The 144,179-nt window shown below is 35.9% G+C and overlaps 3 protein-coding genes and 1 long non-coding RNA gene across 6 annotated transcripts in view; 1 reads left to right on the forward strand and 3 right to left on the reverse strand.

Moving 5' to 3' along the window:
* Nucleotides 1-4,121: 4,121 nt before the first annotated feature.
* sstn (stepping stone) lies at nt 4,122-81,030 on the reverse strand. 2 transcript variants are annotated; one of them, XM_069828584.1, is made up of 7 exons: nt 80,576-81,030; nt 71,808-72,076; nt 63,025-63,115; nt 60,443-60,632; nt 47,429-47,734; nt 40,568-41,644; nt 4,122-38,638 (listed from the first exon to the last, which is right to left on the reverse strand). In XM_069828584.1, exons 1-7 carry the CDS (start codon nt 80,580-80,582, stop codon nt 38,497-38,499), a joined length of 2,082 nt encoding a protein of 693 aa, XP_069684685.1. In that variant the 5' UTR covers nt 80,583-81,030; the 3' UTR covers nt 4,122-38,496. The 2 variants fall into 2 exon arrangements, with proteins under 2 accessions (XP_069684685.1, XP_069684683.1); XM_069828582.1 differs by having other exon boundaries at nt 62,869-63,115; nt 80,576-81,027.
* LOC138701564 (myb/SANT-like DNA-binding domain-containing protein 3) lies at nt 51,328-60,439 on the reverse strand. Its single transcript, XM_069828585.1, has 3 exons — nt 59,137-60,439; nt 57,845-58,075; nt 51,328-52,823 (listed from the first exon to the last, which is right to left on the reverse strand). Exons 1-3 carry the CDS (start codon nt 59,312-59,314, stop codon nt 52,378-52,380), a joined length of 855 nt encoding a protein of 284 aa, XP_069684686.1. The 5' UTR covers nt 59,315-60,439; the 3' UTR covers nt 51,328-52,377.
* A 13,597-nt stretch (nt 81,031-94,627) lies between the features above and the next one.
* LOC138701566 (uncharacterized) overlaps nt 94,628-144,179 on the forward strand; it is a 52,906-nt gene continuing 3,354 nt past the window's right edge. Inside the window, exons 1-3 of the mRNA XM_069828586.1 lie at nt 94,628-94,927; nt 135,874-136,008; nt 137,599-137,990. Of these exons, the coding sequence (XP_069684687.1) occupies nt 94,888-94,927; nt 135,874-136,008; nt 137,599-137,990 (567 nt within the window). The 5' untranslated portion in view covers nt 94,628-94,887. The remainder of the gene's footprint in view (nt 94,928-135,873; nt 136,009-137,598; nt 137,991-144,179) is intronic.
* On the reverse strand, nt 111,293-117,432 carry LOC138701565 (uncharacterized). 2 transcript variants are annotated; one of them, XR_011332623.1, is made up of 6 exons: nt 116,770-117,432; nt 115,649-115,805; nt 115,298-115,548; nt 114,909-115,031; nt 114,476-114,682; nt 111,293-114,235 (listed from the first exon to the last, which is right to left on the reverse strand). It is a non-coding gene; the product is annotated as an uncharacterized lncRNA (long non-coding RNA). The 2 variants fall into 2 exon arrangements; XR_011332622.1 differs by having other exon boundaries at nt 114,909-115,034; nt 116,770-117,431.

Here is a 144,179-nt window from a genome sequence, read left to right on the forward strand (position 1 = left end):
CCTACTTATAACAGTTTTTTGTTACATACAACATGAGCTATTGGCTCTGAAAATATGCAAGGCTATTTCACTTCCACCCTGTATATATAATATGGTTCGCCTGCTGTAGGCCTATGTATACTCCTGAAAATCGTAATAATTTTCGCAGCAAATTTAAGAATCTTCCGGATACATTTCATAATTTAAGGAATTGTAAAGCTAAGAAAGACGTCATTATACGTCCATTTCAAAAATGTAGTATGTGAAAGATCAATATTATTTCTAGCTACAACTCTGGAAGCAAATTTCTTGCTCTACTTGACTTATGCACGAACAACCTCTGCGCCGCTAACGCTCTTTCGATGCATTCTGGTAGGAGAAGACAAGTACAGTAACTCGCGCAGAAAAATCTCCCGTCGAGCGTGCTTGCCCGTACAGGCTTGGATGTGAGAGGCAAAGTAGTCAAGAACGCCTACAGGTTAGGCAATCTTCAGGACAATTCACAGGCGTGAAAATATTCAGTGAACTAGGTGCCCATCTCTACTCTACATCATACCATTCTAATGCTTCGAGACGATTTCCGAGAGTAACTACGGTCGTGTGCCATCTTGCAAGACCTAGAGCAGTGGTCGTCAGCACTTGCTGAAATGGGTAACGTGTAAGAAGTGTATCGTAATAAGCATCATCGTGCAGAAGGGGGAGGGAGGAAGCATATCCGCCAGCAGCCACGGATGCACGCCAATACAATGTCTTATCCGCGGGTAAAAGACGCTAGCCCAAGGGTGCACTGTGCTGATGACCGTTGACCTACAGGCTCAGGAACCCGTCATTCCTGGCGGTTGTAGATCTCCAATGGTCTGATTCCAGATGTCTTTAGTGTGCATCGAGTTCCTGGAGTCGTTGCTTTTAGGGAAATTTGACGCTTCCATTGGCATTAGACGCAAATCGCTCATCCTCAACCAATGGTCCACCACTGTGGAGTAATGGTTAGCATGTCTGACCGTGAAACTAGCAGGTCCGGTTCAAATCCTGATTGGGACAAGTTACCTGGTTGAGGTTCTATCTGAGGTTTTTCCTAAACCAATTCAAACAGAATCGCTAAGTAATTTTTGGCATTGGACCTAGGATCCATTTCACTTTCATAATTGCACTTCCCTCATTCATCATCATCTCCGTCTCTTCCTCATATTTCGAACTTGCTCCATGTAGAGTCGGCTGCGGGTCACCACCAAACTTGGACTCCGTGCTGTCTGTTGCTGGTGGTAGTGCTGTCTCCTGGGGCTGATGGTAGCTCGTAGGATCTGGGGTTGATGGACTGTGGTGATGCCTACGTAGGAAGGATTGCTTGGTAATAGATGTACATGTCAGCCAGAACCTCAATCAGAGGTATTGTTTTGAATATCAGGCTTAGGGTGATCTAATTGTAGTGCAACAACTTCAAGTGCTCATGACCAACTGAGTAAAAACTTCAACTGATCGGTTATAAATATTCGACTGCATGCACTCGAGCGAATTATTTCCTGGCTGCCTTCTTTACAACCGAAGGCTGACTGGTGAGCTTCGATTGGTGAGAATGCAGAGGTCTACTTGGAAGACTGCAAAAGCTAAAAAGTCATATGGAAAAATCTTTGTTTGTTTCTTCCTTTTAGATCTAGTTATTTTGTATTGTTTTAAAACACATAATTGTGATATTCGTTGATGGGGTGATGTGATATAGACCTATGTTAAGAATAATTTAATATGTCAAAATGTTACGTTTTCACTGTTGAACTTTACCTGTCTTACGAGATGCTACTGAATAAGACAACATTGAGTACGGTACATGTCAATCAACCCGTGGAGGTTTGGTTTCCAAGACTCAAACCCGAGTTCAACGAGTTCTGCTTGTGCTCCGTTTGGCTATAGCTGCCTTAGGTACCCATGTCATAAAGTCAGTGTGCCTACAAAACGAAACACTCGTACATCTAACTGGATGCTAGAGATTGTGAGAATGTTAGTCATCCAAGAGAAATAATGGTATATGATCTGCCAAAAACGATTAGCAGAATTTCGATGATGGTAGAATTTAAAGGCATTTATTAATCAGCTAACAACATTTAGTAAGAATGACGATATTTGAGGCTCCATTGTATATCTTTCTAATCTGAATCCAAGATACCATTTATGCCTCCTAAATTTTAATAACAAAAAGCTGATTATTGATAATATAACTGTTTTAATAGTGCAAAAATATGGAATTTTTGTCTTATTTTGTACTTAATGTACTAGTAGTATGTGATCTATGTGCATGGATTTCTCTCAAGCTTGGAAGATCTTTGTATTTTCCTTGATAAATTGTGACTAGACATTCTGAAAACCTAGCAACCCTAATTTATAACAGTATAACGTAAGTTTAATTCTTCACCAAATTAGATTATAAAAATAACAAATAACGAAATGAAATAAGAAATCATTCATGCAAGCTGTCTTCTGCTATGGGCGGCAGCTCATGTTCCTAAGAAAATGGATGAAGAACAACTACTTACTTACTTACTGGCTTTTAAGAAACCTGGAGGTTCATTGCCACCCTCACATAAGCCCGCCATTGGTCCTATCCTGAGCAAGATTAATCCATTCTCTATTATCATATCCCACCTCCCTCAAATCCATTTTAATATTATCTTCCCATCTACGTCTCGGCCTCCCTAAAAGTTGAAGAACAACTACAGCAACAGAAAGGGAACCACTGGTGTAGATCAGTTGGCTAAGGTACTTGCCTGCTGATCCGAAGTTGCGCTCAGGCATGCGTTTTTTTTTTAGGTTTTCCCCAATCATAAGGTGGATGTCAGATAATTCATGGCAAATCCTTGGTCGCCAAATACCATCTCGCTATCACAAATTCCATCAACGCTAAATAACTCAGTAGTTGATACAGCATCGATAAATAACCAACTAAAAAAAAACAGAAAGGGGCTACCTTCAGCCGAGCATGTGAAGTTTCTGGGATTTACAGAATCCAGAAAAAAAGATATGAAAAGCATGGTGTGATGTATATACGAGGTGTGTTCAAAAAACATTGAACCTTAATTTTTCCCGCTTAAACAAATTAAGCACAGGAGGTGTTCTTCAGTTGAGATGTGTAGGGAACATTCATGAGCATGCATGAATTTTTTCCTGTCCACAGAAAGCATCAGTCGCTGGCAGTCGGCCTGTGAGTTAGAAAGTGTAGTGAGCGTCTGTCAGATTGTCAAATGACGAAACGACTTGAGCAGCGATATTGCATCAAATTTTGCAAAAAGATTGGTGATACCAAAGTGGAAAGCATTCACAAGATCCAATAGGCTTTCGAGCATATCACCGATAAAAAAGTGGTACAACCATTTCAAAGATGGCCACACATCAGTGGACAGCAATCCCAGCAGGCTCTCAAGAAGCCGAAACGACAATGTCAATGGCCAAGTGTGGACTTTAATCATGGAGGATCGTCGTATCACAGTCCAAAATCTTGCGAACAGGTGGGGATATGCATTGGATTGGTGCATTCAATTTTGACCAGATCTGTGGGCAGCTCCATCGTGATAATGCACCCACCCATTCTTCGCATCTGATTCAGACTTTCTTGGCCAAACACAGCATTCCTGTTGTTCATCAGACTTCCTACTCCCCAACATGGCTCCATGTGATTTTTAGTTATTTCCCAAGTTGAAAATGCCACTGAAAAGGACCCAATTTGAATCAGAAGACATTATGCTGAATGTGATAGTTCAGCTGAACACCATTCCAAAATATGCGTTTCACAACTGTTTTCAACAATGGCGGGACAAGTGAGAGCAGTGTGTTCATTACAAGGGACTACTTTGAAGAAGATTAAGAGTAAATGTATTGTGTATGAATAAATGTATTTTTTTAACACACCTCATATGACTCTAAAATGGTTTGGCCATGTTTTTCATATGAATGAAGATAGTCAAATGCTACATACCACTGAATGATACCAGAATGATATAGGAATATGCCATTGACGAGCAGGGAACAAAGGAACACAGCAAGCTGTCAAGGACAGGACTCTGGTCATGGAGGATGCTCAGGATTCTCTAGCTTTGCACTTGACAATGTCAAGGCAAAATTCAGCAGCATAAAATAGCATATACACACATAATTGGTTCACTTTAAAATAAAATTTGGCATTTATTGAAAACTGTCTCTTGTACAAAAGCATCTTAATCCTAACTTTTATGTAGTTTAAACAGGTTGGGTGAGGGGTTGTAGAGTCCAGTTTCTGTGCACTTATGCATGGATACACGAGGTTTTGAGCAAGGACATCCCCATCACCCTGCATATGAAATTATCATTACCAACTCCCTTATGTCCATACACCATAGCTACTGTACTTAAGAAAACCACCTTACACACTCCAAATCACAATGTGTACCAATGTTCATAGTAAATAGTTCATTAACCCTTTGGAAGACAGGTTTATTTTCACACAACCATATATGACATTATAGAAAAACGACATATTTAATACTCAGTTAGGTGTTAGATGAATCACCGAGATTTTAGGTTATCCAAAATGACTACTGCTATGTCGCTCAAAACAAGAAATAAATCTGATGAATTTGTGGCACAGCAGAATAATACCGGGAAATATGAGAAAAGATATGCATTAGTATCTTTCAAGAGAATAATGTAAATGGAGAAAGAGAATTAGTGGCAACTGTGCTAAATGTAAAAGCCTGTGCATTAGCTAGAAAAATGTTTTGCTAGAGAATTAGTGGCAACTGCTAAGTGTAGAAGCCTGTGCACTAGCTAGAAAAATGTTTTGCTAAGTGATGTTTGTCACTTGTCATTAATGCTACAGACATTTCGTGCCAACATGAGCCTAGGGATATTTCCAGTTTTTTTTTAACTTATTTTGCTAACTCTGCAAGGAAAAGTGAGCCTAAAAGTCTAAAATGTACTACATAGAACAAATTTTCTAAAAATATCGATTCATTTTTATTTTACTACAATTAAAGTTTCATGTTCCATACAACTGACTGAGAAGCGATTTTATAGCTATGTATGGCAACCCTGTTGATCACATAATAATCAACTGATTCAGTTGCAACTGTTTAAGACAAAAAGTGTATGTACTGAACTGAAGCACTGCATTTTTCAAGGTAAGAAACTTGTATATTTTACCATATTGATTATATTAGGTTGCAATGTCGTCATCATCATCATCAGTATGTTACAGAAAACACATTCTTTTTACAAATACTTTACTAAAAGCAATGGTTAAGCACACGATTAATAGAATAATCATGTCAATTTCAATCAGTATTCAAACTTAAAAGACAAAAAACATGCAGTGGGTGTTACTACTTTCGTGTGTAGGCTAGCATTTAGGTTATAATGGAAAACTGTGAAGACTTTTTTTTGTTATTTACTTGTTCAATTTTATGAATGGAATGGAAACTGTCTCATTTAACGAAATCTAGCTTGCTTAGACAGATCTTTTAACTAGTCTAATGTTTCTGATAAACTTTTTCCCCCTTATTATCAGAGTCCACATCTGTGGAGTAATGGTCAGCGCGTCTGGCCGTGAAACCAGGTGGCCCGGGTTCAATTCCCGGTCAGGGCAAGTTACCTGGTTGAGGTTTTTTCCGGGGTTTTCCCTCAACCCAATATGAGCAAATACTGAGTAACTTTCGGTGCTGGACACCCGGACTCATTTCACCGGCATTATCACCTTCATCTCATTCAGATGCTAAATAACCTAAGATGTTGATAAAGCATCGTAAAATAACCTACTAAAAAAAACTTATTATCAGAAAATGGGGCCTACAATGTCTGCTAAGAAATGAATGAAGAAGTACTGGAAAAGAATGAAGGCTGAACTTACGAAACAGAAAGCATACCTGGACAAAGAAAAGACACGTGATAAAATGAGAAGGGATAAATTGAAAAACATTTTTCACAACAATAAAACAAAAAAAGATCAAGAGTTGTAAAAGGTTCGTGAGAGAGTTATACTTCACAGACAAAAAAGAAAAGCTCAAACAAACAATTTAAGGACAACATCTCCTCTGGGTCTTACACATCTTCACAATCATTTGGGAAAGTTTTATCCAAGGTTAAGAAATTTCTACCACAAAGCTAATCCAAAAAAAGCTGCCATTGGGAAGAAACTGGTCAAGGAGTTTGTTGAACCGAAGTTGTTCATAATAGATCAAAAGGCAAATAAAAAAAAAAACAAAAAGTCATTAAATATTATATCAGATGTAGACGAAGCCTCTGTCGCCCAGTCTTTTTGTTCTAATGAAATAAGACATCAAGTCCATTAAGGATCCAGCCACTGGAAAAAGGATACATATGCAAAAACAAGAGATGATGGTGATTGTAGGGGAGACCTGCCAAGAACGTAAAACCAGTAACCCTGATATTTATGTGGAGAGGAGGAAAAGTAGGTTATTTTACGACGCTGTATCAACATCTTAGGTTATTCAGCATCTGAATGAGATGAAGGTAGTAATGCCAGTGAAATGAATCTGGGGTCCAGCACCGAAAGTTACCCAGCATTTGCTCAGATTGGGTTGAGGGAAAACCCCAGAAAAAAACCTCAACCAGGTAACTTGCCCCAACCGGGATTCGAGCCCGGGCCACCTGGTTTTGTGGCCAGATGTGCTAACCGTTACTCCACACGTGTGGACTTCATGTGGAGAAATCCACATTCTATGCCTTAAGGTATGAACATATCTTGGCAGTACTTCAGATGTCCCTTGTGTTTGTGAACTTGGCAATTTAAATTATTTGACTCAAACGATTTCAACTTAAACTAAATCTTTTCCAAAAAATCATACAGAACTAATGCCAAAGTTATATTGTGCCAGGCCTATTTTTTGAAAAAATGATGGGAAGAAGTCAAGGCTCACCAGATTTGATTGCAGTATTAAATAACTTGATATCCCCAGACACAATACTTCAAAAGAAGTTAAATGGGCATCCTAAACTTTTCACCAGGAAAGGATCTTGTCAGAATGTGATTCCAAAGTTTAAGACACACTGCTATATTTGAAAGAAGTTCAACCGCAGTACTTTGACACCTGCAAGAAAAATGTAACCCATGAAGAAGCTGTGCTACAGACAGACTTCGCAGAAAACTATGGAATGATTTCACAAGATGAAAGTCAATTGGCTTACTGGAGTCATAGTCAGATCACACTTTTTTACATGTAGTGTGTGGCTTGCTGATGAAGTCTTTTAGGCTTGCATTGTGGTTAATAACAATATAAGTACTCTGGGCTTTTCTTGATGTCACTGTTGAAGAAATTAAGCAGACTGCACCCACCCTCAGTAAGTCATCTTCTCATATTTAGTGACAACGCCGCTAGGCAATTCAAAAACAGATATGTTCTCTCTAATATTTGTTTAATGGAGCATGACTACAATGGAATGGGTGCTGAATGGAATTGCAAGTTCATACGGAAAAGGTGTCGTCGATAAGATTGATGGCAATGTGAAAAAGTATATTTGGGTTGGTGTTCAACATTTATTTAACCAGAGACTTCCACCATTTTGTTGTAAAAAAACATGTAAAATATAAAGAGTTTCTCCATGAGCTGGGAAAGACTGGTGCTCTGAAATGAATCTGGAAAAAAAGTCGAAGCCATTCCTAACATATGAGCATTTTAGAAGCTACGATCAAAAAAGCATTCTTGCCTCTGTAACTTCTGTAAGTGAAACATATATGATTAATATTATGAGAGATGCGGTCGAAGTTAGTTCTACTTCCGAATCTTTAAATACTGAAGAGAATGATGCATCACAAAACATCTCGAGCTAAAGAGAGGTTCAGCATTCAGAGGGAGCTCAGAGAAAGTGCGAAAAGTCAAAATCAGAAAGACCTTGAATTATACAGCTATATATACAGATTCAGAAGATCAAACTCATTCTAGGAAAGAGAAGCCCTTTACACAAAGAAGATGTTGGTGTTGGGGTATTTGTCATGGTGGGAAAAAAGGATGAAAAAAAAGGACTACCCTTATGTTGGTATCTGTTAGGGACTTACAGATGAAAATAGTGATATTCAGATCCTATTCTTAAAGTCATGTGGAAAAAATATTCAAACCAAACGAAAATGGTGAAAATTTAGTCAAATTTGATCAGCTGATTGGGAAACTGCTAACTACACTTAGGAAGCTTAGAGGACAATGTAGAGTTGCATATGAGTTCAGTTCCAGTCTCCTTATTCTTGAAGGCTTAATAGAAAAGCACTTCATCATGATTAACCAATAAATAGGCTTAATTACGTTCTAACTAAATTGCATCAAAATATACATACTTCTAATACATTTTTGTTTTGTTATTTTTCTTATTATTATTATGGTTTAACTTCTTTAAATATACTAAATATAATCATTTCAACCATTATGATTGCATTCTATTATACTTAATTTTTCTGTTTGTCCAGGATATTCAATAAAAATTAGATTTTGTGAAGTTCAGTTAAATGCATAACACACGTTACAAAACTTTTTTTTCAATAAAATACACTAAATTTTTAAGACATTATGTCTAGCTCATTTACATTGATATACTTTTAGGAAAATGAACATTTTCTAAGTTATAAATTCACACAGTTTGAATTCTCCATACACTGCCTTAACACATCATAACTGCTTTAAAGTAAAATAAATAACAATTTAATTTGAAGTCAAATACAAATAAGTAGTGCTGTTTTAAGTCAATGTAATAAATATTTAAGGCCGTATTCATAGACATTCTCAGCGCGGGCTTCCGGTGGATGATCAGCGAACTAGCATTTTTTGTATTCATAAACCAGAGTTAGCGATATGATATGATATGATATGAATCCTGTACAAGTAACAAGTCTATAGCCGGAGCTAGTTTAGCACGTTCATAGCACGGGCTAGTGAAATGTCTATGAATAGCACCCTTATATAATAAGTGCAATAATGTAGCATCTTTACATCTTCTGACTGTAACACCCTGGCTAGCATCTTAGCCAATTGTGAACTTGGAAAGAAGCAGCAGGAGCAAAGAATTACAGTTCTTCACTTGCTAATAATCAGCATATATACCTCCTTATTTGGAAAGGAGAACAATTAAGCCTCTAGAAATATATTCTGCATCGTAATTTTGTTACTTAAGTAAATTTATTTAGGATAATATAATTTGGTCAAGATATTGCCAGCTATTGCAAATAGCACTGTCAATACCAAAACATATTTTTAATGTTATGTGCAAGGATTATGTGTCAAATTTTAACAAAATCAACATTTAATCAATATTTAAAGCTGTAATTTCATCATTCAAAATACAGTGAATGTTTAACATTTAGACCATTAATGCATAAAGTGAATAGCAATTTCGGAATTTCAAATGTAGTGAACTCTCATTTTCCATAAGTACGTTGGTTGTAGATCATTCAATGAAATAACGACTTAGAATAACTTCAAAGTTAAAGAAATACTTAATGTTATAAAAAAAACACGCACGCGCACGCACACACACATTACACACACACAATATGGTATTACCTGAGAGTCATTCCGACTTCTCAATTTCTCGTAAAAATAAAAAGGAAGGAAATAACAGTATTGCTAGTAATGACTTTTTTTCATCTCATTTTTCTATCATCAAGAGTAGTTTTGTTCCTCCAAATGTGTAAATGGCACTCTTCAGAAGAGTTGCAACCAATTCAACAGCAGTTCAAAGGCAAATAAATCATGTATATTTCACTAAAATACGAGGAAGAGTCAAAAAGTAATCTTAATAATTATTTTATTAATTGAAAATGTACAATAAGATTACAGACACTTAATCATTTTTCAACACAATATAACAGGAATACTTGCATTGAATGTAGTGGGGACTATATTGAAAAGTGATGAAGTGTTTGTAGTCTTATTGTACATATTCAATTAATAAAACAATTATTAAGGTTACTTTTTGACTCCCCTTCGTATTATTGCATCTTTCTTAACAGGAAAAGTGAAACTGTTTTATTATGACGAGTATATCTGTAGTCTGAGAATGTTGCAATTAATTTTGCATTTCATGTTAACCCTAATCAATGCAGCAACAATTTTTTTCTTGTACTTTATTTAATTTTAATAGATGGGAATACGAAATAATTTGTAAGTAATTATTTTCTTGTATGCCTGATGGGTTCAAGCCAGAGTAACTGTATTTAAAGATAACTGAAGGAGGATCCTCAGAGCAGCAGAGAAATGCAAAAAGAAATTTCTTAAGACAGGAGCTGCAAGCAGAAAATTAGAAGAAAATCAGTAACCATAATATTAGATACACGTTTAAACAGAAGAGTAATAAGCAAATACCTACAAACTGTGAGACTTCTGAGAAAACTTATTTCACTGCCCACACACAATGGAAGAAACTTTGAACAAGGTTACAAGAGCATTCACACACAGCCCTTATAAAAAATAGCTATAATCAAAGTACTCATTCCTAATTAAATAAAATCCAACAGCAAAGAAATTCTTTTCCATTGAACGTTGAAACAATTTAATATAGACTCTTAATTAAAGAAGACTGCTGACTCTCACCCCTCCTCCCTCACGGATGATATTACCTAACAACTTCGTGGGGAAAATATATGCATCTCTCTCTTAATGATTCTGTGAGTGATAAGAAAATACATAAAAAAATGGAAATTACTATTTAAAAAGCATGGACACTTTCTGTAGAAGAATAGAAAGTAATTCATATAAAGAAATCAAAGTTCTTTTCTATGTTCAATGTCGAACATGTCTGACAATACAAAGCATATTGCTAACAGGGCATGACGTTCATGTAACTGATGTTACTGGCGGTAACACAAAACAAAATACAATAAATGTTGGACTCCTCAAGGATCTGTCACTAGCCATACATGCTGCTCTTAATGTAATACCTCGGATAAATACATCCCTTTTCGCAGATGATCTGGTGATTTGGGTATCTCATCCAAAAAAATACTATGCTAAATTATGTGATGCTATGATCAAAGCATTAAGTGCCCTAGAAGTATGGGCAGACAAAAACCAATTAGCAGTTAACACTGATTAAACATTCTACCAGGTTTTCTCTCTTGCACATAAATTCCCTAATATTGACTTAAAGTATAAAGGTCAAGATATAAAAGAAACTGTAGAACAGAGAAATCTTGGAATGTATCTAAATCTGAAATTTACCTGGAAGACACAGCGGAAAGGGTTAGAACTAGATTAAGTATTTTAAAGCGATTGGCAGGCAAAAAAATGGGGATGTTCCATGAAAGTTCTGAACCTTACATATGAAATCTACATCAAACCAGTCTTGTTATATGGATTTGAGGCACTGATATCTGCTGACATAAAGGAGCTGGATCTAGCCCAAAACCAGGCTATGAGATTAATTACAGGAGCCATGAAAACTACACCTATCCTAGCCCTAGTAGTTGCTACTAATAATACTCCACTGTATGCTGAATTAAAGGAAAGGACCGAACTTCCGACTCTGCCACCTGTACACACAATTTGCCACCCATGGATTCCATGGGAAGATATGCCAGAACGGATCAAACCATGACTCCAAGGAGGACTGCATTTGTAAACTGTGCCACAACCTTGCCCCAAGTATCATTTAGTGAAGTGTGAAAATAGAACTCAACCACTAAACACATTAACAAAAAACTGGTGAAAGTAATAACTGTACTAAATGTAACTTATATGTAAACATTGTGTTTAATACAACTCTTATTTATAATGAAATAAAGAAAAGGGCTCTCATACAATATGAAAAGTTAATTAGGTTGCCCTCAGATGACTTTTGGATCAACTACCAGCAAAGAGAGAAAAACCTGAAAACTCAGAAAGGATTTATTCAATACCTTAATCAAATTAGGAACAATTATATTCAAGAAACAAAATTAGAAAAAAAATTAACTATGGAAAACCCACTGGAAGAAATAGAAGTAGAGCATAAATTACATCTACTGGAGAAAGTTAAAAAGAAGAGACTAATACAGAAGTTTTGAAATGTCTGGGATTGGAAACAATAAATATAATGTATTCTGAGGATGAATACCTACACATCTACACTGATGGTTCACTGATGGAAGAAGGAGGTTGTGTAGGCACTGGAGTGTGCAGCACACTCTTCTATGTTTCTGCAGGAAGATTGAAAACTAATTTTGATGGAGAACTAGAAGCAATACGCATGTCCTGTTCCATCTTTGTGTTAGATTAAATTCATTCCACAAAGTGGCTAAATTTTGTGACTCCACTTCTGCTATCCAAACCATATCAAGTCCAAGATATATACCGACATCCAAAGTTTCGGAAATCAAAACATTGATCAAAAGATTACAAGAAACAGGCAAAGAAATCACACTCCAATGGATCCCTTCTCATGTTGGTATCAAAAGAGCATTATATTATTATTATTATTAATAATAATAATAATAATAATAATAATAATAATAATAATAATAATTTTAATAGGCCTATAATACAAAAGAATAGTATTTTCGCTTGCTGCTATTCAACAGTGTGCAACACTGCCACATCAGTGCCTAACATTGTTACCAGCAAAGGACAGTGTAACAAGCAACTTGATAGAGGAAGTTGACTCCTTGCAGACAGTGCCACTGAAAGCGAACGAGAGTTAAAGTAATGCCTACTAAGGGGCCCTGTTACCGCTTGGCTTGACAGTAAAAGCACGTGCTCAGCATAGACCGGGGAACCTAAATGTAACTCCTACTTAGTGGCTCTCTTAACATGCTGATGTATTGTGAGCTCGCCGATTGAGAAAAATTATAGTTTTCTTGTGGTGACTTAGTGACAAAATATAGCTTCTTCGTGTTTTCTTGTGGTGACAAAGTGATATTAATAATAGCATCGAATTCCATTGAACCAGTACCAGTGCTGGGATCTTCCAGTAACTGTGAGTGCAATTGTGTGATCAAGAATTTTAAAACAATCTTTCGGTTCGCGTTCTTTCGTGGAAAAGACTGCAACTGTTAATAAAAGTAGGCCCATACCTGTTATGAACAATTTAAAATCAAAAGAGTCTGGTGGATATGATCGACGTTTTAATGACTCATAGTATGCAGACTACCCTTGGTTATATGGATGTACAAGATTGTCTAAACTTTTCTGTTCGATGTGTCTTCTGTTTTCGTCTGAAAGAAATGCATGGACAAAAAATGGCATTGAGAATATGGACAGTTTTCGAACTGTTCGCGGACGTCATGAAATTTCGAAGCAGACATTGCAGCAACATGTTCCTTGGCTACATTTGGCAACACTGGAACTGATTTTGCATTAAGCAAAACATTTCAACATTTCAGTTGAAAAACATAATGATATTGTTAAAATAGATACATTATGAGATGCCTAATAAGCACTACATGCTTTTTAGCACAGCAAGAATTACCATTCAGAGGAAACGATGAATCCAGTGATTCTAGTAACAAGGAAATTACAAAGAACTATTGCATTTGCTTGCAGAAAGTGACGACAAATTATACAATCATCTACAGACTGCTACTGTTTTTTCTGGAACATCAAATGACATCAAAATGACTTAATTGACTGCTTATCTCGTTGTACAGAGTGGTGCGTATTGTATCTACCAATTTCGGCTAGCATTTCTGTTTGACTCTAGACGCAGGAATCATACATGCAAAGACAGCTACAAGACCCGCAATCAGTCTGCCATGAAGCATTGGCCAGTGCAAACACGAATTGTGGCAGTGGAGACGTTTCTCCAAAGAGGTTCGATTATTGAAGCGAAATGAGCACTGTGATGGAACAACGAAGATTGCCATGATCCTGTGCCTGAACAACACAAAATTATGAGGTGGTTCAGGCAGTGGAGAGTCACTGGAAAATGTCAAGTCACCAGGTCAGTGGAGAAGTGTATGGACGCCTGAAAATTTAGAGTGTGTCCACACAGCACTGGAACAGAGTACCCATTACTCAGCACAACGTCATGCAAGAACTTTACAAATGTTGCGGCGATCTCTAGGAAGAGTGTTGGCTGATTTAAAGTATCATCTCTATAAGATTCAGATAGCATAGGAGTTGAGGGAAATGAACAAGAACAACAGACACATCTCCTGTGCAAACATTCTGGCAATGGTGGCCCAGGAACCATGTTCCTCCACCAACTGCTGATGTCGGATGAAGCAAGCTTTTTCCTTGGTGGGTTTGTAAACTTCCAATATTGGTCAAGTGAAAATTCTGGTATTCTGCACGAAAAGGCACAGAAGGGGCAGAAGTTGTGATGTGGTGTGCAGTGGGCATGTGTGGGATTATTGGTCCCTATTTTTGGGGGGGATTGTACCAGTGCACTGATTGTAAATGCCAACCACTATGTTGAAGTGATGGAAAATTTCGTCATTCCAGAATTGAACGCACGGCAATTGAACACAATCTGGTTCCAACAAGATGGCACTACACCACATACTGTATGCACAAGTATGGCTTTCCTCTGTGGTTTGTTTCCCAACCATCTAATCTCCTGCTTTGGCAATTTAGCTTGGCCATCACGCTCCCCCAATTTAACTGCTTCAGACTACTTCCTGTGAGGGTACTTGAAGGAAAAGGTCTTTGCCCATCATTTCCACACCATTGAGGAGTTGAAGGCTGCAATCTGCCAAGAAATCCGCGCCATTCCACTGGACATGCTGTGATGTGTCACAGAAGCTTTTCCGCACCATCTCCAGAAGTGCATAGGTGTGAATGGGAGACATTTGAAAGGCGGTATTTTTAAGACCTAAGTGTTCCATCCATTAATGCAAATGTATAATCTCTCATTTCAGATCCAAATAGATTATTTTGCCAACTGAAATTGGTAGATACATTATGCGCCACATTGTACGATACAGGAAATTAAAAAAAGAAATTCAGAACTGTAGTTTTGTTGCCATTATCATGGATGAGTACTGACATTTCGAATAAATCCCAGTTGTCTACCATTTTTCGGTACATCAACGCAAATGGAAATATCGAGGAAAGATATGTAGGTTTTTCGGATGTAAGTAATGACTAGACATCGGATTTTTAGGCACTAAAAATTGCAGTTTTAGGCGCCTAAAATAAGCTCAAAATTTGTAAAATTAGGCTCTATTTTAATGAAAATAGGCATTTTAGGCACATCAAGGTATCACACTTATTTCTTTCACTGAAATTTTTAGTTATATACTAAAATACGCACAAAAAAGTATGTATAAACATTAAAAAAGAATACTATATTATATTTATAAACAGAGCTGCACAAATTTAATATACTGAAACTAATGAAATAATGATTATTGATATCAAGATTACTCATTTTAAGTTATTGAAATTCAGTTCCATGCTCAGACTTTATTATAATTATCTGCACAGTACACCACCAGAATTTTTTCTAAATTCTCCACAGTTAACCTTTGCCTTTCGTCACTGAGAATCATTTTGAAAGCAGAAAAACTTCTTTCAACCGAAACTGATGTGAGAGGCGCAAATTTTAAATTAGGTACAATAGAAACATCAATACTTACTGGAACATTTACACTGTCCCCCGATATCACTCTTGATACTTTTTCCAACAATGAAAATCCTACATTCTTATTTAATACGTTGTCCCACTTATTTTTAACTTTTTTCCCAGTTTCGCCCAAAGCAGAATGTATGTTCACTTGAGCTTCCTTTACTATTGCTATTTGGCTACAAAGAGATTGTTTTTCACGTTCTAATTGTTCAATGCTTGCAGGTATGAAAGAAAAGTTTGATGTTATGTAGGCAATATCGTTTTTCACTCGTGAGTCATTCAGACAATCTTTCACTGCTTTCACACACGCTGCACTATCAGTTTCAGGTAATTTATCAATAACTGTGACCACTTCTTTAAAATACTTAGAATAATACACCACTGACTGAATCCAGGTTCCCCATCGTATAACAACCGGCTGAGGTGGGAGTGGGATATCTGGAAAGTTCTCTCTGAATATTGAAATCCTGGATGGGGCTTTACAGAAACATTTTTTTGTGTTAGAAATAAACGAATTGACAAGAGGAAATTCATTCCGGATTGTTTCAGAAACCCTGTGAAGGCCATGTGCTAGACAGGTTACATGCGTGAGGTTAGGATAAAATGTTTTAAGAAGTGGAGCTGCAGCAACCATGTATGAGGCAGCATCAGTACAAAACAACAGAACTTTAGAATCGTCTATATTACCTGAGTATAAAGACTGTAGGCCTTTATTTACAAAATAAGCAATGGCTTGGCTATTCACTTTCGAAAGTTCCTTAACACACACGAGGTGTGGAATCGAAGGTCCGTCAGGACTAAGTTTTCCTACTACCATATTTGCTATATACCTATTCATAGGATCTGAGGTTTCATCCACAGAGACCCATATGTAAGAATCACCTATATCCTCCTGAATGGAAGCGAAAGTTTCATTGTATATTCTGTCTAAGTAATTTTTTCTTAGGGTCGACTCAGATGGGATATTTTGTTTGCAGTATTTTTGTAAAAACTGTCTTAAAACCGGATTTTCAATTGCATTCCAGGGAATGTTAGCAGCAACAAACGCTCTGGTTAAATCAGCATAGAAATTGCTGCTGAGATTGGATGAAGTAGGCTGTGTTAGTAAAGTTTGTTGCAGTTGATTTTTCTGCTGAGCTTTAGCCTTATGAGCCACTCCTTGCACATGCTGCTTTAGGTGGCACTTCTTTTCTTGCGAAATCTAAAAATGTAAAGTAAACTGAATTAAAATAAAATCCTAATTGTTGAATTGCCATATTTCTATCACAAAGTTAGTGGGTTGGAACAATCAAAATTTTAATGACCTGCAAATACTTTAACTATCGGAATTTAAAAGGTTAAAGTGTAGTGATCTTAAAAAGAATTATACCTCAGGATAGCTCAGTCAATGTATAAATATTATAGGCCTACTCATTAAAATTAATAGAATTCATATATTTCAAATATTGTTACATACCTGTTTGCTACAAATCTTGCAGAATATTATTTTTCCATCATAAGTGAATTCTGAATATTCTGTTAGCCATTGCCGGATCAATGTAGATTTTGCACTTATATTTTTCGGCATTATCGCGTTAAACTTCACAGGAAAACGTCCTACCGCTCAAAACTTCTCAACACAAATAAGGTGAGGGAAAGAGCAACTGTTAACGAGCATTCAAATGAACCGTTGTTATTGAGATTCAATTGGACAAAAATACAAAGTTCCACTTATTGTTGCATTTCCTGGTAGTGTTAACACTAGGAGGGTCATTCTTTTAAATATTTTGTAACGGTTTACCCTACTAATTCGCAGTTTTACGACTTTTCATAAATATTTCAAAAACACTCTTTCTCCAAAAATTGTGCTTTTATGACACTCTGAAGGGCAGTACAGCTAATCGGTTTCAGACCGAAAACAGTCATTTTTATAGTATAGTATATCTCTGAATCGGTAGCAGCACATGTTGTGATTGTTGCCTGCTTCAAAACTAAGGTTGGTTCTTTGTCGGCATTTATGCCTCCAAACATGTTAAATTCGGTGAAATCTATTGCGAGTGTCGTGAGATTCAAAACATTTTGTTTCCTTTATCAATGGTTTCATGGCCGGTGTGAAGCAAACTTTCCACTTTTTAAATGTCTTAAATTTCGCAGTGAATGCATGTATAAATTATAAAAAGTAAGAGTAAAATGCGAAACTTTACAGTGAGTTAGGCATTTTTAGGCGAATATTAACAAATTAGGCTCTAATAACCGTTTTAGGGCATTTTAGGGCACTATAAAACTCTTTGAATAACTTTCAATTTCCATGAAACACAAATATTAATAATTATTTTTACTTTTCTCCTAAAGAAACAAAATAGGCATTTGCCCTAGAATCCGATGTCTGGTAATGACTGCACTCAGTTTGACTGGCCCAAACTTTATTCAACTATGTAGAAGAATTTAAGTGCAGTGAAAAGTTGATCACACAAACTTATGACGGGGCCCCAGTCATGTCCAGTGAACATGGAGGCCTACAGGCTCTTGTGAATAAATATGGGCAAATAATATTTGTTCGTTGTTTTGCACACAGACTAAATTTAGTTTTAAAAAAGTCACTGGACTGTATTAAAGAGTGCAAGAAATTTTTTCAGGCAGCATTAGGTTTTTCTTCATTTTTCACGAAATCATGAAAAAGAACAAAGGCTCTTGATCGACAAGTCAGAAGATGTATCCCTACAGCGTCTAATACAAGATGGAATTATAAATCAAGGATGATTGATCTTATCTTCAATTTTAAAGATGAATTATCGGGGCTTTTTAAGTCCATGATGAAAGACTGTGATGAATGGGATAGTGAAACACGAGCATGTGCAGCAGATTACTACTGGAGTCTTCAGAGCTTTAATTTTGAATTTTTGCTAGAGGTTTTTTCTGCAGTTCCTCCAAAAGCTGAAATTTTGTTTGGCATTTTGCAGAAGAAAATATATGATGTGGGCTGCTGCAAACAGAAAACAGGCGATTTTGTAGGTGATCTCATAAATGTTCGTGACAGTTTTGACACTATTTGGTCTAAGATGGAAAGATCATGTGAAAATTTGGAGATGCGCACTTAAAGAAAGCGAGACATGATCAGACTGATGAAAAGAATAAAACTTCCTCTCGGTGGCTATTCTATGAAATCATTGACACATTAAAACGTCAAATGATAGCCAAATTTTCAGACATTGACAAACTGGAATTCCTAGTATTGCTTAATTCTGAGAGGTATGTGAATTTCGCAGCAGTTCATCCAGAAAAACCCTTTCAGATCTTGATGCAAAACTATGGGTCATTTTTTAATATGATGTGACTGAAAAATGACCTGTCATACATATATTCTTCTCCCAAGTGTGTGAACAAGTCTGTGTATGAGTTGGGTTTGAACCTGCATGCCATTGAACTCACAGAAGCTCTACTGGAAGTTACCAAACTCTGTAATTTGATTTTAACAATTCGTGGAACAAGTACTTCAGCAGAAAGGTAATTTTCAGCATATACAGTGCCAGAAAAATTAATAGCAACTTGGTTATTTTTTCCTCCAGATTAAGTTATATCATGTTTTAATGTGGCAGATGTTAAGAAAGTAATGCAATCTATATATTTTCTGAAAGTTTGTTTTATTTCCTTTCTAATGGTGTGTAACACCTTCATTTATGGCTGTTTACATGGCAGTCTGTGTAGTATTTGTTAATTAAAAGCTCAAGATCAAAATTTTGCATTTTGCACGTTAGTGTGTATTGTGTTGCCAAATGGCAGTAAATTACTTCTGCTAGTTTTATTCATTGTCCACAGGTGTCTCTGTAGTGCATACAGTTGCTGGTTCCTACTTCCTGTTCCTTCTTCTCTGTTAATAATCCCTCTGAATGTTCATAGGAATTTTTCGTGATTACTTGTTGTGTTTTTGTAATTGAAAGAGTTTGATTGACAAATTCTAATTAAAAAATGGGTAGAAAATGTGACATAACACTGAGAAAGGCTACACAGATTGTAATATTAAGTGAATGTGGAAAAACTAATAGTGAGATAGCTCAAATTGTGGGAGTGCATAAAAGTACAATTGGGACACAGTTGGCTAAGTTTCAACACAGGGGCACTGTTATGCGTCGTAGAATGAAAAAATGTGGTAGAACACTGAAAACTTCACCCAGATCTGACAATGCTTTGCATCGTTTATGTTTGAAAGACAGATTTGCTACCTTGGAAGAGCTTCTGGAAAAATGGAGGGAAACTTCTGAAGTTAATGTTTGTTCTAGAACTGTAAGGAACAGATTGCAAAAATTTTATTTGGTGTCCAAGGAGACAATGAAGAAACCAATGCTCACCAAACAACAATGTATGAAGTGTTTACAGTGGGCTAAAGAACATCAGCACTGGCCAGCTGAACAGTGGCATAAAGTTCTCGTCAGTGACGAATCTAAAATCAACATTGGTGGAAGTGATAGGGTTGTGGAGTGTTTCGGAAGGCAAGTGAATCACTGAATCCAGCCTGTACTCTAAAAACTTCGAAGTTTCCTACTAGTGTTATGCTTTGGGGGTGTTTCTCATACAATGGTGTTCGGCATATCGATGTTCTAGAATCTACCATCAATGGAGAGAAGTACAATAAAATTTTGGAGAAGATGTTACCATCAGGAAGGGATTTGTTTGCAGGACAACCATTCATTTTTCAGGACGATTCAGGATCCTGCCATCGTGTAAAAGTGGTCAAAGAGTTCCTACATGAGCAAGAATATGTCACAGCACTGTCTTGGTCTGGCAATTTACCAGATTTAAATCCTATTGAAAATTTTTGGATGATTTTCAAGAATAAAATAAGAGAAAGGAAGCCCCGAACAAAAAATACAATTGGTTGAGGCCATTGTGAACATCTGGTATCATGCAATCCCCATTGAAACACTCCAACGCCTAATAGATTTCATGCCAAGGAGGTGTCAAGAAGTTGTGAGAACAAAAGACTATCCCACCAAGTACTAGTGCCGAGATGAGAAATTAATCCGTGAAGTGCAAAATTTTGATCTTATGCTTTCATTTAACAAATGTTGCACAGACTGCCATGTAAAAAGCCATAAATTAAGTTGTTACATACCATTAGAAAGGAAATAAAACAAGCTTTCAAAAAATATATAGATTGTATTACTTTCTAAAGGCTTGTCACCAGCGGAATAATCAAGGATAGAATAGACTATCTGGATCATCCCGGATGTCAATAGAAAAATCTCTTCTCTTGAACATGAAAAAGGACTGACGTTCAATGACTGTCATAGATCTCTTTCTACAGAAGAATTGCAGAATCGAACTTCAATACAAGTAGTCTACAATATCACAGTACCAGTAAGTCTAAATAAAGTTCTAATGTTGTGGTTAGGCTAAGTTGTATTGATTAATGACTGGTAACACCCATGTAATACTCACGCCATGTCACTGGATGCCAGCATGATTTTCTATTATGTGTAGCAAGCAAGACACTTTTACATTCGAGTAACCATCCTAAAAATGGAAAAGAATTAATTTCACCACTCACATATTATGATCTTGGAAATATTACTTCTATGAACAGTGCACAGTGGTGAAGGTGGAACAGCCTTCTCATTCTAAATTCGGTAATGGTGGTCATACTTTATTTACAGTAGATCAATAAAAGGCTCTGACAACTCATATAACCAGACTTTATGACGTTGCGTATGGCATGAAAAGGGAGACGTAATGAAAGCTGCTTTTGATTTTGCAGAAGAAAACAAATTAAAGAACAATTTTTTCAAACAGAAAAAGCCAGTTGGCAAGGATTGGTTTGTTGGGTTTATAAAACAGCATCTGTTAAGTTTGAGAAAACCACAAGGTTTGTTTGTGGCAAGAGCTGAGAGCCTCAATAAGGAATATGTGAGCAATTATTTTGCAAAGCTCAAGACTGTGATGGAGGAAACTGGTGTCTTAAATAAGTCACATCATATCTACAATATTGATGAAACAGGCTGCGTTCTGAACCACCACCAAACATAAAAGTAGCAGCACAAGAGTTCCAAATTGGTAGTAAAGCAAACTTCTATTGAAAAAGGGTAGTTTGTAACAAATGTCGCTTGCTGCAGTGCCAGTGGGCACTACATTCAACCTATGGTTACATTTAAAGAGAAAAAAATTCCAAGGAGAATGGATAATGGTTTCCCAGCAGATTCTAAGTCTGCATGTCTGATTCGGAATGGATCAGTGAAGAACGTTTCCTGAAATGGTTGAAGCACGTTCAAGTTAATTCCGTAAGAGTCTACCCATTCTGCTGTTCTGTAAAAGAAACAATATTACTTTGCTGTCCTCGCCCAGCCATACAGCATAGTGACTCAGTGGCAGATGGTGGGCTTGAAAGTTGAGGAGGCCAAGACTTGACTGATGAGAGGTTGCATTTTATGTATTAAAAAAATATAGGGTCTGTCACGTATCTCATTGCTATTACATACTTGCACAGCAAATTCATGATTATTGCTGTTATTTCCGGTGTGACTCCTCCTCTTTGCTTACGTCTTAGGAAGTGAAGGCTCTATAAGGTCTAGGTAGGCATTATCATTTACCATTTTTGTTGTTTCGTTGCCGAGCTACAAGACAAGGAATCTGATTGCCTCACCTTTAAACATTATCATGTCATAGCTCCTATGATAATAAATCAAGTGCACTGTAATTTTTAGGCCACATAGATAAATGTCTAACCAAAGCATAGAAAAAAATTCTAAATCAAAATCTTTTTTGGAAAGTGAGAAAAAATTGTTAACTTTGAAGTGTGCCATCCAAAATAGACATTGATATGATAAGTGATAAACTTTTTTATTTTTCACTTTGGATTGGGGGGGGGGGGGGTCAAAGCAAAGAAATGTTTAGGAAGAATGGAAATTACTTTTAAAAGTGGCTGTTGCTCAAAATCTTTACTGGTTTGCCAGTTACAGCGAGATAAAAAAAAATGCGTTTTTTTTTTTTTTTTTCCTGGCAAACTTTCATATGTAGATGAACTTGCCGTAACTCGCAAACCAGTAAAGATTTCGAATAACGGCCACTTTTAAAAATAATGTCCATTCTTTTTAAACATTTCTCTCGCTTTGAACCCCTATCTAACGTGAAAAATAAAAAAGTTTGTCGCTTACCATGTCAATGTCTATTCTGGATGGCTCACTTCGAAGTTAATCATTTTTTTTCTCACTTTCCAAAAAAGATTTTGATTTAGAATTTTTTTCTATGCTTTCCTTAGACATTTATCCACGAATCCTAAAAGTTATAGTGCAATTGATTGATCTCATAGGAGCTATGACATGGTGATGTTTAATGGTGCGGCAAATAGCATTCTTTTGTGCTTTTCGCGAATGCCAATGAAATAACTAAAATGGCAGATGATTATATCCAGTATCTGTAGAGCCTTAGGAAGTGCATAACGTCATAACAGCAAATGACAACACGCACATGTTTAAATGTAGCCGACTTGCAACGTGATTGGCTGCCAGAAATAAGAGCGACGGAACTATAGAAGAAACTAGAGACAAATCAGCATTTGTCTAAATTATCAATATTTAATATACTGCATAAATAAATATCTCGTAACAAAAAAGAAAAAAATACCAGGAAAAGGAAAAAAAATCTGCGAACATAAGACAAACTTTTACGTAGGGGCAGAAAATTAACAATACAGAGTACGACTTTCTAAACCCAAGAAGAGAGAGAGAGAGCTTGCCAATAAAGCTGAATATAGCTGAAAGCGGCCGAGACTAGTGGTACACTTGTCAGCGCTGACTAGGACTTTTCCAAATTCGCCTCCTCTTGCAGATTCTAGTCAAGTTCATACACTTCGCTAACCAGCTATCTTATTGATTGAACTGCTGTTGTCATGGTTACGACATGGTTACTGTGGAGGAGAGTCATACAGTTGTCTCTGTTATCCCGCTCTCGCATAAAGACTGCACGCTGTTCAATATCAATAGTACAGTTTACAGTGCTGTTTTTTTTCGGTACAGATTATTTGTAATAACTATAGCAAGCGGGCATCACCGACTGGATATGGTCGGCTTGACATAACTTACATCTTAGTCATATTGAATAGTAAAATTAATATGAAAGGAAAAATGTCCATTATTTGCTATAAATTGTTTATGATCTTATTTCAGCTGGAATTAATACTGTCATATTGTATTCTGATAGAATATTAGGGATGGCGTCCACACCTGTGGAGTAACGGTCAGCGCGTCTGGCCACAAAACCAGGTGGCCCGGTTTCGAATCCCGGTCGGGGCAAGTTACCTAGGTGAGGTTTTTTCCGGGGTTTTCCCCCAACCCAATACGAGCAAATGCTGGGTAACTTTCGGTACTGGACCCCAGACTCATTTCACCAGCATTATCACCTTCATTTCATTCAGATGCTAAATAACCTAGATGTTGATACAGCGTTGTAAAATAACCCAATAAAATTAAAAATTAGGGAAGGCAGGACATTCTTCAAACTTTTTAAAGTGTGTTACAATAAGGAATGCAAGTATGCAACATATTCATGACAGCACATCAGGGAGTGAGAAAGATAAAATTCAATTTTGAACATCTGTTGAAGAAGGTATGGTATAGAACAGTGATTGTTGATAATGCTGTTAATGGTTTCCAATCTACGGGAATATTTTCTCTCAATCTAAGTGTCCTAAAAGTGATCGATTTCCAACCATACTGATCTGTAGAAAATGGCAGAAATAAACCAGTTGCTTTGTCTTCAACATCAGGACAATCACCTGCACTGCATCAAACATGATCACAATTATGAAAACCACCTTGAAAATCAGGGCACTTTACCAGAAACACGCTGCATCTAAAATTATTTTATACTGTTTCCACCAGTAACATTTGTTTCTTATGCATAATATAGGTTGATAATTTCTCACGGAAAGACAGAGAGAGAAAACCTGCCACTAGAACAGTTCGTACACTTTTTGAAGGAAAAAAAAATATAATGTGATGAAGCATAATTCACATGTTATCAAAATGCTATGATGTTAGAAAAATTATTTTAAGGCAGGAAAGTACCATATTCTTTTAGTTTTAAAATAGTGCGGTGACCATGTAGCTTACAAACAAGCATAAACCTGTTAATGTCGAAATTCTACCTGAAATTTTACACATGCTTAGATCCTTAAGAAATAAAGATAACCTGTAAATGTTACCTGCAAATTTCAAATAATGAGCACCAGAAAAGAATGTGCTATGTCCACTTTAGCAAATTGTTCAGGAGAGGAATTTAAAGTTTGTCTTTACCACATCTTTTCCCTGTATGCCAAATCTGTCGTAGCACTTGGATTGTTCACATTAGCACACTATTTTATTCATAGCATTAAACTAGAATCCTACTCCACACAGCACACCATAACATTTCTGGGGGGGGGGGGGGGGAAGTGCGCAAAACATGTTCTTTTCCTGTTCTCTTCAAATGCAAGAGTCTGTAAACAAAAATTTCAATTACATGCAAAAGCTACTCAATGGGTTGAGCAGCCTTGCATCCCCAGCAGAGACAAGACTCCAGTAGTGCATGGCTGGATAACAAAATTCGAACAATAACAAAAAATCCCCTCACCACACTGTATAAGAAAATCTCGTATCCAATGTGGAAGGTAATAACAAAATTCAAACAATAACAAACAATCCCTTCACTGCGCTGTATAAGAAAATCTCATTCACAAATAATCCCCTCATCATGTTGTATAAGAAAATCTCATACACATTGTATAGTGTAATGATAACGAAATTCAAACAATATCAAGCAATCCCCTCACCATGTTGTATACGATAATCTCATACCCAATGTATAGCATAATGATAATGAAATTCAAACAATAACAGGCAATCCCCTCAACTTTCTGTACAAGAAAATCTCATACACAACAAAATTTTATTACCCTGTTATACTATACAAGGTCTCCCATATAAACTAAGACCTAACGCACGATGTTTGTACTCTGTGCTACGGCAATTGCCTTAGCCGAACTTATGTCGAGCGCAGCCGCCCTACTTTGAGCATGTATACAATCTTATATGAAATCTTACCTTATAAAAGATATATTAAAAGTATTTATTTCAGTCACTGACTTCACAATATATGTTTAAGGTGTTAAACCTTTACATTACATGTTTAAAAGATGTATAAACGTTTTCGTTGGTCAGGGGCAACATCATCAGATACAAAGTACATTTCGGTAATATCAATAATCTCTACATAATTTCTACAAATACAATACATATTTAGTGACATGCAAACTGAACCTTATTAAAATCAACATGGTTATGATACATTTTGACATTCTTATATGACAGCCCTTATTGTCAATTATTTAAAATACACGTGTAAGTTCCAAAGTATATATGTTTGCAAGTCTTCACACATGGAATAATGAAGTAACTTGATGTAAAAGAATAAGAAATGAAATAATAAGATATAAAACTAAGGTAGAAATGTTGTGAATTTGAAGAGTTGCAAATTACAGTATTTGAATACATTTATTGTGTTCATATTTCTGTTTCCCATTAATGCACACATTTTAACCATTCAAACGTATGTATCATGGTGTGTGTCTCATATTTTATCTTGATTGTTATTTCAAATTAATATGATTGTCTTATAAATGCTAATATTATAAATTGGGTTGTTTAATGTTGATAGTAATATACATTTAATTTGACGATGATGCTGTTCTTCCAATATGGTGGTGTGGGATCAGTATCCAATACTGTAATCGTAATAAACTGTATGATTAGGCTCAAGTCAGGTGTCAGAATTAATTAATGCCAACGTGCCTCTTTTAGATGTTGGTTGTGTGATGGCTATGTGAGGATTGTGTAATGTCAGCGTCTAGCTTGGTCTACGGGAGATGGGGACGGAGCGCGTAAGAATGCATTACGTCACAAGTTGTATAGTGTATTATGGTGATGTGGGATCAGTATCCAATATTGTAATCGTAATAAACTGTATGATAAGGCTCAAGTCAGGCGTCAGAATTAATTAATGCCAATGTGCCTCTTTTAGATGTTGGCTGACATTACACAGTCCTCACACAGCCATCACACAACCAACATCTAAAAGAGGCATGTCGGCATTAATTAATTCTGACACCTGACTTGAGCCTAATCATACAGTTTATTACGATTACAGTATTGGATACTGATCCCACATCACCATATTGGAAGAACAGCATCATCGTCAAATTAAATGTATATTACTATCAACATTAAACAACCCAATTTATAATATTAGCATTTATAAGACAATCATATTAATTTGAAATAACAATCAAGATAAAATATGAGACACACACCATGATACATACGTTTGAATGGTTAAAATGTGTGCATTAATGGGAAACAGAAATACGAACACAATAAATGTATTCAAATACTGTAATTTGCAACTCTTCACATTCACAACATTTCTACCTTAGTTTTATATCTTATTATTTCATTTCTTATTCTTTTACATCAAGTTACTTCATTATTCCATGTGTGAAGACTTGCAAACATATATACTTTGGAACTTACACGTGTATTTTAAATAATTGACAATAAGGGCTGTCATATAAGAATGTCAAAATGTATCATAACCATGTTGATTTTAATAAGGTTCAGTTTGCATGTCACTAAACATGCATTGTATTTGTAGAAATTATGTAGAGATTATTGATATTACCGAAATGTACTTCGTATCTGATGATGTTGGCCCTGACCAACGAAAACGTTTATACATCTTTTAAACATGTAATGTAAAGGTTTAACACCTTAAACATATATTGTGAAGTCAGTGTCTGAAATAAATACTTTTAATATACAATGCAGACTTCTCTGAAAACTAAAAAATGAATTGCGAAATCTTATAAAAGATGCTGAAAGTGTCGTCCTTCCTGGGTTATATAGGCATTGTATCTGGTAACCACATTCTGGCTGACACAAGTGAGTTTTGCCACTGTAATGTTTCTGATTTCATTTGTAATGTTTTCTTTCAGTTCCTCCAATGTGTGAGGATTTGTTCGATACACTTTTTCTTTCAGTTTAGCCCACAAGTAAAAATCACACACTGTTAGATCCGGAGAATGAGGGGGAAATAGACCAGCACTGATCACTCTGTCTGCAGACACTTCCGGGATTGTAAGGGAATCTTCTGCTGTATGAGCAGGGGCTGAATCTTGTTGAAACCACCCACGCGATTTTTCTTCTTCCGTTAACTGATGGAAGAATGGCATCTAATTGTCTACCTTTCTGCATTTACTGTCGTCTCGGGTAGCTCAGTTGGTAGAGCAGCTGGCTACAGACTGGAAGGTCCGGGGTTCGATCCCAGGTGGTGACAGGATTTTTTCTCGTTGCCAAACTTTCAGAACGGCCCCAAGGTTCACTCAGCCTTCTATAAAATTGAGTACCGGGTCTTTCCCGGGGGTAAAAGGCGGTCAGAGCGTGGTGCCGACCACACCACCTCATTCTAGTGCCGAGGTCATGGAAAGCATGGGGCTCTACCTCCATGCCCCCCAAGTGCCTTCATGGCATGTTACGGGGATACCTTTACCTTTTTATTCGTCTTGCACTAACACCACACCAAACACTAATCTTCCTATCATAATGAGGGACTTCATAAACACCATTAGAATTTTCTGCACACCAATAGCGAGAGTTATGACTGTTCACACTACCATTAAGATGAAACCAGGTCTCATCCGAAAAGAACACAAGCTGTGGGTCGAATAAACGATCATTCAATGATGCAAGATACCACTCACAATATCTCACTCTTGTGGCTGGATCAGCAGGTTTTAAACAATGGGCCTGTGTAAACCTGTATGGTTTGATGTGTAACAGCTTTGTAGCTCTGTGTGCAGAAGAAACTGAAACCCTTACTTGTTGTGCCAATTTTGAAAGTGATTTATTCCGTAATCATTCAAGATTCGCATCAATGTCATCTAACTTTTCCTCTGTTAAAACTCTTCATGTGCGCGCATGTTTTTTATTGAGCACCGAGCCAGTAGTTTCAAATTTATTTACAATTACGTGAATCTATGATCGTGAAGGGGCACTTCACCAGGAAATTGCTGAACAAATGCATCGCGTACCCAGCAAACAGATTCGTACTTAAAATAACTTTTACATATGAAAATACGATGTTGCAATGATAACTGTCTCACTATTTTTACAGCTGAGATTCAGACTGGTGACTGATGCTTGCGAGGTCGAACACGTGCATGCTGTTTGCAAGGTCAAGAAGTATGCGAGCGCCTCCAATTCTGCAACTTACATATCGGAGTGTAAAAATGCTGCTTGGACAGTCTTGGTTTATGTAGTAGACCCTGTATATTGGTGGGCCCTTTCTTGTCCTCTGTTTGATAGATTTCTTCAGTTTAGTTGCAAATGTGTTCAAACAAAGACATAAAATTTGAACGCGATACTTTTGATATCACAGTATTTTCGTGACAAAAATATTTCTGCTACAAGTGAGATAAGTAATGAAGAAAAATTGATGGCAAAATGTGTAATAAACCTTCTTGAAAATAATCTTTTAGGGGAAAGTACAGACGTGGAAAATTCTCTTGAAATTAAAAATGAGGCATCTACTAATGAAGACAGTGACAACAATGTATCTTCAAAATCATTTCATAGTCCTACAGCCAGTCAACAGATTCAGACTCATTGTTACTCGTAGTAACATGCTCATTGCAGTGAAAGTGTATCATCTACTTTGAGCTATGGACCAAGTCCCCAGAAAAAACCTAAACAAAACATTAGTTTGAGGTACAGAAGAAGAGGTTCTGGTTAACAAAGATGGTAACAAGAGATATTCCTTATCCACTATTTGTAGTCAATTTCGTGTAGTGATCTCCGAAAGGCAACTTTATTTGTGGGGGAAAAAAAAAAATTAGAAAATGAGGCGAAAAATCCAATACAAGTAAAAAACAGTTGCAGGAAAAGTTATATTCGCACTTAGTAGGGGCTAGAAGAGCGAAACTGAGTGAATGTGAACAACTGATGAAGATTTAAGGCCTCGGCAAAGGACATTGTGAAAGCTGTACCAATGTCAATTGACTTCGTGCTTCGCGAACTTGAATGTTGAACTTCAAAAAACAGAATAAAATGAAAAGTCAGAAAGTAACAAAGTTCTTTTCCTGTTTGTTCACAAAAAACGAGGAACAAGTTCAGAAGGTAACTCATGAATTTACTGAAAATAAAAGGGAGAAACAATCAAAATATAAAAAATCTTATATATACAATATGGACCAAAGTGACTTTGAGAAAGAGTTGCAATCGAAGCATATATCATTTGTTGGTGAAAAACATACCGAAAATAGAAACTATACCCAGTTAATTATTACTCTTACCCACTCAAAATATGTCTATAATTAGCATGGACGAAACTCTCCGTCCTAAATTTTTTATAGTTTAACAGGAACCTTAGTGAACTTTCGATCCCATAGGATCTAGGATAATGTTTCAAAAAGATAACATAATCATGAAGGCAACAAAATCAGAGAAAATGAGGAAAAAATAATTACGAGAATGGTCCCAAAAAGTGTTTTCCCCAGAGAAGTGTCCACTACTTTTAAATTTGTGGAGTACTTATAGTGACACTTCTTTTTGATATGTATCTCTGTAGGAAAAACAGAAGAATTATTCCAAATCCCTCCTGAAAGAACTGATAAAATACAACCTTTGCACAGAATTTTTTCTGGCATTGGAAGTCTTTAAGGCTAGTTTATCGACGACACTAGGTTTTGTAACTAAGTTTCGCAACTAGTTTTTTACTTAAATGAGTAGGCTATGCATGAAATGTAGTAGTGACACTGAGTTATGACACTAGAAAGTTTCGGCTGCTTCCAACTTTTCGTGAAACGAAACTTGTAGTTTCGAGGTTAAAAGTGTTCTGATCTGTGGATTAATTTACAAAATGAAGTGAGGAAGTGAAGAAATTATTAAGCATCTTGATTTATATGCAGTGCTAATATGTTTGTGGAATTTCAATGACCCAAACTTTAAAAATAAGCAAAAAATTGAACTGTTCCAAAGTCATTCCTAAATTATTGTAACAGTTAATTCCCGATTTACCACGAAAATCGTCTGTAGCTGCATTTAGATTGACAACATGCCATGACTGTTTGGCCAAACACATGAATAGGCTTGGAATATATCAGTCCCCAAACTGCCCATTGTGCAACTGAAACGAAGAAATGGATTCGGAACACTTCAAAATCTGTGCTTAAGTGGCTGACCATGATAATATCTTTGAAAAATATTGGAGTGCAAATGGTCAAATGATTTTGTCAAACCCTGGCATTAGGAAACATCACAACAACAATTTATTGTAACAACTTCTTCTACAACTATCTCTTTCAGTAAGGTTGCAGAACATCCTAAATGTGACCTTCTCTTTATCAATGTCTTAAATCAGACCCTTTCTTTCTTCTTTTTTCACTTTTTAAGGTCAGTAGTAGTAACACCTCTGCTACTACTCTAGCTTTTAAATGAATAACACTGAAGAAAAAACAAACATTGTCAGAAAACTACAGTATACATAAGTGTCTGCATGTAAACAACTTCCTAAGTAATTACTATCGGGGCATTCCATGTCAAATCAACACAAAAAAGTGGACTTTTCAACCCGACCACCTCACATTTTCATTAAATTTGGTGGGATGGTAAAGAACCTTAAGTTAAGTAATTATGTAAAATTTTAGCCCTCAATAATGCACGATATCCATACAGCAATTCTGTCAATACGAGAAAAAATGTAAAAATGTCGCATACTATGTCAACAAAAATAATTCATAACTTCTCTTCTAATTGAGGTAGAATCTTAAACTTGGGCTTATTTTAAAGCTAAGGGATCATACTTTTCAATAAAAATAGGTTTGCATCGAAGTATCGAATTTTTATTGAATGGTCACGTGAATCACAATTTAACATTGAATATCTAAAAATGCGGGGCACAAATTATTTCGCGAAAAATATATGTTATAGAAGTAAGAGCATTCTCCCCTTGGTGTAAGTTTCATTTTGGAAACGTTTCAGGAATATCAGTAAAAAATATATCAATGTATTGGTTTGTAGCACTTAAACCCGTCTTACACCAACACTGCATGCGCGCGAGTTCGTGTCTGATAAGCTGCGTCGTCGATCTGTCAGGCCGTCATGAGTGGCAGTTTATACTGTCTTCAATTTATACAAAACGTGCAATCTGTTTCAAGTGCAGTGTCGTTAGTTTTCGTAGTATGTGGTAGTTTTGTGCGATGTAATGGAGTCGCGTTTTAAGTTATAGGCCTATGTTTGCTGCAATCCCTTCGAGAAATTAGGGCATTGTAATTAGAGGAAAAATTTAAGAAGTGTTATATCGTGGATGCTTAATGTATTTCCTGATTTAAAACAGGAACAAAATGTGTGCGCTTTGTGTTGCAAAGGAATAAAAATATAATATGATGCTATTATACAGAATCCTTAGAATGACTCTAGTAATGAAGAATACGTCGACTCTACAGCAAATGTAAGTTCATTAAATACAAGTCTTTTTGACCAAGGTGTGTTCCTTATTAAACAAGAAAGACTACAACAAGAGAAATATAAGAGACAGAAATTTGAAAATATTGTAAAAGACAAAGTCTTCGATATTAAAGATGCCGAGGAACCAGGACCTTTCTGATTCTGAAATTTTGTCTCAGTTGCAGGAAATTTTTCAAAATTCAGGTAAAAGTGAGAAAATCACCATTTTAACACTACTACCTAAAAGCTGGAGCGTAAATAATATAAAAAAGTTTCTTTCAGCTTTCGAATACATAATTCAGAAAGCCAAAGTCCTGGCAAAGGAAAAAGGAATTTTGTGTTCACCAAATCCGAAACCTGGAAAACCCTTGCTCGCGGCTGTTGCTGGTAAAGTTAAAGAATTCTGTTGTTCTGACGAGATAAGCAGAATGATGCCTGGTAAGAAATATTTGTTATGATTAAAGAATCAGAGAGTAAATAACATGAGTAGAAATTAATTATATGCAGTGTTTAAAAATTCTAACCCTGACCAAATAAATTGTATTCTAGCTGGAGTTAGTGGACTGTCTGTGTTTGTGTCCTTATTAGAATGTAAAACTTATGCCGGAAACAATTTATTAAAGTTTCAGGTCTACGTGGATTTCAAGAAAATTTTTCTTTATACCTTCCAACTTAACATTTCTTGCCTACTATGGTGTGCAATCCTCCTCATATAAATTGCTTGTTCAGGAAATGTACAGGATGTCCTGAAACATTCAAAATAAGAGAGGGTTTAGAGAACTATTTCGTGTAAAACTTCAGTGAATCAGTGACCTACAAGCAGTGGATGACGACTGACCGATCAACACTTGAGACTATAATGAAACCCACAGACAAATTTTTCGACTGTCTCTTGGAGAAACTTGGTGATTTACTGCTCACTCATTTATATCATCTGAACAAAGTAAGTTTCTACGTGATATGAAATCATTTCTACAGCCATGCCTGCTTGTTGTGTTATGCGACTTCGCTGAAAACTATTATTTCGTAATCCAAGATGAAATTCAGTCATATCATAGGACTAATGTGCAGACAACCATTCATACTTCCGTAATATATTATAACGAATCGTCATCCGATACAGTCTCTATTAAAAATCTGGTAATAATTTCACACTGCCCGAAATATGACACTACAGCTGTACATCTGTTTAAAAAATATCTAATGGAGTCATTAAAACAAACATCTGTAATTCACAACAAAAATTATGTATTTCTCCGATGAATTCTCAGTATAAAAATAGGAAAAAATTTCCTGAACCTCACATTACATGAAGAAGATTTTGGATTTCCAACATAATTGCACTATTTTTGCATATCGCATGGCAAAAGAGCATGCGACGTTGTAGGTGGGACACTTAAAAGGTTTGCGGCTTGTGCTAGTTTGCAGAGACCATCCGATAAACAAATAAATACACCTAGGGAATTGTACGACTGGACAAGGGATCATCTCCCAAACATTAATACCGTTTATGTGACTGAAAAAGGCTATACTGAAGAGGAAAAAAAAGCTTGCTCTTCGATTTGCAAAATCCACCGCAGTGCCTGGAACACAAGTTTCATACAGTCCTGCTGTTTAGGATGGGTATTATACTTGCTAAGCAGTTTCAAAATGCAGCTGGAACAACGCATCACCCTGTCTGGAAAGATGATCAGGCTATTTCATCTCAGCAATGAAAGGTAATATTTCTTACAGAACTTCAGGTTTAACAAAATCCATGTGACAATAATTTATTTCAGGTAATAATTTAAAAAATTCGAATTATGTACTAAATGTTATATTACATAGCGACATTCAAGAATATGATCAAATATAATTAAATACAACGAATGTGTGGGACATAATTATCGCGACTTATACGGGTAGCTTACGCTTGCAGTGACATAATAATTTTTATCTTTGTAACCTATGATGATTCCAAGTTGAAACTTATCAGTTCATTATATCACTAATTGAGGCGTACTATATATTTTTTTCACTAAAATACAACCCCCGCATTTTTAAATATGAATATATGAAAATTGTTTCACCATGTTTTTTTAGTGTAATTGAATACATGCAGAAAACAATATAATCAATAAAAACTATCACATATTAAGAATGTATCACCCAATTTTTGTAAATTTATCTGGAGACGTTGTTGAGATATATCATTTTAATTGAAGCGACGTGCTTACAAAAATGTGATTTTTCTTCATGTTTGAAACGCCACTGACAGAAAACGAAAAGCACAGGACATATGAAACTCGGCAGTTTTAGTTAGCACGGCAGGTAAAACAAACCCTCAAAATTTGAAAGAAATCTGAGTCGGTCGGGTTGAGCGCCTTGTTGATTTGATATGGAATGACCCTATCATTAAAATACGCTATCTACCAAAAAGTAATTGGGCACTGTTTTTGCCCCTTTAGAACCTCGTGGTACCACCTCTTGTTGCTATAACAGCCACCCTGTCTGGCATGCTCTCCACTAGTTTGTGTAGGATATCCACTCGAATGCGTCGCCATTCCTCTTGCAACATGGCACTCAGTTGGACAATGGAAGTTGGCCGCATCTCCAGAGACCTCAATCACCGGTCCAATTTGTCCCAAAGATGCTCAGTGGGATTGAGATCAGGACTCTGTGCAGGCCAGTCCAACCAGTGAACATTATTGTCTGCATTTCACGGCATGGTAGCCACCGAAACATGGGGCCAACTTCCATTGTCCAACTGAGTGCCATGCTGCAAGAGGAATGGTGAGGCATTCCAGTGGATATCCTACACAAACTAGTGGAGAGCATGCCTGACAGGGTGGCTGCTGCTACACTAACAAGAGGTGGTACCACGAGATTCTAAAGGGGCAAAAGCAGTGCCCAATTACTTTTTGGTAGTGTAGTTGTGAAACCTAATGTCATCATGTAAACTAGCCTTTATACCAGCACCTTAAAAAACTACTGACAAGATTATTTTATATCCCTTGAAGTAAATGTTTTTCATAGAAACAGCATCTTAAAAGTTCCATTTCTTTATTCATTATCAATTTGCCTCTCCATGATTCTGCAGGATGATAGACTATTCGTAGCATGCAACAAAATACGTACCAGGACAACCACCAGTGTTTTGAACCCCCACAAAATTTTGTTTGAACAAGCAGTGTAACCATTCTGAGTGAGCTAAGAGTAATAAAAATACTTTCATTTGATGTGTTTGCTGCAAAATTAATTTGTGTTTTAACCATTCCACAAATATAAGCCACATGTATAACAACCTTATAAAATAAGGAATCTGTAGATAGTTTAACTTTATGCATAAGGGGGCCACGGAGAGAGGGCAGAACTGGAGTAAAATCTGTTGTTGCTGTGTTGGAAGAAAGGTTCCTCAACGTCAGTGCACACTATTTTATACAACTTTTTTCGGCAAGTTTTCAAGGTCTTACAGTTGAAATTTGCAGATAATATTTACATGTTATTTATATTTGTTAGGCATCTAAGCATATGCAAATTTCAAGTAGGGTTTCAAAATAAGCAGGACCTGTATTTCCCTTTTCACTTGGTAGAGCAACTGGCTATGAACTGGAAAGTCCTGGGTTCAATCCCAAGTGGTGGCAAGACTTTTTCCATTGTCGAAACTTCTAGACCAGTCCCAGGATCCACTCAGCCTCCTGTCAAATTGAGTACTGGGTCTTTCCCAGGGAGTAAAAGGCAGTTGGAGTGTGGTGCCAACCATACCACCTCATTCTAGTCATGAAAGTTTAGAGCTCTTGCACCTCATATGCCCTTATGGCATCTAAGAGGAATACCTTTACCTACCTTAAATAATTAAAGTGTTGTTAAAATTACAAGGCAGAGTAAACCATTAACCGAAAAGCTAGAGCATCAGCTTTCAACACCGGTAAACTTGGTTTGAAACTTAGGAGGTCTAAGTGGAATTTATGGTGAACAAAGAAGGTGCTTGGTGGTAGGTTTTCATCTACTAGCATTCCATCACTGATTCATTAATCATCATCATCATCGTGCAGTGCTATGTAGCATGCCTCCTCAGTGTATCAAGAGCAACGTCTACAGAGGCAAAAAGAACTAAATTTCAGCACATCGCTCATAGATGGGGACACTTAAGTGAATGATGCAGTCAAGTACCCACAACTGAATAATAAAAAAAGAACTACAAGACATGAATACCCTTCAAGGGTTGTAGCACCGTGGAGAAAGTAAGTAAGTATAACACATGAGTGTGTCCAGATTTCCAGCCCATTATGATGAAGTCACTACTGCTATTGGTCCCAGATAAATAATTATGAATTTGAACCACTTTTAACAGAATGTCTTAAATTTGTTTCTCAGAAAATAAGAGATGCAAAGGATTTCAATTAAAAGAAAATTACATTATGCAAAGCAGAACGAAGAGTTGAGGTAAAACATATGACATAAAATCTAACCTTTCGCTTAGTGAAGCAAATTTTGAATTTCAAAGAATCTCATTTTAAAATGATACTATATAATGATATGTGCAATAAGGAGTTTCCATATTTTGGTGAAAAACATTCTGCTATTTAGGCAATGTTTTCTTTCATAAGTATAAAATGTTGTCACATCAAGCAGTTGTATACTTTAGATTTTACATCACTGTCATTCTGAACATCAGTTCTTACGAAGATCCCAATAACAAGGATTTTTGTAATCTAATTAATCATAATGATTAATAAATTATGTAGCTTGGTAGACATCTCTTTAAGAAACTAGAAAATAAATACCAATCATACACTACAGTACTTCAATCAGAAGACTTAAAAAATATATACACACACATACATAAGCAATTATACTTGGGGACAAGTCTTAATGTCCTCGTCCCATCCCTCTGCTTGAGAGCAGCTTTTGTTAAATGCAATACGTTATGAACCCTTCAATTGTTGTGACCATGTTATTTAGGAATTAAAATTTAATAGATGCAAAAGTAACGAAGTACATGTAAAGATTAAAAAATAAATAAACTTAATTACAAACTGCTTACAAAAAAAGAATGGAAACAAAAAAAAAAAAACAAATTAGCATATAAGATTATAGAAACAGCTAAGGAATTGGAATTCTGTGTGTTTGCATGAAAAGTAAAATGAAATCTTTTCTCCATGAAATTGATGTTGGATTGAGAATTCGACTGTAGTAAGAAGCATTATCTAATACATTGCAGACGGTTCTTCTAAAATTTCTGTATTCACTGTGTCATGATAATCAGTTGAAGCATGAGTCATCTTCAGGCTTACAAACATAGCATCATCTACGAACCCTGATTTCCTACCATAGTGTATGACAATTTTATCACTTTCGTGGTCAGGAGTTGATATCACACAATTGTCTGTGTCCTCCAACGAACCTTTCATTCAATACTTTTCAACACAGCATTTTTCCTTAATGAGGGTCTGGTCACTACTGTTCTTTGTTGGTCTGAAGGTGAGTATCTTTAAGTAAACGGTTAGCAGGAGGAGTTTTCTTTGCTATTTCCAGGACAAAAGGATGTCAAGGCTTGTCCCAAACTATATTTCAAGTCCATAAATGCTTTCCCTTCTATGGCTATTCCATATAAGCCAACAAGCTTTCACATTCTTTTGAGTAAAATTATTGGAGCTCTATCATATTCACAAGTAATTGTTAAGAAGCAAAATCTGAAATACATCTCACATTACAGTCTTATGTACAGTCATAGAAACCTTCATGGAAACCCTGATATGGAGATCAACAATACGAGTACTTTCAGTCTATAGCAGTTCATTATATATTACAACCAATTTAAAACATGATACAATGTAAAGTCGTCCTCGGTAGCATAGTTGGTATAGTGCTGGCCTTCTATGCTCGAGGTTTCGTGTTCGATCCCGGCTGAGGTCGATGACATTTAAGTGTGTTTAAATGCGACAGGCTCATATCAGTAGATTTACCGGCATGTAAAAGAACTCCTGCGGGATAAAATTCCGGCACACTGGCAATGCTGAATAACCTCTGCAGTTGCGAGCGTCGTTAAATAAACCATTTTTTTTTCTTCTTTACAATGTATAATTGTATTTGCACTATAACCTTTGAGGCACTGATATTAGAGGCACAATTTATTGAAATGTGTCTTCCAAAGGGTTGACAAATGAAATGCGATGGTGCAATGAAAGACTATTTAGAGTTCCATACAATTCTTAAAACAGGTACTAGGTACTAAAAGTAATTTTTCTCTAATTTATAGAACCTTATTTCAAATCTTTGGTTTATATGCACATAACAAATAGGTGATTGATGTGAGATTGTGCAAAGAGAAGAATGATAGGCAATTAATTGTGGATTCTGTTACAATAAGAGTAGTAGATTCACATAATTGTATATATTGTAAAAAAATAGTGTACCTTAATGTGAATGCATTAGAAGATTCTAATATTTTTATGAGAATAAGCAGGAAGTCTACTAATTTGTTACTGAACTCTCACAACCTACTCGTATTACACTTGTGTTGCTGCAGTTACACAAGAGTTGCTGAACGTGGAATGTTTTGATCTTGGTACCAAGCCAACATCTCTGTAGAAAAAGCGTCAGCAAGTGACTCTCCACTGCCCAACACAAGACTCCCATCCAGTGATGCATTTGGCGACACCACTCTACTCCTGCAAGTAAAACATAATCGTCGTCACCTAACAATACTTCAGTACAGTGTAATACCAATATACTAAACTAAACTGTAAAGGCAATATAACTCACTCATCATATTATCCTACAACATTTTCATAAAAATTTATACTGTAGCATTCAGATCATGCACCACATGTTGCTACAGAATACTCGCACCATGCTGTCCACCCATTGTGATCGAAGATGTGCCCCACTCTCCCACCTGGTGACTTGTTAATGGATAACTACTGGCCCTTGAAAGCAGTGCACAGCCTGGCCATAACTTAGAGGGAAAATGAGCGTGTCAGATGACAGAATATTTTTGCGGGACTATAACATAAGCAGCATCTCCCTGCACCCACGCCAAGCTAAGGGTGAGAGGATGGCATGCAGTCAGGCCAGGGTATATAAGGAAGAGCAGCTCCCATAAGATTAATATGTTCACTGGACAGGAAACAGCTACCACGATCTCCCTGCCACAGACAACATTTTCTAGGCCAGCACGCTGCCACTTCTTCAGACATGTTTGCACAACTGATATTCTCCTTGGAACAGACACACATTGCTGATTCTGCCTCCACATTCTACACCAATCTAGCTCGATATCTTTCATCCTGGCTACTTTTTCACGGACATCATCTCGCCTTTGTCTTCGCCTTGCTCGACCCCTTAGAAAAACTTTGTTTTCTGTCCTTGACTTTCCTCTCTGTGGACGCCAATCATGGGTCACTGTTAGAGGACCTCATTAGCAGAGCCCTAACCCCTCCCCCACTTCAGTGATTGTCAAATCATGGGCCAAGTCTGCAGAGCTGCGGTAACTGAAGGTGGTTCTTGGCAGCCATCGAATTGTGAGCCATTGTTTGCAGAGCTCTATCACTTTCCTATCTGCTATAATCGTCCCCTGTCAAGCAAGCCTTGTTTCACTAGCCTAATTCCCCGTTTCCCTTCTCTTCCCCTTTCCTATATATCTAGCTTGTCCTTTCAATTATTCAAGTCTTCTTCTCTCTCTTGCCCATTCTCTATCCTCACCTTGTTTTGTCTCACTTCTTCCCAGTCACCTCTGTTCCTTCCCCCCAACAGTAGATGGAGCCAATGTCAAGCATTAGGAACAATAAAATTATCCCACACAAAAAATGGACTTCTTCGATCTATTCCACCTCTTCCATAACCTCCTTCCCGCAAAAAGAAGTGCTGAGGGAGGAACACTCACCATTGACGAAGGACCCAAGATCAGGGCAAGCGACCATCTGGCCAACATCTGCAAAATTGTAAAAAGGTCACCAATCTCCTACAGCACCTCTCCCCAGATATTTCTCTCATTATCTGGCCCTGCTTACAAGTCACTCTCCAGAGAATCCACCACCACCCTCTCTCTTCCAAAGCCCGACACAAACTGCTCCCCTCAATCCTGAGGAAGAAGATGACCTGCAGACAGTGCTTGAACTCGAAGCTCATGCTATCGAAAACAACTGCAGGCCACTCATATGGCTGCTGCTGCTGCTACCAATACCAGATCACTCTTTGTTCGAGGTGGCCACCATGTCCCCATGTTAGAGGCCTAACCCCCAACACCGACTACTCCAAGGAGACCTCTCTCCACCAAAAAATAAATAAATACATAAAACAAAACAAAGACAAGCAAACAAAAGATAAAGGTTCAATCAAAATCCAACCCCTAACCTCCAGACCTACGACACTTACTTTTAATGGCTGTTTTCAATTTTCACGAAGGTGTTCTGAATATATTCTAGAAGTCCTATAATCTTGTACAAGTTTCAGTTTGTATACTAACTTTGTAAGAAAAAGATCTTTGGAATTTCATTGAATATAAAATAAAGTTACTAGTAAGAAAAAAATAACAAGAATGAAAGAACAGAAGCCATTATATAATGTTTAAATGTTTAGCATAAAAAAAGGATAATCACCTCAATGCAGGATCAACAGGTTGACAAGTCATGGGTTGCAATGGCTGGTATATCCCCTTTTGCTGAGGAGTTGGTGACTCTACTTGTTGCCCACGACTATGACACATTCCTGGGCCATTAAGAGTGTGAGGGTGATATCCCGGAGAATTTGTTGGTGACTCTACCTGTTGCCCACGACTATGACACATTCCTGGGCCATTATGAGTGTGAGGGTGGTATCCCGGAGAATTTGGACTGTATGATAGTTGTTGTTGTTGCTGTGGCTGTTGATGGTGTAAGGAAGGATCTGAACCAGGTGCCACAGATGCACGTCCCAACTCCTGATTCTTTCGAAACTTGGTGCTGTACTTATAGAAATCAGCCATTTCAAACGGTTTTGTCACTTCTCTATAAGGTTGCCACTTCCCAGCCTGCACTACAGTATGATTTTTGGGTGACTCAAATGGCACAACAGTGTCGAAAGTCTCGTTCTTGGCCGTGGACACATGATGAACACGGTATTGAGGATGCTGTTCACTGGAAACATTGCTGCTGCTCCGTGACAAGTTGCTAGATGCATCGCTGGCTGCTGGTCCCCCTGGCTCTGGAGATCGTTTTCGCATGGATGAGGCTGGACGGGACTGTGACTCCTGGGAGGGTGGAGCATCTAGAGACGTCTCGTACCACTCCTTCTCTTTGTGCTTCCTACTTAATGTGTCGGAAGGCTGAGGGTCCACATTACCCAATGACTGTGTTCTGAGCAAACCCCCATGTCCATCCATGCCAAGACTATGCTCTGGGTAAGTCTGGTTGGGGAGAAGTGCTCCGCCACCTCCATCACCCACAGGTCGAGTGGGATGTAATACATGCTGTCTGTGAGACTCTTCCACTCGATTCTGCTTTCCCTCTGTGGGAGGGCACAGGAGTGATAGATGTGCTGGAGAGTGTCCATACTTTGGAGCAGTGAACATCACTCCTTGGTGTGCCATTGGCATCTGGCACTGAACTTCCAGATCTTCAGTGCTCCAAGACTCCAGGCATGGGCTGCTGCTGCTATGAGAAGGAGCAGGTGCTTTCCGCCGGTCCAGACTTCCGAACCTATGAACAATACAATATCTTATATTTGACAATTCAGGTTCTCCTGTACAACAAGAATAGGCAAGGAAAACAGTTTTGTTTTCACTACATCCATTCCTCTAAAGACTCTAAAAAGTGTCTTACTACTAGAGCAATATTCTCTCAGGAAACACATATTCAGGATGGCACTATATGATGCCAATTTCAAGTGTAAGCTCTGTGGATACCCTTACATGTGACTCAGTAAGTTTCAGAAGAGACTACTATTCAAGACAGAGACTGTCACCAAAGATACAATAATTCCTAAAAATGATAAAGACATCAGGACTGTTTACTTAAATCCATTCTTTTGATGAAGAGTGGTAGGTACAGTGAAGTTACTGGCACTGGAATGCTCCTGGGTATCCTACCCCGCCTCTAATTCCATTATACTTCTAAGTCTCAATATATACAGGATTGAAGTGAAATAACCTTGCAGACTGAAAGAGACATCGGGTACGCTTAAATGAATAGAAAACCTACGTTAAATTTTGTGATTAAATGCACGGTTAACTAGAAAATTAAGTTGGAAATTCCAGCAGTCTGGCAACCTCGCCACTAAAAGTCTCTTTTTGTATCGCAATACAGATGTAAGAGGTCAACAAACTCAGTGTACATGTACTACCTCACGCTTCCTTCTCTAGCTAAAATGTTGCGATGTGGATTGCAGCATTCAGCAGTTTGAAATTAGTGATTTTTAAATTAAATTTACAATGTTATTGATATACGACAGAGGGATAAATGATTCTTTATTAGATTTTCTAGCGATATGGACAAAAATCACGATCCAGTTCGCAATAGTTACCAAATAAGAGAGTGTTAAACATACTCATACCTTCTACACAACTGATGAATTGTTTTTGCTTGTGAATTGAATTATTCTACTTAATTTGAAAGTACAATTTTACTCGTATATAGCTGATCTAAAATAGGTTTTTTATTGACTTAATCTGTTTACTATGTATTGTATATTTTTGTGTAGCTTAACTGATGAGTTGTATATGCTGTAAATTCAATAGTAGTCTGTATAGCTCAACTAATGAATTGTTTAAGCTTATATAATTAATCTATTTGATATTAATTGTACGATTTCGTATAGCTTAACGAAAATATGTTTATATAGTTTGGCTGATGAATTGTATATGTTTTTAAAATGAATAGTAGTCTGTATAGCTCTGCTGATGAATTATATATGCTGTAAATTGAATAGTAATCTGTACAGCTCAATTGATGAATTGTATAGGATGCGGCAGTGGGATATGACGGTTTTTATAGCTCTGTTGTGGGACACTCTGGGCGAATTAAAAGAAAACACATATATACTGGGAGTAATCTAGTACAATGCAATTTATTAATGTCTAATTACTCTTTAAAAACTACATTTCGTAAGCAGCCTCCATGGCAACGAATACATTCCTGCAATCTGCTATGAAAGTTCTGCATAACTCGCCCCAACAAAACAGGTTCGATGGCACTAATTTCATTCCTTATGTTTTGTTTCAGCTGGATGATGGTGTGAGGCTTGTTGCGATACATCCTACTTTTGAGATAACCCCATAGGAAATAATCAGCTGCAGTCAGGTCAGGAGATCTTGGAGGCCAGGCAATGTCTCCAAATCATGAAATTATTCGTTCTGGAAACATGTTTCGCAGACAGTTCACTGAACCATGAGCAGTGTGAGCTGTAGCGCCATCTTACTGGAACCATAATTCGTCATCAAAATTAATTTCATCAGGAACTTCCAACATTGTAAACATTTGTTGATGCCGTTCTGAGTTGATGGTCACAGTTCGTCCATCTTCTTCGAAAAAGTACGGGCCAATAATTTCTAAGGCAGAGACGCCACACCAAACCGTTACTTTTGGACTGTGCAGTAGTTTTTCCCACACTTAAAAAGGTTGTTCATCGCTCCAGTAGCAGAAATTCTATTTATTTACATAACCAGAAAGATGAAAATGTGCTTCATCCGACATCAGTCTGTTCAGAATATCCGGATTAGCATTCAAAATGTCAGTAATATCCGGATTAGCATTCAAAATGTCAGTAATCTGTCTACAAAACTGCAATCGAGGAAATTTATCAGTGGGTTTAATATCATGCAAAACCTGAATTTTATATGAATGACATTTGAGGTCACAGTGTAGGATGCAGCAAAAACTTGTCCGATAGATTCAAAGCCATTGACTGACACCTTGCAGAGTGAGTTGGACTTTGCTGCACAGCTTCTCTAACTCTCACAATGTTCTCAGGCATGCGGAATATTTTTGCACTACCAACAAATTGACCACAAACATTGCCAGAATTGTTAAATTTACTCACCCACTTTAGAATAGTGTTTCGGGACGAAATTTTTTCATGCCTTGCGATATTAAATTCAATTCTAAATCTTCTCTGCACACCAGTGATCGATTTCAACTCCAAATAAGTTCCTACTGCGAACGCACGTTCTGCCATAGACCAGTCATCCATACCGTTTTTCACAATGAGAAAAACAATTGCATCACTTCGGGATCACATTACCAACACTGCTGATTCTTTCACTCAAAACCGCTAGCAATGAGCATATTCTAAAAACTGTCATATCCCACTGCCGCACCCTATATATGCTCCAAAATTGAATAGTAGTCTGTATAGCTCAATTGATGACTTGTTTATGACTATAAATTGTATTAATCTACTTGATATGAATTGTACAAATTTGTACAGCTTAACGAAAGTATGCTTGTAAATTGAATTAATCTGTTTACTTTGTATTGTATATGTTTGTATAGTTTGGCTGATGAATTGTATATGCTTTAAACTGAATAGTAATCTGCATAGCTCTATTTATGAATTGTTTATGCTTGTAATTATTTGAAGTAATTTGCATGATGTGTATTATCAATTTCTGTATACCTCAACTGATTGAATTGTTTATGCCTTTAAACTGAATTAACTTACTTGCTATGTATTATATTACATAGTTCGTTTGGGTTTGTAAATTTAATAATCTGATTGGCTATGTACTGTATATTTTTAATAGACCCATCAATGTAGCTCAGTTGGCAGACTCGCTGGCCTGCTGATCCGGAGCTGCGCTTGGGCTTGGGTTGAATCCCCCGTTTGGTCTGATTGATTGGTTTCTTCTGAAGTTTTCCCCAGCCGTGGGACTGATTCCGGGTGGTCTATGGCAAGTCCTCGGCCTCACTTCACTTCACCCCATTTGGTTTGATTACCTGGTTGGGTTTTTCGGAGGTTTTCCCCAACCATAAGGAAAATGCCAGGTAATCTGTTGGCGAATCCTCGGTCTCACCGCATCTCACTACATCTCGCCAAAAAATTGTATAAAATTGTACAAAAACGTAAAAATTGTAAAAAAATTTGTAAAATTATAATTGTAATCTTGTAAAATTTTGACTTGTTCCACATCTTAAAGCTTCATTGCTAAAGTAAGATCTATGGAATATAATAAATGAAATTAAATGAAATGGGGAAAAAAAAACATTTTTTTCTGAGGAGAAAATCATGAATTTTCCACCAATATGGTATTACAGATTTTTGTGACATACAACAAGAGCTATTCGCTCTCAAAATCTGCAGGGGGGGGGGGGGACACACACATGCACGCACGGACACACACAAACAGTGGATCAAATAAAAAACTGTACAAAATTTGAAGGCTTCTGTCATTCGAAATAAATTCTTTATCTAATGAAAAGAACAAGCTTTCTAGATTTTAAAAAATGTTCTATTCATATTTATAGTTTCTTTTCCATCAAATTATAGGATGCAAAGTCAGACATTGCAAAAAACCGAGTTTCCAAGAACAATTTTTAATTAACATGTTATATGACATGGCATAATTTTTATGGAAATACAATATTAATGAAAAAATAAATTAAATATAGGGCCCAATATAACCATCATACTTCACAACTTTCTGTAGTCATGTTCTCCACTTGTCTATGACAAAGGCGAGCAATGCCTGGGAAAGCTGGAGCCAGCAATCATGTATACGCTGCTTTAAATGGAAGAAAGATGTCACCAATGTTCTCCTGTTCATACACCATCTTCTCTAGCTGACTCCTTACAAAATAGTCCATAGGATTTAAATCCAGAAGTCCACACCTGTGGAGTAACAGCTAGCGTGTCGTGCCGCGAAACCAGGTGGCCCGGGTTCGATTCCCGGTCGGGGCAAGTTATCTGGTTGAGGTTTTTTCCGGAGTTTTCCCTCAACCCAATATGAGCAAATGCTGGATAACTTTAGGTGCTGGACCCCGGACTCATTTCACCAGCATTATCACCTTCATCTCATTCAGACGCTAAATAACCTAAGATGTTGATAAAGCGTCGTAAAATAATCTACTAAAAAAAAAAATTTTAATCCAGATTACACGATGGTCACAAATCTGGAGGAATGAAGCTTGGACAGTTGGTTTGAAGGAGGTAACTGTTTCTGCAGCTTGGTGGCATGGTGCTCATGATCCACAATGATCCATGTCAATGTACCCAAGAACTGACCATTCCACCATCGTGCGACATTTGCATTCAATAGGCAAGGTTAAAAAATCAGGTGTATGGGTACCGCATACTCTAAGCCAAAACTACAAAAATCAGCGGGTGGCCATATGTGCATCTTTGCTTGTTCGTCATCGATTAGCTTGTGAACAACATCGAACATTCCTAACCAATATCGTTACTGGTGACGAGAAATAGTGTCTTTATGCTACATAAGGAAAAGAAAGGAATGGCTGAGCCCGAACAAAAAAAGCAACTCCCCATAGAAAGGCCAGCACACATCCTCAAAAGATAATGTTAAGCATCTGGTGGAACTGCAAGGGTGTGCTGTACTACGAATTGCTTCCCCGAGATGTAACCATCACTGCCGACATTTATTGACACCAACTGAGACATCTTGCACACACAATCCAAGAAAAACTACGAACAAGAATGAGGAAAGTGATGTTACTCCATAATAACACCAGTCCGCACCCTGCTAACCTGACACAAAACACTATCCAGGAGTTGGGTTGGGAAGTCATTCCACACTCACCTTATTCACCTGATCTTGCGCCCTCAGATTTTCACCTTTTCTGCTCTCTATCAAACAACCTTCAAGGAACTGCCTTTCCAGATAAAAATGTGCTCTGAACATTGCTTGACGACTTCTTTAACTCAAAACCACGCGAGTTTTACAGGCGTGGAATCAAAAAACTACTCCAGCATTGGCACTGTTGTAAATAATGAAGGAGAATATATTGTTGATGATCAACTTCTCTCTTATGTGTATCTGATGTGTTTAATAAATTTATGAAAAATCGCTACAGAATTATGCACCAACCTAATACTATTTGAACTCAGAAAATGAAATTTACATTACACATTGACCAAATCATCATTCATTTACAGTTATTTTTCCAGCATCACTTGCACATTCTACACACTTTTTTTACAACTCAACAAGTCACCATATCCCTTTCCCTGCATAATTTGCCATTTGTTTATTTTTGATTCACAGTTACATAAACGCCATCTAGTAGTGAAAGTTGAATTTGCTATGGAGAAGGTTCAAATTTCACACAACAGTTATACTTGCAGCAACCCTCATAATTCTACCACCTCATTGCTGGAACATGATTTCTTTACTTCTAAAGAGGATGCTTTCACATTGTAATAAATATCCAAAACTCGAAAGTAATTAAGGACATAGCTGTTATTATTATAAGTATGTTTTAGTACTATTTAATGATCAACAAATGATTTCTATCTTCAATATAGAAGCATACCTGTTCCTCTCCTGATGCCAGCGAACCTGATTCTGGTTGGAAGGTTGCGAGGCTTGATATCTTGTCATGGGAGCTGTTGTCAAACGTATACCAGAGTCTACCTCAATGTAAGGTCCATAATCATGTCGCATCCAGTAGCTGGGAAGGGTGGCTGCAGTTGTTAGTGTGGATCCCACATCCAGTCTTGTTCGAATACTTTCCAAATCCAACCCAAGGTTAGAGTACTGCTGCATGTAATGTCCGTTACCACCTCCCATTCCTGGACCAGACAGTTGGCCACATGTGAAGTATCCACCACTGCCATGTCTATACAGAAAACGCACCCAAAATTATAAGAAACTTCCTCTTTCACAAAGCAAAAATATATCATATCATCAGTTTTACAGCTCTATTCAAGCCTTGGCTTCCTTCAAAATCTTTTTCCAGGACTCTCTATCCTTGGCAACCACCCATAATCTTTTAACTCCATGACTTTAATTTGGAGAATTAGATGTGGCCTCTTATCTTTATATAATATTGTAATGTCTGTAGAAGTATAAGTAAATTATATAAAAGTGTTTTCCTAAATCTTTCAAATAAGTGTTGGCACAAAAATTAATGCTTACACAACAAAACTAAAAAAAAGATGTCATTAATAAAACATAATTTCTCAATATACATACTGCAGTAATTAAAATACAGTACCTCCATTAAGTAAAGATTTACCAAATCGAAATCACATTCTTACAGACAGTGCACTATTAGCCAAATGTCACTATTATAACACTGGCTTCCCATATCAGAGACCTGGTGGAAATATTGGTGACTTTGGGTAGAATTTGTAATGAACAGAGACTATGTTGGGAGCAGATTTCTGCGAAGTACTTCCATTTTTCCTGCCAATATTCCACCAATTATTATTGTAATTATTGCCATAACTGTTAAAACGATTACTTTGAACCTTAATTCCATTCTAATACAAGACCACTCGGTGGCAGCTCGTGGTAAAATTTATACATAGGTGTTTGCAGTTAACATATGTATAAAAATTTTACATTCCAAAAACGGCTTTCAAACCTTGCAACATATATTTAACCCTGATAGAAAGAAATAAGTAATTGAAATATGAGATAACAAATTATTTTTTACCATGGAATTACAAGTAACACATAACTATGTATGGGTTCAATTGTTATTAGTAGACCATATAACTTTATACTCTAAAAAACCTGAAACTATGCATGCAACTATGCAGTAGAAACTGTTGAAATATGTGCTAAAAAGTTGAAATATATGCAGTAAAAAATACATTTTAGAGGTTTAATAATACAATATAAGTAAAAATAATTTAAAGTAATGTGTAAATAAGCCATATTGCATAGGAGACGATTTTCCCATCAGTAGAAAAACATTTGTCTTCAATAAAACTTTTCTGCTTCTTTTTTCTTTCTGCATGTCAGCAGTTAAACTTGTAAGCAGATCAGTCATATATTGGTTCTCCGCTCGAATGTGCAGTAAATTTTGTTGAAATGAAAATTTACACTCCAAGAGACTTCAATGTCGCAGGTATTTAAATACATTCAGTTTTGTTTCTATGAAATCAGAGCACACTAGCAGCACTGTCTTTGCAGCAGTTCCAGGACCTCAACAATACATGACTTTATTGTTGCAGGTTTGAATAAATTCATTTTTGGTTCTACAAAATCAGAGTAAAAAGGTGGTAAAAGTCTGAATGACATATAGGCAACATGTATTTTCACCATGGCTCCTGAAAAACTACTAGTATGTAGCACAGAGCAGTAGTTTGCCTCGTGTTAACATGGAAAACAACCCAATTTATACACTAGGGACAAGTATCCATTGTCACTGCAGCAATTTCATGTCCTCAACAGTAATTAAATAATTATTGGCTTTATTTCTGACATAATTTTTATATTTCTTGGAAATTATTCTTATTTATATCAGAGAGAAATTTTGAAATTAGATAATAAATCGGGCAAAACAAGTAAAGATGTGAATATATGCATTTAAATATGCAAAATAAAAACATATTTGTACTTAAAAGGGAAAACCCACGAAATATGCATTTATGCAAAATAAAGTTGGTTTGATTCGAATGTAAAAACCATGATTGGCAAGGTTTCACTTTTAATTTTTCAATATGCTAAATCAATAAAAATATTCAATTGCATGAAGTTTCGCTGTCTAGTTATTAGGTTGCATGCTGACTGTCACCACCATTCACAAGATGCTGCTAACAGCTCATGAGCTTGGTGGCAGAGCAACTGTCATCTCTCGCTAGACTGGATGGAAACTAATGTTGTGTTATGGCTACGTGCATCAACTCCGGTTACTGTAATCACTGGTTAAAATTGCCACTTAACCCCTGATTGAGAACTTTTATGGTGTATGGACGGCGATTAGGTTGGTAAACAACGATAATCTCTAACCAGCCATATTCGAGCAGTTAAGAGAGATAACCAGCGATTAGTAGTAAAGTAAAATGGCAGCCAGATTCGCAGCTGACGATTTCGCAGACGAAATATTGTATTTGGATTACTTGGACGGGGATGACGGTGAACGTGAATCTATGTTAGTGGAGAGAGGGGATCCGTTTGAAGAATTGAGTGATTTAAAGTTTAAGGAGAGGTTTCGTTTGTCGAAAACTACTGTATCAATGGTACTTGAAGAGATGAGGGATCGCTTGGAATACCCTACAAAGAGAAACAATCCTGTTTCACCAATGAATCGGCTGCTAACAACATTACGATTTTATGCGACTGGTGCATTTAACATTTTAATAGGGGATTCTACGCAGATGCACCGAACAACAGCAGCACGAATCATTCACGATGTGAGTGAAATTATAGCATCGTTTAGCCCGCGATATATATCTTTCCCTACGTCGGAGGCTGAACGAAGAGAGGTTATGGACGGATTTTACAGCATTGCACAGTTTCCTGGCGTAATTGGGGCACTAGATTGCACCCACGTCCGAATTAAATCTCCGGGGAGACAAAATGCAGAGGTGTTCAGAAATAGGAAAGGATATTTTTCTATAAATTGCCAAACTGTAAGTGATAGTAATTTATTAATTAGAGACGTAGTTGCGAGGTGGCCTGGTTCTGTTCACGACAGCACCATCTTTCAAAATTGCGGTAAAAGGGCTCAATTTGAAACAGGAGAAATAGAATATGGTTATTTGTTAGGAGATAGCGGATATCCATGTAAACCATATCTCTTGACACCTCTACTGAACCCAGTAACAAGAGAAGAACAGAGATATAACCGGGCACATGTAAAAACAAGAAATACTGTAGAACGACAGTATGGTATCTGGAAAAGAAGATTTCCAGTTCTCTCCATGGGCTTAAGGTGCGCAGTACCTAAAGCTCTGAATATTATCGTTGCAACAGCTGTGTTGCACAATATAGCTATTGCAACGAGAGAAGACAATCCACCAGAAGATATGGAAGTTCGGCGCTTATTGGAAGAGCTGCGACAAATCAGGGGCCCAGACATTGAAGACAATGAACCTGTTCACCCGATGCACCTCATGTACAGGGGTGATCATAATGCTGGAAGAGCTGTTTGACAGGCTTTGATAAATGGCCATTTTACTTAGGTGAGTCTTACTTTATGACACCGTACCTGTAAGTAACCTGAATAAATCTAGTTGTGAAGTTATAATGGTAGATATTTAACACAGGTATTATCTCATATCAGCATTTTGTATTTAAAAAACAAGAGAAACCAATACAACATGAAAGTTTATAGCAGGCCTAAGCTTAACCTATTTTAGAAATGCAATAGAGGTTAGAGATATCAGTAGGTCTACATAATTTAGGTGTTATGATCTCCACCTAGATTAAAAAGGTAAGGAAGCTGAGGATGAAATGTTTCATTAAGATAATTAAGAAAGGTTTTTTAATTTTTATTTATTAAACAAATGGGTTCCGAGATTGTGACAGTTCAGGTTCTACAAACATTTACAATATCTTAAAAGAACATTAGTTTTAAAGAGCTATTTACAGAAAATATAATGGTAGTTCAGCAACACAATTCATTCACAGAACGGGAATGGTAAGTACAATAAGTCTCAGGCTGCAGCTGCAATGTAAGCCTTCGGGGCCTTCCTCTGTATAAAGAAAAATAAGTACTATTTATACTAGTGCCTTCTTAAAGTTGCAGTACTTGCTAATCGTAATATATACTGAAAAGCTAGTATTTACTTAAAAAGTAGTAGTAACAGGTACTATTTCCTTATTCACCGCATCCAATGAGTTGATAACTTAAAGCTTGAAGTTCCTGAACCTACATTGTCTTATTATTGTGGGCTCTGACTTAATATTCCAATTAAAGAACAGGTGAAATCCTCTTGTCAAAAGCAAATTAGGAGCTCCAGATAGTGGGAGGGGGGAGCAATTGGATGCATTATGGAATATACCCAATCCAAAGAACTCGGAACTGTAACCTTGCCTTCTATGTTCATTTATCATAGTCTGCTTTAGAGTCTCAATGAATTCTCTACATGTAGATCTGTTCATTGTTATGCAACAAGAAACAGAACATGTAGGAAATGCCCTTTCTTAAATTAAGTATACCACAAAATAACAATAAATATATAAGGTATGGAATTGTTCAATAAATTGCCTCCTTTATTCTTCGAGTAAAATATTGCAAATATGAAAAAGAAAAAAAAACTGGTTTAAAAACAAGGTTATAATACACTGTTCCTAATCCTGCTGCTGACGATAATTAAGATCTAATTTTCATTCTATAGAACAATATGCTACTTGCAAATTGTCCAGTATGAAAGATTGTGTAAATTTTAACAGGTGAATATGTATAATATAAAAATGTATATGATATTATTATTAATACATTGACCATGTTCATTACAACAGTTTGTTGTTTAATAACAAAAGTAAACTGAATTCAAAACAAAACTACAACATTACTCAATTGTATCAGCAGTTAGCACTGTTATTGTTTTGCCAGTACTTCAGTTTTTCTTTTAAAACACTGAACTTCATTTCTTTTATTTTCACGTCTTCTTTCAATGAACTTAACTGAAGTTCTTTTATTTCCATTTCTTTAGAATGTTCTCTCTTCATGATTTCGATTTGCTGTTCAAATAATGAAATTCTTGTTTCACAGGCATTGCTAATAGCGGCCCGAGGAGTTTTCATTTTTGGCACCCTGTGCTTCGAAGTCTGTGGGGTGCTTAAACTTCGGGGAGGCACTGTCAAATTTGGAGACACTACTATCGATGCAATTGATGGTACTGCTGTTGAAGTCAATGGTACTGCCTGGGGCGAAGGTGGCTCTGCTAATGGTGTGGGGGATGACATTTCTTCTACAGCTGTATCCACAGAATTGCCATCCATTACAACATCACATGGAAGATCCAAAACTGAAACAAAACATTAATATTCTTATGGTTATCCATAATATAGCTGTTTTCCCTCATCGTCAGTAGTATTTCTATTGCTTCATGCTTGATATTGAATAGTGTGTGTGTGTGAGTGAGAGTTAAAATTTAGTCGTGTCCTAAGTATGTGCTGTTTATGTAGACTTGTGTGTGTATATATTTCATATTATTGTAGTATGCTTAATTGTTAGTTTTAGGGTACAATATGCAATAATTTCATGTCTGTTACTATGTTATTATAGTGTGGTTTGTGTTTATATAATGTTCTGCATAATTCGATTTATTGTATGGTTTATGTATTGCTTTGATTTGTTCCATTGAATGAAATGCTGCATATTTGTGTTGTATAGGGTGGTTCGATGTATTGTGTAGACTATGTATGATGTTTTCCCTCATCGTCAATAGTCTTACTATTGCTTCATGCTTGATATTGAATACTGTGTGTGTGAGTGAGAGAGAGTTAAAATTTAGTTGTGTACTAAGTATGTGCTGTTTATGTAGGCTTGTGTGTGTATATATTTCATATTATTGTAGTATGCTTAATTGCTGGTTTTAGGGTACAATATGCAATAATTTCATGTCTGTTACTATGTTATTACAGTATGGTTTGTGTTTATATAATGTTCTCCATAATTGTATGTTTTATGTATTGCTTTGATTTGTTCCATTGATTTAAATGCTCCATATTTGTGTTGTATAGGGTGGTGTTCGATGTATTGTGTAGACTATGTATGATGTTTTTCCTCATCGTCAGTAGTCTTACTATTGCTTCATGCTTGATATTGAATAGTGTGTGTGTGTGTGTGTGTGTGTGTGAGAGAGAGTGAGAGAGAGTTAAAATTTAGTTGTGTACTAAGTATGTGCTGTTTATGTAGGTTTGTGTGTATATATATTTCATATTATTGTAGTATGCTTAATTGTTGGTTTTAGGGTACAATATGCAATAATTTCGTGTCTGCTACTATGTTATTATAGTGTGGTTTGTGTTTATATAATGTTCTGCATAATTCGATTTATTGTATGGTTTATGTATTGCTTTGATTTGTTCCATTGATTGAAATGCTGCATATTTGTGTTGTATAGGGTGGTTCGATGTATTATGTAGACTATGTATGATGTTTTTCTGCAAGACTAAGCCTGTGAATTGTAAAAGTTTTCTTGGATGATAAATATCATTATTATTATTAACATTGTTTTTATATTTATGTATTAATATTATTGTACAATGCAGTCATGTAAAATGGCCACTTAGAATCATTCCATGACCAATCAACACAATTTCGAAGTAAAATCTCCCTTGATATCTCTGATTTATTTAAACTTGTTACATCACGCAATCTTACATAGTTATGAATATAAATCATAAGAAAAAAAATTTCGTCTTCCATTAAAAAGCTATTAAGTATCAGTTTTTATACATTTTTTATCAAAAACTGTTACATCCTGTAACGGTTTATTATTTTCTCCAGAACCAATGATATACAGATTTAGGCAATGTCTCGTTTTAAAGTTCTTTTAATGGATTTAAAATTCATATGTACATGACAGGGGTTGCAATAAAAACATTTTTCATAATATACAAACTTCTCATAAAATGTTATTTTTAAATGTTGAAAAAAATCGAAAGTACTTCATACTGTCTCTTCCACCTCGCAAAGTTTCATTTTGGGATTATCCAGGTGAAAGAAGGTGTATAAGTTTCACATGTAGGAAGAAATGTCAGCATATCCATTCTAGTCTTTGACAAAAGTTTAGTGTTCAACATATCTGACTTAAAACCATCAGTTTTAAACAATATGATATTGGTTAATATAAATTCTACTTTTGGAATGTGATTACCAAGGTTGTGAAGTTCATGCATTATAGAGTAGTATTGCTATTTCGTATATATTGAACCATGTCCCATACGTGTCTGGATATGATAAAATGACATCACCTATATTTTGGTAGACATGGTGTACATTAAGATTGGGAAAGCGTGGTTTACAACATTACGAAGTTTAAATCTTCCAGTATTTATCTAATAGTATGTAAAGAAGGCAAATAGTCACCTACTGAACCGTGCATAGAGTGTATTACATATGCGACTTACTGTTAGGCGGTTATTGAAAGACTCTTTGCTTAAATTTGTTTGTCTACTTTAAAGACTTCTGTGATTGATATAATATGGATTGCTTCTCACACCACAGCTAAGTATCTAGAAACATCTAATATCAGACTTCTATGAGGATTGGTTAAGTATATACGAAGTAGCAATACTACTCTACCATAGTGCATGAACTTCACAACCCTGATAATTACTAAAAAAAATTAATTTAACCTGCCAGAAAAAAAATGTCTTGTATCAGCTTACCCTAGAACATTAAACATAGTTTTTGACGGATAGACTGGAGGTGGTGGTTGCTGGTAACTCAAGCCTACTGGTCTTTTGTTTAGTGCGGGAAGTGCTTCATGACCTTAGCATTCTTCTTCTTTTCATCTTAAGATAAAACATAAGCCCAACAAGTTGGTGTGTAAGTATTCACGTTACAAATTACATCAATAGAAGTATCCAGAGGACGTCAAGTGTTTAGGACTAATTAAAAGAATGAGTAGGTCCTCGTGGGCGATGAAATGTAACTACATCTTCGACTCCATTTTTCCCTGAAACATAACCATTCAGTTCACAAAATTCTAACATCTCTCCACTAGGGATGACCGGATAGTAGTTAATAATGAGGCAAAGGTAAACAATTCAGCATAAACTTTTGTTTCACACCTTGGGATGAATGAAAGCATGGAGCTAGTTCCTGGAATTGCCATAATCTCATTGAATTGTAGTGTCGGATGTCGTTCATTTTTTTATGTACTCTCTTGCATAACAATTGTAAAGTTCATGGTCTTGGAAAGTTAAAGTTTTTCCCATTCATGGAGTTCAAAAGGTGTCTTCATCGAATTTGTATGGCCTTTGTAGACTTTTCCTTGCTACCTCCCTTTTAACTGTACCCCCACCCCATCACACAGGCCTTTGCAGTGAATTGTAGCTGAAAAATACCCTTCTGCTTCAAGTCCCAAATAATTTTTGTGACAGAAAAGGTTTAAAAAGTTATCTTTATTTTTACATAGGGCAGCTGAGCTATATGAAAAATAAAAAATATTCTTCACTTCATCATTAAATTTTGACATCAAAAACTGAATAAGCTTTTTCCGAAATAAGTGAACGACCACAGTGTTATGCCATGGACTATACATATATTATGCAAGAAGAGTACGGTACATAGAAAATAAACAGCTGGCATTGCAATTCAGTAAGACTTTGACGATTTCAGGAACTCAAAAGCTCTATGCTTTCATTCCCTCAAGGCATGGAACAAAGTTTATCCTAAATTGTTTACCTCTGCCCCATTATCAACTAGCTATCCAGCCATCCCTCATGGAGAGACATTAGACTTCCATGAACTGAATGGTTATGCAATTTCTTTATAGAGTGGCTTATGGTGGTTGAGGCTATGTTTCAGGAAAAAATAGAATCAAAAATGAAATGAAAGTTACTCTTCATCCATGGGGACATTTTCATTCTTTTAAATAGCCCTCAATACTTGATGTGTTCAGGATATCTCTATTGATATAACTTGCAAAGTGAATCCTTGCACACCAACTTGGGTTTATTTTCTGCTTGAAGATGAAAATAAGATTGCTGAGGTCATGAAGCACTTCCTGGACTAAACAGAAGATCGATTAACTTGGAGTCAGCAGCAGCTACCAACTCCAGCATATCAGTCAAATACTATGTGAATGTTCTGGGGTGAGTTGGTGATAGTATATCGTGAAACAAATTTATAATGTTATAATTTATGGCACGAGTCACTTTTTAGGGAACAAGCAAAGTGGGTTTCACAATTTTGACGAATGCAATTACTGTATGTGTTCATAAATGTGTTTCATATATTATTTCTTATACAACAGCATTATAAAACAGTTAATAAAGAAATGACATCACATTTGTAGTGATGGATAGTTTGATATCATGGTCTATGAAGAAAGAGTTGCTACGACAACGGTGATGTATTAAATATTATAGCCTTAGCAAATCGTTTCATAATGTTAACTTTATGGTACATTTTAGTTTGCATGGTAATATTTTACGACATTAGTAAAATAATATTGCATATTATGCACGATTTATACTAACAATAAAGATCGTTTATAATGCTGATGTACAAAAAAATTAACGTTTTCTTCTTGCCGGTAATAAGTCAGCTAGATATGTCTAACAATAGATTTTTGCCAAAGGCTAAATCAGATATCGTTGTTGCACCTCCAAAATCTGCTATGTATATTTAAACTGATTTTATCAAGAGGAAGGAAAAAAAAAACACCACTTTTAATTACCTTAATTTTCGAAGCTACTTTCGATATAATTTTATAATTTTTCATGTAATGATTGAAATTATACCGAAAGTAGCTTTGAAAAATCAAGGGAATTAAAAGTGTTGATGCTTTTTCTTTCTCCTGAAAAATTGGTTTAAATGCACATAGCGGATTTTGGAGGTGCAGCGATGATATGCTGGCTATTTCTTCTTACATGTGAAACATATACTCCTTGTATAATATGATCCCATTACGATCCCAAACGAAATTTTGCGAGGCGTAAGATGATAGTATGGAATAGTTTTGTGATATTTTTTTTTTAATTTTGAAATAACCATTTTCTGAAAAATTTCAATAAAAGCCAATCAAAAGAGCTTTAAAATAGACATTGCCCAGGTCTGTATCTCAGCTGGTCCTGAAGAAACTGGTAATTAACTACTTCAGGACGCAACAATTTTTCATGAAAAAAAAAATATATAAAAATTAATACTTAAGAACTTTTGAATGGAATACAAAATAATTTTTTTATTTCCATTTTTAACTATGTAAGGTCGCTTGATGTAGCAATTTTCATCAAAATCCTCGGAATGGCGGTCAGAATGTGTGTTAATCGAATGACCCAGTAATTGTATAATATTGGTATGTAAATTTACCTTGTGTAACATCTTGATATGGGGCATCTGAATCATGTTGATTCGGAAGCGGGTTAATAGTTGGCTCTATTAATGCCATAACCTTCTCCATACTTCCTGAAGAACTTGGCTTGAAGGAGCCACCACCTGTTTTATAAAGCTGTACTTTTTCCTCGGCATACATTTTTCTTGTTTTCCTTTTCACATTTTCATAATATGTTTTCAGATTTTCGTGGTTTCGAAGAGTGACCCCTGTACAAAAATAATTAACAGAATTACAATAATAATTGCAAACTGATGAATGAATATGCACTGATTTGTGTCGCATCTAGTGTATCAATAAGAAAAATAAATACAATCACTATAGCATACTTTAGTTTGATTTCACACACCCACACACAAAATTGATATATCTCCAGAAAAACTACACTATAGAAGCCACACATTTCTTTTGGTTCGCTGTTTTCCGCAAGGGTAAAATTTCAGTATACGGATTCCTTATTGACAATTATATCTTAAAATACTAAAAAGAGCAGATTTGTCTGCGTTTGTCGAATACGCACCATCATGCTTATGAAAAGGCCAATAATTTATTTTGTGTGCACAAGGTTGGAATTTCGGAGGAAGAGGGGAAAGGAAGGAATCCGTGTTCAGAAATTTATCCTTCGCGAGATTATACACGATAAACACGTGGTTTTAATTTGCAGCCACAAACACTTTAAACAAAAAAATTGTTTGATACTTATCTGTGCATTCTAATGCACTGTTGTAGCCACACCTCCCTCACTTGTTACAAATAGGTATAACAATACAAGGGAAATGATTCGATCTGGACCTCCCGTATGTTATATTGGTAATAAGTAACAAATAGGGGAGGGGAGGCTACAACGAGTGCATTAGAATATACGGTAATTCCGTAGAAAACGTTGGTCAATATAGCGGACATCAACAAGGATCAGTGACAGGTTAGGTTTGGTTCGTTCACGATTTTGGTATGGCTACAAAAAAAAAAAAGTATACTATGCAAGGCATACCAAAAACCTGAACAAACCTAACCTGTGGCTGATCCTTGTTAAGGTCCGCCATACTGACTAACGTTTTTTTTTACCGAATTATTTAATATTTTACAAGAAAGTATTTGCGGCTGCAAACTAAAAGCACGTGTTTATCACTATGTACATACCACAGAAGCCAGTAAAACAAAATAAAATTGTGTCTTCTTTGATGTTTGTATTCTGGAGAATTTGGAGATTACCAAAAACTTGAATAATAAGCTCAAAAATTCGTCTCATTGTAATTAAACAATTCCTTACCTGCGATGGAGTTGAAATCTGCTTCCACTTTCTTCCATGTTTCATCCTTTTCTTTTATGGATATTCCATCTGTTTTTTTGTTCTCTATTACTTGCTTATATTTCGTAATTATATCGATCAATATGTCATTCTCAAACTGGGAGAAGTTGGCCGATCTTTTTCGCTTTTTGTTTTCCATTAATGCAAGAACCTAGCTACTTCTGAAGACAGTCAACACACAAATCTAGCGCCGGAAGATAAACAAATGAAACACGAAAATATCGGATACGTTCGTTTTCTTAGAGACCGAAGTAAGCGCGATCGTTTTTAAGCGTTGACTATCATCTTTGCGGCAGTAGAAGTACTTTGTTTGTGTCAATTTGTAGAAACTGTGTTCAATCACTGACATTACACCGGTTAAATGATTCGTTAGATAACCATCTGTAAGTAACCGTTGGTTACGAATGATGCACCGGAATTACATTTTAACTAAGGTTATTTTTTACCCGTAGTTTCGTAACCCTTGGTTACCACACTTTTAACCGTTGTTGATGCACGTAGCCATTACTGTTAAACGAATCACAACTCAGAAAGAATTAAACTGAAATGTTATTCCTGCAGCCACTGAGATCACTTGTACAAGCTGGAAATTTTCGTATTACCAAATTGCACTGTGCAATAATAGCTTCCATACAGAAAATACCATCAATTTCGCAGTCTTGAATAGCACTAAAAACAGTAAGTTACTTATATTGGAAAGTAATAAAGCAAATGTATGCCATTCAAGAGGATACTTATTGCTTTTAGTTTCTCTCAATGTAGTCCCTACCCGGAGATCCGATTGAGGGACTATTTTATCTCCGGAACATTTTACATTGAGATCAGCCATTATTGTTAGTGAAAAAGAGTGGGGCTGTAGTAGATGTTTTTACAGCTTATGTAGGTATCTCTTGATTATTTATTAACTCAATCTAAAGGATTGAAGCTACCTCATCATCACTAGGTGAGTACCTACGAGGGTTTATTAAGTATTGATAGATATAGAGGAAAAGGATAGAGGAAATGATCTCCTAGCCCTCGAATGCTCTAATACCATCAGAGTCGAAAAGAACAAGAATGTGGCTGCTGAAATATACAACCAGCATCGTGCTTTTTACCTACCATTTGTAAGAAGAGGAAATTCATAGTGAAACAAAGTGGAAAACGTGTTGTCAGCAAATAGGTGGATACACTACGAAGATAGATAGAAGAGGATACTTATTAAAAATAACAATATTAAATCTTGATTGTCTGCACTTGGATACACTGTCCTCTGAGCCTGATTCACCTCTGCAGTTGAGGATGTCCCTTTGTATCCCTCATAGTATGCCTAGAGATGCCATCATATGTGGCAGAATGACGAATGTCCCAATATCGAGTTTCACCTGGGACAGCCTCAGGGGAGAGAGGAGACAAACTGACACCACCATCATGTGACAATGCATTTGCTCCTGTGTCACGATCCACGCACTCCACATCTGCAACAAATACCGAATTAAAATATAATTCAAACAAACATGACAGTACTCTGGAGTAATACATCACATCATCTGAACTATCATACTTCTTAATAATTGAAAGGTATTTGAAAATAATCGTATCTTGATTAACAGTAATATCTGAAAAATAAATAATACACTATTACCTCATTGTTTCAATTAAATTTTGGAGAGATATGAAATAACTGTAAATTAATGAAGAAAATAAATTTGGATTAAATTCCTAACTGGCAGTTGCCTGGAGGAATAGGAGAAGACAAAAATGTCTAAATTAACATAATCATTGATGAGAGTAAGAATAGCGTGTTTAGTACAGATTTATGTATCAAATTATACAAACTACAGTCTTCTTTGGACTTAAAATTTTCATTGGAGAGGAAAGGAAAAGCGTTTCTTAACCTGAAAATACAAATGAATCAATTGTCAATTACTTTGCTTTTGCTTTCTGATCACAAAACATTTGTTCTGTAAACTTCCAAAGCATTTTATTTCAATCATTCAGTCTGGACAATTTCCTGATCAAATTTACAATAAATGGTACATGATAGTAGTCAGAAGTGGTGAATGAAAAGAAGAATATCATTCTATGCCACTTTCCTTCATGAACTGTACACTAAACCAAAGCTATTCTTCTATTCTTTCTGATGCTGTATGAGAAATGACGTTATGGTAACAACAGGTAATAGTAATGGTTAAAAGAAACATGTTTCATTGGTCACTAACAAAGAAAATGATGGAGAACGCATAGATATAGATTAAAAACTACATTCATTCTACTCTGTGCCTTAAGTATGGATGGAGAAATATTTTGTCATCCAACCTCTTAACTCCGTAATGTCAGTACAGTGTAAGGCAATACAGTAAAGTTTTGCTATTAGAACTCTCTCACAAACTAATATTTTGTTGAATCAGAAATAGAACAGAAATACTATTTCATATATTGATTCTAAATGGCTCCATTCATTTTCTACATTACTACAGAAGGCAAAGATGTAGAAAGAATTTCACTGATACAACTTGATTTCGTATGCTTTTAAAATTTCTGCCAGCAACACTTTTAAACAATAATTTTATCAAGATTTGAATATGTTCTGTTATACATTGTGACAGCATCCCCATTATTTAAGAGTGTAACGTAAATATGACTGCTTTTTTAATTGTAAACTGAAGAAATTTAAAACTAAGACATGTAATATATTTACAGTATTATAGTACATACTGTATTTTAATAATGTCAAATAAGAAATAGAAGAACTTATAAAGACTAACAGCATTTTTAGCTACTTGGGTGATTTTCAAGGAGAGGCAGCTGACAATGATGTCTTGAAGTATATGATAGCCATTCTCAATTTGTACACTTCACACATGTATGTTAGCAGTATTATTACAAATAACATGTATCCGTGAAATTTTGAAATATTACATATGTTTATTTCAGTTACTTAATCATACAATAAAAACTAAGTTTAGATTTTTTTTCTATCTAAAAATCTATTGGTCTTGGCCAGAACAGAACCTGCACATCTTCAATGCAAAAGACTGGTATGGTAAACCACTTGTCCACCAAACACTTATGGAAGTGATATTGTTTGAACTGTCACATGAATGTGCCTTTTAAATTAATCATTTACACAGAGGCAATGATACAAATCGAATTTACAATTATTCAGACATGATGATGACTCTAGGTCTATCTCACTCGACATATTTCTTGGCCCTTTGCAAGCACTTGCTACATCTCTTTTCCCACCATTTACTTATTCCACACAAGCAATGAAAACCATATTAAATTATTATTTTGTAAGATTTCAAATACTCTGGTCTGCTCTGCAATGAAGGAGTCATGGACATTGAGCATGGCTGAATCTAAATATCTTGTGGGGATGTAAGGCATAGTATAAGAATGGCTGAAATATTCTCTAAGAACATCAGATCATACTCATGATGGGACCCTGTGATGGGTTAAAGAAGTAAATTATTAATGTGTAATTATTGTAATCAACCCTCAGATGACGTTCACTGTTTGGTTATCACAAATCCAGAGCAAAGAATACTACCAAAAGGAACTGTAAGTCAGTTTTTGAAACATTATGGCTTCGAAGTCTTTAGCTAAATTCACCTTTTATATATCAAAAATGGTATGCTGAATAACTCACTGGGGCTGAAGCCTGTAGGTCTGTTCTACTCTTCCCTAGTTCTAAAATGAAATTATTACCACTGTCTAGAGGAGGTCGCGGCTTCTTTCTTTGCTTTGGATGCTGCTGTGTTTTGTTCGAGGATTGTCGCAGACTGTTAAGTTTAGCTTCCAATTCTGCCAGATGCCGACGACTCTGCTGATACATAAGCCTATGCTTGCGACGAGCAGCCTTACTTGCTGTGGTGTCATTGGCTAAGCCAAGAGCAGCTTCTGCAATTCCAGTCTGAATCTTGCATTCCAGCTCCAGAGCAGCCAAAGTTTCCTCCTGGAAAATACAGAATATAGTAATAATTTAAAAAGTTATCTTCTCAAAATCTGTAGAGATCAGAAAATATTAAACTTGTAATATGAGTATTCTATGTACCATAAGTATAATTTCACATCAAGTGACCTTCTGGATATAGGGAGAGGAATAAATAAATAAATAATGTTTCATTTAACAACGGTCGCAACTGCCGAGGTTACATCAACATCACCAGTGTGCTGGTATTTTGTCCCGCAGGAGTTCTTTTACATGCAAGTAAATCTCCTGACATGAACCTGTCGCATTTAAGCACACTTAAATGCCATCGACCTGGATTGGGATCGAACCCGCAACCTCGGGCACAGAAGGCCAGCACTATACCGATTGCGCCACCCAGGGCAACTATAGGGAGAGGAAGAGGGAGGGAAAATATATTCATAGAATACTGCTAACACCACCTACCATATCTCAAGAGCAAAGAGGTTCCAATGAAGAATATCTCATGTGCAACAGATCAAGCAATTTCAATGCCATGTCTCCACATACCGATACGTAGGTTCAATTCCATTTTTAAAAGATTAAACTCCAAAATCTATTTCCTATCTAGTATCTCATTCATTGTCAACATATTTCTGCCAAAAATCGTAACATATTAATTCAACTATGATCACTGCAATAATGATAAATGAGATTAAAGCAGTAGTTCAAGATGCAGAAGAGAGGCTGAAAGAAGCGTGAAGAAATTCTTTAAAAAATTCATCACAGTGTGCCAGAGAAATAGTGTTCTAAGTAAGTTGTAGAAAGTAACATCTGTGTTGAAGCAGCAGATGAACTCTGGACTAAGTACTAGGGATCTTACAAGGGTCTTTTTTTAAGATTGCCCCAGTTATATCCTGTAATGTTGAATGTTCATTTTCAGCATACAGGCTTATATTAACCTGAAAAAAGGAGTTCCTTCACAAAAGAAAACCTGGAAAAATCCTTATAGTTTATTGCCATTTAAACTACGGCAAAAGCAACTGCATTAACACAAATGACATTACTTGACATTTGTTATCAGAATTTTTTAAGTACAAATATAGTTCAAAGTTATCTGAATCTCTCACTGAAAGTGCACTGAAGCACATAAATCTTTGGTCTAGTAATGACCTAACCTGGGCATTTTTATTTCCCATCTAACCTACTTGCACTGCCATGGGCATGAGGTTCCCCAGGAACTTCAAAGAAAAATATGTTGGTTGGTTGGTTGCTAATGCTTGGCATATTGGAGTTCTTCCATTTGCCTTCTTGTTTCCCAGTATTATAATGACAGATCTGTAGCTGTTAAATTTTTACAATTCTTGAGATGTGTCATATCCATTACATATTACCTCCTTTACAAAGTAAACAATTAGGACTAGGAAAAATATTTATTTTATATAGAGGGGCAGCCAGACTATCATGTCTCGTATATAATCAAAAACGTGCAAACAGCTTTCATTCATGGATATTCTGGAATTAAATTTTTATTGTTTAATCAAATATTCCATTGCTTATTTACACTCTCATGTATTTCTTGTTGGATGATTTTTTTAATTATTAGTTTTTGAGGACTGAAACGATAAACATGAATTTGTAATTTGTTGGATCATTGTGCCCTTTTTGTTAAGGAATCTGCTATCTCATTATCAAGAATTCCACAGTCTAAAGGAATCCATTGCAAAACTATCGTTTAGTGAAGAGATTGTAGTAAATGTTTGATACTTTGGTGAATTTCAGCAATTCTTTTTGTTGCACAGGTGTTTGCCAGAACCAACTTACAGAAAGAATAATAAAATAACAAACTAAGAGGAATACAGAAAACCCATTAACAATATCAAACAACCATGTGACATGATTTCTAGCAGCGATTGAATGCTGAACGAGAAGTATTCAAAATTGTTGACGAAGAGCATGATTGTAACTACAGGTAAAAATAATGCTAGTTGGGGAAAAAGCACAAGATGATCCTGAGGAAGTTCTGGAACTGTATGTGAAAACCACTGGGGGAAGAGGGAGAATTGATGATTATGTATCAGTGACTGATAGTGTATCAGCACTCCCAGATTGCAGTGATGAATATATATTTGCGAAAGTGATAGAAGGTACGAACAAGAGGACAGGGAGGAAGGAGAGAAATAAAAAAAGAAGATATTGAGACGAAGATTCTGTGGATGATGGTGCTAAAAGTGAAGAAATAAAAATACCTTCATGTTTGGGGCTGGTGGAACATATCGAACAAATTTAGTGTAATTCAAGTACACTTAGAGCATTATAAAAGATTAGTCAATAGCTCTGAAATCCATTGAAACACAGAAAAATGCCTTTCAATAGCTGTAAATAAACACACATAACTGTTTACGTAAAGATTATATATCTTCACGTAAATAACCATTGTCTGCCAAAAAAATGTATACACTCTTTAAGGAACGAAAACTATTTATTATGTTTGTTTTACATTTAAATACTGATCACACATGTAGTACTGTTTTCAGTTAAGCATATGGTTACTTTGTTGTTCTTAATGGTTGTGAAACTTGGACTCTCACTTTGAGAGAGAAACATAGGTTAAGGGTGTTTGAGAATAAGGTGCTTAGGAAAATATTTGGGGCTAAGAGGGATGAAGTTACAGGAGAATGGAGAAAGTTACACAACACAGAACTGCACGCATTGTATTCTTCACCTGACATAATTAGGAACATTAAATCCAGACGTTTGAAACGGGCAGGGCATGTAGCATGTATGGGCGAATCCAGAAATGCATATAGAGTGTTAGTTGGAAGGCCGGAGGGAAAAAGATTTTTGGGGAGGCCAAGACGTAGATGGGAAGATAATATTAAAATGGATTTGAGGGAGGTGGGATATGATGATAGAGACTGGATTAATCTTGCTCAGGATAGGGACCAATGGCGGGCTTATGTGAGGGTAGCAATGAACCTCCGGGTTCCTTAAAAGCCAGTAATTAAGTAAGTAAGTACATGGTTACTTTAGATGTTCAAAATGTTCGCGGTTGGCGGCCAGACACATAACGCAACAATGAGTTGGTACAATTCTTAATACTGCTCATATATGAGAAAAAATCTTCTTTTAAGCATTTTTTGTTAATTTTAGTTTTCCTACCCATACTCTCTTCGAATAATTCTGTATTACAGTATGTATGAACATTTCTTGGAGTATCACGAACCACCGCCCCCCCCCCAATACAACAATAACCCACCTCTACTGATATTTTCATTTTTTTCATTTCATTTATTGTATTTCATACATCTTACATCAGCAATGAATCTTTTAGAGTTATTTGTTCTACTGAGATTTAACTGTATTAGTGATAACATCAGAAGTGTAAGTTACTACTATCTTCAACATTTATTCAAACATATTTGATACATAATGAGGCCACCATTTTACACATATCTCAGCACAGGATATCACACGACACTAATACAATTTATTTCCTTTACAACAACATAAATTATAAACATCTCAAGTTAGGAGAATAGAAGTTATTCCCTCCCTGACAAGATTAAAAAGTTTATTTTTAGAATAACCTCAACTCTGACCTTTTGATATGCTACATAAAAAAGATCCTGCTAGCATTCTGGATCAAAACTTCAATTATTTACAGAAAGAGTAAAGGTAAATGTTTAAAATATTTAATACAAATTCTCACAAAAGTATTCAGCAGGACCAACATATACCATATCGAAAATTTCCTGTTCATATTAAGATTGAGTGGGTGTACGAAAAAAGTGAAAAATTCTTAAAGTAAAATTTTCTTCATTAATTGTGAATAAATATTTAGTCATTAACACAGTTGTTAGTAAAGAAAAAATGTATATGATTGTGTAAAATAAGTTGAATACAAATTAAAATATAATGAAGGTAAATAATAGTATGGTTGCCACCAATGCCACAATGATTAGACAAATGATCTATTATTGCTTCACTTTCGAAATATGTTTTCTAGGTAGCTATACTTGACCTATTTAAGTTATCTTCACCATGATTTCGAGATTTGTATTCCCACAATTTCAATGTAGGATTTACTTCCTTGGATAAAATGTTAAATATATAATAAATGTCTCCTTTCCTGCACTTAACTCTTCTCTTCAGTGCAGTGGGGAAATCTATTTCTTTTGCTAATTTATTCTTGCAGATGCCACTGGTAAAAAGGGGATCAAACGAATAGGCTATGTAATTAAATCAATGGAGAATGAAAAGAGGAATTAGCGAATTAATTAATTTGGTAAACAAGTAAACAGAAAAATAAAGAGCACCATGTTTATCTTCTTTCAAGTGGGATGTATTTACTGTACAATGCTGTTATACGAACACTTGCTTCAAAGAAATATGTCTCAGAAGAGCATATTCCATGTTAGTTTCTTGCAAAATACTTACACCCGAAGACTTTGTTTATATTCAATATATTCGCAAAACATGTAATCTACTAAGCAAAAAAAAAAAAGAAGAAAAGTTGATTTTTCATATAATGCTGCACTGCATAATTATATGCTATGTCTTTTTTCTGAATCAAAATCTAAGCTCTTGATTACTTACAAAAAAAAAAACTAAAATAAAACGTTCCAAAACCATTATTAAGCTCATAATATCAGACAAGGTAAAAATAAGGATATTAACCATAAAAAACAAGCTATCACTTGTAGGTTTAAAAATGAAATTTTAAAAGCATATATATATATATATATATATATACGGGTATATATTTTGCCCAAGCTATGTATGAACTAACTGTCTGAATAATTTTGGAAGCGAAAAAAGAAATCCACAGTAAGCCAACATCATCTCTAATTATAGTGGAACACAGACTTGTGAAGTGTTCAAGTCGTATGCAGTTTCGCTCACTTTTACCCACCCTCCTCACGAATTTTTCCCTTTGCAAGTTACACTGTAAAAAATATCTCGTCACTCCCCCTATGCTCATCTCGTCAATTCATTCTTGATTGTCTCATTATCCGTCAGTTCCTTTTATAGTTCGTTTATCATATACTAGCAATTGTATCATAATTTCTGAAAGAAGGCTTACGGAACATTGTTGTAGTAACAAGTGATGAACAGAATAAACTGACTAATGAGATGATCAGGAGTTATGAAATGATTGGGGCGAAAGTGACAAGAGACGATAATAAAACTGAAGACAATGGGGAAAGAAATTACGAGTAAAATTCAGGATGAGTAGGGTAGAACGACTAATGAGACACACAGAATAATGGATTGCTGAGAATGTTAATAAGGAAACAGCTGAAGACACTCAGAATTGAATTAATCTGATCAGAGAAAATGAATGAAGAAACAAACATAGACGAGATGAAGAAAAAGATTAACGAGATTAATAATAGTAAATTGGTTGAAGAGATGATCAAGAGCAAAATTAGACTGTCAGAAAGAAAATGACTGACAAAACGAACAAGACAGAAATGACTGATGAGAGACGGTCAGAAGGAAAATGATGGATGAGACTATTGGCCGTGTGCACCATTCTCGATCATCTAGCCCGTTTATTAGCAATCACGGAAACATGGTTAATTCTTGACAGTGATCAAGTTACAGATGCGGTGCATCGACATTTTCCCTCGATCAACTCAGTACCGTCAGCTGACGGTACGCTCGCTTGAGAAGAATCATCTGAGCGCTAGGTTACTGCGTATAAAACAGCGAACGAACGCACTCTGTCAATTATCGCTTCGTTTTTGTTTGTCAGACTGCTTTCAAACATCCTCGCAGTTTTCAAATAATAAGTTTCAATAATCATGGAAGAAAAGAAGAAAAGAGCACCGAACTTCTCACAGTTCGAAGTGGGAATTCCTTTAGAACTCGTCAGCAATTATGCATCCATATTACAGAATAAAAGTACTGACGAAGTTCTCTAAGAGAAAAGCAGGCTACCTGGTTGGATTTAACCTCACAATTCACATGAGTTATACGTGTTTACATAATTCCACATAATTTGTAACGTAATTTATACAGTGGTTATTTCATATTATTGATAATTGGGAAAATTTCAGTATACGGATACCTCACTGACAATTATCTTGAAATAGACTACTAAAAAGAGCATATTTGTATGTGTTTGTCGAATGCTCATAATCTTGCTTACGAAAAGACACATTTCAGTGCCAATAATTTATTTGGGAAAATTTCAGTATACGGATACCTCGCTAACAATTATTTTAAAATTACAAAAGAAAAAAAAAAAAAAAAAAAAAAAAGAAATTCGTCTGTGTATGTCGAATACACATCATCATGCATACGAAAAGGAAGTTTTTAGTGCCAATTTATTTTGTGTGCACAAGGTTGGAATTTTGGAGTAAGAGGGAAAGGAAAGTATCCTTGTTCTGAAATTTATCCATTTATTTTGTGTTCACAAGGTTGGAATTTTGGAGTAAGAGGGAAAGGAAGGTATCCGTGTAATTTCTCTTAATTCAAGCGTAAATAGCCTAATTGTCCAAAACGTCATGTAGGTCTTAATAGTTTCAAACGGCAAATCTATAGCTAATAAGTGATAATCTCGCATTCTACAAAATGGTCATTTAGTTTTGCTATATTATTACTGACATAGAATAACTTCTTTATTATTATGTTAACAAAATTGGGCAATTAGGCCTAAATAATATTTTGTCCTCAAGTAAAGTCCCGATCTTCCAAAGCAGAAACATATATAAAACATTAGTCTAGTTTGAGAAAACAGAACATTTTTATTATTCATCTACAAACTTACTCTTTCTACAATAACACCAATTCTGTTATTTCCGTAGTGATTTGCGTGTTCAAGATACAACATTTCATCTTCAATTCCATCAAGTACGTCAAATCGTGCCGCCATTTTGGTTTTCTCGACTTGACCATGTTCAATTCAAGATAATCGGTCCCACACCCGTGATCAAATTTGATCATCATCAACTCGCTTGTTTAACTTTGATCGAGATTGATACTCCGCAAATTGGCATTGAAGATGGTTAAGTGCCGACTTAACCATGGTCAAATTTTAATCGAGAATGGTGCACACGGGCATATGAGAAGTAAAATGAGCGACGACACAGTTAGGACGAGATGATGAGCATGGATTATATTTTAGGGACTCAACTGTGTCAATACAAACATTTCTTACAGTGTTTAAACTAACACCAAAAGCTGTTGCCATAACTCTTTGAGTTTTATTGAATATGGAAGATAAAGCAGACGATTCACTGCTATAGATTTTAAAAATATTTGTAAACATTAAAAATAATTTATTTTGTCTGACTGCACATATTTAGACTGTTTAGCATTTTTGAAGAACTATAATAGTCTTTATTAAACACAAATGTGTACCAGTTCCACATTTTTTTCTTGTTCTGGACACCTGGTTTGGGACCTCGCAGATTGATGGTGATTGTGGAGTAATGGTGGAATTATGACAATGATGAGGGAAATGGGAGAACCTCGAGAAAAAAACCCTTGCATCAGCTTTGTCCACCATCCAGATGGGGATCAAACTCAGGTCGTCACTGGGAAAGACAGAAAGGCTAACTACTTGGCCATGGGCTATTTGCATACTTGAAAAAGTACATATCTACATAATTATACGAGTATAACACAGCGGAGCACAAGTTTAGACAAGGCACTCAGCTATAGAACATATGTATACCTGTAACACAGATGAGCACAGCACAAGCTTAGACTAGGGACTGAATTTCGGCTTTGTCTTTGCAGTGTAGAAAGTTCAGATTTTTACAGTAGAATCAGTCCCTAGTCCACTGGGGTGACAGGAGTGTGAGTAAGTTTGCAGTAGGAAGAAAGGAAAGTGTGTGGCCTTGGCAACCATAAATGCTTGTGGACAACTATAGTCTCAAACAGCAATATAGGTCTAATGTGGTTAAGATAAATTTTTTCCAGTAATATTTGGAAAAAAAAAGTTATAGAAGAGGAAACATAAATACAGAAGACTGGATACTGCCAATTTAGGTATCACTCACTACATGGTAAGCAACCACAGACTGACTTAAAACATCTGTGATTAACATTATCATGAAATGCAACAAAATGCAACTTCAAACTTGACAAAAAGTTACAAATAATTTTTTTGGGTATTGGGGAACAAGAGAGAAAACAGCACAAATAAGCTAAAAATCCCATCATCTATGAACAAATTTTTAGTTGGTTATTTAGCAATGCTACATCAACTAGCTTAATAGATTATTTAGCATTGGTCATCAATGAATAACAAGATGATAATGTATCACTACCAACCCAACACCATTGATATGATATGCAGCTTGGTTGGTAGAACTGGCTACAGATCAGGTCATGGGTTCATTCGTGGGCGGTAACAGGGTTTTTCTCATTACCAAAACTTCCAGAATGGCCCTGAGGCTCACTCAGCCACTCAATTGAGCACCAGGTCCTTCGTAGCATATATTATAGGGGATATCTTTCTCTTTTATTTATTAACAAGTACAATAAGTTTAATTTTTAACTCTGAAATCAGGTTATGTCACAAATACATGGTCCAATGCTATAGAAGAGAGCAGCTGTGCATGAGACAGCAGCCAATGATGTTTGTGAAGAATGTCCTTAAGACAACACAGAAAGATAAGCACACATGCAAGGTCAATCAAAGCATGCTATAACAGTCATAGCATTCAGGAACATAAAAGACATGTGCTGCACAACAGAGCGAGCAAATGTTTGTTCCTACCTCTTTCGATTTCAACTTGTTATTATTTATCAAGTTTTCTGGATAAGTGAAAGCTGTTCCCACACGGCGCCGGAATACTGGTGGGAACTCTCCAGGCTCCAGAGGAGTCTCTGGTGGCAGGACTCCTGTAAGCTCTGCCTCCTGGATGCATAGTAGCTTCAATTCTCTGTTCTTGTCATGGAGCTTCGCTTCCAGTTCCTCTCTCCGGGCTTGAAGTGTAGCAACCATGTCGTTCACACTCCCACGTCCCTGCTCTCTTCCCTCGCTTTCTGAAATAGAGAAATCCACCTGCTCATAATCCAATACCAGTAGCCTACTGCCTGACAACTTATAGAGAATGTACGACGTCAATTCATCATGTATGGTCACAACTAAAGACCACAGTCCATTTCTATTCTTTTTAGAATAACTTAGACTCAAAGGCAAAATCTTCATTCTCTCGTGTTCCGCACTACAATTTTGCAAATAGAGACACGTATTTGTATAGATCCATTATTCAGTATCAAATTACTATTAAAAAAAAAGAAGAGAATTTAATTTAGAAATCCACATAGCATTTATTGATTTTGTGAAAGCTTTTGACATTTTACAAGAAAAAAAAATATACCAAATAAATCTGCTATTTCAAAACATAATAGAAATCTACACTGACAATGAAATAAGTGTCAATATAAATAATCGTATATCCCAAAGAAAATATGTTAATAATGGAGTTAGACAAGGTTGCCCATTATCTCCAACATTACTTAATATTTACATGAATGAAATCATTTCTAAATGGAACCAAATCTATACATCAGGAATCATAATAACCAGTACCTTAACATTAAATACCCTGCTCTTTGCAGACTATCAAGTTATAATTTCCAATTCACAGGATAACTTACAAAGAGGACTATATACATTAAATAAAATATTATCAGATTTTGGAATGGAGATTTCAGCACAAAAATCAGAAGTAATGGCATTTTTGGGACAAGATCCAATCAGAAGTAAGATAATACACAATAATCAATGCCTAGAACAAGTACAAAATTTCAGTTATTTGAGTTGTGAAATATTTTATCAAAATGAAAAAGACGTGAACAAGAAAATCACCAAATTTACACAAATTTTAGGAATAATATATAAGTCATATATTAAAAGCTAAATTAGTACAAAAATCCACAAGAATAAAAATATATAATACTCTAGCATTTCCCTCCCTTTTATACGGAAGTAAGATTTGGACATTAAGGAAAAGAGATATGAGCAGACTCAAAGCAACGGAAATGAAATTTCTCAGACAGCAGGATATACTATTTTAGATCGAAAAAGGAATGAAGAAATATTGGAAAAATTAGAAGTAGAGTCAGTAGAAGAAAAAATAAACAGATACAAACTAAATTGGCTACACCATATGAAATGAATGGACAATTCAAGAATCCCCAAAATGATGCAATATCAACCCAGAGGATATTCACGGTTAGGAAGACCCTTTAGAAGACTGCTAGATGGGGCCGAAACAGGTCTACACAGGCCTAATTCGTGACGGATGATGATGATGATGATGATGAGGTACGTATTTGTCATTCTAATCTGTGTTCACCCTAATCAAATTCTCAACACAGATCAATTTCAGAACACACACACTATTTGACACAGCTCTTCATCACACGAACGCACCCACACAATAGGCAGCGAAGTTGAGATAGCACCCAGATCCAGTAGGCTCTGAGGATGGTGTCAAGTAACACCGAAACAGCTGTAAGACACACATGCTTACATAATTAACACGAGTAAGATCGCCATTTAATCAATTATTTATATTCAAGTGTTGAAAGTAGTGTACGAAAGATTCAACATGGACACAAGAACAGCCAGAGAGCAATGTCAATGTCTGGGTAAATCTGCTGCAATCAATGTTGCCAATATTATTGATAAGTAAAATTGTCCGCGAGTAATAGTTGACTCATTCCACATGAAATAGGCATAATGGTCGATTTATAAAAATTAAGGAGGAACTAAATGAAACAAAATAATGTATGCACCACCAAAATATGTAATTTTATTATTCTAAACGTATTTCTGTTGTATTAAAGATATTTTATATAGTTTCATCATAAAGATCGCACTTGAATTAAAGTGCAGAAGCACTAAGAAACTTTATTATGTTCGCTAAATTGAAATACCAACTTTGAATCAGCTGATGGACATTGGAGCAATATGACAGTGAAACTGAGGCTTTGCTCTGTATCCCACTCTGATTATTCATTTCTGATAAGTTTCCTTTGGTCATTTTTCTTATTTTAAAATAAGCAGTGTGTACTGTCACACCCACGACAGATAACATGAATAAGTTTTCTTCTTGTTGAAACGAGTTGTTTAAAATGAATAATATTTCAGGAAAGTAAGGTTAATTATGTGCATAAACATGTGCTCTCATTAATATTTTAAAAGAACTCTATTTTATTTAGAAATTTTGTCATGCTGTATTACAAAAATTGTTCACATATCATCAGTTGATTCACAGATTTTTTCCTGGAAAGATGTAAGTACGTGTGCATATTTCCAAATTTGGTCACACCCGTGACACACAGTTTTCAGTTAATAATAACTTATCCTTACTAGTTACCTAAAAAATAGTTTCCAGATAACATAATACAATCAGCTGCATTTAAAGTGGTATAATTTGAAACAGGAATATTGAAACTGATATATTTAACAGTTATTTGAAACTGTACATCTGTCACAATTGTGACAATGGAATCCACCAGTTACCTGATAATTCCCACCTTTCTATTTAATTTTTGTAAATATTTAGATGACTGCATAGGTACCAGTACGTGCTTTTCATTGAACTAGTCAAATGGGATTAATTCCAGAGGGGGAAAAAGCAAGCAAATACATCCCCACCACAAGCCGCAACCACCGAAATGATACAAATTAATGCCATCCGAGCTTTACCGGTCTTATTAGGTACAAAGAAGATGCCTTGCTTGGAAATAATGAAGCCACGTTTTTTGCAGGCTTTTTTTATTTTCACTAAACTGTACTTGGCATTGGAAAGAGTCGCAATGTATCCCTCCCAAAAAGGCTCGATTTTCTTGGCCATTGCTGCTGTGAGACACCGTGCACTCTGACTATGAAATCACTCACTACTGCTATGTCACCACAGTTCAGCAGTCGTCTGACTCCTGACGCATATGACGTCATTCAAAATTCTTTCCAGAAATCGAAAACAACCCTCTGTATAAGCACTAACATGAGCTGCTGCCAGGAAGTCAAAAGAATAGCAATGGCAAAGGAAGCTTCTAACAGAGAAAGGAGCATCTTCTGCGGACCTCTGGAAAAAGAACTAAGAGATTAGTGAAGTGCTTTGTGTGTAGTGTAGCATTGTATGGGCCAGAAATATGGACATCACGACAAAGTGATGAGAAGCAACTAGAAGCACTTGAAATGTGGATATGGAAAAGAAAGGAATGTGTGAAATGGACAGACAGAATAAGAAACGAAGCTGTGTAGGAAAGAGTGGGTGAAGAAAGAATAATGCTGAAACTGATCAGGAAGAGAAAAAGGAATTAGCTGGGTCACTGGCTGAGAAGAAACTGCCTACTGAAGGATGCACTGGAAGGAATGGTGAACGAGAGAAGAGTTCAGGAGAAGATATCAAATAATAGACACATTAAGACAAATGGATCATACACGGAGACTAAGAGGAAGGCAGAAAATAGGAAAGATTAGAGACTGCTGAGTTTGCAGTGAAATATCTGCCCTTAGGCAGAGCACTATGAATGAATGAACTCACGCTCATTGCAACAATGCAGTGATAGTTCGCTATTGTGTCAACTCTCCCACAAGAGACTGTTGGCAAGTTAACCCATTATATCCCATCGTATGATATTTCATACAAGTGACACAATTTTTTGAACGGACTGTACATAATTGTTTTGGCTTAATTAAAATTCAAATCTGATCTGCAATGTTAGGAAAGGTTATAAATCTCACCTAATGTTGTTATTTTACCATTATCATTACTGCCAGTAGTGTAATAGCATAGCAAACATGGACATGGCGGGAAGAAATAAGGAATCAATGCAAAGGTAAGTAAATTCTTGAATTCTGTGGTCCTTATATGAGTTAGTGACAATTTTAACATTTATATTACAAATAGACATCATAATTAAACCTAGTAAATATTATTACATCTTCGTGGTTATTTTTGGATGTTATAATTCATTGTTATATTTCGATGTATGAAATATCATACGATGGGATATGGTGACTACTCAACATGATCTCTTTTCATAATGTAATACTTCAAAGACAGTGAAGAACTTATCAATTATTTGGATACATTGGATGATTCTGAAATTGTGGGAACACAAATTAGGGATGCAGAAGCCCTTGAGTTTGTTGTTGTGTCACCAAAGGATGGAGAGAATTCTGATCAGCATGATGCAGGAAGTGATCAAGAGGGGGAGCAAGCCACACTTATTTACTTAGGGAAAGATGTTCTTGCTCAAAAAATGAAGGTAAGAGTAGTTTCTCAAGGCGAATCTCGAGAATTGGATCTTGACATGGTACCACCCCATTCATCATTGCTGCAGGCACCACCATCTAAAAAGAATAAAAGTGATTGCAGGCCTTCTCGCACTTACCAAAAGAAAAACAAATCCAGAAATAAGAATTCCAAAAATTACTGACCCAACCCCTTCAATTGTAAGTGATTTACTGAAGAATAAAACTGCTCCCATTGACTTCTTCACTCAGATTTTTGGTGAAGAAATTATTGAAAAATTTCTTCAGGAAACCGTGAAATATGCAAGGAAGTATTATTCAACTTTCAAAAGAAGACATGCACAAATATATAGGCATATTGATACTATCAGGTTATTGCAAAGTTACGCACAGAAATATCTATTCGGAAACTCGTTTGGATACTAACAATTTATTAGTGTCAAGAGCAATGTCACGAAATTCTTTTGACCTAATTCACAAATTTTTTCATATCAATGATAATAGCACCATTGATCCAAATGACAAACTATACAAAGTTCGTCCCTTGATACGCCATCTAAATCAAAAGTTCTAACAAATGATAATGCCTTTGGGTAATACTTTTTCTGTAGATAAAGCCATGGAACCATACTATAGTCATCATTCCCTAAAACAATTTATCCGTGGCAAACCTATTAGATATGGTTTTAAATTTTGGTGCTTATGCACAAGCAACGGTTATCTTGTCAAGATTGAGCCTTATACTGGGCAGGCAACAAACAAGAAGGGAAGACTTTAGGCACCTGCTACTGAAAAACTTTGTATTAACTTCATACCTGATGGTAGTACAGTGTACACTGATAATTATTTCACCTCCTTTGCTCTACTGAAATCCTTCACCGAAAATAATATAAAGTGTATAGGAACAATTCGTAGTGACAGAGTGGAAAAGACACCATTTCGTGATATGAAAAAACAACCAAGAGACTCCTACGAAGTCCTACAAGATAATGAAAACATGATCACTCTCATTCGTTGGTAAGATAACAGCACGGTGACAGTTGCAACTAATTCATGCAGTGATGAAGCACTTGGACAGTCTAGTTGATACAGATGGAAAAGGAAAGAGAAGAAGAAGAAGAAGAAGAAGAAGAAGAAGAAGAAGAAGAAGGAGAAGCAGCAGGTTATACAAACAAGCCTCATTCGTCGATATAAACAAGGCATGGGCGGCATCGATGTTTTCGACAATCTGCAGAGTTCGTATCGCATCTGAATCAGAACAGTGATCCTGACCATTTGTTCGCTTTTGTTTGAATGGGACTGTTGTGAACTTGTAACTTTTGTACTCCCATGTGGACAAAACAATGAATCTTCTGGAGTTCACAAGAAGAGAAGCGAAAACCATTCTCTCTTCACCTGCAATGTAAACTCCTCGAGGTGTGCGACCTAGATATCTAACTAATGTGTGTAAATTTATAACAAATTTATGGCATTAGTCAGTTTCTAAGGGGGAATGGAGTTGTAATTGAATTTATTATGCATTATTTCAGGTCCTCTAGGAAACAAGATATAATGAGAAAAGTCATCTTGTGGACAGTGAAGAAAAGCAATGACAGTATGCTCAATGTGGCAAATGCGCAAAATTTGTTTGCATAAAATGTAATGTTGGGTTACACCCAAAATTGTGTTTCAAGCTATATCACACACGATAAGGACAAAAAGTTTCCATCAACCAATGTATCTTCATGTATTTTCCAATTGTTTCAATATTTAGTATTATAGTCCCCTTATTGCTCATCGTATGAAATATCATACGCACCAAAAAACCTAGAAAAATTCAAAATATTATAAAAATTAGAATATAGTCGTTATAAGTTCAATAAATTAGTATATATGGCAAGTTTTCAACAATTATTAAAAACTTTTTTAATTTCGGGATATGATGAATAAGAGATAGGAACAGTCTGCGCAAAGCTGCCAACAATGTAGTAACAAATACGCTAAGTCAAAATTTGGTCAGAGTTTACTATAGTTATCTCGATTAATTACCAGTGATTAAAATATAAGGAAATGCACTCCTGGATCTCACCTATTAATTCCTAAAGGTTGCATCTGTAGATAATTCATAATTTTCTTACATTCTTATTGCTATTCGCGTTTCTCATGTCAGTCAAAATCCGATTATTAAGTTGACTGACTCTAATTTAGTGTAACACACATTTCACTCTAAACAATGCATTTTATTGTTGGTAATCATTATGACTATAACACACAGGAAAGGGGTTGATGCGAGTTTATACACTATGTCTATATAATCCATAAACAACATAGATCTTATATATTTGGCACAATTTGGGCAGGCCTACAATAAATTATGTGAAAAGGCATTATATTTTATTATTAATTCAGTTTTAGTAGGTGCTTATGCAAATTAATCAGGAATTTACCTGAATTACAATCTCGAAAACAAATTTAAAATACATCTTAGTATCTAAAAGCATTAAATAATGCTGCCAGAAGAAAGTCTGTTCACTATTTACATTAACTCCACTAACTCCAAAAAACTTCTGGCTGATTTTCTACAGTTCTAATTGGAACCTGCGTATAACGAATGACATGAATTTCATCACTTCCTCTCACGCAGAGGCGTGCCTATCTATGATTCATGTCATGATCCATATTCCACACTAGGCCCACGTCTGTATCCTGAAAACTGATTAAGTTATGACCCTCGTCTGAACAAGTATGAATTCCTCAAAATTGTACTTTTCATTTACTCGCAAATTTAATTGTAGTTCTAATCTTTTAAATAAATGGTAGCACCAGCATTTTAATATGAAAGAATATTCGAATAGTAAAAACTTATTCAAGGAGGGCAACTCACCTTCCCTACACCACGCAAATGTTTGCCGGTTTAAAATTAAATGTTGGTAGGCCTACTGATTTGCATAGGCCTATGATTCATTTCCCATTTGCTCACAACCTACACACAAAACAAAAATGAACTGAAGCTGAAGTTAAATAAAATGTCAAAACATTAAATCATGGATGAACTGTTAATTTATGCATAGCAATAAAAGCAGCTACCAAGTAGGCCTATGGTATCTGCTAAGGAAAAGACATGAGCTAAATAGGCTGTACTAATTAAAGTAGGCCTAATGAGTAAATTAGACTTAATTTGAAAGTTACGAAACAACTATTAGCTGCATTTTCAATGTTTGTGATAAGTGTGGGATGAGTTGGGAGCCCCTCTCCTCCTTTGAACTAAGTTAATACTTAAAATCTCTTAGCTGCAAGCTCTCTGCAAACCTAAACACCAAGAGCTAGAGGAGGATGAAGAAGAAAATATCTTCGAAACTACAAAGGTTAATCAAAAATAATACGACTCATAAAACAATAGTGGACTGAGAACAGCAAAAAAATGGAAGGCTACTCGAAGAAAACTTGCTTACAGTTGCTTTTTCCACCACAAAAACTCTCAGACTAATTCAGGTATGGGAGCCCTCTACTTAATCAGAAACCATTAGCTGGCTGGCTGAACTATAGATGAGCCATCGATGTAAACAGAAATAACAAATTACCAGCAGTAAGATTCCCATTATAATTACTTCATGCTTCTTATGCAGTAATACAACGGGCAAATTTAATAATTTCCTTTAAATCCTGGACAGAGAAAAAATGAAATTTAGGGATAAACTCCAGAACACAGATTGCACCCTTCCCCTCCACCTCCACCACACCTATTCTTACACACTGACATAAGTATTCTAAAGTGAAAATGTTCTCCTCATACGTACCCCAACTGACATTTGTATAACTGCTCGGTAACTAAACTTGTTCAGTCTTATGCACATTGAAAAAATAATGAATAGGTCTATTAATTTAATATAACATACAGACTGACATTATAAAATCTGTCAAAAGGTTCGCCAGCACGATTTGGTCATGAATTTTTCAGCCATAATAGCCTAGCCTACATGAAAGAATAGTATTCGAGGCTTACTTCTTGAATCTCAATAACAATACAAACACATTCACAATTTTGTTTCTTCATAAGGATTGAAAATGTCAAAATTTCACATTACTAAATATAAAGTCTCTTAAATGATCCTGCCAAAAACACAGAAGCGAATGTCTACATCATTTGACATTGCAAAGTGTATCAGTCACCTTCCATTCATGATCGTATTATTCACAATAAATGCCTCATCACTATTAATTGACTAAAACCTTCCTTCGTTCAACGAACTCTAGCCTATAAGTTTAAATGTATAAACATTAAAACATACCAGACATAAGGTGACATGGCACAAGACTTCGAAGTTCATAAAACTTGTTCACATAACCTTTTAAGTGTTTAATTACGATACCATTCACAGCGTTAAATGTCTCGGATGATAACTGTCATAAGACATACATGAAACACAAAAACACTCGACTCTTGCGTCTGACCAACATTGTAACGTCAGAACTCAATTTGTACGATAACAATATCACCAAATCACAAAACTCTATTACGAAAGCATTCCAACACTGGTGTACACTAGACGCACCGGAAGGAAGGAACGAATGCCGGAAGTTAGGTTGTATTGTTCTTCGAAATTTGCATTATGGGAGAGATGTAACTGTCCATAAGTGAAATAAAACATGAAATAAAAAATGTAGACACATGGCCTAGGTATGACAATTCTTCCGCTAGATAGAGCATTTGTTCAGAACGAGACAGCAAATGAACGTCAAACATTTCCTGCAGCCTCGACTAGTAGTAGGCTACTGTGCGAGAATGCGTGCATCTTCGATTCCATTTCAGGAAATAGGCAGGGGCGGAGCTGCAGCACTCCCTGCTTTGACAGGAAAATAAAAATAATATTTATTTTAATTTGTAGAAGAATTGTTATAGCTTTTATTGGTAAATTGCTTTATATTTCATCTGGCCGGGAATATGTGCTATTATTTTATGCATAATCTTTTTGTGCGTCAACTGTATTGGAATTGACACTGCATTCAAAGTCGTCCTGAGATCTGCAGGGTGGGATAGATCATAGAGTGTGTCTTGCTTGGTCAGGGGGTAGAGAGGTGAAGGGAAGCAGAGGGAAACTGCCGCCGTTTAAAACCCTATTTCGCTGCAGTGGCTTGCAGAGCCAGGCGACAAGGGAAGATCTTTCCTCCCCTCCCACACCGCTATTGTAATGCTACGTCAAATGGATTCTCTATTTCCTTGAAACTTAATGACAAAATTTTTATTTTCTCTTCACATACTTATTGTTGTAGAATCTTATCGAGTTAATATAAGAAATTAATATTTTCTTTTGCCTTATTATTACGTATATATCCAGTCTCCAGCAGAACCTAATATTTGCCTTAACTGAAAATAATTGCACGAGTATAAAACTTTTGATATAGGCCTAGCACGTAAAATACAAAAGAGAGTTCTTTTCCAGTTTTAGAAAATTGTTGACTATCAATATATCTGAGTGTTGTTTTGGTGTGACGTTTTAGTACCGTAATTTAACCAGTGCAAATGTGCAAGCATGAGTGTGTGTGAATTACAGAATATTAATTTTATTTTTCTCAGCTTTCCCTTGCGGAGAAAATTGATGTAATGAAGTGAAATTAAAGGGTCGTTCGTTACTCGACTTAAATCTTACTCAAGCTTCATCCAGCCGAAATAGTGCATATATGTAAGGAAGTATAATAATGAAATTTACGCTGAGCATTTGTGATTGCCTCCTCTTCGGTGGTGATACTGCATAGAGTAGGAGTGGTGTGACAGATTTAGGACATTTGGCCCTAAAAATTAAAAAGCACGAATCTTCGCAATCTCAAACATAATCAAGAAGTGAGAAAAAATCGTGAAATTATTTTAAAAAAATATTGATTGTATCAAATTTTGTGGCCAATATGAACTTCCTCTTAAGGGACATGATGAAAAAACGATTCGAAGGATTCTGGTGTATTTCGTGGGTTGCTACAGTCCGTGAGTAATCTAAACGAGCCTCTCAAAAATCATTTGGAACATGCCACTGTGTAAAAGTAATTCTAAGACAATTCAGAATGAACTGGTACATTGCAAGTTGAGTGTCTGCCGATCTGAAATTCAGACTGAAATCGATGGTATTAGTTTTTTTTAGCGATTAGCAAATGATGCCACAGACATCTCCCAACTAATTCAGAAAGTTTTGGTTTTTCGATATGTAGTGTATTTATTTTTGTCCTATACTTATTAGTAATGTATCAAGAAGTGAAATTTGTATGTACCAAAATCTACTGCAGCTCTCCCAATCCACAAGTTCACGGGCCGCCACTGGAAATAGGACTTTATGACAAAATTAAATAAGAAAGGTTAATACAATAAAAGTTAAGAACTGACTCAAAAATGTCCCATATGGCAAGATGAAAGTCAAGACGAGACAGTGCTTAGATTGAAACATAAAAGTACAGTCTGATCCTTTTTTTCCTCGGTTATTTAACGATGGTGTATCAACTACTAGGTTATTTAGCGTTGATGGAATTGGTGATAGCGAGATGATGCCGAAGATTCGTCATAGATTACCTGACTTTTCCTTACTTTTGGGGAAAACCCAACTAGGTAATGAGCCAAGTGGGAATCGAACCCACGCCAGAGCGCAACTCTGGATCGGCAAGCAAGCGCCAGCCGTCCGAGCTACGCCAGGACCTTCTGTTCCACAGTAGTGGTAGAAGCGAGAACTCACTATAGATACGAGAAGTATACTGGGTGTTCAGTTCAAAGTGTGTCATGGCTTGCTGTATGCCGTCATGTGGCTAGCCGATGAGCCTAGAGAATTCAATCTTCCTACACTTCCGCAGAGGTGTATAACCTATGAGGCAGAGAAGTTGCCTAGCAAGGACGGCGTTCATTCTGGAGTACGTACCGATACGTACGGTAACGCCGGTAGTGGCAGGAATGTGAACTGTTTGGAAATACGTACTGACGGGATATGGGGAGAGGGTTAAGACGATTACTTACGTATTTGTTGACATTAACTTCGACGGTCAACATGAACACGGAGCATTTGATTTGTGTTGTGGAATGTTACCGTACGCAACCGATGATAACAAATACCCTGCGTACGACTTGCCGGCGCAAAACACATTTCGAAAGAGGTTATGGTAGCACATAGACCGTACAGACCGCCAACTGTTGCTACGACGTTCAAGTTATACCGTACACGTTCTCAAGTTCAGATTGAAGAACGCCTTAAATAACAGGCAACTTCTCTAACATATAAGCTGAAACTCGCTTCAAATCGGTGACCCAACAACAGTGACGTCATGACACACTTTGAAATGAACACCCAGTAGTGATAACCCCTGGCTCTGTGTTAGCATTAACGTAAACAACACAACTCTTTTGGTGTTGGGACAGTGGCGGACTGCTTGAAGTGAATTTAGAGAAATCACTAAAAAGATAGAATATCAAATAATAATAATAATAATAATAATAATAATAATAATAATAATAATAATAATAAGCGAACTTCCGCTTTCAAATAAGATGCTGAAAATATCCCCCATTCTATCGAAGCCCGAAGGTGTAGATCCACACGTTTTATTTTATTATGGAACACTTTAATTAAAGTTTATTTTGTCACTGAATCTGTGTAATTTCTTATTACCAATTTTATGCCATCAATTCTTTAGGGTTGTCTCGTTATAGGCATACTGCTGAAATACAAACATCCCAAAAGAAATAATCGGGTGAGGCAAGATTAGGGGATCAGGGAGGCCATAGTCCTTGTGAAATTATTCTCACTCCGAAAATGTCTCCTAACAAATTTATTAACGCATGGCATGTACGAGTCGTAGCATTATCTTGTTAAATAAAACCATTTGCAGCTATTTTTCATTAAATTTAATGTACAATAAATGGAAATAGAATATCACAACAGTAAACTTCAGAAGAACTGTTCCAACTGTTCTTTTTTTTTTAATAGAGCCAATCACTGCCTGCTGGATCGCATCTTATGACTGCCTGCTCACGATCGATGATCCTGTCCCGAGCCTCTCGTGCTCATTCCTCCTCTTTAGCATTGAGTTTCGCGTGGAGCACTGTTGTCCAAATTGGATGCTAGAGCGCAGCAAGTAACTGCCGTTGGTTTGACTGTGTTAAGCAACGAGTTATACTTGTTTTTTTTTTAAGATGTGACATGACAGTTAAGCGGCCGAGCTTGGAACTACAGTGTCATGTTGACAATATGGACTACCACCACAGTCTAAGACATAGACTGTGCTACCACGCTGTCAGCTGATGGAAACTAGCAATTGTCGTTAAGATGGCTGACGTTAAAACATTCATTGACAATTGACGCGAATGTAAGAAAACAATACAAAAATTGACAGAGAATCAAAGACGAAACGTACCAATGCTAATAAATGTCGCCAAGAGAGCTATTAAACACTCGCCACATGCGAACTGTAAGTTTGGCAACTCAACCGTTGTTACCATAGCAACAGGCCTATCACGCTTTGTGACATTCAGTTGTTTTTCCGATCGCAACACTCCTGTCATGCCCCATCTTTAAAAAAAAAACAAGTATAGAAAGAGAATATAGGCCTAGAGCGGCTATGTTTAAAAAGGAATAGACGTCAGTATGGATAGTCTGCAAAATACGCTCACCTTGAACATGTTCTCGAAGTCATTAACGATTTTGATTGCAATAATGAAGTTATTGCTCAAACCTACGATGGAGGGGATGTGATGGCAGGAGAACATAATGATTTACATGCAAAATTTCGCAGCCACTGTAAGTCAGCGATTCTTGTGTACGCTAGCTACGCGTACAAATTTATTAAACCTCGTCTTAACTCAGTGTGCCAATTTTATGAAACAAATAAAAGTGATTTTCACTAATCTTGCTGGATTTTCGAGTTTTTTTTTTTTCTCTAAGTCATCAAAGTTGGAATGTTTATTTGAATCAATAATGGATAGTAATGAAGACTGTGAATGGGACCACGAAACTGTCGTTTGTGCACGAAGGCTGTTAAGTTTACTGATTTTATTTTCTGCTAATATTATTCGCTGCAATATTCCCATATTCTGATATTCTGTTTCAAAAAGCTACAGATGTTGCTTTTTGTAAAACAAAATTCTTAATTTGGAGGAGTATAAGCAAGGACTGAGAAATTACTTTCAGGAATTTTGGGAACGCATGGATGATTTGGTGCTGAAAATTATCCTCAATCTGAAAGATCACGACTGGATGAAATCCCTGGAAAGGATATAGGCGATTGTTCAATGAAATCCTGCACGTTATCTGATTTGATATTATTCAAAAGTTTTCTGAAAATTCCAAATTGAAACTTTGATCATATACAATTTACCACCTTTGCAAATTCGTTCCTTGAAGAAATATTGTTAAATCTAAAAGAAAACTATGAAGCTTATTTTGATTTACTGTATTATTAACAGTGTAGTCGGTCTCGTTCTATGCACTTTCGTCTTTCGTGTTTTATGTAAATACGGCCAGGCTTCGGCCCGGTAAATATCCTTATATTTATTTTATTTTATTGGGTTATTTTACGACGCTGTATCAACATCTAGGTTATTTAGCGTCTGAATGAAATGAAGGTGATAATGCCGGTGAAATGAGTCCGGGGTCCAGCACCGAAAGTTACTCAGCATTGCTCGTATTGGGTTGAGGGAAAACCCCGGAAAAAACCTCAACCAGGTAACTCGTCCCGACCGGGATTCGAACCCGGGCCACCTGGTTTCGCAGCCAGACGCGCTGACCGTTACTCCACAGGTGTGGACTAATATCCTTCTAACTTATGCTACAAGGAAGTTATAAAGAAAATTTGAAAATTCAACTCAAACATTCATTAATAAGCGGCTATTTCCAGGAACGCAACTCCCGCATATAACGAATGCAGACTACTGTATTTTAATCATTTAAAAAATCGCAACTCTATGTCAAAATGTCACGCGACGCCACTGACAGTAGCTATACAGTAAAATGTAGTTACAATGAACGCCAGTATAATGAAATATTAAGGAATTATTATCTGTCCCCTTCCTTTTACTTATATAATTTAATGTTAAACTATTTCAATTTAATTGAATTTCGTTCTTTTTTAAATCAGCACAATGAAATAACAATTTCGCTCTCTTGCCGAAAAAAATTCTTCATTTCCAACGAAAAGTATTTCAAATAATGTAGGGCATAATTCATTATCAAGTACTAGAGACAGGTTTCATATTATAATATTGTAATTGCATAGTCGCCACGTGGTCATTAAATATCTATCTAATATGGTATGTTTACTATGATGCAGATGTCTGAATTTTATGTAAAGTTTCTCATATAGTTGTTCCCTTGTTCTCCCCATTTAGTTATCTTCTACCAATCACGGATCACTAATCTCGCAACATGGCTCCTCCAATCACACCTTACTAATCTCACAATATGACTTCTTAAACAACATGGCATCTCTTGTCCTACAAAGTGTTTCATAAAACTTTTTATTTAAAAAATAATGCAAGTTCATATTTTTATTTTATTTAAGGATTTTTCCAGACCTACATTCCAAATATGCAGAATTTACGGCGTAAGTAGAGGTAAATGAACAAGCATGCTTTTCTCTTTAGAAAAATAACGTATTTCGATATAACGAAGAAAGAAGTAATTTTAGAGGTCTCTAGGATTTCGTCACACTGGTATTTTACTGTATTGTGAAACTAGTTTATGATGTTATACTCGTACTTTGTTCTGCGAGTCAATGTTTAGGAAATGAGTGAAAAGAGATCTCTAATTTTGACGAATGCAATAACTATATAACATTATAAAAGTGTTTCGTACGATAAATCTTCTAATTGAGGTTCTGGCTTATACACCTACCCTATTATCAAACAGTAGGCCTACATCTCACTTGACGATGTGAGTCCGAGGAAGTTATTATTATTGCATAGGCCTACATCTCAAGTCTGATTAGTGAACTGTGTTACTAATCAAAGATGTATGCAATGGAGGGGAAAGAAAATTGATCACCCTGCCCCATTATCTCCTGACTTAGTTTCCTGGTGAGTGATGTCTTATTGATGTCACTTATGAAGTTCCAACCAGCCTTCGGACTGCTAACTCATATGCTATTTTCTTTTGTACGATAGCATTATAAAGCAATTATTAATAAAGAAATAACATATCAAATTTGTAATGATGGGCAGTTTCAGGTGCGAATTGACGGGGAGGGGGATTGTCCCCCCTGGAGAATTTTTTTTGTTCCCTGCTAAATTAGTATTAATTTGTTCCTGCCAGGGATAACATTTTTCCAATTCAGGTATATAATTTGTAGATTCCTTATTTTATATGTTGCTAATGCAGTACATACTTTCGTTTATTTTTAAATATAAGTTAAGCATGACAAAATACGATTCGGCCTACACTGCTAATGATTATGAAAAGTAGGACTATTTTTTTTATTGACAATGAGATGACAAACATGTTGTTTAGGAGTCATAATTTAAATTTTAACTTTCAAGGCGAACGCAGGCCTTGCTCTTTTTACACAGTTTTATCGGACGGACAAAACCGCATGGTAAGAACGAGTAATGAACAGTCTACTGGATTTATTAAATTTTAATGTCCCTCCCTGGAGAAAATGTTCTGATCAAACCCTGAGTAGTTTGATACCATGATCTATGAAGAACGAGTTGCTATGATAGCAGTGATGTATTAAATATTATTGTACGCAAAATACTTTCATAATATTAATTTGTTTGTGCACCAGCATTATAAACAGTCTTTGTGAAAGAGTGAAAATCTGTCATATTTATGCCACATTATTAGCTTGTATAACGATTTGCAGAGTGCAATAATATTTAATTCGGCATTGTTGTCATAGCAATTCCTTTCCTCATAGACTATGATACCAAACTGCCCACCATTACGAATTGGATATATTATTTCTTTAGTAACTGTTTTATAATGCTATTGTACAAAAATAGCGTATGAATCACGTTTATAATGTTATACAGTTATTACATGATTCGTCAATTCGCTTCGCTCGTTCTCTAACAATAATTCTTGCACTAAAATAAAGTATAACATTATAAACTTGTTTCACATACAGTGGGTCAAAAAGAACGGCACAAAATTAGAAATACTCTATTTTCATAAATACATTAATTATTTATAATGAATACACTGTTGGAAAGAGTAGACTTTAAAGATGAGCAGGACTTATTATGTTTGTTTGAGGCTCAATTAAAATCTTACGGAGATCAATACACAATGATGCGAAACATGTGATTTTGGAAGATAATTTATTACTTCAAAATGCAGAAACTAAATGTTGGTAAAATTTATAATAGTAATTAATGATTTTTCCAATAATCAAAATTAAAAATGATGCTCTATGTGACCGCCATTTGCCCGCACAACCATTTGTAGGCGTCTTCTCCACTGTCCAATAGCAATGGATATCTGTCTTTGATCAAGCCGATCCCAACGCTCAAGAAGGCGTTGTCTTAAATCTTAAATATTACGAATTCTTGTTTTGTAGTAACTGCTTTTTTGTAGTTGCCTCTATAAAAAATAGTCCATAGGATTAAGATCTCGTTTTAAACTCCAGCGGAAACCATCAGAGAATCTGAGAATGTTATCATTCACGCAATAATCTCTCAGGAGGGATAACATGTCCGTATCTTGCTAATAAATCGTTGTACCAGTACACTTGAAAGAAACCATTCTCGCTGAGCGTAGTTCTTTACAATTTGACGGGCAGATAAATTACCATATTGGGATAAATCGCAATATAGCGAACGCCAGTAGGGGAAGTTATCCCCACACACATGAAATGTGCCTATCACGTAGCGTGTCTGATGAGCTAGTAGGGGAAAAGTGGAAGGGTCGTCGGAGGAGCTTCTACGCTCGCTATATTGCGATTTGCCCGAGAACTCAAAACTGAAGAAAATAAAAATGATGATAGCACAACCACGACCGACTTGATGCTCGCTTCGCTTCTCCTTTACCGGCCTTGACATTTCATTTTGATCCCTGTGTTAAAGCTATAATCGAGAATATATATGAAATTTCCGCCAGATGGCACTGACTGCCAAGGTTCACTGAGAAATATGTGTATGATTTCTTGTACGATTATACCTAGTAATATTGTCTTCTTTCCTACTTGTATGTGAGTTTATTGTGATATGATTCAAAATGACGTATTGTTGTGTAAAACTTCGAATAGAAAAAAAGAGTGGAGAAACAATATCATTCCACGAATTTCCGAGTGACAGGGAAAGATGATTATGTCTCGTGACCAGAATATTGTACGAAATGGAAATATAAAAATTGGAGATTTATCCTTCGAAGAGGTGGAAAAATTCAAATATTTTTATTTTATTTTAGTAGGTTATTTTACGACGCTTAGGTTATTTAGTGTCTGAATGAGATGTATGTGATAATGCCCGTGAAATGATATTGGCAAGGCCGTATAGCCTACAAAAAAAAGAAGGGAGTAGCAAGTCGGCCTTGCTTGGCCTGCTGAACTCGTAAGACTATAATGTTCAGTGCGGCATAAACGATCGATTTTGCACTGCCTTACAAAAAATAAAAAATAATGTTTAATAAATGGTAAAAAATAATAATAATAAATATTCCCGGTCTACAAGGACTGTGAAATTTGCCTGTGAAATAAACTTTCAAGTGAAATCATTAGCTACTGAAATTAACCATTTAAATTTTGTGCCTTTTTTTTTTTTTTGCCCACTGTGTAGGTACTATTATAGCACAAGCATAATCGACCGTGGCACAAGTTATGCCGTCATAATAGAAGTCATGATGTTTTAGTTGGCAAGGTAATATTTTACGCACTGGTACAATAATGTAGTATATTGTGAGCGATTTTGACTAAGGATAAAAAGACTGGTTATTATGCTGATATATGAAAAAAAATTATTAATCTATTCATAAGCAGAGGTTATAGAATAGATTAAGGAACATGATTTGATAATGAGCAGAGACCGGAACTTTGGCAGAATGCCTTTAAATCTATCTTCATTTTGAAAGTAAATCTGTACGAATTATACCTTTGTGATTGAAACGTCACAGTTTTATGTTGTCCTTTCCTGCCTTTTTAAATATAAATGCCTAATTTAGAAAAATTAATGCTTTTTTTGCCTTTATTTGATTACTTCTCTATTTTTTATTAATTTATTATTAAAAATTGCCTACAGGTAAATTTTAATTTATTTCTATAACCGCTACAATGAAAGTGACTTCTCCGAATGTATATTATTGTCTTTCAGTCAGTTCATATTCTCTTTGCAACAATGAGTGCTGCCATCCAAAAATGTATAACAGTAAGCGTTTTAATTATCGCTTGTGTTTATTTGACAAGGCAACAATGAGGGCGAGTCTAACGTTATTTTTAACGGTTATTTTTCTTTTAGTTTTCATTGCGACGTTGTTGTAGCTAGCAGAAAGATGCCAGTGTTCCTTTACGCAGTAAATTGCAAAGTTACGTTAATACTTTTGGATCCGACGTATTTTGTACTGACGGTAAAGTATTTACATGCAAAATATGTGAGCAGTCAGTGAACTACGAAAATAAATATTTCATATCGCAACATATCAGTACAACCAAACACAAAAATGCACTTTCCAAGGCTACTGGGAAGAAGCTTTCTTTGCTTCCAACAGTAAAACGGGGTTCATTAGTTAGGGAAAAGTGTAAAAATATATTTTCGAAAAATTGTGATTTTGATAAACTTAGAAACATTAAAAAAATTCTACAAGGTGAAAATACTATTGCAGTTGAAATGGATCCTACAATGATGCTATGTTTTAGATTTGCTCCAATAACCTCTGTCGAAGTTGAGAGGTCATTTTCTCATATGAAATATGTGTTATCTGACAGGAGACTCAACATGACCCCAGAGAACTTAAAAAAGCATTTGGTTCCCTTTAAAAACGTTTTCATTTTTTTGTCAAGTACAACACTAGCATTTTGTTTAAAACGTTAAAGTTCTTTGAACTATGACGATCGAGTTAATGCATAGTGTGTAATCTAGTAAATAAATGGGTCTATTGCAAGGTTTCTGTAATTGCCTTTTATTGCGAATTTTAGATACTTATAATGCCTTTTTGCCTGCCTATTTTAGCTATTTATGATGCCTTTTTGCCTGCCTATTTTAATTATTCATAATGTCTACACTTCCGGTCTCTGATAATGAGAAAGTAGCTACTTAATCTGTATTATTCTGTGAAGTCAACAAAAGATATTGTATAGCTATATTTTTGAGCACGAAATAGCCAGGGCTGAAATCTCTTGCCACGCACTAGGCAATGAGTCCGTATTCTTTACTCTTCTCGCTTACTTTCAGAATCGATATATTCCAATATATGATTACTTAAAAAAGTGTGTAAATTATACGTAAGAATCTACTATATACGAGGTGCGTTTGAAAAGTTTGTGGCTTGACACATAGATGGTATTGAAAGCGTGTCAACAATGCCGCCATTGGTAGCGGCCATTTACATTAGTTCAAGCACGAATAATCATAATTTTCTCTTGACTACAGTTTATGTAGTTTAATTTTGAATTTAGTGCGCCGAACATATTGGCAAAAATAGGGAATATCGAGCTTCGTGCTGTCATTAAATATTTTGTAAAGAAGGGAATGAGTCCAACAGAAATTAAAACAAACACGGTTGCTACACTGAGGGAATCCGCCCCAGCGTTTTCGACTGTGAAAAAATGGGCGGCACTATTTAAGCATGGTCGAGATGTGAAAGACGACCCTCCGCAGTGGACGTCCAATAACAGCAACAAGTGAAGAAATCGTAGAAAAAAATCCACGATACGGTGGTGAATGACCATCGACTGAAAGTGCGGGAAATTAGCGAGATTATGCGCATCTCAACTGAACGGGTGAGTCATCTTAGTGAATGAATGTCTTGGGAATGTCCAGGTCTCCGGAAGGTGGATTTCGCGTTTGTTAACGCTGGGACAAAAGTAGACATACGTCCGATGTAAAATTTCGAGGAATTGTGTGGCTTGATTCGAGAAAAATACCCCAGATTTTTTAGGCGATTTGCGTCCACTGATGAAACCTACTGTAGATCCATTACTACATACCAGGGACAAAACAGCAGTCGAAACACACAGTGATTCTCCTCCCTCCAAAGAAAGCAAGCTGTTCAATCGTCTGGGAAAGTCATGGCGTCCGCGTTCTAGGATTCTAAGGGGATAATCATGATTCACTATCTAGCAAAGGGGAGAACAATAACCGGAGAATATTATTCAAATCTCCTACAGCAACTGAAAGGGAAAATTCACGAGAAGAAACGGGGTATGGCCAAGAAGAAAGTGTTTTTTTCGTCACGAAAATGCATCTGCTCATATATCCGCAATCGTGGTTACTAAACTACACAAACTACAGTTCGGTTGTTGCCGCGCCACTCCCTACTCACCAGATTTGCACCCTCAGACTTTTTTCTTTTCTCAAAGCTCAAAATTCACTTGGCTGGGAAAAAATTTTCATCAAATGAAGAGGTTATCGCATCAGCAGAAGGCTTTTTTTTTTTTACAGATCTTGAGGAATCTGTGTACGAGAAGGGTATAGCAGCATTGCAGCACCGGTGAACCAAGTGTGTGAATCTGAGGGGGAATTATGTTGAGAATTAAAGTTGTTTTAGAATAATAGGCTACTAGTGTAATTTCTAAGTCAGGCTATGAACGTTTCAAACGACCCTCGTAGGCTAATAAAAATGTATGCAGAATTTCACATGTTTATTTCGAAACGTGAGAAATGTCGAGATTATAACTTCTGTCAAAGAATCGAAATAGATTTACTGCTTACCAGGGGCGGCTTTCGAAGGTGGGCTGCGGAGCTGCAGCACCCCCAGACATTTGTGGCTCTTGTCTCGTTTTATGTTGTGAAATACATTTATTATACAGTCCCTAGTTAGCTGCTCGAATTGTTTTATAAAATTTCGCTCTCACTGATATGCACGCAATCGTTAGTGAAGTCACTTCCTCCCCTGGTGCTGCCAGAGCGAAACGAGAGACAAGGACTAGAGGATGAAGCCACTTCCTCCCCTGGAGCTGCCAGTCTCGTCTCGGATGCTTTGCGCTTTAGTTTTACCCCTCCCCTTGCTGCCCCTTGCCAAGAATCCAGAGTTTCCAGGCGCTGCAAAATTTGCAGCAGTTTGTCAGTAGCGCGCAGTTTTAAATACATTTTCTTTAATGTTGTGAGTATAACAAGTGCAACAATGTTTAATTCTGTACAATATTTACAGTCTATTCAGTTCAGTACCTTAACAATTCAGGAGAAATGTGAAATTAAGTGCCCATCAGTTGAATCTCATAATGGAAAGAGCCGCTAAACAAAATACAAAGGCTCGCATATTTTTTGGTGATTTATCCAGTATCCCTGCTTTCTTCTCTCGATCTCCACTCAGTCTGTATTAGATTAATGTGTTTCAAAGACAATTCCATCAGCTGGGGCAACAAGATGGAGTTTTAAAATAAGAACAGTAAATGTTGTTCATGAGAAGGAGTCATTGCTAGAATGTTTTCAAACCATAATGGAATCTGAAACATCTAACAATATCACAATAAATGAGTCAAGCACGGAACAGTGCACAGTTGAGCAGCGAGATCTGTGAAAATGAAAACCCTAAAAAGCGTCGTAAGGTCGAAGGGATTCAGACAAGGTTTGCGGCAGCCAAGCTAACACCCGATTCCAGTTCATAGATCATCTGATATTATCTTCTTTTCTCTGTCAAGAAAAATTTGAATGTTACAAAAGATCATTTCCTGAAAATGACCTAAATGTATGTGTGAAGCTTTTTCCAATGTTCGATAAAGACAAACTAAAAACGGAACTCACTGTGTTGTATCAGAGACAAGAATTCAGAAATATCAGTGACGCAGTCAAGCTCTTGCAGTATCTTCTATCCGAGAACTTGCAGGCCTCATTTTCAGAAGTTGTGAAACTACTACGCATAGCTATCACCATACCAATGACAGCTTCCGAACCAGAACGTTGCTTTTCGTGTTTGAAGAGAGTAAAATCCTATCTTAGAAATACGATGAGAGAAGTGACCGCATTAGCTATGTTTTCCATTGTAAAGATTATGTTAAACGACATATCGGATTTTAATAAGAAGATCATTCTAAAGTTTGTAACCTACAAGACAAGACGCATGGAATTAATCTTTAAATAAAATAAGCTGCTTGGTTTATTTTTGTATGCAGCCCCCCTTAATTCAGTACCCACGAGCCGCCACTGCTGTAGTAACTTCTAATCAGCTACATTCGGAGTAATCGTCGTGCTGAAATCCGGAATCCGCAGTAGACCTACTCGCACGGGGACTTTCTGCTCAGCTGTGCTGCCGAGGCTTCCCACAGCTTCCTTCTCTTATCACGTCATTAGAATCGGGTTTGCGCCAATTGCAGTGGAGCAAGGCAGGAAACAAACCGTTTGAAGTCGCCATCATCTTGGATTCTCCTCGGGTTTTCTGATACTGTCTGTGCATGTAGTGGTAATTTTGGAAGAAATTATCAAGACATGTAACCGTTAGTGTTTGTGACTATACAAGAATATTTCACACAGAACCGTAATTTCTAAATACGCATGGATTCCGAAATTTGTGTACCTCTGGAGTTTCTTCATGGTAAGTAATTCCAGTGTTGAGTCTAATAATTTCATATGTTTAATCTAACTATAGCATTAAGCAAAACATAAGATTAATTGGTGAAGTCTATTCTAAAACATCAACTCATTTTATAGAATCACATATTTTGAAAACTAGAAAAGACTTTTTATGAAAAAAATCCAGCCAAAATTGTTAACTTCTATAATTGCCGAATTTTTAATCGAAATGCAATACAATTTCTTCAACTTTATATCTGTTGTCGAAATCACGTTTATCAATGTTGTTACATGAAAATAATTATCAGATACAAACATTAAAATGTTTATTACAGTGGGCCTATTACACAATAAATATTCAAAATAAAATTTAGAGCGCAAATAAATACTTTATTTAAATTTAATCATACTTCTGAATCACACGAGAGAATTTATTATAACATTGCGGCGAGAAACATGAATAGGCCATAAAATTAGCGTTTCGAAATTCATTGTCTTGGACTAGGGACGTGCCCACGTATCGTCCTTAGGGAGGCTTGGCGATCAAATTTTCTTAGTTACTTTGTCTTTAGAAAAACCTAAATGTGATCATCTTTATTGGGATCTTTCTTAGAAACAAAGTCATTGGTTCTTTCGGAGATTTTGTTTTTTCAATTAGAGAAGAAGCAGAACGCATCCTGCATTACTCCTCTTATTTTCAATATTTTTAATATAAGTCATAGGCTGCAGCGGTATAGGCTCTCCGTCTACTCCTCCGTCTTCATCAAGAAAGCACAAAATATTACAAATAACTAATAAGAGCTTAATAATTGCAATGAGAGTACACATGCAGTATTAAAATTCTATGCTGTAATGAGGCCTATATCAAGATTTATAAAGGAAACAATATTATTTCTTTTGCTTCGAATGCCATTATCTATGCGGCTTGGTTGGAAAATTTTGATGAACGACAGAAAACTTTCGAGATTTTCGCAAAACACACCTAATCACCGGCCCTGACAGTGAGAAAGTTTTTTTTTAGACACGTCGTCTGTCAGCTATATTTCCTAAACTGTTGGACGGATTTTGTTCATATCAATATCAACGAATCAATTTATTTGGAAATTGCACACATAAGATAAAATAATTTTAATAAAATTAATAATGAATCATTATTTGAAATCAATAACATACAAGATCAATCTGGTTGAAGACAGAAGCAACGATTTTATTCGTTATTATTATTATTATTATTATTATTATTATTATTATTATTATTATTATTATTATTATTATTATTATTATTATGTAGATTTTAGAATAAACTGGCGAGACAATAAAATTAATAGCGACAGAAAAACTCTTTCGTAAGAGAAATGAATTATATGTAGAATTATTTTTATTTTTCGTAGCGAATTTTCTTTCTTTCATCCCCTTCGGCTATAGAGAACTGATTACAACACACAACTATTCTATGAATTTTTTAAAATTAATTTATTAGGCCTATTACACCTAATATGTTCATCTAAAACGTATAAGTTACGTAAAGTAAAACAGAGGCTCCCAATCTTTTGAGTGTAATGGATCCCTTGATACTCATATTTTATTTTAGACGACACTCTAAAATGTTTCTCATAATTTAGGCCTGTAAACATATTCTACTTGTAAAATATTTTCATAATGTAGTGAATTAAACATCATTAATAATTTGATAGCTATATTAAATTTAGGTGCAGTTGTTGACTGTAATATGGAAATACAAAATATACAAAATTATTTTACATTATATCACGTCTTTGCTGTGAAAAATGAAATCAGTTAAGGTTGTTAGGCCTAATGGGATGGTTGATATTGTTCTGCAGCTGTCAGTTTTGCGAAGTCTGGTTCAATTGTAAATGCTTTAAGTCGCAAATCTGGTTCAACTCTAGGTTTACTATAATATTTGTTCTGCAAGAAGATAAGCAGAGAATGTACACTCACACAAGCATGTTGATGCAAAAAGAATTAAGTGTTGTAATGCTATTAGGGAAACATAGGGACACAGTCATAGCCATGCATGCAACCAAAATTATTGTAACAAAGTCGTTTTAGGAAGCACGATTTTTAAGCTGGAATCAGAAGATAATTCAAACAGTTTCTGTTTTCTTTTGGCGGGCAAGCATTTCCTGTCACCAAGAAGGGTTTTTTATCTAATAATTTATTTCATTTCAGAAAGAATAATATCCTTCCGAGTCTTGAGACATTTGTTGTTTAATTTTTAAAGTTCAATATAATTCTACACTTCAAAAAATGTCACTGACATGAGGAAAAATGTTGAAAAATTCTGCAGGTTACAGTTAGGGCACAAAATGCAGGTATATTATAGTAGGCCTATACTTCGGGTCTCTGCACATATATCTTATATCGTAATCATAATATACTATACTCTCCGGACTCAGGAGGATATACGATTAATTTGAACGTCAATGAATCGAAACGTTCTATATTTCTAGAGATATCGGATGAGAGATCATTTGTTCATAGAAAGTTACTGAGAGTGGGAAATGAATCGAATTCTTGATTCTCATCTTGATGAGACCATAAGTTTAGTTTCTTTATCGCTGCTTCAATATTATTCTTAACGATGAATACTGTAAAAGTTGGGTTCTGTAGACTGGAACTTATAAAATTCAAAAAGCTAAAAAGTCACATAGGTAGGCAAGAAATGCTATTGAAAAGATAAAGGGTAGGCCTTCAGACGATCGTATTTCTGTTAAACTCTTATTTCAAGATCACGAGAAAAAATTATTCCAACAAGTTGAAAAGAATTATCGAAAATATAAACGCTTAATTAAAATGCCGTTTGGAAACACTTCTTGGTTCCGTGGACCCATTTTGAATTACTTGCGAACCTCAAGTTGGGAACCGTTAATGTGAAGGAAAAGTGAATTGTCAAATGCCTTTCGTATGTAATTCAGGTCACGAAAGTTCATCTTCCTATTTTGATGCATATTAAGTGATTTGATTTAGGTGTGGCTTTTGAGTAGTAAACTACAGTAAAGTACCGTGTAAACAATAATAATTAATAACATTCATAACATGATAAAGCAACTGAAGTCTGAACTGTTGCGAAACGCGTTAAATTTATAATAAAAAAGTACGTGTTACCTTTCCCTGCGATGGTTGAGTGGTCAGAGTTTTAGCCTGTCACGCAGGCGGTCCAAATTCAAGTCCCGATCAGGCCTGTAATTTTTCATTAAAAATTCATAAGCTTAGTGACATTTGTGGCAGACAAGTTCTTAATTTGAGGTTTTCTCGGGTTCTCCCGTTTCCTCATATCAGGCATCTACATTATTTCGTCAACATTCCGTCATCATTCCATAACATTCCCCGAATACCGGCTGGCGAGCACGGAGGGGGCTGGTCTAGGGACGAATGGGGTTGTCTGCTCGAAACCTGAGTACGCAGCAAACCTTAATGTAGTCAACCGGTGTGGGTTTGGTAATGCACGCAGCTTGAGGTTAGCGCAATATATCTTGAAAGATCGCAGTCCTGGCCCCTCTCGAAATTCCATTCAATTCAACGTGTTACCTTTGACACTCATGTATGTATGTATGTATGTATGTATGTATGTATGTATGTATGTATGTATGTATGTATGTATGTATGTATGTATGTATGTATGTATGTATGTATGTATGTATGTATGTATGTATGTATGTATGTATGTATGTATGTATGTATGTATGTATGTATGTATGTATGTATGTATGTACACAATTTTAAGACAATCCAAAAGTATAAAAGACAACATAAGAACTAAATTGCATTTTCAGAAATTTAAATGAGAGAAGATAATAGGCCTACTACACTAGATAGCAGTCAGTGAAATTACATTTCGCCTCTACTTGGTAATACAAATTGATTTATCTCATGAATTTAACTTCAAAAACAATCTTTAACAAGAAACGTTTGCTTGTAATAGATACAGAGATTATTAACTAGTTTGTATTCTAATTCATCAAAAGATCCATACTTCATGCAGTGAGATAAAAAGGAAGCATACATTTGCATCAAGGAAACCCAGAAACTATCTTAATTCTACAGTATTTCAAACCGTATATTTGTTTTATGCCTGGTGACGTATCTCTTTACTAAGAAAACACAAGCTGTTTATTGTCACTAGATAAGAAGTCCCTGAACCTGTATGAGTTGGAAAGTGGTGAGTGCTAACGCAATATACAACAAGGAAACTTGCTTGAGTCATTGTAACTTTTTGTATCAAAGAAAACCGTCAGTTACTGACACATCCTTCCTGGCTGCGAGGTAAATGACGTCACATCTAGAATACACCTTCAAGGACCCAAAAATCTCAAAACATACATTCATCCTTATCACTATAAAATAGACCTGTATCTTCAGATTTCTTTAACACCAACACAACGAAATGTAATTAGACCTACCTACGTATATGAAATTAAGTACAGTGGACTCTCCTCGACAAAACAGAATTGAAAGTTCAGTCCAATAAGGGTAGTGAGTGTGGCAGGTGAAATGAATACAAATTCTTATTGGTTATCCATCAACGAATACAGTAGGCCTACTGTACTTGCATTTCCTGCCCGCCCCGAGACTTTTGTATGCGCTTCTAGTACCATAGTGAGTTTCGACAGTTCCGTCTCACAAACGGCACAATTCTCAAATAGAAAAAGAAGAGTTCATTAATTTAAAATCAGTGATCAATATGGATGTCCTAATCAATAAAATATTCTGTTTTCCTTTAACAAAAGTAACACTACAACACACAGAACCAATTCCCATTCAAATGGCAAACCCATTTCTTAGTGCCCGTATAGGGGCGTGTCTAAATCTCCTACGTAAGCAGTCGAACTATAGAATGTCGAACTTGATTTCTGTCGAACTTAAGAGCTTCCACTGTACCTAGTTAAAATTGAATTTCAGGACATATGCAACTGTGTAGCGTTTTCATATTGTGAAATATAAAATTACATAAACATAACATAACACAAACATGATGTAAACATACCACAAACATGTCACAATCATAACATAACATAAAGTTCACCGATGTGGAGTAGTAGTTAGCATGCCTTACCGTGAAACTAGCGGGCCCAGGTTCAAATTCTGTATGTGTATCTGTTCAAATGTGTAGTCACGTTAAGGTATATAGTCTAGTATCATCACCTGTCCTGGATTTCTGACGAGAGAATCTGACAACCCTGTTTAACAGTGTTCTCCATTCAGATTAAGTTTGAAACAATGATAAATCAATATATTAAACTTGTGATCACGGCAGTGGCGTATACTGGTTTAAGGGTCTGGGCTACCACTGACCCTATTATTACATAAAATATATTTTAAAAACCCTTGTCACAATTAATGTTGCCAATTTAAGGACTTCAGGAATAACTTGGTTCAGCTAGTTTTCATATATGGCAGATAATATTTCATGGATAGGTTTGTTCGGAAAATCAAAGACTTCTGCTGAATATATTACACTTAATTCATTTTTCAAACGTACTTGATCAAAGTGACTGTTATAGGACTGAAATAATTTGTTTAGTGCCTCATTCGGGAAGTTTTCTCCATAAGCAGAAAAATTGTGAGAATCTAGAAGATGTGTGAACTGAAGCTTTCCATAATCAGAAAATCTGTCAGTAATTTCCATGTGCATACGATCTAGTATGCTGTAGTACAGCTGCCTGTATTTCAATTCATCATCTCCTTTTCTTCGCTTTAATGGTGGTTCCATTGTATTGGCTGAAGAATTTTCATTTTCCATATTACTCCATATGGATGGAAACCCACTACGTCTGAACTCGGATATAGTATTTTTTTAACTTTGATACCTCTTGCAAGTATTGCAAGTAGTATGCTATGTCTAGACTTTTTGTCTGAAGAATATTGTAGAGCACATCTGTATGTGCGAACACTCTAGCATAGACTTCAAGAAGAAATATATTCTGAAACTGTGTGAAAAAATTCTAATATCCTTGAGCCTGCACAATTACAGCATCATCCCAGTTTTTTTCAGAGTCATTACAAATGATATTTTTAAAGAAAGCAGTCCGTTTTTCTCTGTATTCCTTTAATGTATTTACAAGCCGAGATGTAAAATTCAATCTAGTTGGTGCTACTTTTGGGAGTTTCTTGTTCATAAATTCCTTGAGTTTTCTGATCTTTTAGGAGATGATGAGAAAAATGCAGCTAAACCCGACAGTGTTTTGAAAAAAAATGCGGCATTCTGGAATGGATGAAGTAGTTTGTTGCAAAACTAAATTGAGAACATGGCTGTAACAATGGACAAATAGTGCTTGAGGATACTTTCCTTGAACTTTTGTTTTTAAGTCATTAATATTTCCCGCCATAACTGAAGCACCATCGTATGTCTGTGCAATTAACTTATTGCCGACATTGTATTCTGCTATAACACCTTCCACATGCTGAAACCAAGCAGCAGCAGTTTTGCCCGAACTGACATTTGTGAATCCTATAAACCGTTCTTGAACATTGGCAGTACTATCGACGTATCTTAAAACAGTGGACAATTGACTCTGATTAGAGCAGTCACTTGTTTCATCAACAACAATGGCCGCTAAAGGTGCTTCTTCTATTTCAGATTTTATGTTCTTTATCATAACCCCACTTATAGCAAATATTAAGTCATTATGAATTGCGGGAGAAGTACCACGAAATACTGTTGAACTCTCAAGATGATTGGCCAGTAAATGGTCATATTCACTTAAGGAACTTAAATATTCAATATAATTTCCTCTATTGTCTGATTCCACACTCTCGTTATGACTCCGAAAAGCCAATTCTTGTTTTCCTAGAAAGCAGACTGCGTTAATAAGACGCAGTAAAATCTCCCGATTTTTTTTCACAAGAGCATTGTGTTGGTTGATATGTAGAACTTTTTGCTTATCTAGCTGTAAATCAATTCTTGTCTTCCCAAAGTTTGCAAAGTTCATGCTACTATAAATATGAGCTTTTGATTTGTCGTGTTTTAGGACTGCCGTTCGAAGGGAGTTCATATTAGAAAACCCCTCTTTTGACCACACATTAGTTTCGCGGCTAAATAACAAACATGGCCAGCAAAATAGTTTAGACAGTTTAGAAGTACCACACAACCAATTCCACTTACCATATGATGTTGAAGTGAAATGGCGTGTGTACTCACGCTGTTTTTCTTTTACGTCAATGGACAAATTTAACTCAGGAGTTGATCTTTCCATTTTCACAATTTCAACTTTCTCGTTGTATGTACGACGGTTAAAAGGCACTTTTAATAAACCTTCTATTACACAGTCATTTTCAACACAAACCTCTGCCATATTTTTCACAATTTCACTTAATTGGGAAATTAAAAACTTAATAATTCACAATTAATATAACTCTTAGACACTCGAACAAATCACAAATTTAAAATACTGCACTGCAAGAACACAATCACATTAATGAGCTAGCGTACTAAGCATATTGTTGCTTCGCGCCTTCCAAGAAACCGATCACGAGAGCGGCAACTCACCCACCTACAGTGCACGATGGAAACAGGAGGGAGCGGGGGGGGGACGGGGAGTGTGCGACGTGAGCGGAACGGTCACAGGCAACCCTTCGTAGCAGCGGTTTCTCCAATGATGCCGCCTTGACAACTTGTTTCTTTCGAGAGCAGAGAGCGCATATAAATCTAACAATTACTTTAATTTTAATTACTGTGGTAAAACTAATACGGTAATACAAAATTATTACATTATGTTATATTATAAATTTTTTCTTTTGTAATTTCCTTGGGCTACCGCCGGTAGCCCCGGTAGTCCGCAAAATACGCCCCTGGATCTCGGTGGGTTCTCAATCGAGTATTCCATTCATTTCCCGTTCTTAGTGAGATTCTAGTAACAAATGATGAAGTTTCTCGTCGGATTTATAGTATATAAATAAAATCTTGATCAGTGGCGGTTCGTGCCTAAAATGACAAGAGGTTCACTACTTTTATGATATTACATAGTTTCTGAAAAATTAAAAAATAGTAAGTTACAGTTCTTTAAAGTAGATAATTACCTTAAAATGAGCCTGATGATGAATTATTTTTGAAAAAAAACATAGCATTTTTTCTTATGTTATCATTCTATCTTGTCCACACCTGTGGAGTAACGGTTAGCGCGTCTGGCCGCGAAATCAGGTGGCCCGGGTTCGATTCCCGGTCGGGGCAAGTTACCTGGTTGAGGTTTTTTCCGGGGTTTTCCCTTGACCCAATATGAGCAAATGCTGGGTAACTTTCGGTGTTGGACCCCGGACTCATTTCACCGGCATTATCACCTTCTAAATAACCTAAGCTGTTGATAAAGCGTCGTAAAATAACCCACTAAAATAAAAAAAAAAATCATTCTATCTTTCATTATTCTGCCTGAAAGCTGAGCTAAGCTGTTGTCTAATTTCTGTTCTTCGAAGGACTGATAAATCTAGGCAAGCATTCTTATAAGCACTAGATTCCTCATGTTTCTTAATTTTCTGTGTCAAATGGCTTAAATCAGACACACCAGTGCATGTCCTGCTCGTATCTCTACCCCTAGCAAATAGCAGGTACAGGAAACAAAATAATTTATTTGTAGACTCACAACCGCAAATCCAGCTATTTATTTCACATAGGCCTATTTTTACATTAAAAGTCCTGCAAAATGTCTTATCTCGGCTTGTTTGGGCTTGCTTTAAATCGAGTTGAGGTAACGACCTTCCAAGCTTCTTCATTTTACACTTATCTTCCAAGATTAAAACTGAAAAATTTGTTTGTAAAAGACATTGAACACTATTCATTTTCTTTGAAAACTAACACTGGTCACACTCACAGATGACTATAACTTATTACGTTTCCGAAATAGCATGTCGGCTGTCTCATTATTATGTCACTGGACAGCTGCGCTCAGCGTAGTACGCAGGTCTATTTACCAGCGCATGCACATGTTTCCCATGCAGCATTCTCCCCTTACCTTTCGCCCCACACGCAAGTCATGAAGCTGGCTCGGCGAGGTTCAGAGGAGAAATTGAACCTCGTAAGCAAGTATTCGATCTCTGCGATTCATAGGTTTTCATACGACAAAAATACATCAGATCCGTAAGCAAACTTATTAAAAATTAGCAAGAAACAAATAATGATAGTGTAAATTATAAATAAATTTATTTAAACAATTAAATTGTTTTCCTTGTTTTCCTGGGGGCTTTCTGAACCATTGAACGCATAGGACGCACCGCCACTGATCTTGATTCACTAACAATAAAATTAAGGATTACTTCCTGCTCTGATTATGTAATCAGGGCTTCCTGCAAAGAAAAAAAATATTTGATTTAAAAAATCCCTTCTTGGTGACAAAAAAAGGTCGCCCGCCAAAAAAGAAGAGGATCTGTTTGAATTATCTTCTGATTCTTGCTTAAATGGCGTTTCCTATAGCCTAACCACAGTCTAGTGTATACAGTCACGAAGCTTGAGTTTTGAGGCTGCTAGGAACAATAGACTGTGCCGGTACTATTTCGCATTGTCTGTAATGAGGCGATATTACCGATCCTAGTGGTTGGCAACTATCTATGGATGCATATTTACTACGTATTGAGCTTCGTGACTGTATATACTAGACTGTGCTACAACGATCCTTTTGCAATCTTGGATGTATGCACGACTCATGGATCTCGATATTTTCCGAATTGATACCGTTTGCATCAACGTACTTATGTGAGTGTACATTTTTTGCTTTGATTTTCTTGAAGGAGAAATATAGAAATAAACTTAATGTGGAGTCAGACTTACGTCTTAAAGCATCTACAACAAAATTGAGCCAGAGGTCGCAAAACTGACACTGGCAAGGCAACATCAACCATCCCATTGACAACCTCATAAAACAATAAGCATAAAGACTGGTTTCATTTTTCACAGCAAAGACATACTATAACGTTAAATATCTTTGTATTTATGTATTTTCAGTTTAGTATTCAAAACTAAAACCAAAATTTTATGTCGTTATTAATTTATTATCAGCTTCTTGTCTATGCGGATGACTGAATATGTTAGGAGAAAATCCACAAACGATTAGAGAAAACGCGGAAATTCTACTTGAAGCAAGTAAAACGATAGGGTTGGAAGTAAATCCCGAAAAGACTAAGTATATGATTGTCTCATGACTAGAATATTGTACGAAATGGAACTATAAAAATTGGAGATTTATCCTTCGAATAGGTGGAAAAATTCAAATATCTTGGAGCAACAGTAACAAATATAAATGACACTCGGGAGGAAATTAAACGCAGAATAAATATGGTAAATGCCTGTTATTATTCAGTTGAGAAGCTTTTGTCATCTAGTCTGCTGTCAAAAAATCTGAAAGTTAGAATTCATAAAACAGTTATATTACCGGTTGTTCTGTATGGCTGTAAAACTTGGACTCTCACTTTGTGAGAGGAACAGAGATTAAGGGTGTTTGAGAATAAGGTTCTTAGGAAAATATTAGGGGCTAAGAGGGAAGAAGTTATAGGAGAACGGAGAAAGTTACACAACGCAGAACTTCACGCTTTGTATTCTTCACCTGGCATAATTAGGAACATTAAATCCAGACGTTTGAGATTGGCAGGGCATGTAGCACGTATGGGCGAATCCAGAAATGCATATAGAGTGTTAGTTGGGAAGCCGGAGGGAAAAAAAACCTTTGGGAAGGCCGAGACGTAGATGGGAAGATAATATTAAAATGGATTTGAGGGAAGTGGGATATGATGATAGAGACTGGATTAATCTTGCTCAGGATAGGGACCAATGGCGGGCTTATGTGAGGGCGGCAATGAACCTCCGGGTTCCTTAAAAGTCAGTAAATAAGTATTAATTTTTTAAGGAAACTTAATTCATCGCATTAGCGAAATATTCCGTATTCTTCTTTCTCTAAGTTTAACCTCTCCCTTTTAGGTGCATTTACACGACCCACGCCACCCGGGCCTTATAGGGCCGCGACCTGTCGAGAGAGGAATTAATCGATGGATCACATACATACTTTTTTGACCACACAAGGACATGGAGGGCCTCCCCGGATGAGGGATCAGCTCAATGCCAGGGCCACCTCCGATACAACACAAACATTTAAGACATTACACATGATTCACTCACACACATATGAAAGCATTAAGGGAAGGATCGCCGTCCATGGCCGGACTTTCAAGAGGTACAATCCCGGCATTTGCCAGGAAATAACTGAGGAAACCATGGAAAACCTGTGCCGGCCCCTGGGATCGAACCCCGGACCTCCCGAATGCGAGGCCAGCCCTCTGCCACGCCGCTAGCCCGCTCGGTGCGAAATATTTAATGAGAATGACATCATGAGCGGGTCCGCGAAAATGAAGAATGAGCCTTAAATGATCCGTGACATTCGAAAGGTTGGGAACCGTTGTCGTAGAGCAAGTACGCAAAAAACCGGGATATCTACTAAGATAAGAGCAGCTTCCGAGAATTGAACATGTCTCATATCTAATTTGTGATACGAGGAAAAAATAATGAGATCATAAGAAGAAGAAGAAGAAGAAGAAGAAGGAGAAGAATATTATTAATAGTGCCTTCCTAGCCCTACTCCATGTTCTAAATGGCTGGTTGTTCTATTTTTCTCGTGATATAGGTTGATCCTGGTTTTGCGACTCTTGGTCTCGACTCACAGACTCTGTAAATGCGAGAGTTGGTTAATATCGCTCTTTTTGCACAGTATTCAGAAAAAACGGACTTTTTTTTTATCTGTATTCACTTTAACTCCTAGGTCATATCGCGAAGGTCTGTAGTTTACCGTTGGAAATGTTTGTTGCTGTTGCATTGCCTATTATTCTGTGGTAATTGACATTCAATCTGGCATTCGTCTTTTACTTAACTGAAAATTAGTTAGGCCTATATTCAGTCGAGGAAAACCGGGGAGAAACCTCGACCAGAATGGTCGGCACCAGGGATCAAACCCGGGACCTTCAGAATGAGAGTCTAGTTCGTTATCACCAGGCTTCGGCCTAGGCACACAGAGTAACCAGTTTAAGGTTTAGAGTGCACGGAGAATAAATGACGTCATGGTCCGTGTGGGGTGACTGCAACAGCACAGGTGGGTCCGTAATGTGCATTATCGTTGTGTGTATTGCTGCTTGGCTGCTTTACATGTAACAGACTTCGGCGTAGGGACACCTGATTGAAGGTTACAGCTCACGTTAATACTTTAATGGTAGACATTTATTGTCTACACTAGGAATGTACTGTATATACTGCATCTGTACAGGGTGAAATATATTTTGTGCCGTACTGTGACGGACTGTTTACATGTTGAGACACGAAGTAACGGCGCGCTCCATCTCCCAGTCCACTCGACCAACATAACACTATCGCCCGTGCGTTCTGAACTTCATGCGTTTCTGTGTCCAGGACCGAAGCCTGGTTATCATTGAGCCATCTCTTTCGGGTAGACGGACTTTATTTCTATTTGAGAACTAGTTTTTCTATCATTTCCGAAAATTACATAGCTTTACCGAAGTTCTTCCCAATATTAATAGTAGTAGAAGTAGTAGTAGTAGTAGTAGTAGTAGTAGTTTTTTTTACTTGGTTATTTAACGATGCTGTATCAAAATGAGGTTACTTAGCGGTGATAGCGAAATGATATTTGGCAAGATGAGGCCAAGGATTCGCCATAGATTCCCTTTCATTTGCCTTACAGTTGGAGAAAATCTCGGAAAAATCCCAACCAGGTAATCAGCGCAAGCGGGAATCGAACCCGCGCCTGAACGCAACTCTGGATCGGCAGGCAATACCGAGCTACGCCGGTAGTAGTAGTAGCAGTAGTAGTAGTATTCTATATTTAGTTTAATAATAATAATAATAATCATCATCATCATCATCATCATCCTTCTGCATGCTACATTTCATTCTTTCTTTGACTTTGACGGAACTGAGTTCTTTGCAAACCTCGTGAAGGAAACGGCGGACGGAAGTCAGTCTTATCTGCAGATAACTTATTATTTATTTTCATGCACGCCAATGAATAGCATACCCATATCGCTGCTGCTCATTATCGTACAAACAAATTTTACGAAACTACTGGAGAAAGAAAGAGAGAAATTACTGGAGAAAGAAAGAGATTACGTCTTACATTTACAGATAGCCAGAGGCTGCAACTCTGATTTGTCCACAGATTTGATGATCGGCGTAGAAGTCATAATTCAGATATAAAAATTGTCACAACAACAATATCAGTAAACTGCAGGCTGAAAAGTGCTGCGCCTGTGACTCGGCGCTAGTGTGCTGGTCTTTCACTCAGGTAGAGCAGATTAGATCCCTGCGATCCCTGCCATGATCGTGATTAAAATTTGTGATGGAAAAAACTAGTCTGAGTGAAGTCTTGAGAGTAGTATGGATTTGCGATGTTGATATAGGAACACTACAACGTCTTTGTATAGGAACGGCATGAGGCTTTGGGCCCTCGATCTTACTAGGCACTAGTCTGGATGTCAGGGCCGAGGCAGCAGCATTAACAGCTCATTATAGGCCCCGAGCAAAGCAGTGAGTGCACTGGGCCCTGCCTACACAACCACTGACGGATTAAAAATGTAAATTATCTATAAAATATACTTATGTTTATAGGTAACTCCATTGAAATCAGTGTCTTGACATTAAGTAAAACATTACGTACAGCAAAGATTAATCAATACAAAGGTTTGGACAATACAATATGAGCCTTGAATGTGAAAAACAAGAATTTCAACATAAAAATGGTACTTGGTTCGTCAATCGTACCAACTGAGGTAACATATGCGCACATTATGAAATTACCATGAACTATTTATTATTGATCAAGTGTTCAACACAAAAATTTGGGGAAATTTCTTTACAAAGAATGGCTTTATAATTGGCTTGCAGTCAATGTCCTTCAGAATGTCAGACAAGCCAACTTTCCTCTACAAGTCGTAATTTTTATTGTTCCACCGAGTTTGCAGGAGATTTGAGTGTTGAGGTGGTAGACTGAAAAATTAGTGTCAAATTTTGGTCTGTGCATAGAAGAATGGGGCCCCCGAACAACTGCCCACCGTACCAATGCTTTAAGATGGCACTGCAAGGCAGGATAGCCCACCTTCCAGCATCAGATTCACGAAAGCCACCTATCAGACTTGACAATCAGATTTTTTTCTTTCTGAGGAGAGAAGGAGAGACCCGAATCTTGCACATCAGCTTGAGGCTTAACCTAGACTACGGTATGGATGATATGTGAATTAATGATGGCGAAATAAGTCCGAGGTCCAAGGCCGAAAGTTACCCAGAAATTCTGCTTCAATTGGTTGAGGGAAACCTCCGGAAAAAAAAAAATTAACTAGATAACTTACCTCAATCAGAATTTGAACCCGGACCCGCTCATTTCACGGTCAAACGTGCTAACCGTTACTCCACAGCGGTGGACTATACAATGACATAGGTAAAAAAATGTGCACGATGGGTCAATGTAAGCCCAAGTGCATGGATCCTTTCTGGGTCAGGCCCTCCACAAAGCAAGCCAAGCTGAGAAGATAATATTTGGACTCTTTCTCTCTTTAGCCTCTGTCTTTGAAAACAATTTTATTTACAAAGGCAAATTCAATTTCGGCGAGACAGAAGGTGAGTTATAAAATCGCGATTAGAAGCACGATTATTTTACAAAGCCATTATTTTTCCAGAAAGATTCATCAACAGTCATGAATAATATCACGAGAGGAGCTTCCGAGGTCTCTAATCAGAATACTAAATCAGCTTGTGGATTAATTTTCATAGACAATTTAAAAAAGGCATATGATTCCATTAAGAGAGAAGTTTTATATAATATCCTTATTGAATTTGGTATTCCCAAGAAACTAGTTCGATTAATTAAAATGTGCCTCAGTGAAACGTACACCAGAATCCGTATAGGCCAGATTCTTTTTGATGCTTTACCAATTCACTGTGGGATGAAGCAAGAAGATGCACTATCACCTTTATTTTTTAACTTTGCTCTAGAATATGTCATAGGAAAGTGCAGGATAACAGAAAGGATTTAGAATTGAACTGGTTATATCAGCTGCTTGTCTACGCGGATGACGTTAATATGTTAGGAGAAAATGCACAAACTATTAGAGAAAACACAGGTAATTTTACTTGAAGCAAGTAAAGAGATGGGTTTGGAAGTAAATCCCGAAAAAACAAAGTATATGATCAGAACATAGTACGAAATGGAAATATAAAAATTGGATTTTTATCCTTTGAAAAAGTGGAAAATTTCAAATATCTTGGAGCAACAGTAACAAATATAAATGACATTCGAGAAGAAATTAAACGCAGAATAAATGAAGGGTTCAGAGCCATAGTGGGCCAAGCGCCATTTATTAAAAATGGAGAAAGCAAGGGTTAAAGTTAAGTGAATACCATAATTTAATGAAGATTGACATATCATGTAGTTTTAATGTGTATACTTTATATTACTTGCTATATGTTTCCATTGAATTATAGTAATAACTTCCTTTTAATCCTTGTTTTCTACGGTTTTAGTAAACGGCGCTTGGCCCACTATGCTTCTAGACCAGGGATGCGATACCTACTAGTATTTCAGAGCGCTAGCTTTTTTAAGCTCTCTCCATAAGCGCGGAGCTTTTCTAGTGAGGATCACGTAAGTTCAGTTCCCAAACAGCAAATATTTCCGCCTTGTCAGTGTTGCCAACTGTTACCAGATATCACCACATGTAGTAAAATCACGATCCTATGTACTGAATGACTTCTTTACTCACCGTACTTTACCTTAATGTTGGAAGGTTATTCTAAATAGTTTCAATAATAATGAGAAATGTATTGCTATGTTCTATTCTTTTATTCCTTTACATTATTATTAGTATTAGCATTAATAGGTTACTAGACGTAAATATACAACAAAGTATAGTATATAATATTCAAGAATCAAATCTGTTCCAAGACCAATTAAATTATTGTCACTTCACTTCAAAGATTCCAGCGTACATATACTGTACTTCCTAAAGGTAGATAAATTAATAACCAATTGACTTTTGGTTGGAATTCGAATGAACTTCTGATTATCTTTTGAAATTAGTAAGGAAATGGATAATACAACTAGGCTAAAACTGAAATAATAATAAATCAACTTACAAAAATAATTTTGGTCCTTAAAAGCCATAAGTAATTTCACTTCTAGATACCTTTTTAAAGATTTCATTTGTTTGTAAATTGCTTAATAATGTTACACTTACACTTATTATTTCTGGAACTCCACGTCTGTCATTGAAAAAATGTATGATACATAACTGTGAAGTCTCTTTTTGGCTCTTGTGTCCTAAATTTAAATAAGAAAAAACAAATGATTCAAGAAATGTGAGCTGGTGAAAATTAAATATTCAATTAATAAAATAATTACTACCAAAAGAGTATTTTATTAATTCTATACAAAAGATGGATTACACAGAACAGATGGCCAGAAATCATAGATTTATACACAACATACAGCATGAAACGATCATCAAAAAATGCTTTTTGTACACAATAACATCTTTCAAACGAAGTGAAATAGCCAATAAGTTCAATAAATATTATGCTAATAAGTAATAACTATAATTAATAATTATCTACAAGCTGTAAAAGGGAATAAAATAGTATATTGTTGAACTTAGGGGGTATGGTTTATTACGTGTATTTATAATTTTAATTACTTTTTCTACATTTAATTATATTTTAATTTCTATTAGATTAGTTGGTGGTGTGGGTGTTAGTTTTATCTGTGTACGTCAGACTATTAAGGAAAACCTGAAAGAAATATTAAATCTACAATCTACTTTATATAACAATATTTAATCAAGAACTGAATATTACTATTCATTTAATAACATAAGACCCAAAACATCTCCAAGTCCAGACAATACACATGCTGATTTTCTTAAATATGTTTGCAAACAAGCAAACTCACTACTTTTATCTTGTAATCTCAACTAAAATACAATATCTGTCTGGAGAAAATCTATCATAACATCAATTTTGAAAAGCAATTATTCAACTAATATCTTTTCGAGTTATCGACAGATACCACTAACCAGTATGATAGCCAAAATTATGGAAGAGATGATTTCATAGATTGAATTGGTTCCTGGAATCTAGTAACTAACTTTCATCTTATTGAGTTGACTTTAGAAAATTACATTCAACAAATGGACAGATTTTAAATTTTAGTCAAGATATTAAAGATATTTTAAACAGAAAACAAAACACCTTAGCAATTTTAATTTATTTTCAAGGATCATATGGCTCTGTAAATATAAATCACTTAAGAAATTGCAAACTTAGGGTGTCCATGATAAAGTGTTACATTGGGTCAGTGACTTGATTATTTGATTCATTGTCACAAATATGTAAATAGAGACAGATTCATCTGGGCTTCCCACATTGTTTTCAGGAATACATTTTCCAATATTAATGTCGATGGTCTAACTAAACAAATAGGTCTTATGATAATCTCATCATTTGCAGATAATATGGTTGTCTAGAACAAAAAATCACAGTCCACAAATATTAATAAACTGAGCCAAAATCCCAATAGACTTTTTGACTCTACTTGGAGAACTCAAACTTGCTCAATCAAGGGAAACTTTACTAATAAAACACAATCCCAAGTTATTTCAAAATGAATAGTATATAAGTTAACTTTAACAGATGATGTTAAGAAATGTGATACTTCTCCAGACATTTTAAAAATCATTAGAAACGATAAATAATCTGGTCAGTGAGTGACTACATACAGTATTTTTTATAGATGGATCCTGTTTACCAAGCCATAGATGTAGTGGTGTTGTAGTACAATACCAGTATATTCCCTTTTACAGGGAATTATATTCAAACACTTGTTTGCCCCATTTTAACCGTGACAATGCTTTTTAGTTTTTTAAACTTTCTGGTTATTGTATTGTGTTTGTGTTTAGTGAAAGATTTTAGATAAGGGTGCAAATAGCCATAGTAGCTGACGCTCCCTTTTTAAACGCCACTAACTAACTAACTAACTAACTAACTAACTAACTTCAAACACTGACTAATTTTGATAGTGAAAATTTAGATACACTTTTAAGCTTACAAAATCTCCAGTATCAACTTCATAAATCTGAGAAGGCTGTCATACTATCAGACTCAAAATCAGATATTCTTGCTGCAGTATTGGACGTAACAGCATGAAATCTCAATATTTTACAGTGTTTTAATATTTTAAGCAAAATGGTCGAATTACATCGACGACTGGTACTTCTGTGGATCCATGAACTTTATGGAGTGGGAGGTAATGAGGTAGTTGAAAGGTAGCAAAATTACTGTAAGGTTATCTATACCTGCATCTTACCACACTGTTAAAAGAATAACAAGATCAGAACATGACAATGTGGTAACAAAAATCGGAATGATTCTAAAGCAAATGAAAAAATTGCAATAGGCCATCCGGCATCCGCTCCACGATGGAGGAAAATCCTCAGAAGAAACCAACTAATCAGACCAAATGGGGGATCCAAACTACCCTCGAGTGCAGCTCTGAATTTGCAGGCCAACGAGTCTACCGACTAAGCTACATTGGTGGCTCCACTAAAAATATGAAGTACATGGCACTCAGATTATTAAATTGACAAACCTAAACAATTATTCATCAGTTAAGCTATAAAATATAATACATAGCAAGCAAGTTAATTCAATTTAAAAGTATAAACAATTCAATCAGTTGAAATATACAGAAATTGATAATAAATATCATGCAAATTACTTCACATTACAAGCATAAACAATTCATCACTTGTGGTATACAGCCTACTATTTAATTTATAGCACATACAATTCATCAGTTAAGCTTTAGGCCTACAGTCTACTATTCAATTTACAGCATATATAATTCATCAATTAAGCGAAACAAAAATATAGTATAATACATAGTAAAAATAATACACCTAATTTAATAACTGAACTTCTATGAAAATCTACAGTGGCAGTACTCATATTATCACAGGCCATGATTGTCTCAAATATTTACAAAGAACTGATATTTCAGAATCTCCCCATGCCATTTCTGAAATCTCAATGAAGATATGGATCATTGTCTTGACTGTTTAAATTTACACAGCTTTCAATCATCTGATTAAATATTGGAGTGCAAGATAACAAATGACATCAACTGCTGAACACTTGGTATCAATCAACCAACAACTTCATTAGATTAAAGGGGGAAAAAAACTGAAAGAATTAATTGTATATAGACACAACACATAAGACAAGGCTGCTTCAGAACAGTAATTGGCAAGGCTCTGTTGTTTTAGGATTCTTATGTAGATTCAATTTCACCTGAAAGAAAAAAGTAGCATCTATAAGTATGCCTAATTATGAGAAATAAGAGAAACGGTTGCAATAGTAGTAGTAGTAGTAGTAGTAATGATAATAATAATAATAATAATAATAATAATAATAATAATAATAATTGCAAAGTATGGAAATTAATATTGAAATATAATATCAAAAGGTGATTTCACACCATCAACTCTTATCATTTAGTACAACAAATCTATTATATTCAGTTGCAATCACCAGTAGCTGTTCTTTCCTCCATTTTGTTGTTGGCTGATTTTTCACAAGTCTGCTATGATATGCAGCACTATCCATGACAATAACGCATTGCCCTAATGTTCTCCGGTCAACAACTGTGTTTGCACCCACTTCTCAACTACAGGGCTATTCATAGCACTATGGTAGTCCTGACTTTTCTTTCAATTGCATGAAAAAATTAATCAGCACCTGCAATAAAAATTATACCTGGGCATATAATTACATCACATGAATTCACAGCATTTAAATAAAGAAAATAAAACATAACATAACATAACATAACATGACATGAGATCCTCTTTGGTGAAAGGCTTTCCCACGTTTTTATTTAGTCACCAATTTTTATATTTTTGTACCCTGATTTAAAAAATTACTCTTGCCAAATTTATGTAAAATATAAATCAATATAACTTACCGAGTATAAATCCACCTTTCGTTCTGGCATCTAATCTTCCACCCTCATTTGTTGGTCTATGAATAACACCATTCATGTCACTGGAAACTTCACCTGGTTTATTTCATGAATAAGTGGGTGATCCTACTTAAAAAAAACAGAGAGAGACAAGCAATTCACATTGACACTCTAAGAGACACAACAATTTTAAAGACAGGAAAACCGTTCAAGAATTTTATAACTAACCTCTAGTTATAATATGAAACTATTAATTGCAAAACATGTTGTTCCCACTTGAATTCATTACTAGTAGCCTATATTAATTGCAATTTCATATTCCACATAAGTGTTAACCTATTTGTTAGTAAAAAATTCAATCACTCAATGTCTCACAATACATTGAAATTTACCATTCATAAAAATCCAAGTCTCATCCAAGAATAATACGGGTTTAGGGTTCTCACGCTCCACATTTCTTATATATTCTCTTAAAAACGAATAACATCACTTTCTCGTACATGTGTATAAGGATCCCCTTTGCTCCATAGAAATTTCATCTCTTTCAAAATTTTTTTCACCGATGATAAGGATACTCTAAATAAATATGTTTCATAATCATCATTCATATGTTCCAGAACTTTTGCTGCTGTTAGTACTTCCCCTGTAACAGTAAATGAAAATTATGCCATATTTTTATACATATGACTAATATCAGAATTACATTGCATAAATCAACACAATAATTCCTGTAACTTCCCTACCTTTATGTAACTTGTCATAAATAAATCTCGCAATTGCATCTTTCGTAAAATCATCAGCATCAGTCACTGGATGTTTACGTAGTCTATGTTTTCCTGGTGTCACAAGTGGGGTCCCCTTCTGCGAATTTCTCACATTCGTGGCTGTAGTAAAGCCAAGCTGTAATAACAAACAATAACATAACACTTCTAAAAATTGTTATATCATAAAATTCATGCATGATACCAACATTTGCAGCTATATGAATAGAAAATGATCAATATGTTAGGTTGGGTCTGCGATAGGTTTAAGTAGGCTAATATTTAGGTAATTCTCCAGAAAAGCTACATCAAAGAAGGCATAATTTTATTTTGTTTAATTGATTTCTGTGATATTTACATAGTGATGGACACGTGGTTTTAGTGCACAGCCACAAATACTTTCAGCACAAAAATCCTTTGACACTTACCTGTATATTCTAATGCATTGTTGTAGTCCCTCCCTCAAACTTGTTACTAATTACCAATATAACATGCGAGAGGTCCATGACGAAGAGAAATGGTTAGTTTCCCAGTAGTGCGTCCTCGTCCTCTCGAGTGTTATATCTTAACAAGTACTTTGGGTGGGGTAGCTTTTCTGAAGAAACACCATATTTAATATTACTTAGACCAGTCATGAATAAATTATTCAGCCAGAGTCAACGTTCCTATGTTTTATAGAGTATGTTATATAGTTATTATATAAAACTGAATTATTTTTAAGCACCATAACAGGCCAACATTCATGTAATATTTGCTGCAATATCAAGTTAATAATTACAATATGACTTGTATTTTCTTCGGCCGATGTGGCATGTAAATTGTGATCTGAACGGTTAATTTAATACTAAAAGAGAAAACTGGAAATTTACTTTCGTGCTGTTTGATTATTTGTTCGTCTAATTTGTAAATGTATTTAAGCTATCACCTACTGCAGTATTACAGTATCTTAAATGTATTTAGTTTGGCAATATGAAAATCACTGACTTGATTAAACATCTAGGCCTAACTTAAAAATTTGTTTTGTTTGACCACAATCATGAAATTATTAGTGCAAACTCCTAAAACTGAATACCACTTTGAAATGTATGCTTAAGAATACTTACTCCTAATAATTTTCCTATTCTGGTTGTAATTGCTGTCTCCGTTAGCATAATTCCTTCTTCATTATCTTCTTTCTTCAACTCATTATACACGTGAACTACAGATTTCTGAAGCGTACTCTGAATGCCACACATTTTCTTCCTTGGAGGAGTCACTGCAACACTATTTCATTTTTTTGACATAGTAATAAAAATCTAAACACGAAAGAAATTCATTAAAATTTGAAATAATATTTCTATCCATTACCCACGTGCATTATCACGCCCAAGTATATTATATTTATTCGTACTTATCTGACTATTCTTGAATTATAACCACAACGCAACACATAAAATAACTATTATGTATTAATATTAATACTAATATTAATTGATTATTAATAAGTTCGAATTTCACTATCTTCCAGTAACCGGCTGAGAAATCTAGTACAATTTTAATTTCATGGAACTCCAGTACCGGCAAATATTGTCGATATTTGCCTCAGCTGCCAACATACCAGTTACAAAATCACTACCATTTATAGTATTTGTCAGTATCGAAATTCGAAACGAAGTTGGCAAAAGAAAATTCAACCTTCAAACTAGAAAATCACCATAATCCACTAGCATTTGTAGTAATGGGGGAAAAATGGTTAGGTTTCACCCTTAGGGTATCAAGTTACCTGGTCTTCCCTGAGGCACAAGGGTGTACAGCACATACAACGTTGCAGACCATAACAGATCGCAAGCGAGATTACAATACAGATTTTCGGTTGTTTTGTATGATTGTGAAACTTGGACTCTTACTTTGAGAGAGGAACAGAGGCTAAAGGTATTCGAGAATAAGGTGCTCAGGAAAATTTGGGGCTAAGAGGGATGAAATTACTGGAGAATGGAGAAAGTTACACAACGCAGAATTGCACGCATTGTATTCTTCACCTGACATAATTAGGAATATTAAATCCAGACGTTTGAGATGGGCAGGGCATGTAGCACATACGGGCGAATCCAAAAATGCGTATAGAGTGTTAGTTGGGAGACTGGAGGGAAAAAGGCCTTTGGGGATGCCGAGACATAGATAGGAGGATAAAATAAAAATGGATTTGAGGGAGGTGGGATATGATGTTAGAGACTGGATTAATCTTCCTCAAGATAGGGACCGATGACAGGCTTATGTGAGGGCAGCAATGAACCTCCGGGTTCCTTACAAGCCATTTTTAAGTAAGTAAGACAATTTTAAGAAGAATCTTTGGACCCTCCAAGTATAGAGATGGCAGCTGGAGAATAAAAACTAACAAAAAACTAAATTATTTAATACATACTCAAAATATAATAAATTTCATCAGGACTATGAGGTTAAGTTGGTTTGGCCATGTTAAAAAAAATGGCAGAGGCTAATGAAAGTACAGTATATACAGTATATAAATGGAAACCCCTGGGAACTAGAGCAGCAGGTAGACCGAAAAGCCGCTGGGAAAATGATATTGTGAATGATTTGAGAAAGATCAGAATCACGGATTGGATGATGGTCGTACAGAATAGAAGTTCCTGGAAAAAAATTGTTGAGAAAGCCAAGACATTCAATTGTGAAGTTGTAGTGCCTTGAGAAGAAGAAGAAGAAGAAGAAGAAGAAGAAGAAGAAGAAAGACAATTATTGTCTATGAAAATTATTATTTAAGTCTTGAAGACAGAAGTTGAACATACTGTAAACAATTTCTCTTCGTAGTAACTATATGTTCTATTATACTGAGAAAGGTCCCGGAGGCTAGCACCGCAAACTCGAATGAACTTATTCTGCCTTAGGTACCATTCTTTACTTAGGAATCACTATTGGAAGTCCGAGCGGCCGCTTTCTTTGTAGTTATCGTGACTCAGCTAGAGCTATCATCCCCCACTACAATATATGAAAAGTGAGAGTGATGTAGGGAAATGGGAGAACTCGAGAAAGATTCTCATGTACTTTGGCTTTATCCATCTACAAATACGATCCCGCTACCATCAGGACTGTCATCATAAGCCCTTGCTCTGACAAGTGAGCTACCATGGCGGCTATTAGTAGTGAGAATGAAGGGAGATAAAGCCTTGGTTTTTAACAACTACGCTATGTTGCCTGCGTCAGCGTGACAATACAAGAACAATACTATTGAAGTATATACACTATAAAGCATTATTGCTAATTCGTGTATAGATATTTAACCAGACATCCACACGCGTTTGATATCAGATATTTCTGGGTACAAATTTAAGCGCAACGTCTCTTTATAACCGCTGTACGGATAACTTGAACATGTATTGAGCTCGGCGCGCAGTTCAATAGGAGGCTGCTTACCTGCTTCAGGTATTACTAAGTTAGATAAATATTGAAAGATTTAAACTTCGCAATATTGTGAACCATGCTTTCTGAACCGTAATATAAACCATACCTACCCAAATATGGTTACGTCATTTTATCATATCAGACGTGTATAGGGCTAAGTTAAATGTAATATAGGTATATGAAGTAGCAATAGGTACTACTTTATAGTGCATAATTAAATTCCTACTCCTAATCATTATACCACAGTGCATAACACACTACTGCGTGTCACGCCGAAGTCAAGAGTCTGAATCTCGCTGTCGCATTACGCAGTGGGTCTTGTGCAATGTCGCCGCGCAGTAGTCCCGCGTGTGGCTGTTAAAGTAAGCGTTCACTACATCGTATCGCACTCCTCGTACGAATCGCACACAACAGATATTTTAAGTGCACTGAGTTCACTGTAACGGCTCCACCTCATCGCCTCATAGGATTCCCCTATCAGCTGTTTAAAACATGACGTCGTACGATATTGACATTACTGAAAACAGAGGAGTTGAGGTTAGGTCTAGCCTATTAATTACGTCTGTTAGCGAATAATAATTTGTAATTACTTCATACGTCTTAATTGAAGAGGAAGAAACGAAAGAAATATTGGTTACATAATATATTTGCAAGAAACGACTTGATTACTACAATGGGAACGCCTCAAATTATATAATTCTTCGCAATTTTCTACACGCGAAATAAGTTTGCCGTCTGCCATTTTGGCGCGACACTGAACATGGCACAACATAATAGTAACAGTTGACCAATTAAAATTGATTTATTAAAGAAGGCCATGATCGCACGCATCGGAAAAGTTGCCCATCCGAGAAACGTGGACGGTTTTGCCGAGAGGCGATGCGCCCGATACGATGTAGTGAACGCGGTTACATAACAATTACAGCAAAGATAGTCTTTTTCCGATCCGTGCGATTCGTCCGATGAGTGCGATACGATGTAGTGAACGCTTACCTTTAAAATCCAGCCTCATAAATAAACATAGACTTGACTTCTGCGTGCACGCAAGAATCATTGCGTGGTTGTTAAAAACTTAAGGCTCTAAGAATCGCGCCGCACACTGCGACGGCACATATCGGACAGGACGTCCCAGTCCAGCAACATTCACCCGTCAAGATTTGCGTGTCTTCCTTATTTTAGGGATAGCCAGGGACGGCTTTCGACGAGGGGCTGCAGAGCTGCAGCACCCCCAGACATTTGTGACTTGTCTCGTTTTATGTTGTGAAATACATTTATTATACAATGTCTATTTAGCGGCTCGAATTTTTTTAAATTTCGCTCTCATTGACATGCACGCAATCGTTAGTGAAATCACTTCCTCCCCTGGTTCTGCCAGAGCGAAGCCAGAGACAAGGACTATGGGTCAAGCCACTTCCTCCCCTGGAGCTGCCAGTCTCGTCTCGGATGCTTTGCGCGTAGTTTTACCCATCCCCCTGCTGCCACTGGCCATGAATCCCAAGCCCCTACAGTCTCGGCTGCGCGAAACGAGGAAACCGGGGCAAATTGAACGCTGCGCTTGCCGCCATATTGTTGGAGAGCAGACAAATAATAGCAGTGCGTAAATCACGCAATTTAACGCTGTGATGATCTAAAATTGACATATTATGGCCATTTTCGACGTTTAACGTAAAATTAGGACGAAATAAACATATTCAAAGTTTCATTGATATGTGTTAGAACATTAAAGAAAAGAAAATACGTATGCAGCAATTTATAGAAAACATACTGTTACATCCATAAATAGGCCTACACAATACACATTATAGATTGTATAATTTTACGATAATCAGCAAATTGTTAGGTTTCAGAGAATCTAGAATTATATTAACATATTAACTCTTAGATCACAAGCAACGAGTCTAACTCGTTGATCACAAGACATAAATATATGCAATTTGATTACACAAGTTCTTGTTATAATCAAATTCCTAAGTGAAATAAATATGCGATAATCAGTATAGACTCGTTGTTAAGTTTTAGAGAATCAAAAATAAATTATATTACCGGTACTTTTAGACCACAGGACATAGGTAATCTGGCAAAATATAATATGCGAAGGTAGCCAAATTACATTGAATTCATTCTTCAATTAATAAAGGGAATGCTATCAATTATAAAAAGTATCGGTACCTAATACACTGCAAACAATAGGTAACGTGAAGACCTAAAAACTAAACAATCACTTTATGCAAGATAAAAAAAAACCACATACTTTTTATGTGTGGATTTTTTACATATTGTATTTTTATTTTAAATAAATAAAATAGATATATTATCATTGCTTGCGGAGTGATGGTACATAATTTTTATGCACATATGCAATATCAATAAGTTGCCATTCCTTGCTTTTGTTAATAAAATATATCCGGCAAAACGTAAAAGAGTTATTTATAGGTGAACTCTGAATCATAAATTCACAAAGGAGGCTTAGCTTTTATAGCTATTTATTTATTTATTATCTGTATATTTATTTATCCATATATGGATCTTGAATGAAAGTTTATTATCTTGCAGATAAATTCATTTACATAATAAAAACAAAAAGTTATCTTTCCACTAATGTTTTAACATCTGATGTGTAAGTTTAAATAATTCACTCAGTGGGATTTCTCTACAGTCTGATATACCTGTACTAACAATTAAGTATTCTTTATTGTCGTAAACTACTGATTGATTTTTAATGATATTGATATTGTAACAACAGAGATAATATTATATCGTACCTTTTGCAAATAGCTTGGAAAATTAAACAGGGATGGTATTATCGCCGCGCTCTCATGGTTAACATTCGGCAGGTCTTTGAGCGGCCTCATGCGTTCGGCAGGTCTTTGAAATTTAATTGTATTATTGTTTTCAATTTCTTGTGTCGCCGCTCCAATCACTCGCCTCAATTTCAATAATGCAACCAATAAGCTGCTTCAATTATTATTAAATGACACTTACTTGTCTAATCCACGTAGACTAAACCCGAGGTTGCAATGTCTTGTGCTGAGGACGAACATTAAGGTATGTGATTAAAAATTATTATTATAGAGTTATTATTAAGAGTTAAGAAAGCCAACGTACTCGTATATGAAATAATAATAATAATAATAATAATAATGATAATAATAATAATAATAATAATAATAATAATAATAATAATAATAATAATAATAATAATAGCCATTTAACAATATAACAAACTAGTGCTTATTCTTATCGAGAAAGTAGACGTGACAACGTGACGCTTAGAGTGAAATCTACAGAGCAACAATCGGTCGGCAATATTATTTTTTTAAACCACACCGCACGTTATTGTATGATGCCGACATGTTAACCATGAGTCCGCGGCGATAATATATCATCTTTCAAAATTATATTGCCATTACTTTCACACTATTCACTAAAAACACCCGAGACAAAACAAAGGACAAGTATGACAATCGTGTTTACCGCTCTATTTCTACCAGTAGCATGGCGGCGTAAACATGCGCAGACTGGTTTCAATTTTGGACAGCACACCAGCGCTCTGTGTGAGTCTAGTATACTATTATAACATTATAACGTCTTTGATGAATCCAGAGTTTCCAGGCGCTGCAAAATTTGCAGCAGCTGTCAGTAGCGCGCAGTTTTAAATACATTTTCTTTAATGTTGTGAGTATAACAAGTGCAACAATGTTTAATTCTGTACAATATTTACAGTTGGGACGTTCGTTCTGTGCAAGTCCCTACAGTCTCGGCTGCGCGAAACGAGGAAACCGGGGCAAATTGAACGCTGCGCTTGCCGCCATATTGTTGGAGAGCAGACAAATAATAGCAGTGCGTAAATGACGCAATTTAACGCTGTGATGATGTAAAATTGACATAGTATGGCCATTTTCGACGTTTAACGTAAAATTAGGACGAAATAAACATATTCAAAGTTTCATTGATATGTGTTAGAACATTAAAGAAAAGAAAATACGTATGCAGCAATTTATAGAAAACATACTGATACATCCATAAATAGGCCTACACAATACACATTATAGATTGTATAATTTTACGATAATCAGCAAATTGTTAGGTTTGAGAGAATCTAAAATTATATTAACATCTTAACTCTTAGATCACAAGACATAAATATATGCACCTTGATTACACAAGTTCTTGTTATAATCAAATTCCTAAGTGAAATAAATATGCGATAATCAGTATAGACTTGTTGTTAAGTTTTAGAGAATCAAAAATAAATTATATTACGGGTACTTTTAGACCAGAGGACATAGGTAATCTGGCAAAATATAATATGCGAAGGTAGCCAAATTACATTGAATTCATTCTTCAATTAATAAAGGGAATGCTATCAATTATAAAAAGTATCGGTACCTAATACATTGCAAACAATAGGTAACGTGAAGACCTAAAAACTAAACAATCACTTTATGCAAGATAAAAAAAAACCACATACTTTTTATGTGTGGATTTTTTACATATTGTATTTTTATTTTAAATAAATAAAATAGATATATTATCATTGCTTGCGGAGTGATGGTACATAATTTTTATGCACATATGCAATATCAATAAGTTGCCATTCCTTGCTTTTGTTAATAAAATATATCCGGCAAAATGTAAAAGAGTTATTTATAGGTGAACTCTGAATCATAAATTCACAAAGGAGGCTTAGCTATTATAACTATTTATTTATTTATTATCTGTATATTTATTTATCCATATATGGATCTCGAATGAAAGTTTATTATCTTGCAGATAAATTCATTTACATAATAAAAACAAAAAGTTATCTTTCCACTAATGTTTTAACATCTGATGTGTAAGTTTAAATAATTCACTCAGTGGGATTTCTCTACAGTCTGATATACCTGTACTAACAATTAAGTATTCTTTATTGTCGTAAACTACTGATTGGTTTTTAATGATATTGATATTGTAACAACAGAGATAATATTACATCGTACCTTTTGCAAATGGCTTGGAAAATTAAACAGGGATGGTATTATCGCCGCGCTCTCATGGTTAACATTCGGCAGGTCTTTGAGCGGCCTCATGCGTTCGGCAGGTCTTTGAAATTTAATTGCATTATTGTTTTCAATTTCTTGTGTCGCCGCTCCAATCACTCGCCTCAATTTCAATAATGCAACCAATAAGCTGCTTCAATTATTATTAAATGACACTTACTTGTCTAATCCACGTAGACTAAATCCGAGGTTGCAATGTCTTGTGCTGAGGACGAACATTAAGGTATGTGATTAAAAATTATTATTAAAGAGTTATTATTAAGAGTTAAGAAAGCCAACGTACTCGTATATGAAATAATAATAATAATAATAATAATAATAATAATAATAATAATAATAATAATAATAATAGCCATTTAACAATATAACAAACTAGTGCTTATTCTTATCGAGAAAGTAGACGTGACAACGTGACGCTTAGAGTGAAACCTACAGAGCAACAATCGGTCGGCAAAATTATTTTTTTAAACCACACCGCACGTTATTGTATGATGCCGACATGTTAACCATGAGTCCGCGGCGATAATATATCATCTTTCAAAATTATATTGCCATTACTTTCACACTATTCACTAAAAACACCCAAGACAAAACAAAGGACAAGTATGACAATCGTGTTTACCGCTCTATTTCTACCAGTAGCATGGCGGCGTAAACATGCGCAGACTGGTTTCAATTTTGGACAGCACACCAGCGCTCTGTGTGAGTCTAGTATATTATTATAACGTCATTGGTTCTGTGCCGGTGAGAATCATGTGGTAGCTAGCCAGTGAGCCTACACTCTCGCGCATGCGCAGAATATGGCAAGTGGCCAGTCTCGCAGAAAGCCTTGGCTGTGTAACATCGTCCTGCCACGTGCGTGATAATTGCTGTTTGTTAGTTTAGTTAGTTCATATTCATATTGTTTATTTATTATCATGACAAATTGCAGTTGTGTGTGTTTGTGTAGACTAAAATGCCTCCTATTCAGTCTAAACTTGGCGCAAAAACACTGCATAGCCAAACTCGGGAAGTTGTGAACAATATACATTCTTTCATGAAGAGTGAAGCAGCTTCTGGAGACTTTTTAATACCGCTGAAAAATGTAAAAGAACGAGTGAGTGCAGCAACTAAAGTGCCCGAAAGAACAATAAGAAAGATAATTAAAGAAGGGAAACAGTGTGAGGAAGAAGGGACCTCTTTTGGAACGCCCGGTAAAGTTCATCGTGTACCGAAACGCATCACAGATGTTGATGATTTTGATAAAAGAATTATACGACAGACAATTTATAATTTTTATATAAATGACAAAACAGTGCCCACTGTCAGTAAACTGCTACCTAAACTAAAAGATGCCATAAACTTTAACGGCGGTAGTACATGTTTAAAGATCATTTTACGTGATATGGGGTTTAAATGGAAGAAGACAAGAAATAATAAAGCGGTATTACAGGAAAGGCATGATATTCGAGAACAGCGCGTATCATATTTACGCGCAATAAAAAAATACAGAGAAAAAGGTAGGCCTCTAATATACGAGGATGAAACGTATATTCATAGCACGCATACAAGACCAAAAAATTGGAGTGATGACAAAACCTCAGGTTTACTGGCGCCTATTTCGAAAGGACCTAGGCTTATTATTGTTCATGCAGAGGGTCGAGCGGGTTTTGTACCCGGCGCATTTCTGATGTTTAAATCGAACAGGAAAACTGGAGACTACCATCATGAAATGAATGCCAACAATTACCAGAAGTGGATAACGGAAAAGTTGATTCCGAATTTGCCCCCTAGATCTGTTTTTATAATAGATAACGCACCTTACCATAACGTGCAGTTGCATAAAGCTCCCTCAAGTAATTCAAAGAAAAGTGATATGCAGGACTGGCTTAGAAGAAACAATGTGCAGTTTCAGGAAAATATGCTGAAAGTGGAGCTTTACGGGCTCATTAAAACACATAAGCCACTTCATAAAACTTACGTGATTGACAATCTCTTAGCTATGAATGGACATTGTGTACTCAGATTGCCGCCGTATTCACCTGAGCTAAATCCATTGGAATTGATTTGGGCAGATATCAAGCAGTGGGTAGCCGGTCAAAACATAACTTTTAAATTAGAGCAAGTGATGAAATTGTGCCAACAACGGGTTGATGACATCAGTGTAGAAAAATGGGAAAAATTATGTGAACATGTTATAAAAATCGAAGATGAATATATTGAACAGGAACGAATTATGGAAAATGTAATTGAAAGCTTCATAATTACGGGAGGAGACAGCAGTAGTGAAAGCGACGACGATGAAGATGATGATCACGACGACAATGGTGGTGATATATCTGGTATCGAAAGTTTGTCTGATGATTAGATATATTGATTGCGTCTGTTTCTCTTCATTGCTATATAATTGAACCATGGATATCATGTTATGTTTATAATCAGTTTGTATTTATTATGATAACACGTGTGATGTGATAAGTGATACTGGACAACTGTGAGTGGAATGCGCCGTTCATCGCACATCCTGGAACCAACTGCGCATGATGATGTCACTACACGCTGCAGATCCCAGCCGAGGCGGTAAGTCACGTGTTTCTATAAACTCACTCTGTTGCTCAAGTAACCAAGCACACCGGCACAGAACGACCGTCCCAACTGTACAGTCTATTCAGTTCAGTACCTTAACAATTCAGGAGAAATATGAAATTAAGTGCCCATCAGTTGAATCTCATAATGGAAAGAGCCACTAAACAAAATACAGAGGCTCGCATATTTTTTGGTGATTTATCCAGTATTCCTGCTTTCTTCTCTCGATCTCCACTCAGTCTGTATTAGATTAATGTGTTTCAAAGACAATTCCATCAGCTGGGGCAACAAGATGGAGTTTTAAAATAAGAACAATAAATGTTGTTCATGAGAAGAAGGAGCCATTGCTAGAACGTTTTCAAACCATAATGGAATCTGAAACATTTAATAACATCACAATAAATGAGGCAAGCGCCCAGGTGCGTACTCTTGAAGATCCTGAATTCAATTTCTGGCTCAGTTTTTTTTTCATTTATTGAAGTATCATGTAGATATATTATGCAATCAACTACAACATCGCCAGTTAGGTATTTCTAAGGTCCAAATCTGCATATAAAAATTAAATTATGGTTTATTTAACGACACTCGCAACTGCAGGGGTTATAACAGCGTCGCCAGTGTGCCGGAATTTTGTCTCGCAGGATTCTTTTAAATGCCAGTAAATATACTGATATGAGCCTGTCTCATTTAAACACACTTAAATGCCATCGATCTGGGCCGGGATCGAACCCGCAACCGACTATGCTACCGAGGCCGACTCTGCATATCAAGCTTTGTTAATGCCATACAGACAATACGGAACAGTGCACAGTTGAGCAGCGAGATCTGTGAAAATGAAAACCCTAAAAAGCGTTGTAAGGTCGAAGAGATTCAGACAAGGGTTGCGGCAGCCAAGGAAGTGTGTGACCTCATTATCACACAAGCTAACACTTGATTCCCCTTCATAAATCATAACAAGTGAGTATAACAAGTGCAACAATGTTTAATTCTGTACAATATTTACAGTCTATTCAGTTCAGTACCTTAACAATTCAGGAGAAATGTGAAATTAAGTGCCCATCAGTTGAATCTCATAATGGAAAGAGCCGCTAAACAAAATACAAAGGCTCGCATATTTTTTGGTGATTTATCCAGTATCCCTGCTTTCTTCTCTCGATCTCCACTCAGTCTGTATTAGATTAATGTGTTTCAAAGACAATTCCATCAGCTGGGGCAACAAGATGGAGTTTTAAAATAAGAACAATAAATGTTGTTCATGAGAAGAAGGAGCCATTGCTAGAACGTTTTCAAACCATAATGGAATCTGAAACATTTAATAACATCACAATAAATGAGGCAAGCGCCCAGGTGCGTACTCTTGAAGATCCTGAATTCAATTTCTGGCTCAGTTTTTTTTTCATTTATTGAAGTATCATGTAGATATATTATGCAATCAACTACAACATCGCCAGTTAGGTATTTCTAAGGTCCAAATCTGCATACAAAAATTAAATTATGGTTTATTTAACGACACTCGCAACTGCAGGGGTTATAACAGCGTCGCCAGTGTGCCGGAATTTTGTCTCGCAGGATTCTTTTAAATGCCAGTAAATATACTGATATGAGCCTGTCTCATTTAAACACACTTAAATGCCATCGATCTGGGCCGGGATCGAACCCGCAACCGACTATGCTACCGAGGCCGACTCTGCATATCAAGCTTTGTTAATGCCATACAGACAATACGGAACAGTGCACAGTTGAGCAGCGAGATCTGTGAAAATGAAAACCCTAAAAAGCGTTGTAAGGTCGAAGAGATTCAGACAAGGGTTGCGGCAGCCAAGGAAGTGTGTGACCTCATTATCACACAAGCTAACACTTGATTCCCCTTCATAAATCATAACAAGTGAGTATAACAAGTGCAACAATGTTTAATTCTGTACAATATTTACAGTCTATTCAGTTCAGTACCTTAACAATTCAGGAGAAATGTGAAATTAAGTGCCCATCAGTTGAATCTCATAATGGAAAGAGCCGCTAAACAAAATACAAAGGCTCGCATATTTTTTGGTGATTTATCCAGTATCCCTGCTTTCTTCTCTCGATCTCCACTCAGTCTGTATTAGATTAATGTGTTTCAAAGACAATTCCATCAGCTGGGGCAACAAGATGGAGTTTTAAAATAAGAACAGTAATTGTTGTTCATGAGAAGGAGTCATTGCTAGAATGTTTTCAAACCATAATGGAATCTGAAACATCTAACAATATCACAATAAATGAGTCAAGCACGGAACAGTGCACAGTTGAGCAGCGAGATCTGTGAAAATGAAAACCCTAAAAAGCGTCGTAAGGTCGAAGGGATTCAGACAAGGTTTGCGGCAGCCAAGCTAACACCCGATTCCAGTTCATAGATCATCTGATATTATCTTCTTTTCTCTGTCAAGAAAAATTTGAATGTTACAAAAGATCATTTCCTGAAAATGACCTAAATGTATGTGTGAAGCTTTTTCCAATGTTCGATAAAGACAAACTAAAAACGGAACTCACTGTGTTGTATCAGAGACAAGAATTCAGAAATATCAGTGACGCAGTCAAGCTCTTGCAGTATCTTCTATCCGAGAACTTGCAGGCCTCATTTTCAGAAGTTGTGAAACTACTACGCATAGCTATCACCATACCAATGACAGCTTCCGAACCAGAACGTTGCTTTTCGTGTTTGAAGAGAGTAAAATCCTATCTTAGAAATACGATGAGAGAAGTGACCGCATTAGCTATGTTTTCCATTGTAAAGATTATGTTAAACGACATATCGGATTTTAATAAGAAGATCATTCTAAAGTTTGCAACTTACAAGACAAGGCGCATGGAACTAATCTTTAAATAAGGTAAGTTGCATGGTTTATTTTTGTATGCAGTCCTCCTGAATTCAATACCCACGAGCCGCCACTGGGAATAGCTACATCAATTTCTCCAACTATAATTAAAACACGATAATATATAATGCCGCCAACTTATATGGGCCCGTGGGACCTGAGCCCACCCAATAATTTGTCGTCTTATTATTATTATTATTATTATTATTATTATTATTATTATTATTATTATTATTATTATTATTATTATTATTATTTCCTTTTCCATTCTTTCCTGGCTTAGTTACCTCATGAGTGATGCCTTACGGTGCAAGAGGACTACATTATATAAAGTCCTCTTGTTACGGTGTCATTAATGAGGTACAAACGCCCTGTCTTCAAAGAATACCTCGAGCCTGCAAATAATAGCAGTTCTTAATTTTTAAATATTTGCAACCTTGTATTTATGCAAAATGAGTTTCTCGTCTATGTTCACATCAAAACAAAAGTGAGACATTTCCTTGAACTTTAAAATGATATCACTGTGTGTGTGAGTGTATGTATGTCAAAGACGCAGGTTCGCATGACGCCATGTTTGGGGAGCACAAATGATGATGTTCTGTAAAAGATTCGGAGTTCAGAAAATACCATTGGGTATATACAAAGACGTTGGGTATATAGGCGTTTTCTTAGCGGACATCCCCCTTCACTGTAATATAACTAAACTTATTTACGTATTTTCTAATAAGTAAATCTAAATACTGTAACTAAGCATTGCTTTAAATATAAACGCTTTATATTGCTCATAAATAGACTTATTAGTTTATTTCTATTCCCAATGACCAAATATATGGAATATTTTTACATAATGTTATTTTATATACAGTACGTTAGAAAATACGTAAATAACTTTTTAAGTTCTATTACAAGAGAAGGATGTCCGCTAAAAAGATGCCTATATACCCAATGGTATTTTCGAAACACATAACGCACTGTAATAAAAATGCTCAGTGTTTTGAGAATCAGAGGCGATATGACTCCTTAGAACTTTCAACTGCAGACATTCATTACAGTTCCCTCATTCTTACATCATTCTCAATGACAGAATATTGTGAAAATGTGAATGTATGCATTGCTCGCTTTGTTCTTAAATCATTAATAAGAAAATATGGTGTAATAAATCTAAAGACTCAATTTATGGCACATACCAGCAGTAAACAAAATCTCTTTTCTTTTCTTTTTTTTTTAAAGAAAGAATAATGGGAGTCTTGTCATATCATCATCTCAGATTGTAGAAATATGCCGCTTAAATGAAAGAGCGATTATACAGATGTTGACAGAGAATAATGGCACATTGCCAGTGGCGTGGCGTCAATGTAAGCTAAAAAGCTTAGCTTCCCCAGTTAATAATAATTTCATAATAAACCTGCAGTTTATGGAGAAAATTATTTATTAATTTTAATATAATTTATATTTACGCGTTAAATATTGTGATGCGGCAGCTCAGGATGATTTGTGATGCAGCAGTAAACAAGAAGCCTGCACACACCAGCTTCCAAGCAGACTGGTTTCTTCTGTGTAATCCACCCCGCAGATTTTCCATCCCTTTCTAACTAAAGTGGCAAGTCTAACTAGTCGCAAGGCTCGTAAGAAGCTAGCTTTAACATTTAAAATAAGTAGTTTCCGAGTTATCCCTTTTCGTCAGTTATGTTCAGTTGAAGTGTTAGTGTGCATTATGGCTGATGTAATAAATAATGAGCGAAATAACAGTTCCTGACACTAATTTACTAGAATTTTTTTTAGGACAATTGTATTATCAAGACTGACTTACGAACAAAAGTGTGATTTAAAAAAACAAATGATCGACTCCCTTGCTGTCAATGAAGGACACAACCAAAAGACAGACGCATACTTACGTAATGATACTAATATTGTGATTTCTCTAAGTATGACAGGGAGTGAGCTAATGTTATACGTATACGTGTATATTTGTTAAGAGATATGTGTAAACCGTGAAATCATATTTTACTACGCATCATTTGAGGTCATGCCTTATTGGTGTTACTTACGATGTTCCAACCAATCTTCGACTTGAAATTGACTACTATTTATTTTAAGACAGTATTTTTGTAATACGTTTTCTCATATTGCATGAAAAACAACTTGAGTTAGCTTCCCCTGCTCATAATTTCATGCTACGCCACTGCATATTACCACCAAAGGATCTCTTTTACATCGTGTGAAACATTAGAACTCTTGTAGGCCTGCAATCTTTCTACAACTAGCCTATAGGAAATGGGTCCCCAGATTCCTCCGAGAATCACATTTTAAACTCGTTAAACTGACCATAGAAGAACTATGGGCGTAACTCAGCCGACTAAGGCCTGTCGATCCGGAGTTGCGCCCAGGCGTGGGCTCGATTCCTGCTTGGACTGATTATCTGGTTAGATTTTTTTTCCGATATCCCTATCTGTAAGGCGAATGTCAAGTAATCTATGGCCTCGTCTCGCCAAATACCATCTCGCTATCATCAACACCATGATGCTAAATAATCTAGTAGTTGATACAGCGTCGTTAAATAACCAACTGAAAGAAAGTACTATATAAAGAGCAGATGTCACCACACAGCTAAAGAGCAGATGTCACCACACAGCTAAAGAGCAGATGTCACCACACAGCTTAAGGTTACCGGTTCAACACGACTTGACATAAAAAAGTTGAAAGACAACATGTAACGAAGTCAATAATAATAATAATAATAATAATAATAATAATAATAATAATAATAATACTTACTTACTTACTTACAAATGGCTTTTAAGGAACCCGAAGGTTCATTGCCGCCCTCACATAAGCCCGCCAGCGGTCCCTATCCTGTGCAAGATTAATCCAGTCTCTATCATCATACCCCACCTCCCTCAGATCCATTTTAATATTATCCTCCCATCTACGTCTCGGCCTCCCTAAAGGTCTTTTTCCCTCCGGTCTCCCAACTAACACTCTATATGCATTTCTGGATTCGCCCATACGTGCTACATGCCCTGCCCATCTCAAACGTCTGGATTTAATGTTCCTAATTATGTCAGGTGAAGAATACAATGCGTGCAGTTCTGTGTTGTGTAACTTTCTCCATTCTCCTGTAACTTCATCCCGCTTAGCCCCAAATATTTTCCTAAGCACCTTATTCTCAAACACCCTGAACCTATGTTCCTCTCTCAGAGTGAGAGTCCAAGTTTCACAACCATACAGAAGAACCGGTAATATAACTGTTTTATAAATTCTAACTTTCAGATTTTTCGACAGCAGACTGGATGATAAGAGCTTCTCAACCGAATAATAACACGCATTTCCCATATTTATTCTGCGTTTAATTTCCTCCCGAGTGTCATTTATATTTGTTACTGTTGCTCCAAGATATTTGAATTTTTCCACCTCTTCGAAGGATAAATCTCCAATTTTTATATTTCCATAATAATAATAATAATAATAATAATAATAATAATAATAATAATAATAGTAATAATAATAATGAGTCAATAGGCAAGATGTTCTGTACACTAGGCCTGAGTTCTATTATGTGACTAATTCATACATGACACTTATTTCATACTACAGCCGTGATAATAAGCTAATGCATGGGAGGCCTATTTATATTTCAAACTAAAACATTAGTCCATTTTGAATACGAAATATACAAACACACTAAAACACACCCCGATCAAATTCTCAACACACAGATCAATTTCAGCACACACACACTATTTGACTCCACCTTTCAACACCTTTCAACAATCAAATGCACCCACATAACAGGCAGAGAAGTTCGAGATGACGCCGAGATCTAGTAGGCTCTGAGGATGGTGATGAAGCACCGAAACAGCTGTAAGCCGCACAAACTTACATAATTAACACGAGTAAGTCCGCTAGTTAATCAATTACTTAAAACATTAGGTATGGTACGTGTTTTTATTTTACAGGTGTATATTATGTGACATGGAAGCAGATAAATAATAATTGTTTGCTTCTCGTCCACAGCAAAGCAAACATGACGTGTTCACAATATAGGCCTAATGTAATGCCTTACACAGCTGGCAGTGTTTTGTTAATAATAGTTAATACTAATAATTTTCTTTTCACCTGAACTATTACTACAATATGCATTTGTATTTCTGTTCGCTCTATATATTGTCAATAACTACAAAACATCTTTGGTTACGGTATCAAACTGTTCCAGTCTTCTTTCATTTCTTGTCAAACTAACGGTAACTAAGCTTGAATTATATCCATAACGTGGTCGTTTTAATGTTAATAGATTTCTTTCATTTATCCATTCAGATTGATTTATAAGGTACACCAAACATATACAATATATTATACATTCAACATTGCATAGTACAGTCGTCTTCTAGCTGGTGCTTCTCCCAAAACACAGCGGTGGATGTAAACTTCAATTATTTGTTCCTACTCTAAACTTCTGCGCAGCCTCGGCTGTAGGGGCTTGGTGTGTGTATGGAATGCTGAGTCCACATTTTAGAAGCTACTTTCTGAAATGTCCCCCATAATCCCGTTATATGGGGATTCTATAGCTTTGCTTTGTTCCCCCCCCCCCCAAGGAAACAATTCTCTCTCCGCCTATGCTTTGACTGATATTTGCGAAAGTTTGAGTATTTAACCTTCATAACCAGAAGAAGAAGAATAATTGATTAAATGACGATCTTACTTGTGTTTATTGTGTAAGCATGTGCGGCTTACAGCTGTTTCGATGCTTCTTCACACCATCTTCAGAGCCTCTGAAGATGAAGAGGCTCTGAAGATGGTGTGAAGAAGCATCGAAACAGCTGTAAGCCGCACATGCTTACACAATAAACACGAGTAAGATCGTCATTTAATCAATTATTTATATTCAAGTGTTAAAAGTAGTGTACGAAAGATTCAACAAGAAGAAGAATTTATAGGCTACATTAAAATTGGACAGATGGGCGTTAAATTATTGAAAAAAAATTAGAAAGAAATACGTTCAACAATGCATGTATAATATAAGTTGTACGTCATCCAATCATGAATCAGAAATGCAGTGACGTGCATCTCTTCCTCCATTGTACATGCGGCCATATTGATACTGAAATATTAAATAAAATAACACTAAATTAAAATTACGTACGTAAATGAGAGACGATCTGTTGATTGAATGTGTCATGTGGCATGAATATTCAACGATTTTACTGCATAGCTCTCTGTAGCATAGTGGTGATGACAAAAGCTTTGGTGTAGGTGTATCCGGGATCGAACCTTAGGTCAACTGGCTTTTTTTGTTATTTTGATATTTACATTATTTTAAATGCGTTACCGGTATTTTATTTTAACCCGACATAAAGAGGGTTTACTACATAAATAATATATCCATAGTATTTTATTTATGCTGTCTCAAACAAAGTTACCATACAATTATGTGAATATACTGTACGTACGTAAGCTCACTGAAAATAACAGTGTATTAATTCTAAAATATATGTATTACAAAATATTGTTATTCATGTCCGAATATGTGTTATTGCTAAATTATATCTGTATTATCAGGTTGTGAATGTACAGTAATATGTATGTTAAGCCTACTGAAAATAACAATCTGTTAATTTTTTTAATATGCTTCTCTCAAAATATTATTCTTCAAGTCCAAAAATGATTTATTGCGAGATTAAACTGTATTCTGTAGCCTACATAAAATAAAAATGACATAATACAGTATTATGTACGAGTAGCCTATTTGTAAGAGGTCATTTAAGACACTGGTATGACATAAGAGGACATGAAGCGGACAAGGGGTACAAAATTCTCAATCCTATTATATATATATATATATATATATATATATATATTTTATTTACATATTGATTCTTTGATATGACCGATAAAGAGCTAAATTTTAACTCACCATGATAACCCAAGGGGTTCAGACTGGGAACAAGAGAATTCCCTATTATATCATCAACTGTCTTTAAATGTAGATCAATGTAGAACATTGAGTCTATGCTAAATCGATGTAAAGGGATCGAGAGGATGTTTTGTTTAGCTAACCTACAAGACAAAGCTAATTGAAAACAAAAACAGTAAGGCATATGATGACATCTTTTCTTTTCGGTGCCTGATCTTCAGCTGTTTTAAATTGTGTTAATCTTGGCAGGCATTTTGGCCAAGTTCATTCATGTAAGTGATGCTATGTAAAGATTCATTCGTTTTGGTTTTCTATAGTTGAGTTGCCGAGATCTCCTTAGATCAAAAGCAAAAAGGAAGACCTGGGCAATGCTGAGTGCTTTTAGCTAGTATAATATAATATCTATCATTCATTTCATGTAACAGATGTTTCAATTCTCAGGAATTGGGCGATTCCTTTCCGATGACCTTGTTAAGGAAAAACTATCTCTGGCCGTGGAAAAACGGAGAGCATATATTCTTCAGCAACTGGAGCCCTATATACGCCAGTCCGGATACAGTGTGTCTCTATCCATAGGTAAGCATAGCGAAGAAGAACATGAATCCAGAGAAATAGGTCTACATAGCAACAATTCACAAACATGGGTTTATACAGTAATTTCGAAATCTATATACAAATTAAGTAGTAAGAGATGGAATGAAAAAAACAAGTTAAGGAATTAGTTTGGAAATAATTTTAAAACAAATTTCTATACTGATATTAGGGAATGAAAGCAAGAACTGGAGAAGAACTGCACGAGAATATCTTTAAATTAAATAATATACTGGATGTAAACATTACAATCTTAAAATATATAGTCACAGTACTGTACAAAAAAGGAATTAGATAAAAGCAGTATTAGAAGGCAGAAACATAAGAAATTTCAAATACTAGTAAGTACTTAAGCTCTGACATCTCATTTATTATTCCTTTATTAACTGTCGTAATAATACATTTATCTGAAGGAACTGTTTACTGAATAATTGCTACTGCTGACTCTAGAACTAGTAGGTCTAGTGCAATTTGAGTACCAATTAATAATCTTAATAATCACTATGTTTTCATGGATTATTCAAATAGATTTGAATACGTTTACTGTGTTGTTTTGAAACTTGAATAAAAATGGGGATTCAAAGCGACCTGGGTCTCAAGAGCGATAATCTAAAAAGTGTAATTGGATCGTACTCAATATGGATTGAATTGCATGAAAATAGGTATTGTATTCAAAATGATTTCAATATGCTAAGCGCGTGAGTGATCGTAATTTATTTTATGTATCATCTGTTTTACAAAAAGCGAGCGCAATTTTGTATGTTGAAAAGTCGAGTTGTGATACATAATAGTTTCATTTTCCTAAAAGCCATTATTACCATTCTTCATGTGTCTCATTAAGAAAACTGAACATTGTTTATAACTGCACCCTCGGCTAGCATCTCTTACCCGCGGAGAAGAGACTGCACTATGGTGCATCCGTGGCTGCTGGCGGGTATGCTCTCTACCTCTTCTTGCTGCACGACGGAGCATATCACATTGCTCCGCTTACCTTTTACCCATTTCAGTGAGTGCTGATGACTACTGGCTTACATGGTGACCAACATGCTAACCAACATATCTACTTTCGAAATTTCAGCTTCTGTATTCAAATCGTTTTCAATACGTATCAGTCACATCGAAAACTGCAAGAAAACAGGAATGGTGGGGAGTCGTATTCAGTATGATAAATGTATTCAAATCGATATGAATACCAGTACTCCATGAAAACGTGGTAAATATTTAATTTAAAGATGGTCTTGTATTGCCTAATAATGTTAGTAATAAATGTCCAGCAATTATATCATCAGCACTGAGTATGCGCAGCTTTTCTTGAAATTGCACTTTAAATTTCGCTCCCAAATACATCTTGCGGCACACTTATGATTCGCGCGCGACCTTAAAATTCGTAGAGTATGCCTATTTCTGGTTCACAGTGATGTATTTTTCAAAATGAGAAATAAGTGGTATTATTTGAAATTGGATCCATATTATGAGTTGTTATATAAAACAGGAAAATGGTCTCTGAAATAAACTCTGCAAGTGCTGCTTTAACTTTGTAAATCAGTTTGCACATTAACCACATTCCTTGACTAGGTGAGACCGGGAGTGAGAATGGGGCCAGTGTAGAAGAAGAATACGAGGATCCAGTGCAGATCAGCAGGCCAGTGTCTTCATCCTCCAGCTCTGGTCTCTCTGACGACAGTATGAAAATCTTTATGCCGTTTGGCACTTTGCGAAGCCAGACAATCAAGTGTGGGCCATTATACCGCAAAGAGAAAGTTGTCTTCTTGGAACAATGGCGCAGATGCGCAGCAGGACTTCAGGGGCACCACATGATATTTTACTCCTCAGAGCGCGATGCCAAGCCCTCCAGCATAATCAACATCGAGGGTTACGTTGCCCGTCCTGCACCTCAGGCCCTTACAGATCCCAAGAAAAAGGGAGCAACATTTGAAATAGTGTGTCCTGGAAAGAGGGACTATCAGGTAAAAGCACTAATGATGTCTTCTTCTACTGCTACTTTTCAACATAGTTTCTCATTACAGAATGTATAAAGATAAAAATATTGTGATCCTGCAAAAAAAAAAAAAAAGTGACTTCGATATTTTCATGGACAAACATTTTAGCAACTCTGAGACAGAAAACTCGTTTTGTTTGGCATGCCAGATAATCTGTTTCTCTGCGTATGTAGACCTACAGAGATTTATTCTAAACTATTGTAAGGATTTCATTCTAAAATCAATATGACTGGGAATTATGAACATAAAATATATTAATTTTTACAAAAAAGAAATATTGGGCCATTCTTTGAAAAAATTATACAAAATGACACTTTATTAGAAAACAGCTTTGAAGCTATTCTTCCCATTTCTACATGTGTTAGTATTAAATTACATGCAATATGTCTCTAAAATGTTTTGTCAAACAAATTAATTATTCTTTACAAACTATAAGTTCCATTGAGGAACTCCTAACAGTAAAACTTAAATATATTATACTAATTTCTTATTAAATTAATTACCTGTCACGGAAATAAACCAAAAGCATACCGGTACTTAAATTTATTTTGAAATTAATTACTATGGAGAGCACTCACGTGATGTCGTAAGCATTCATGGAGGATATAAACTCAATTAGGCTCTCGAAGTAGCTACGCACAGTTATTTCTTAGTGTACAATTCTAATTACGATTTCCCAGCCTTACAATTATTATAGGCAGCTAATATTTTGTATTTGTCTATCCACTGTTGAGATTTGCATGCGCAGTTTAAGGGAAGGTTTCAGAGGAGTTTATTAACAGTTTTTGTGAGAAAAAACTTAGGCACCAGTTAAAAATTTTCTAGTGCCTTGGCAACTGGTTGCCTTGGGTTGTCTGCTTCTACATATACCTAGCTTTGAATCATATGAATGAAAATCTCTTTATGTCCTTAAAATTTTATCTACTATAGTTTTCCATTACAAGCATAGCTTAATTCTATAGTTGATAGTTAATTTTGCCAAAAATAAACATTTTGCAAACTTATAGCTCATATCGTTTTATTTGGAATTTTATGTTACGTAAGAAGAATTTTATTGACAGATGGTTTTTTAATAAATCGTGAATTTGAGTTTCTTTCTTAAATAAGGATATATTTTTATTTTTATTTCTCTTTATTAAATATGATTTCATTTCAAGAATAATAATTATTTATTGATTCGTAGTTTTTGAATATGAAGAAAACATGTCCAATAGGTGATGAGAAATAACAGTGTACACAGACAGAAAAAAAAACGCTTTTTTCAGCATCAGAGATGTATTTCTATGGTAATCTCTAAATCCATTCTTTTGCAGATCACAATACAGGTACTTTCGCTTTCTTCTTCGTAAAATAACATAGCTGTCTGTGATAATGGCAAGTGAACTCATACAGACGTAGCAATTTGTATTATTCTCGTAACAAATCTCAGTGAATGTATTGCTCACTTACTTACTTATGACCAGGGAACGGATTTATATGGACTAAAAATATATGAAATATGTAAATATATATGTAGTTATTTTTACCAAAATATGGAATTAAATATGGATTTTTACCAAAATATGGAATTAAATATGGACTTAAAATTATAAAAAAATGACTATGTACGTTAAATATTGGTACATTTTAATCAAACTAAACAAAAAATATAATGGACGTACCTTATCTTCCAATGTAGTTTCAACAAAACACAATTTTTATTGTCTGTTACCATAACAATAGGTTACAAACATTTCTTTCAAGTGCTGAAAAGTGAATCTTCTTCTATTGTCTCTGAGGATAGATTTATACTGACTAAAAGAGCGTTCGACGTCACAAGAAGTAACTGGTACATAATTCAATTTCACAATGTCTGCTGGGGATAAGTCCAAGTTAATCTTCACTGTTGATTCACCACTCATCACAGCAACAACCTTTTGTAGTTCTTCATATCCAGGGTTTTTTGAAAGTACAGTGTCCACCTTAGCTCTTACTGCATCTGCAACTTTACCTCTACCACGATTCAGTTGTTCCACAGTACTATTTATAATTTCAAAACTTTCAGATAGTGAAAGGTGCCTATTTTGGAGACTTTTGAGCGTTTTTATGATGCATGAAAATGTATGCTGAATGTGAGCTAAGTCATTCTTCACACTTATGTCACAGGTAACTGTTTTCGCAGTATCAATTGAGACTGCATCTTCAGAGTCCAATGCAAGGAGAACATTGTTAATAGAGTCTATATGTTCGGCATAATATTCAACTGCTTCTAGCCATGTACCCCATCTAGTTAAAATTGGCTTTGGTGGCAATGGAATTTCAGGGTACATTTCTTTCAACACGTTAACTCTACTGGGAGCTTTGAGAAATACTTTTTTCACTGATGAAATCAACAAATCTACTTTAGGGAAATTGTCTCTGACCACTTCTGCCACACGATGAAATGCATGCGCCACACAAGTAAAATGAGTCAATTTAGGATATACAACAGATAATGCTTGTCCAGCTTTGACCATATAAGGGGCAGCATCGCTAATAAAGAATAACACATTATCGTACATAATACCCTTTGGCCACAGGATACCCATAGCTTCGTTGAACAGTTTAACTATAGTTTTGTTATTGCACTTTTCTAGAACATCACAATGTAAAAGAATTCGTTCAGAATATTGTTCACTTAACAAACCGATAACTACATTACCAACAAGTCTACCTTCTTTGTCGGGAGTCTCATCAATGGAAACCCAAATTGAACTATCTTTAATTTCATCTCTTATCTTCTGTATTGTCTCATCGTAGATGGATGGAGCATACGTCTTCCTAAGTGTTGACTCATCCGGGATTGTATGTTGAGTATATTTTTCAAGGAATTCCCTGAAGACCTTATTCTTTAGTTTGTAGAGAGGAATATCAGCAGAGATGAGAGAACGGCACAGGTCGATGTTAAACTCAGATCTTACATTCGATGTTGTTGGTTGTGTTAAAAACAATTGTCTCTGCTTGGAATTTAGTTGTTTGTTGGCCTGATGTTTACTAGTTGTAATGTGTTGTTGCACCAGGAACTTTTGTGTAGATGATACTGCACACTGACACAAATTACAAAATAATATTTTATTGTCAGTTGATAAACCATCTTCTTTAAATTCTGAAATGTAACTTGTTAGTTTTGATTTTAAATTGACTGAATGACGTACTTTTGGCATATTTACCGTCTTTATAGTATGATTTACAAAACTGAACCTATGTGTACTCTGACTGGCATTTAACTGTTGAGCTGCACAACTGAAGTCTGTTAAAAATTTTAAATTAAATTAATACAGTTTTGTAACTTACTTTCCCATTGTTGATAGGACTGCTAATTTTCAAATAACTCTGATGTTAAAGGGATTACTGAACATGTGTTTAAATCTCTATTGTTGAAATGTATTTTTAAAAGTTAATGGAATTTTGTTTTGTTTTATTGTTAAACCTAATATAATATGGACTGTTTTATATGAAATATGGAAAATATATGGAAATTAACGAAAATATGTACTAAACTCTAAAATATGGAAAAATATGGAAAATAAAAGTAGGATTTTTCAACCCTACACATTGTGAAACATAAAGATAATGCAAAATATAAATTATATTAGCTTTATAAGTAAATATGTATTTACATATAAATCCTTTCCCTGCTTATGACTTATGACCCGGAGGTTCATTGCCGCCCTCACATAAGCCCGCCAGTGGTCCCTTCCTGAGCAAGGTTAATCCAGTCTCCACCATCATATCCTACCTCCCTCAAATCCATTTTAATATTATCTTCCCATCTACGTCTCGGCCTCCCCAAAGGTCTTTTTCCCTCCGGCCTCCCAACTAACACTCTATATCATACCTGCACAAACAGCACTCAACAAGCATGTGCGCTCCTTTGGAGCGGGAGAGCTGTGTTTACCGCTCGCCGAAACGGAGAGGAAAATACGTCAGAATGACATAGACTTGCTATAGGTAGAGGAGAGGGAAACGACCACTCTGTTATCTAGTGGAGTGCAGTGTGTAGGCCTATTCCCTAGTAACTGTTTCACGTTGCTTACCTACTGCTACAGTACAGTATGGAGGAATCTAAAAGACGGAACATAACATTTAACATTTAACGATTTATAGCTCGAACTTATTGATCTTCAATGTGACCTAAGGGCTAAAGATCGTTTGAATAATACTAGTAGCCTGGTCGAGCTTTACAAGACTAAACATTAGCAATAATATCCACGACTACACAGGCTGGCTGTGAAAATGATTGCAGTGTTTGGCTCAACATTTATATTTGTGAGCAACTGTTTTCTATAATCAACTTTCATAAAGGCAGACATCGAACATCTGTAACTGATGTTTCATTACGATCGGTAGGCTACTGTTCCTTTCAGCTGCCAACAGCATAAAACCTTGTTTTGATATACTGATAAATAAAAATATAACAAAATGATATTGTACATTTAAGTAGCTATAGAATTTCTATTATTTCTGTGAAATAAATATTTCTTTATTAACCTCTTCCCTTACTATATATTTTACCAGTTTTGTGAAAAAAGTGTCATATTTTTTTATTTTCGTATAGAGTTCATTTAATATTGCAGAATCATTGTACATCACTTATTTTCTTACATACCTAAAAAATCACTATGAAATAGACATACATTCTTACCTAACTTATTATCCCGAGTTATCTCGTGCACCTTGATTCCAGCTCTGGTAGTTGTTGCACTTTGATTTTCTCCTGAACTATTTACCAACTTATTTTTTTTTATGGATTAATTTATGAGGTACAATACGAGTGCTGTTATCAAGGCGTTAAATTAATGTTGCTTGTCCTGTGATAGACTCGAAAGCAGGGTATTACGCACAGTGGCACATTGCATTCCAGACAGTAGTATCTGCTCTTGTGTCGAATTTGATTGTATTTTGAGTCTCTCGCAATACTACACATGAAACACTGTCTGGTTGATTGTTCTTCTTCAGAGTTCATGGAATAACTTTTGGAGAATGTCTACCTGTAAGCCGAAGTGGACTGGGCGATTTTCCTGGCCATCCTGCCTTGAGTGATAAGACATTCAGGGTGTATTTTTCGAAAATCTTACGAATTACTACCATTCGATAGTCCAAGGGTGTCTTCCTGCCTTCAGATATCGTATACAAAATTTAGGAATTCCACAGGGCCAACTCCAGAAGATGAAAGAAGATATTTTTATAATATCGCTTTCCACTATTTTGCGGGACAGGATAAGCTGCCAATTGCTGGTCTACCTTGTCGACTCCTCCCATTGAGTTGTTATAGTCGACCACCATTTTCGGCTTCAAATCATCCTTGATGACGACCATCTCAGTGCTGTGTATTGTGCTAAGAAGCACCATATCTTTTTTATCCTTCAACCTGAGGGTAATGTTCTTGTCCCTCTGGAAGGGAAGGCCGCAGTTCACCCTTCTTCAGCTTTGTTCTCTTCATTCCTGGTGACATCTCTTTCCTACTCATTCTCACAGCCCCGTAAGTGTCTGTAGTGTGTGAAATGCATGTTGGATAACTGGGGTGATGTGTAAAATTGTCAGTTGTAAGACAATAGTCCCGGCCAAGTAAAGACTTTATGAGTGTCATGACTACTTGGCTAGACATTGGAATATCCTTGTAGTCGTTATCAAGAATGGTTCCTTTTCCAGTGTAAATTATACTGGACTAAACATACCCGCCCGCTCTTAGATTCAGAGCATATATGTCTTTATCCCAAACCTGGCTCGTTTTAGTGATATATACTGTACCCACCCTAGTCACCCCTTATAAATCAACAGGCTCTCTTCGATGGTAACATCTCTGTCGGGAGTGTATTTGTCTTCAAGATTCCGAAAAATAGGCCAGACTTCATTCAATTTCAGATTTGGGTGGGTTTCCGAGTCATGGTCCTCATTGCTGGTGAAGTGCAGGAATTTTTCAATTCGACAAATCTCCTATATGAGAGCGTTTTGGGAAGAATGGTGTAGCAGTCATTGAATATTTGTACCAGTACATCTGTTCTTCAGGTTTGTGAATAATGTTCTGCAGTATCACTATGCCCAAAAGTACACGTATTTCAGAGTCTGTAGTAGGCCGCCATGAATTATTTTCAACATCTGTGAACACTTATTAGCATGCCGAATCGTCTCCTCGAA

Source organism: Periplaneta americana, chromosome 6 (genome assembly GCF_040183065.1).
Source record: "Periplaneta americana isolate PAMFEO1 chromosome 6, P.americana_PAMFEO1_priV1, whole genome shotgun sequence".
NCBI lineage: Eukaryota > Metazoa > Arthropoda > Insecta > Blattodea > Blattidae > Periplaneta > Periplaneta americana.

What these genes read in the sequence shown, in the direction of transcription:
- sstn (XM_069828582.1), bottom strand. An exon ending in ACAAGTTGAAATCGAAAGAG is followed by an intron (nt 63,116 to 71,807) that starts GTAGGAACAAAC and finishes TGTATTTTCCAG; the next exon opens with GAGGAAACTTTGGCTGCTCT. An exon ending in GGACATCCTCAACTGCAGAG is followed by an intron (nt 47,735 to 60,442) that starts GTGAATCAGGCT and finishes TTTTCTGTATAG; the next exon opens with ACATGGCAGTGGTGGATACT.
- LOC138701564 (XM_069828585.1), bottom strand. Translation starts at nt 59,314, where the DNA reads ATGGAAAACAAAAAGCGAAAAAGATCGGCCAACTTCTCCCAGTTTGAG. An exon ending in AGATTTCAACTCCATCGCAG is followed by an intron (nt 58,076 to 59,136) that starts GTAAGGAATTGT and finishes ATTTTTGTACAG; the next exon opens with GGGTCACTCTTCGAAACCAC. An exon ending in ATATCAAGATGTTACACAAG is followed by an intron (nt 52,824 to 57,844) that starts GTAAATTTACAT and finishes GTTTTGTTTCAG; the next exon opens with TTTTGGATCTTCCATGTGAT.